Below are 121,896 nucleotides of genomic sequence, written 5' to 3'. Positions count from 1 at the left end.
CAGCTGTCGCCTTGGTGACCGGAGCCTAGACTGCCTCGCCCCCAGCAGGGTGAGAGGTAAGGGGTGAGGGGCTCAGCTCCAGATATGGGTGCACTCAGAGAGACAGGGGATCTCACAGTGAAGGGGGACAGGCTGAGGGGTGAGGGGCCACTTGGAGTGAAAGTGACCCCAATGAAGGGTGAGGGGCACTCGGAGTTGAGGGGACCCAGCTGGGGGTGGGAGATAATCACGGGGAGAGGGGTGAAAGGACCAACTTGGAATGGTGGGGGTACACCAGGTGAGGCATGAGGGGTCAGTTTGGGGTGTGGAGGCCATGGGGTAGGACCAAGCTGGGCAGAGTGTGAGGGCTGGGACATCGGTGTGAGGTAAGGAGCCCCGTATTGGGGGTTTGGCTGGGGACAGGACTGGCAGGTGTTGGGGGAGCAGTCACGGGGGCTGGGGGACAGGCAAGCAGGGGTGGGGAGGCTAGCAGGGGGAGTCGGGCTAGGGAGTGCGGCCTGGCTCAAAGCCTGTAGTGAATCTAGTTAACTGCCAGGCCGGTCAGTGACAGGGGTGGGGGCATTGTGGATGGGGACCCTGCCAAGCCCAGGCCTGGCCCCAGGGCGGACTGCCCCACCACCCAGCCCCGCCCGGTCCCGCTCGGCCCTGGTCGGCCCCGCTGGGCCCCACTTGCCAAGTCCCCGCACTGCAGCAGAACCAGGTGGCGATTCCCCACTGCGGGCGGTAGGAGGAGGGGCGCCCGCGGACGCGGGAGCGCGCCCAGAACGAGGGGAAGCTGGGCGGGAGCCGGGAGCTCCTGGACCAGCTCCCTGAGGAGGAACACGGCCTGGGGTCTGGGCCGCCGCGTGCTGTCACTTCCGCTGCTGTCGCCTGGCAGGTAAGGGGCGCTGGAGGGGGCGCGCAGGTCAGGGAGCCTGCGGGTGAGGCCTGGGCTGCATTGGGGAGGCACACAGGGCGGGGTGCGGAGGTGAGGTCCGGGCCGCACGTCCCATTCGGGCCCTGAGGCGGGTCCGAGGCCACCGCCCTGGTTCGTGGTGCCCTCCCCTCCTCTGCACATTAGTAGTCACTGAATCCCCGCGTTTCCGCTGCAGCTCATAGGCAGGTTTGGGAAAGCGGAGTAGCCTCGGGAGGCGGGAGGGCGCCAGATGGGCCCAGAGCACCTGCGACCGGCCCTCAGGCCTTCCTGTTTAGGTGGACCTGCCTGGCGAGTAGGCCACCACAGACCCTCCAGGGCACAGGCAACCTGGGGCAGAATAACGGGCGAGGCCCGGGCCTTTGGGAGCTGGTCGCCCTGCCCCTGAGATCAAAAGCTTTTGGAAGTCTAGTTTTAGTCTTTTGAGGGATCTGCCTACTGTTTCCTACAATGGCTGCACCAAACTACATTCCCACCAACAGTGTAGGAGGGTTCCCTTTTCTCCACAGCCTCTCCAGCATTTCTCGTTTGTGGACTTTTGAATGATGGGCATTCTGACCGGTGTGAGGTGAAGCCTCGCTGGAGTTTTGACTTGCGCTTCTCTGTTAATGAGCAATATTGAGTTTTTTTCATGTGCCTACTGGCTGTGAACGAAAATACTGCAATGTGAGTGAAAATACTGCAACCATATCAGTAAACAAAGAATGCTGAATGCTGAAACCAAGTCATCAGCAGCTGCCGCCACCCCCCAGTGGGGGACAGGCCTGCAGCCCAGCCTCTGCAGCCACTCACACTGGTGCCCTCTGAGCAGACTCAGAATAAGAAAGGACCGGATGCTGGCCCTAGATAGCTAGGTGCTTGTCAAAGGAATGAATTCAGTAAGCCCAAATGTTTGCTTCCTCCCATACATAGAAAAGCACTACATTCTTTAACTTGAGATCCTGGTTTTCTTTAGATAACAAGTAATCTTTTATTGTTCTGACTACCTGGTCTTTGTTGTAAAGCTCCTCTATATCCTAGCTCCTCCCCTACCTCTTCAGAGCAGTCCCTCAGAGCGATCTGAGAGGCTGTCATCCAGGCTCGAGTCCTCCCGCCAAATAAGACGTAACTTTTAACTTTTAGGCTGTGTGTTTATTTCAGTCGACATGGCCATTTGTATGTCTTCATTGGAGAAATGCTCGTTTAGATCTTCTGCCCATTTTTGAATTGGGTTGTTTGGTTTTTTTGTTGTTGTTAAGTTGTATGTGCTGCTTCTATACTCTGGAAATTCAGCCTTTGTCAGTCGCATCATTGGCAAATACTTTCTCGCATCCCATAGGTTGTCATTTTGTTTTGCTTATGGTTTCCTTTGCTGTGCAAAAGCTTGTGAGTTCAGTTTGGTCCCGTTTGTTTATTTTTGCTTTTATTTCTATTGGTTGGGTAGACTGCCTTAGGAAAACATTGCTGATATATATGTCAGATCATGTTTTGCCTGTTTTCTTCTGAGAGATTTGTAGTGTCTTGTCTTATGTTTAAGTCTTTAAGCCATTTTGCATTTATTTTTGTGTGTGATGTGAGGGAGCATTCTAACTTCAGGGATTTGCACGCAGCTGTCCAGTTTTGCCTATACCACTTGCTGAAGAGATTGTCTTGACTGCATTGTATGTTCTTGCCTCTTTTGTCCAAGATGAATTGATGGAATGTTTGTGGGTTTATGTCTGGGCTCTCTATCCTGTTCTGTTGATCCGTGGTTCTGTTTTTGTACCAATGCCATGGTGGTTTGATTGTAGCTCTGTAGTACTGTGTGAAGTCTGGGAGGGTTAATCCTCCTGCTTTGTTCTTTTCCTTCAGTATTTGGAAATTCTGGGTCTTTAGTGATTCCGTATAAATTGTAGGATGATTTGTTCTAGTTCTGTGAAAAAATGTCCTAAGTAATTTGATAGGGATCGCATTAAATCTGTAGATGCTCTGGCCAGTGGCCATTTTCACAATACTAATTCTTACAATGCTAGAACCTGCGCTATCTTTCCATTTCTTTAAGTCTTCTTTAATTTCCTTAGTCAGTGTTTTGTAGGTCTCCTCATATAAGTCTTTCACTTCCTGGGTCAGATTTTTTCTTGAATCTTTTTTTTTTTTTTTTTGGCATGCATTTTTAAAAGGTTTATTATTTTCATGTATTGAAATGCCACTGATTTCTATATGTTGATCTTGTATTCTGCTACGTTGCTGAATCCTTTTATTAGCTCTAGTCATTTTTGTGTGGAGCTTTTAGAGTTTTCCATATATAGTATTATGTCATACACATATAGTGACAATTTTACCTCTTCTCTTCCAATTTTGGATGGCTTTTGTATCTTTTTCTTGTCTATTTGCTCTACTAGAACTTCCAATACTATATTGAATTGAAGTGGTGAGAGTGGCATCCTTGTCTTGTTCCAGATGTTAGCAGACAGGCTTTCAGCTTTTCAGTTTAGAGTATGATGCTGGCTGTAGGTTTGTCATAAATAGCTTTTATTATGTTGAGATATGTTCCCTCTCCCTCCATACCCACTTTAGTAAGAGCAGAGGCTCATTGTGTTCAGGGGCCTGGGAGGATGGCAGCAGCAGTAGTGGTGGCTGGAGGAGGAGAGGGGCTACAGCTTGCCAGCCAGTCATTTGCTCCTATCTCCCCCTGTGGCCTGGCCTTGGGGTGGGCTAGCTGCCCCAGGCTCATTGGATCCAAGTCTATAGGTCATTCTGCTCCCAGGATGCTGGCATAGTGCTCTCAGGGGGCCATGGTGGCAGTGGTGGGAGTGAGGCTACCCTGTGCAAGCCCTTGAATTTATCCCCATCTCCCCAGGGGCCTGGCCTTAGGGGAAGCCTCTACTGCCCCAGGGTTGCAGGACTCACCTGTTTAGGTCAGCCGGCTTCCTGGAGGCCTGCGTGGTTTGGTCAGGGAGTGGGGAAGACTGCAGTGGTGGCAGCTTGAGGGCAGGAGATGGGGGGCTGCCCTGTGCCAGCCTGTGAATTTGCTCCCATCTCCCCTGCAGCTTGGACTTGGGGAGGCCTCAGTTGCCCCAGGTTCACTGGAGGTGCGTCCTCAGGTCAGCCAGCTCCTGGGAGGAAGGCACAGTGCCCTGAGCGGACAGTGTCTGACCACGGGCAAGGACTCCCAGAGGACAGGGTTCTAGCCTGGGGTAACGGACTCTCCTTGCCTTTCTTCTCTTGCTTCCTCAGGTGGCAGCTGTAGCAGTGTTTCCATTATAGGATATTACTGGATATTGAACATAGGTAGGTCTCTGTGCTATACAGAAGAAAAATTTTTTTTTAATCTATTTATATATATAGTGGCTACCATATGTAAATCTCAAACTCCCAAATTTATCCCTTCCCACCCCCTTTCCCAGTAACCATATGATTGTTTATTATGTGTATGAGTCTGTTTCTGTATTGTGGATGAGTTCATAGTGTCCTTTTTCTTTCTTTTTCCATTTTCTTCTTTTTTTTGGTTTAGATTCCACATATGAGTGATATCACATGGTATTTTTCTTTCTCTTTTTGGCTTGTTTCAGTTAGAATGATGTTGTCTAGGTCCATCTGCATTGCTGCAAATAGCATTATTTTCTTCTTTTTTATGGCAGTGTAGTATTTCATTGTATAAAAATATCTCAGTTTCTTTATCCAGTCATCTGTTGCTACATTTAGGTTGCTTCCATGTCTTGGCTGGTGTATAGAGTGGTGCTGTGAACATTAGGGTGGAGGTATGTTTTCACGTTGGAATTCCCTCCAGATATATACCCAGAAGTGGCATTGCTGGATCATATGGTAAGTCTATTTTTAGTTTTTTTGAGGAATTTGCATACTGTTTTCCATAATGGCTTCACCAAACTACATTTCCTAGCAACAGTGTAGGAAGGTTCATTTTTCTCCACAGCCTCTCCAGCATTTATCATTCACGATGGCCATTCTGACTGTTTTGAGGTGATACCTCATTGCAGTTTTGATTTGCACTTGTGTGATAATTAGAGATATTGAGCATTTCTTCATGTGCCTACTGGCCATTTGTATGTCTTCATTGGAGAAATGCATGTTTAGGTCTTCTGCCCATTTTTGGATTGGGTTGTTTGTTTTTTGTTATTAAGTTCTGTGAGCTGTTTATACATTGGGGAAATTAAGCCTTTGCCAGTCTCATCACTGGCAAATATTTTCTCCCATTCCTTAGGTTGCCCCTTTATTTTGTTTATGGTTTCATTTGCTATGGAGAAGCTTGTAAGTTCAGTTAGGTCCTGTTTGGTTTTGTTTTTATTTCTATTGCTTGGGTAGACTGCCCTAGGAGAATGTTGCTGAGAAGTTATGTGAGATAATGTTTTGCTTATGTTTTCTTCTAAGAGGCTTGCAGTGTCTTGTCCTCTATTTAAGTCTTTAAGCCATTTTGCATGCATTTTTGTGTATGGTGTGGGGGAGTATTCTAATTGATTTGCATGCAGCTGTCCAGTTTTCCCTACACCATTTGCTGAAGCTAAAGTCTTCACTGCATTGTGTGTTCTTGCCTCCTTTGTCCAAGATGAATTGATGGAATGTTTGTGGGTTTATGTCTGGGATCTCTATTCTGTTCCATTGATCCATAAGTCTGTTTTTGTGCCAATATCATGCTGGTTTGATTGTAGTTCTGTAGTAGCGTCTCAAGTCTGGGAGGGTTATTCCTTCTGCTTTGTTCTTTTTTCTTCAGTAATGCTTTGGTCATTCTGGGTCTTTAGTGATTTCATAAAAATTTTAAGATGATTTGTCCTAGTTTTGTGAAAAATGTCCTGGGTGATTTGATAGGAATTTGTAGATTGCTCTGGGGTAGTATGGCCATTTTCATAATATTACTTCTTCCAATGCAAGAACCTGGGCTATCTTTCCATTTCTTTAAGTTCTCTTTTAATTTCCTTACTCAGTGTTTTGTAGGTCTCCACATGTAAGTCTTTCACTTCCTGGATCAGATTTATTCCTGAGTCTTAATTTTTGGGATGCAATTTTAAGAGGGAGTATTACTTTCGTGTAATGAAGTGTCACTGGTATCTGTATGTTGATGTTGTATTCTGCTATGTTGCTGAATTCTTTTATTAGCTCTAGTCATTTTTGTGTGGAGCCTTTAGAATTTTCCATATACAGTATTATGCCATCCACATATAGGACAATTTTGCCTCTTCTCATCCAATTAGGATGTCTTTTATATCTTTTTCTTGTCTAATTGCTCTACTAGGACTTCCAAAGTATATTGAATAGAAGTGGTGAGAGTGGGTGTCCTTGTGTTGCTGCAAATTTTAGCACACAGGCTTTCAGTTTTTAGTGTAGGTTATGTGGTGGATTTAGGGATGTCATAGTTTTTATTATGTTAAGATATTTTCCCTCGATTTGACTTTAGTAAGAGCAGGGGCTCAGTATGTTTAGGGGCCTGGGAGGATGGCAGCAGCAGTAGCGGTGGTGGAAGGAGGAGAGGGGCTACCCCTTGCCAGCCAGTCATTTGCTCACATCCCACCTGCAGTTTGACCTGGGGGCATCTCACCTGCAGGGCATCTCACATCTGTTGCCCCAGGTTCATCTTTAGGTCTGACTGCTCCCTAGAGCCCTGGATGGTCCAGTGAGGGAGCTGGGGTGAAGGCAGTTTTGGCAGCTGTGGAAGCAGGATAAGGGAGGTACCCTGTGTGAGCCTGTGAAGTTCCTCCCAACTCCTTGTGCCCTGCCCTGGGGGCAGTGTCTGCTGCCCCAGGTTGAACGGAGGCACATTCCCAGGTCAGCCATCTCAGGATCCTTTCGCAGTTTGGTCAGGGAGTGGTGGCTGCTGAGGCGGAAGTGGGACTGCCAGGTGTGAACCCCTGGATTTGTTCCCACGTCCCCTGAGCCCTGGCTTGACTGTGGGCACCTTCCCCCACTAGAGGGACACACATTTGGTGGTTAGCTTGCTCCTGGGAGGCCTGCGGGGTGTGGTCAGGGGTCGAGTAATTGGTGGTGGCCACAGCATTTGTGAGGATAGAAGGCCTTGTCCCGGATGCTGTTGGTGGACTTGCTCCCATCTCCCCTGCAGCCTGGACTGGTGGCGCCCTCTACTGCCCCAGGTTCCTGGGACGCAGGGTAGGGGTCATTCTGCTCCTGGGAGGCAGGCTTCTTGAAGTGTGAGTAGGGACAGCAGGAAATGGAAGCAAATCCCTGCTGTAGAATGGGGCAGCCCCAGTCCAGCCGCCGCATCTGCCGCTATGGCCACCACCGCTGCAGCTTCGCCTCCCTGACCACATCGAGCCTGCCTCCCAGGAGCAGGCTGACAGGGAGGAATTCTTTCCAGGAAGCTGGGGTAGCAGAGGCTGCTCCAGGCCAGGCAGCGGGGGGGATGGTAGCAAGTTGACTGGCTCTCCCAGGGCAGCCTTTCTCCCCCGCTGTCACCGCCGCTGCTGCCTGCTATCCATCCTAGGGCCAGGCTGCACCCTCCCACCCGGCAGCACCATCAACCACCCAGGGCCCACTGGCGAGCGGGGTGCAGCCTGAGACCACCCTGACCCATTGTCTCAGACGAGGTACTGGGCGGGGGGTTTAGGGGGGACGGGAGTGGGGCAGGGCGCCTGGGCGGGATTTGGAACATCCTCCAGCCCCACCCGCCCAGGCCCGGGAGCCTGGAACTCAGGGCTGTGTGCCCACACGCTGCCCAGGATCCCTGTATGGCAGCTGACGCCCTGGTGATCAGAGCCTGGACGGCCCTGCCCCCATTAGGTGAAGGGTGAGGGGTGAGGGGGTCAGCTGGGTTAGGGGTGCACTAGGTGTGGGGGATCCCACGGTGAAGGGGACAGGCTGAGGGGTGAGGGGTCACTAGGAGTGGAAGTGACCCAGTTGAGGGGTTAGGGGGTCCCGCCCAGGGTGAGGGCCACTTGGAGTGGGGGGACCCAGCTGAGGGGTGGGGGGTAATCCCAGGGTGAAGGGTGAGGGGACTGTCTCTGTAAGGTGGGGGACCTGGGGTAAGGCATAAGAGGTCAGCTAGGTTTGTGGGGGCTGTAGCTTAGGAGCTAGTGGGGCACAGCCTGGAGGTGGGGACTTCGGTGTGAGGAGAAGGAGCCTTGTCTTGGGGGTGCCATCAGTCGGAGACCAGGCCTGGCAGGGGGTTGGGAGGCAGTGACTGAGCAGGGGGTGTGGGCCTGGGGGTGTGTGGCCTGGCCCGAACCTGTGGTGATTCTAGTTGGGTGCCGGGACCCTGTGGGTGGCGGGGTGGGGGCATTGGGGTTAGGGGCTTGGCTGACCCTGGCCGCGAGGTGGGCCCGCCTTATCGCCCCACCGCCAGGCCCCAGTCACAGGGATCCTACTGCAGGAGCCTTGGCCTAGCCTCCGCGCGGAGGGCGGGAGGGGGAGGGGAGCGCACCGACGCGCATGCACGCGGACACGGGAGCGCACCCAGAGCGTGTGAACGCTGGGCGGGAGCCGGGTGCTCCTGAATCAGCTCCCAAATGAGGAACGCCTCCTGGGGTCTGGGCCACCCGCCGTTTGCTGTCGCTTTTGCTGCCATCGCCAAGCAGGTAAGGGGGCGCTGGTCTGGGCAAGCAGGTTGGGGAGCCGGCGGGTGAGGCCTGGGCTGTGCAGTTGGGGAGGTGCACAGGGAGGGGTGCGTGGGTGAAGTCCAGGCTGCGTGTCCTGTTAGGACCCTAAGGCAGGTCCCAGGCCCGCAGCCCCAGTTGTTTAGTAGTCACTGAACCCTGCTTCTTTCTTGGCCGTCACTCATTTGCTAGTTTGGGAAAGTTGGAGCAGCCTTGGGAGATGGGAGGGCGCTGGACCGCCCTGGACCACCTCAGACTGGCCCTCAGGCCATGGCCTTCCAGCATGGGTGGACCTGCCCTGGGAGTGGAGGCCGCCCCAGACCCTGTGGGGCACAGGCGAGCTTGGGCAGAATAACAGGCGAGGCCTGGCCCTTTGGGTGTTTGTTAGCCTGCCCCTGAGATCAAAAGCTTTTGACAAGTGTCATTTTAGTCTTTTGAGGAATCTCCCTCCTGTTTTACACAGTGGCTGCACAGAACTACTTTCCCACCAACAATGTAGGAGGCTTTTCTCCACAGCCTCTCCAGCATTTCTCCTCTGTGGATTTTTGAATGATGGGCATTCTAACTGGTGTGAGATGATACCTCATTGTAGTTTTGACTTATATTTCTTTGATAATTAGCAACATTGAGCCTTTTTTCATGTGCCTGCTGGCCATTTGTATGTCTTCATTGGAGAAATGCTGGTTTAGATTTTCTGCCCATTTTTTGGATTGGGTTGTTTTTCAGTTATTCACTTGTATGAGCTGTTTCTGTATTCTGGAAATTAACCCCTTGTCAGTCTCATTTTTTGCTAATATTTTCTCCCATCTCGTAAGTTGTCCTTCTGTTTTGCTTATGGTTTCCTTTCCTGTGCAAAAGCAGATAAATTCAGCTTGGCCCCATTTGTTTGTTTATTTGTGCTTTTATTTCTATTGCTGGGGTAGACTGCCCTAGGACAACATTGCTGAGATGTATGTAAGATAATGTTTTGCCTATGTTTTCTTCTAAGAGGTGTATAGTGTCTTGTCTTATATTTAAGTCTTTAAGACAGTTTGAATTTATTTCTGTGTAGGATGTGAGGGAGTATTCTGACTTCATTGATTTACATACAGCTGTCCAGTTTTCCCTACATGCTTTGCTGAAGAGACTGTTTTCTCCACTGTATGTTCTTGCCTTCTTTGTTGAAAATGAATTGACGGAATGTTTGTGGGTTTATGTCTGGGCTCTCTATTCTGTTTCATTGATCCGTTTGTCTGTTTGTTTTTTTTTCTTCCCTCCTTTTCCAGTTTTATTAGTTACAATTACTACAATTCGACTGCACATACCCATTATATTGCATGTAGACACATAGATACAGTATACTGTACTTTTTTTAGCTTACATATATGTACTACTTACTGATTCTGAGAAGAGATTACATTTTTAAACTTACATAGTTATTAAAGGAATAAAGCCAACTACAAAATAAGAATCAACAGAATATGTTAATCCAATCATAAAGGACAGATATGCTTACACATATTCAAGAAGTCAAAGTGATAATTAGTACATTGGTGGCCTTATTACTATTATTATTTTTTAGATTCCTCATATAAATGGTGTCATATGGCATTTTTCTTTCTCTTTCCAGCCCATTTCACTTAGAATGACAATCTTCAGGTCCATCCGTGTGGCTGCAAATGGCATTATTTTCTTCTTTTTGTGTGGCTGAGTAGTGTTCCATTGTATATATGTACCACATCTTCTTTATTGAGTCATCTGTTAGTGGACATTTGGGGTGTCTCCATGTCTTGGCTATTGTAAATATTTCTGCTGTGAGCATTGGGGTGCATGTGTCTTTTTGAATTTTATTTTTCTCCATATATGTTCCCAGGAGTGGGATTGCTGGATCACATAGTAGGTCTATTTTCATTTTTTTAAGGAACCTCCATAGTGGCTGCACCAATCTACAATCCCACCAACAGTGTGGAAGGGTTCCCTTTTCTCCACACCCCCTCCAGCATCTGTCATTTGTAGACTTCTCAATGATGGCCATTCTGGCTGCTGTAAGGTGATATCACATTGTCGTTTTGATCTGTATTTCTCTGACAATTAGTGATGCTGAGCATTTTTTCATGTGTCTGTTGGCTATTTGTATGTCTTCATTGGAGAATTGTTTATTTAGGTCTTCTGCGCATTTTTGGATTGGGTTGCTTGTTTCTTTGATATTAAGATGTATGAGCTATTTGTATATTTTGGAAATTAGTCTCCATCAGTCACATCATTTGCAAAGATTTTCTCCTATTTTGTAGGTTGTCTTTTCGTTTTGTTGATGGTGTCCTTAGTTGTGCAAAAGTTTTGAAGCCTAATTAGATCCCATCTGTTTATTTTTGCTTTTATTTCCAATACTCCAGGAGCTGGTTCAAAAACTGTCTTTCTGTAATGTATATCTGTGAGTGTTGTGCCTATATTTTGCTCTAGGAGTTTATAGTATCTGGTGTTACATTGAGGTATTTAATCCATTTGAGTTTATTTTTGTACATGGTGTTAGAAAATGGTCTAATTTCAGTCTTTTACAGGTCCAGTTTTCCCAGCACCACTTATTGAAGAGGCTGTCTTTTCTCCTTTGTATATTCTTGCCTCCTTTGTTGTAGATTAATTGACCATAAGTGTGTGGGTATATTTCTGGACTTTCTGTCCTGTTTCATTGATCTATGTGTCTGTTTTTGTGCCAGTACCATACTGTTGATTGCTGTAGCTTTGTACTGTTGTCTGAAGTCAGGGAGCATGATTCCCCCACTTCTGTTCTTCTTTTTCAAGATTGTTTTGACCATTTTGGGGTCTTTTGTGTTTCCATACAAAGTTTAACATTTCTTGTTCCGGCTCTGTGAAGAATGTCGTTGGTAATTTGATGAGGACTGTATTAAATCTGTATATTGTCTTGGGCAGTATGGTACTGAGGCCATTATTCCTTGAAATATTTTATTTATTACCCCTACTTTCTCCAGGTGCTCCAGTTCTACATGTATTAATCTGCTTGGAGTTACCACACAACTCACTGTTGTGCTGTTATTTAGTTTTCTTTCCTTGTGTTTCCTTTTGGATAGTTTCTATTATCATGCCGTCAAGTTCATTAGTATTTTTTCCTGCAGTTTCTAAACTGCTGTTAATACCATCCTGTGCATTTTTCATCTTAGATATTGTATTTTTCACCTCCAGAGATTTGGTTTGAACCTTTCTTATATGTTCTATGTGTTTACTTAGTATGGTTAATATTTTTCTACTATCATTAACATATGGAATATGGTTATAATAGCTATTTAGTGTCCCTTTTGAATAATTTTTTTAGTGTAAAGTCACACATGCTATTTCTAGTTCAGTTTCTTTTCTTTAAGTGTAAAGTATTGTGTAACATAGGCAAAATTATTTGTCAATACATTTTTTAAGAATTTCACATGTTCTGATTCCTTCCACTGCCCATCACCCTATCACCTTCGCTCCTCCAATGTTTGAGTTTTAATCTTCAAGAAACCCCTTTAAGAAAGATTTTTTGCTCAGTCAGCAGTTGTCATGTCAGTCAGTTCATAATTCTTTTAAAAAGTGGGCTTCTTTGATCTCCAGTGGAACATGGACACACTTCAAAAACTCCTCACCTGTAATCTTTGGGATCCAATTTCCTCAAGCAATTTACTTTAGGACTATTACATATTTGGGGTCTGGGAAGATACATCTGCCTGGTTCTGAATTTTAGACACTCTCTGAACATGGATTAGGTTCAAATCATATTTACTCCTAAGCTTACCACACCCTGGAGCAGTACTGATTGTTGGGATATGCCAGCACCTAAGATAAAAAAGCTTGTTAGGTTTCTCATAGTTTATTTACCAGCTCTGTCTTGTAGTTCTTTCCCACCGACCTAACACATAGTTCTGTGAGGAAAGGAAATCACAGTTACCCTATGAGTCATTTCCAACAGTGTAGGTCTACACAAAAAGCCCCATCAGGTGTCCTTTTTAAAAAAAAATTGAAGTATAGTCAGTTTACAGTATTGCACTAATGTCTGGTGTGCAGTGGAATAGGTCAGTCATCAGTATACACACATAGATTCATTTTCATGTTCTCTTTCATTATAGGTCACTACAAGACATTGAATACAGTTCCTTCTGCTGTACAGTACAAACTTCTTTTTTTATCTCTTTTATGTATAGTACTATCTGCATATCTTGAGCTCCCAATTTATCCCTTCCCACTCTCCACCCCCCGACCGGTAACCATACATTTGTTTTTAGTTCTGTTTCTATTGATTCATTTTTCTTCTTATTATGGGTATCTTACCTCTAATGGCCCTAATAAAATAATGTTGACTGGGTGGCTTAAACAAGAAATTTATTTTCTCAAAGTTCTGGATGCTAGAATTTGGTTTCACATGGCCTTTCCTGATTCTGTGTATGTGGGGAGAGACAGAGAGACAGAGAGATATAGAGAGCACACAAGTTCTCTAATGTCTTCCCTGCCTCTTATGAGGATTCCAGTTCCATCAGATCAGGGCCTTACCTTTAGTACCTCATTTAATACTAATAACTTCCCCAAAGGTCTAGATACTATCACATTGGTGATTAAGGCTTTAACATAGGAATAGTGGGGAGACACAATCATTCAGTCCACAATATGGATCCTATTTTTTTCTTTCTGTGCATTCCTGGTAATTTTTATTAGAAGTCAAACAATATGAGCTTTACTTTATTGGGTGCCAGCTATTTTTATGTTCTTCACAGTATCCTTAAGCTTTGTTCTGGGATGCAGTTAACTTATTTGGAGAAAGTTTGATATTCTTGAAGCTTTCTTTTAAACTCTGCACTAGACCAGAGAAACCTTTAGTTCAGGGCTCATTTTGCTCCCTTCCTGGGGCAATAACCTACTTAGTGCTTTATATAACGTTCTGGGGACTTTGAGGTTTTGTACTCTGGCGAGGGGGAATGTTTCTGGCCCTGTGTGAACTCCAGGAATTGTTCCTTCTGCTCCTTTTAGGTGGTTCTTTCTTTGGTTTTCGGTAGTGTCTTCATTCCTGTGCCCTGATTGGTACTGGGTTCAAGACTCAAGGAAACGTTTCCTCTGTAACTCCATCTCCTCTGCAGGACTTTGCTCTGTGAGTTCTAATTGCCTTGGACTGCAGACTCAAAAAACCACCTCCTCAATTACGGGAGACCACCAGGCTCCATCTGGGTTCCCCCTTCCTGTACTGGGGCTGGGAACGCCCTTTAAGCAGTGAGTCAGGGTAGTGGTCAGGCTCATTCTCATTTGTTTCATCACTCAGGGGTCCCAGTCCTGTGCTGCCTGATGTCCAGTGTCTGAAAAATGGTCATACATATGTGTGTATATATATTTTAAAATTTTTTGGGGATTTTTTTAGTCGTTTTGAGTTGTCCTTGCCTGTTTGAGCATGAAATTTTTTTTTAGAATCAAGGCAAGTTCTTCCCAGTGTTTTCTTCAGCTTAGTCTCACCATATGGAAGATGCTTATGACCTCTGAATGCTGAGATGACTGAACTGAATGAAATGCTCCTGCTTATAGGCTCTAATTATGTATGAAAAAAGGGATGGATTGGCTATTTGTGGATTTGGTCACCCATTTTTGATTGTTATTAAAAGGTAACTTAATAAATACTTTGTTTATATATTAATCAAACACTTTTTACATATAGTGCTTCCTACAGCCACTCAGCATATCGCAGTTTATCTCCAGGGCCCTTGAGATATTTTTCTGTGTCAGAGTTTCCTGTTCTTTGTGTCAATAGTCTTAACATGTTCATGGCAATCACAAAGAATAGAGTTAACTATAGACACTCTGACTAGTCATTTATTCATTGTACCTTTTTCTGAAAAGGCTCAAGTAATATTTCTGACCCTGTATTCACAATTTTTAGTATTCCCCACAATGTGTTTGCTATGGGAACTCTTTACAAATGGAAATAGAATAAAAATTCTAAAAGCTTATCTCCAGAAATGGATATTTTCTTTACTAAAGTTTCTTGGAATGCAAATAGGAAATCCTTGCAATGTTTACTTCCATTTTTTATTTATCAGCCAGATAAAGAGAAAACATCTTTCTGTGGTCTCACTGAGATTAGGCTTACACACCATCCTGAATTTATGAGAGATCACAATGCTAAGTAACAGAATAGTGTATACACTTAAGAAACTAGATAGTGTCTTTTCACATAAATGAGGGAGGCGGGCATAAACATTTTCTTTCACATGGTGTAACACTGTCATCTTCCTTTTATCTCACAGTGGTGGAAGATTAGAAAACCTTGAAACTGGATGAAGAAACAAAACACAAGAGTCACCTGGAAACCAGCACCTGGGAAAGTCATCAGCTACCGGATTGTGTGTCACCCTGTGGGGGCAGGAGACACCTAGTGGCCAAAGTGCCACCCACAGTCACCTCCCCAGTGTTAAAGTGGCTTCAGCCCCAGACCACATACGACATCACAGTTCTCCCAGTTTGCAAGACAGGAGAGGGGAAGCTTAGGCAAGGATCAGGCATGAAAGGTATAAAATGATAATTTTTAGGGGAAAGCGTGTAATGTTTTAAAGGGCGATTTTAATACATCTGCTTCCTTTGTAAATGTCTGAAACTGATTCTGTAATGAGTTACATTATAATGGTTAGATAGGATGCCTAAATAGCACATGATTTTTACCTATCTAGTTCCTGCTAAAATGATTCTACATATTAATGTCCTCATGCTAAACTAATCTTCTGAATTGGGAATACCCTTTATACTTCCACTTGGGCAGCGCTCTGTTATGATAATTTTCATTGGTTATGATGGCTTATGTTTTCTGACTTAACCATTTTATAAATACATATTTTGAACTGTTTTGTTTGTAATGATTCCTGTGTATATCCCTTAGATATTTTGAATTCACCTTACTATTATAGGGGCACTTAAATGCTCATAGAGACAAGAAGAGCTTGTTGCAGGCTGTGGCGAACTTACCTCACAAAGGAGGCAGGACCCTCACAGGTGAGTAAAAGTGTCTGGCATGCTTGGAGCTCTTGCTTGCGGTCAAAGCTTGTGGCTGAATAACTATGTGATGGCTTCTCTTTTAAAACTCCCACTAGGTATGGCTTTGAACTTCATTTGCCAGCAGAGCTTCAAGACCCAAGCTGGCGTGAGGCCTCAAGATTGATAAATTGGTGTTCTTATCACTGATGATGTTGAGGCCCCGTCAGAGCAACTCAAGGATGAAGGTGTGGAGCTGTTTGCTGTTGGTATGCACTGAAGAGACTGGCTGTGTCCCCAGCGCATACAAGTGTGCTGAGGATAGTTTTGAAGTTAATAACATTTTCTGAAGTATGGACAAACAAGCAAACACATTTTCACTATTATATAATTTATCAAAATGCTGTGTCAGGACGTTAATTCATTTTCTTCTTTTCTCCTTGTAATGATCCGAAACTCTGGCTTCTTGGAAGAGAGTAATGGGTCAAGAGGACAAATAGGATTCAGGAAAATTTCTGTTTGACTTTCCATAGTGCTGTGATTATTTTTGATACCCGTTATTTTTAATTTACAGAAAAAACACTGAAGAGACACTTTTGGTGGGGAATTGGTGCTAGAAGCATTTAGGAGAATCTAAACAAAATAGTCTTTGGTTAATATTATTTTTTTGTGTCTCTTTTATAACTAGAGATATGTAGTCACCTGACTATTGAGGAACATCATATCTATGTTCTAGTTAGTATTGAATACATAGGGGTAGCCCTTGAAATATTGGCTTTATTCCATTGATTTTTTTCTGAGACTTGTTTTTTAATTTGTATGCAACCATTTTTCCAAGGTATTAAAAATGCTGATGAAGCTAGATTAAAAGATGACTGCAGCAGATCCCGATGATCCCCACGCATGCAATGTAGCAGATTTTGTGTCCCTCTCCAGGATCCTGGATGACTTCACCCTCAACTTGTGTAACAGCATCAGAGGTCCAGGTAATGTTAGCCCAGGGTTTGTCACCTTCACCATGTTTGATATTTTGGCCCAGATAATTCTTTTTTGGATGGAGGGAGTGGATTCTTTTGTGCATTGTGAGATGTTTAGTAGCATCCCTGGAGTCTGCCCACTGAATACCAGTAGCATCCCCTGAGTCATGAAATCTGCTTGCCTACTTATCCTTGACCCGCCTTGAAGACCTTTATGGACTGTTATATTATGTCATCACCAGGATGAGCAGGCTGGTGATTAGCTGTCATGTCCCTTCAGGTTTAATGTAACTATGATAGTACACTTGTTTTAGCTTCTTTAAATCTTTGTCCTTCTAAACATGCTCAGATATTTTTTTTTAAAGAATAGATTATTGTTCATTCCTTTGTTTTCAACATTTGTTGCACAATGTTGGGATGGTAAGATTTTGGTCAAAGTTTGTGAAGATCATGCTGAAATTTCTAGGGAGCAATTTTTTTTTTTTTTTTTTTTTTTTTTTTTTTGGCCACAGATTGGTTCCCTGGAATAATTGATAGATAATACATTGGAGAAATATTCTCATACAATATTTTTAAAAAACAACTTAACTTAGATAATCTGGGGCTGACACTTAAATTGTTGATTGATTTTTTTTTTTTATTTTAGTGTTACCCAGTAAAATTGAGATTAACTCTACTTCCCATCTGAATTACTTTGAATGTTAATTGTGAAATGGATGCAAATGTGGATTGGGGAAATTGTTAAATATGTATGGAAATGTTGATTGGAGAAATTGTTCTGTACAACTAAAGACTCAGTCTTCACCTTAGGTTTGTGAAGCAGCTGCCAGAGCTCAAATTCATGCTGTAAGAATTTAATTCCAATTTAATTTAACTGCACCAATTTCATTTCAGTTATTTCAAATGTTTTGTTTGTGTATAGTTTTTTAAGAGCCTCATTTAAGAATTTTTTTCAGGCTTTAGTGTATTTTTTATTTGAGTAATTAATAGGTATTTTGGGGGAAGTGTGGATTAGATTTAAACATTGTACTTATTGGTTGTAAAAAAATTTTTCCAACTCTTGGTTTTTGTTAAATAATTAAAACAGTTATTGGAGTTTATGTGCCTATATTCTGTTATATTGGGTTTCTAGCCCTTTAAGCAGAATATAAGCATGTGCCCAGTTTATGTTTTTTCTTTCCATATCTTCATAAAAAGACCCATTGATTTTAAAAGAATAGCTTCCTAGCACACCAGTAAGTACAACTGTGGTAATTCCCTGCCTCCTCCACCACTACTTTGTGCTTTAGTGCAACCTTTATTATATAACCATAAAAAACTGGGAAGAGAACTGTGCACTGTAGATACTAGACCTGCACTCTAACTGAAGTCTTTGATAATAAGAGCTCCCTAAGCCTCTTAATTGTTTTATTTATTTATGGAAGGTGGTGCTTCCTCTAAAATATATATATACGTCTTTTCTTATATCGCATACACTTGCTGTTGTTTTGAAATAATAGTTGTATGGTGTTTACATTCATTTCTTTTGAAAATCCTGTTTAACCATGGATTCACTTACTCAGGTTGTTGGCAAAAGTGTGGAACTGCATCAGATCTTGCTATGTTAAATAGATGGGAATATTAGATGCTGGAATTTTTCAGAAGTGATTCATGGCTTTTGTGTTCATTCTCTGTATCATCAGCTTCCTAGGGAGAGTTCTTTTAGAAACAGGATCAACTCTTGGAAATTTTTCTGTAGTTAATTTGTATCTGGTCATTTAAAGGCAAAAGTGGCCCATTTTGACTCTGATTTAGTCATCTGCTTTGACTTCAGTAGTTTTAATCCTTGTCCCCACTACTGTTTCCTCTCATTTGGAGTCCGGGCACAGTTCCAGCATTTAGCTGAAGACTGCAGGACAGATAAAGCATACTAGCTTCATTAGGTGGTTTTCACCAAAGTGGGTCTGAACCGGTCTGAGTTTGTGATTGAATGATTACAAATGTGTCTAGTGCTTTACAGTTTTTGAGACTATGTAATTTCACATACCTTCTTTCTATATTTTATTTCCATTTGATATTGAAAACTGATCTCAGAAATCCATTTCAAAATAGAATAGAGTGCTTGAGCCAGTGAGGGGATCAGACTTACGGGTCAGAAATTGACTCTGTGTAGGAAGTCAGCAGGACCAGATGCCCTCTATTTTCTGGCTCTGTAGGCATCTGGATCTGTTAATATACAGATGACAAATTTTGACCAGGTTTGAAATTACATTCTTTAGCAGAGGAAACATATCATTAGCTCTGCAAATTAGCCTTGCAGTGTTCAGGGAATTCAGTAAGTGCCTGGCCCCAAATGATAAACTGTTATTGTAATTTTATTTCATATAATAGAGTTTAGGCATTTTTTTTTTTAAGATGAAAAAATGGTTTGGGCAACTTCATGAATTGATATGACTGTTACATCAATTTACTTTTTAAAGAATAATTCATGTTTTTGAAAGTTAAGTCATAGTATCAAAAGGTTTAAAATAGAACAGCAATCTCCTCTGCCACCCCCAGTCCTCCTATCCACAGACAACCACTTTCAGCTCGATTTAGTTTTCTCAACATATTTACCTACATCCATCTAAGTAATATACTGTTATTTCTTAATTTATCCATTTTAGGTATCATCTCTTGACATCTTGTTTGGTAAATGAGGACATGAGTGTTTGTGTTACCCTCCCCCTGCCCCCTCTCCATTTCTCAGTATAATTAGATTATAATTTTTGATTAATATGGTGATTGCTTTTTTTTGTCTGGTATTTTATTTTTTCCTTGAGTTAATAACTGCCTTTTAAAAAAAAATTGCATTTTGCCTTCCATACATTTTCTCCCAAGTATAACCTATAAATCTGTCAAATGTCTATGAGTATTACTTTCCAAGCACTTTAAACACATAATCTCTTAGTTTTTTTTTTTTTTTTTTTTTTTTTTTTTTCTGAAGATCTTCCCGGAGCACTCTGGCTCCCATCTGAGCTGAGACTTCTCTGGGCTGGCTGGACAGTTTTTATCCTGTGATTCCCTTGCTTTTCTCTTGTGTTGGATCTCCTATTTCCTGGATCCCAGGTCTGTATTTTTCTTGGTTTATTAGACCATTTTGCTGGCATACATCATTTAGCTCCCTTCTCGGGGGAGGCAAATTTTTGACCCCATGCAAGTCTGACATTTTGATTTTACTTTTATTACTTCATTGCTTGACTGACTATAGACTATTAATTTGAAAATATTTTCCTTTTAGAGTTTTGAAAGCAGTGTTCCTTTGTTTTTAGGCTTCCAGTGCTTCTGTTGAGAAACCTGATGCCCTCCTGATTACTGTTCCTTCATATAGGTCTTTCTGCTTTTTTCCTGGAAACTTTTAGGATATACCCTCTAGCCTCGGTGTTCTGGAATTTCAGAACGATGTGTCTTCACGTGGTTAGTTTTTCTCTTGTTGTCATGGATGCTTAGGGGACTTTTCAGTTTGTACATTGGAGACTACACTCATCCTCCCATACTTAATCTCTTCGTTGCTGCCTTTCTCTTTGTACATCTCCTGTTAATTGAATGTTGAGCGTCCTGGGTGGAACCTGTAATTTTCTTATCTTTTTATTTATTTGCCTTTTGGTTCGAGTTCCTGAGCTATTTCCTTTTTTTTCCCCTCCCAATCTTTCTATTGAATTTTGATAATAATATTCTTTATTTAAGGGCTTTTTCTCATTTTTCTGACCATTGCTTTTCCATCCATTCTGTTTCTGTTGTTTTGCTGTATCTTTTCTTATTACTTCTGGGTTTTAGAGTTTGTTTTGAAGCTTTTCTGTACTCCTTGCATTGTTTCTGTTTCCTCTGGGTTCCTCTATTTCTTTTCAAAATGATTCTCTCAGACGAGATGTTTTCTTCAAGGGTCTTGTTTTATCTTTGTCTGAACAGCTCTGTAAGTTTGTCTGTAAGGGTGAGGCTTGTCTGCAGTGGGCTTCACTGTGAGGTTAGGGAGCAGGCTGCCTTCTTCATTGGAGGAAGACATCTTTGTGGGGTTTTGTTTTTGTTTTTTTGCAGCATTTAGTTTTTCAGTCTTCCTTCTGGGGGCTGTACACTTGGCCACTGATGTTCTGACATCAGGATGTAGGAAGTTCTGTGAATCAGTCGTTCATCACAGCCTTTGGACCCCTTGTGTTCAGTCCCATCTGTACCTTTGCTGTCTGCTGTGCTCAGTGTCCCTGAGCCCAGAGCCCCCTCCCACCTGCACTTCCCTCTGCCGGCACTTAGGTTGTAGCTTCCTTCACACTACTTAGGTTGTTACTGCTCCTCTAACTTCTTCCTGACTCTCAGAAGTGTGTTGAAATCTTTTATCTGCTTTTCTGGCCTCACATGTTTTCTTTATCTTTGGGAGTTAATATCAACTTAATTTCTTTATTGTCCGGTTTAGTGGGAAGTTAGGATGGAGAAGAGAATGAAGCAAGAAGTTGGTCTGCCATATTTAACTTGGTGTCTATTTTTAAATGAAATATTTTAATCTGGTTTTTAGGGCAAAATGCTAAGAAATGGGTCTGATTAGTTACCCTCCAGAGAGAGAGGTAACTCAAACTGAAATTTTGCAGTACTGTGTTTGAGTAAAATTTCACTCAGATTTACCTTCCCCAATGAACAGAGCAAAGTATTGTTGCTATTACCAGAGTCAGCTGAGAGAGCAGATAAGCCCAAGGGTTTGACTCTGCTTGGGAAGCCAGATTACAAGCCAGACGCTGGGTATGTAACAGAAACATAGTTGTAAAGCCACTTGGACCACTGCAGTTAATATGTTGTACTATTTTTACTGGATTAGTTCATCATCCATCAGTAAGGGGAAATTAATGTCAGGTTTGTGGTACTCTTTGGCTCTGCACGATAGTAATTTAACCTTTTCCCTTGTGTTTTATAATGAAAAAAAAAACATGTTCTTAATTGGAAGTAAAGAATAAAATTTCTTTAATCTCAAAAAACCTTTTTATTTTGAGACAATTTCATACTTAAAGAAACATTAAGAATAGTACAGAGAACTCCCATCCAGTTGTCAATATTTTCCCACACTTGTGTTATGTGTGCATCTTCTTTTTATCCACCCTCTTCCCACCCCCAGCCCCTGCCCCCCTCCCCACTGCCCAGTAATTTGCAGACCTAATGCACCTTCATCCATTAATAGTTTAGGTACCCCACCCCCCCACCAAAAACAAAGACTTTCTTTTCAGTAAGTACAGGATATTGGTCAAAACAAGGACATTTAATAACATTTAATAACTAGTACAATAGTATTACCTAATATGCATTCCATATTCAGAGTTCTCCAATTGTTTCAGTAATGTCCTTTATATAGTGTCCTTTATAGCTATTTCCCCTTTTTTGTCCCCCCACCCACCTCCCACAGATCTAATCCAGGATCATGCTTTTCATTTAGTTGAGATCAATCTTTAGTCTCCTTTAATCTGGAACAGTTCTTTATCCTTTCTTTGTCTTTCACATCTTGGTATTTTTGAAGAATACAGGCCAATTATTTCATAGAACGTACTTCAATTCGAGTTTTCCTGATGCTGCTTTATGATTAGATTCAGGTTATGGGTTGTTTGGGTGGGCGTACTACAGAAGTAATGTGTCTTCTCAGGGCATCGTGTCAAGAGGCATGTGAGGTTGTTTGTCTCATTCTGGTTATGTTAACTTCTATTATTTTATTAAGGTAGTATTTGTAATGTTATTCCACTGTGAAATTGCTCTTTTCCCCTGTATTATTAACAAGTAACTTACACAAGATGCTTTGAGATTTTAGGAATGTCTTGTTCCTCATCAGACTTGCACCCAGTAATTTAGCATCCATTGATGGTTCTTGACTGAATCAGTTGTTACTAGGATGATTCCAAGATGTAGGTTTTCTAACTCATTTCTCCGTGTATTTAGGGAAGAGCTTTCCTTTCTCTCCCATTTGTTTATTTATTCATTTATTTTATTAACATGGACTCATAGATTTTTATTTTATACTGTGATACTCTGTTACTTATTTTGAGGCTCAAATTGTTTTAGATTTGGCTAGTGGGAGCCCCTTTAAGTTTGAGATGCTGCCATTGTTCCTGGAGCCCTTTCTTCCTGGCACAGCAAGGTGCCCCAGGCATGGCCTGCCCTAGTCTTGGAATCAGTCACTTCTCCAGGTAGCCCTCATTCTTTCTAGTGGGGGGTAAGATTTATAAACTAAGATTTCTCAGCAAATAAGAGCTAAGAAACATAAATAAACAGACATGTCTGTATCTCTGTGTGTGTGTGGGTGTGTGTGACCATGAGTTCATACTGATACATGAACTCCAGTTCAACCCTACAGGTCTAGTCTTGCTCTTTCTGTCCCCATCAATGAGAATCTGGTTCCCATTATCCTCAACATTCTTACTTGTTTGCTCAGTTCCATAAGCAGAGAAATTAGTTCCAAACTGCTAACCCATACCTTTTAACTAGAGATCAATATTTGTTTATAGTTCTTTTTGTCTATATACTGACAGTATATAAAATGTTATGTTCAGAAGTTGTTTGGGTTAGTTTCCTTCCCTCTTTTAATACACTTAATTACTTGATTTACAGTTAGCTTCATTTGTTTGTGTTTGATTTCCATTTTAGATTTTTTCCACCTTGTCCTTGCTGATTTTACTTTTTAAGTGTATAAAACATGAATATGGTCCCCAGAGTTAAAACTCTAAAGGGTTAAAACTATAAAGTACTGTATCAAGAAGTGTCACTACCTGATCCTTCCTCTCATTGCTTCCCATCCCGGTAGACAAACCAGTTCCTTTGATCTATCCTTCCTGTGTTTCTTTTTATTAAGAAAAAAATAAAAAGCAGGTACATGAGTATTTTCTTATTTTCTCTCACAAAAGGTAGCAAACTAAGTATACTCTTTTGGCATTTTCTTCTTTCATTTAATGGTATATTCTGTTTATCACTCCATGTTTGTAGTAATTCTCCTTATTTTAAACAGCTTCATAGTATTCCATTTGTGATGTCAGTTAATTCAAACATTCTCCTATGTTTGGGCATTTAGGTTGTTTCCAGGATTTTACAGTTTCAGACAATGCTGCAGCTAATAGCCTTACATATATATTTGTATTATTAGGTATCATCAGGGAAGAAGAAAAGTTTTAACTTTTTAATTGAGCAGTAATGAGTAAGTGATTTTATAATAATACTTCAAACTATTCATCTGCCAGCTCCTATCTTCCCATCTACTGTGATCTTACAAATGTATTTAAGGCTGTGGACATGAAATAATTTATGGTACTTAGATTTCTGTCTGGGAAACCTTGAAATTAGAGAGCTGGAAATGGCCTTGGAAGTGTTTCTGGTCTAGGTCCAGGTTCATTTTAAGCAACTGGCTATTCCTTTTACATACTGATCAGTGCTTTTTACCACTGAGTACTCAGACCCAGCTGTTTCTAGTGCTTTTTTCTTTTAATTTAATTCATGTCGGGTTCCTTCCTGTCCTGCTGTTAACTGGCTGCTTCCTGGGGTTATAGAATGGCAGTTGGATAAGACAGTTAAACACAGGATAGAAACAAGGATTTGGGTGTCCATTTTCTCTGGAAGGTCTGAGCACATTAGTGAGTAGCATAAACTCAGGGGTGCATCTTGGATTCCTAGATAATGCTGCTGGCCATCTTAGGTGGTTGATGACTCCCAGTCTTTTGTCCTAGCAAATGGGCATTGAGGTAGAAGGGGGACCTCCTCCTGTATTGCTGGATAACCACACCAACACAGCTTCCTGTTAGAAGGGCCATGAAAGGGTTATGTATATGTTGAGATAATGACTCCCTCAACTTAGGGTTGCCTGGAGCCTCCAAGCAGGTCACTTCTGGCCCTGAGATGATGCTTCAATTTGTGCACATGCTCTATACAGATGTTACCATTTTTCATGTGTGTACTGACATGGAAAAGGTTAGGAAAGTAGGCTAAAGCAATCTCAAATTAGCCTCTAAGAGCCAAGGACAGTGCCCCTTAGAGAAGAATTGACTTATTTAGAGTAGATTAAACCTACTATCTGTAAAAATAAGCTGATCACCATATCTTAAATCTGGTGTGATTTGAAATCATTTCTGTTTACTTCTTTGCTAAAACAAAAGTTAGAAGTTGAAAAAACAAATTTTTAATGACTTGGCCTGAAACCCCACTATATGGATGTTGGAATACCCAAGGTATATTTTGATTGGTTAGATTGGTGCACCATGATTTAATCTCTGTTCTGAATACCTCTCAGTTAGGTGTATTTCATTATAGTTTTGACACCTAAGTTGCTTCTCTGCTTACATGTTTTATCTGAGTAGTATCTCATTGTCTAAACCCTTTTGCACATCTCTCAAAATGTGCTTCTGAAGTATTTATTTTACTTTAAACATATAAAATTTAATGATTCTGACATTAAGGTAGTTATAGTTGTTATCAATTTTGAAATAAGCTTATTAAAACAGACTTTTATCTCATTCATTTGATGTTTTCAATATAATTTAATTTTAGGTCAGATAAAAGAGGAGTTTCTGAGGGATTTTTGCTGACTTTGGCTTAGATACTTGGAATTTTTCTCTGAAAAGGAATTGTCAGCTGCAGGTCCTTTTAATGAGTGTAAACTCAGGGGAGAAGTTCTGAGAATTAGTAGTCATGGTATATGTGGACATACGTTAACTGCTTTGTATAGAATCACAGTCACCAGAATTAACCCTGACAGCCATTTTACTCTTTTTAGTATATTTTTAAGGGAAGGGAACTGAGAGTCACTGGTGCTTTCTGTTTGCTAGGCCTCTTGTCGTGTACTGGATACCATTTTTCTCATGAATCCCTCACCATAGCCATTTGAGGAAGAGGTGGTGTCTGTCCTCTGTTTGCAGATGAAGAAGCAGGCTCTGGAACCACCTCCTTAAGGCCAGAGAGTAAGAGACTGGCAGAGCCAGCAGGTGAGCCTCAGACTGTTGGTTCTGGAGCCTGTGCTTGCTTCATTATGCCACATGATCTCTGATGTGTTCCTTTTGAGTCCACAGAGTAACAGTTACATTCCTAGTAGGGTAACAAAGTCAGTTTGGTACACTTTTGTATTAAAGAAGGAAGGAGTTTTTTGGCAGGATTAGAGGCAAGGGCAGGGATCAAGGCCTCAGTGTAGTTCAACCAAAATGACATAGAGCAGAGTCCTGGTCACTGTGCCCGTCTCCTGCTTCCTCCTCCTGGGCTAGCTATGCACCATTTTTCTGAGAACTTTAAAAGTGTACGTACTTCCTCAGAAATCCTGGGAGTCTGGTCAGGATGGGGGCTCTGAGCCAGCTACAGAGGCCTGGGATCAGACACTGCTGATAGAGTGTGATGGGGATCAAGCCAGGCTGGCTGAGGACCACGTCAGGGCTCGTAGTAGAGAGAACTGGAAACAGAGATGGAGTAGGCTGTTCTCAACTCAGAATTACCTACAGTCAGTTTTTCAAGTCTAGCCTTCAATAAATGTGAGGCTTCCCAGAGTGCTTCTTAAAGAGCATAAACCAGAGAGGCAGAAGGAAGGAAGGACAGCTTTAAATGAAGAGAAAAGGAATTCCTGCAGGTGCCAATGACATTTTTTAAAGAATTTTCATCAAGAATTTGGGAATAGTGTCTCTGAGATTTTTGAAGTTTGTTTTTACAATGTAGGGCAACATTATGAGTGTGGTTTTGCTCAAGAAAGAATTAGGTTGTCATATGGTATTAAAATCTGGGTTTAAAATACTGATGGGATAAAGAAAGAACCAGTTTCAAGGATGGTGGCAGCTTGGTGATGGGCTGGCATGCTTTACTCCCGTTACCTCTGTTGCAGAGAGGATAGTCTGGTCTTCAGTTTTGATTCTTGTGGGGTAGAACCTCTTGAAGGCTCTCATCCTCACTTCTGCTAAACAGCAGCATCAGTCATTCCAGCGAGTTGTTTGGCAGAGGTGAATGCTGGAAGCTCTATCACTGATGCCCCTCCTTCTCCAGGTGTCCTGTTATCTCTTGCTGCATAACAAATTGTCCTACATCTTAGTGACTTACAGCAACCATTTTATTTTGCTTATGATCTTATGGTGGGTCAGGAGTTCAGGAGGAACTTGGCTGGTGTGGTATCAGCCAGAGAACTTGAGGCTGGAGCATCCACTTCCAGGATGGCTTCTTAACTCACATGTCTTGTGCCTGTGTGTCCTGGTCTCCATTTCTGCCCCTCTCCCTTTCCTACCTACCCCTCCCCTCCCCAGCCTCTGTGGTATCATATTCTGCAAGGTCTCTCTGTGTCATCTGGTTTCTCATAGGATGTTGGTCTCAGGGTGATTAGGCTCTTACATGGTGGCTGGCTTTCCCAAGAGCAAGCATTCCAAGCAGTAGAAAGAGGAAACCATCATTTCCTGAAAACCTAGACCTGCAAACTGACACGCAGTCCCTTCAGCCATACTCAGGTGATCAGGGCACTGGCAGAACCTGCCCAGATTGCATGGAAGAGGCACAGATGAGCCTCTGATGGGAGGCGTGTCAAGGACTTTGAGGTCATCTTTAATCTGTAGCAGGGCCTTTAAACAGGAGAGAATCGCTATGAGAAATCCTGAACTGTGACCTCACCAGAAAACAATTTACTCATCTAATGACTCAGGAGAGATCAACATTCCTCGCCTTGAATAAAAAATGGGACCAAGGCAAGAGAAAACTGCCAGGAAGGTGGCAGGAAGGAGGAAGGTGGAGAAGATTGCCTTTCTGACCAAGATAAGCTTTATTTCACCACTGCCTTCCTGCCTTGGCCCTGGACACTGGGTTGTGTGATCTCTGTGAGTCCCAGCCAGCCACTTCTGACCACTGTGGGTGTGGGGCTCATGCTTAGTCTCCCAGGCTCTGCCTTGGCTCCCTTCCTGGGCCCTGGGCACCTCCCGTTGCTCTGTGTGAGAGCTCTCCTGTTCTCCTGATCCAGGGAACCCAGCACCCACTCCCAGAATGAGCAGCCTTGGGTTCCAGTGACTGAGCAACAGGCAGTGGTTCTGGCTGCCCTCGGGCTGCTTTGGCACCTCTGGCATTTCTCAGTGTAGCTGGCTTCCCTGGACTACGTTATGGCCGAGTCCCTGCTTTCTCTATGTGACATTACCACTCTTTCCCCCTGTGATTTCAGAAGATTTGAGCTGAAGATAGCAGAGAATTCAGAACTTTCAGCATAGAACAGGCTTGTGAACATTCGGTTCAAAGAGCATCCATGGTGTAAAGAAGATTACATGCCTTTCTCCCAAAGATTTAAAAATATGTCAGTTGGAGGGCAAGCTGGGTTACTCCTGGAATATGTTTCTACTTACATATGTACTGGAATATTTATAGAATTTTAATGCTAATTCTGCCCTGTCCTCCGATTTCAAGAGGAATAACTGTTTTACTACTGATGCTTTTATGGAGAGAGAGAGAGACAGTGTTTTGAATAGCTGCTGCAAACATTTTTTCATTGATCATGTTTTTACAAACCTGTTGAGTTGTAATCTTGGATTTTGGTGGATCTTACCACATGTTTAATAATTTAGAATAAGTTTATTTCATTAGGACAACATTTTAATATCAGTATCTTTTAATTTAAGACATTAAAATTTTATTTTTATTATAGAAGTAATGCTTTTTGAAAAAATTCAAAGTGTATAGTTGAAAGTAGGTCCATGTGGCTCTAATCCCCCATCCCATTCTTTTTACATGACTTATAGCAGTTACTATACACCCTCCTAGACTTTAAAACATTTTATATATGGGTATATAATACATACACAGAAGCACATAGTATGGACTCTTTTTAAAGCAAAAATGACAAGTTTCTGGACTTACTGTTTTGCAGCAGTCTATACCTTCAGACACCAAGTTTGAGTCCCAGTTCTGTCACTTACTAATTTATTAGCAAGGTGTGTAACTCCTGTGCCTCAGCTTCCTTATCTATAGAACAGGCCAAAGAATAGTACGCACTTCCTTGGATTGTAGAGAGTTAAATGAAGTAATAGTTATAACGATGTGTAGTGGTGGTTGGCACATTGTATGTACTAGATAAATACCAACCAGATAAAAATGAACTTCCTTTAAAAAAACACATATTACAGATGTTTTCTTAAGAGTTGCTAATCTTCTTAAGAGTTGCTAAGTTGCTAAGCTTAAAGAGTGTTGCACTTTAAAACATCCTCTGTGTTGTGGGTGGGACAGTGTTCCAAGTCTCACTGCTGTAGCAGCATGTCTGTACTGGTTTTGTACAGCGATTCCACAGGCTTCCCACCCTTGCAGTTGCAATGAGTTGCTGTTACTGATGGGCAATGAGATAGGTATGTGTTTGCCTTTAGAAGATTATACTGTTTAGCAACTGATCTTTTTGCTAACTAAGCCTTTAAAGAAAATTAGGAGAGTGGAGTTGGCAGAATTATATCTATGGGGGAATGACATGATTGTTTAATCTACTTTTTGCTTTATCTTCTTTGAATAATTTTATGATTAGAGGGGACCTGCTAATTACCTAGTCCTCATTTTACGGTGAAGAAATTGACCTAGAATAGTAGTGAATTTCTCCATTGTATCACTAGTAATGGTGGAGACAGGACTGGAATTCTGGTCTTCAGATCCTCCCTGTCTGCATCCTTAAGAAACTCAGGAGCCTCTCTACCAGTTGAAGCAGCTGTTGAATAATGGATGCACTATAAGTGGCTTGCCTGTCAGTGCTGGGTGCTTGAACTGTTTTTTGTGTAGAGACAGTGACTAAGTTGTATCATAAGCACTGGTGTGTGGTGTTTTATAAGAAAAACTTTAGAATTCCAGGAGAATTGTTGATGGGCTTTGGATAGCACATGTATTCTGTATTATTTGGTTCTGTGTAGTGAATACTAAGGATATTGAAGACCAGTGGTTATGTGGGGGAACGTTACATTCAGTGAGGGTGCCGCTTCGTCTTGTGAACACCACTCAAAAATGTTCGTGTGTAAATAGGCCCCTTTAAGCATGGAGCTCCCTGGTTTTCTGCCCTTCTCGATCTCTTGATGAAGGAGCAGACTACTGTTTTCTGGAAGGTAGATCACTTGGTTGCCTTCCCTCTGCCTCTGTGCCCCGGCAGTTCTCACCCCCTGATTTCCAGGAGAGTTAAAGCTTCAGGTTGGGGGAGTCTTTAGGAAAAGGACATGAGTGTGAGTGTGTTTTGGAGGCTGGGCTCCTGCACCTCTCTCCCCGCTTCTCCTTTGTGGGGAATGGCCCTAGCTCATGAGAGGATCAGGAGTCCCCACTCCCTCCCAAGGGGAGCTGCTGACTTGCAGGGTTTGTGATGAGGAGGAGAGCAGAGCTGGGGAGGCTCCTGAGGCTGCAGCAGGAGGAGGGGAGAGGAGGGAGCTTGACAGTACCAGCCACCAAGGCTGCGAGGGCCAGGGTCTGAGAAGGGAGACACCGAGCTGGGGGTTGGAAGAATCTAAGTATATGGGAGAGATGGCTGGAGGAGAGTAACTTTGAGGGCATTTTATAATCTGATCGAAAGAAGACAAGCCTGTTTATGAGATCCAGAACCCTGTCGTGGCCACATGTAACGTGGGAGAAATATACTGCCTGGCTTCCTGGCCTTGACATCACCTTGAAGTGTAATTAGGCATGATAAAAAGAGCCTTTATAAGTTCTCAGACACCTGTTAGAACTTCTACAAGGTTCCATTCTTATTATCCTCTTTCTTTCAAGTACCAGCATTTAAGATTAAAACAATAAAAAGCTTCAGTTTAATATTTTTATGTTTTGCTGAATAGATAGTGTATTTATAACTTAAAAACACTTTATTGACTATAGTTTTATTATATACACACACATGCACACACAATATAATATTTCAGTTATACTATGATTCTTGTAGTGTTTTATAGAAGAGCCTGGAAAATTCTAAGGCAGTTTCCATAATAGGAAATGTGTTCATTCTACAGATAAACTTGGAACTTGTCTCAAGCCTACAAATTGAGACTACCTTTTATGCTAAGATATTTCCTCTGGCTCCAAGTCTAGCAACACGGCCTCCCTGACCGTCTCTGGGCTCTGGTCCGAGGACGAGGATGATTATTACTGTGCCTCATATAGAAGTGGTGGTCGTTTTGTGCAGTGGTCCAAGTCCATGGGGAAGTGAGATCAAAACCCGCCCTGAACACTCAGCTCTTCTCTCCCAAACTCAGGCTTTCATATTTTTCTTATTAGTTTGTTCTGAAGTAATTAGAAAATTAAATAAAAATTTAAAGATTTCATGAAAAAAAGATATTTCCCATTAAGGTGATTAAAATAAATGATTTTAAGATTATTTGTAGTATACTTTTATTCATGGTATTCCCTGTTCTATTCTTAGTTTTTTGAGATTTTAAAGTAAAAAGATAAATTTAAAAATTGAGAGTTTAAAGCCAATATTTTTTTGTTCTATTTTTGGGTACAAATCTGGATAAGGTGTATATATACAGAGTGAATATTCTCCAAAGCATTGTAATAAATGGCTTCAGAATGCCCCATAATAACTATCACTATAGCTTCCTGGCCTTCAAATGTGTTTCTGGTGAGAAATTATTAAGCTTTCAGAGAGTACTGTCATTTAAATAGCCAAGATCAGCTGTCCTAACACATATTGTCTTAATTTTCTTATTGTAAATATTCATGATAGAAGAAACTGGGTTTCTTAACTCAGAAAGTGAGGTCTTTTTTGAGATTTGGTTAAAGGCACACTTACTTCCAATGTTTTAGAAAGTCAGTACTATTTTATTTCTTTTTATTCTTTTTCCTCATCCTTATCTTAAGTGCCTATTTATTTATTTGAAATGCAATTGACATAATATAAAATTAACCATTTTAAGGTGAACAGTTTCATTCAGTGCATTTAATACATCTACACCTACCACCTCTATCTTGTTTCCAGATATTTTCATCACCCCAAAGTGAATCCCATACCTATTAAGCAGTTACTCCCCATTCCTTCCTCCCCTTAGCCTTAGGGTACCTTTTATAAAATTTGAAATTGAGAAATTAAAAAATTAATAAAACTTTGTGTTATAATTGATATAAGACTAGATTTAGTCTGTTATAATGGTTGTAAAATTAGATCACAAAACTGTATATACTTTGTATATATTTACAACCATAAGGGGGAAAAAGGAACACTCGGTAGGAAACACACCAAAGTTAACAGTGATTTTGCTCTAGATTCTTTTCTTCATTTAAAGGAGGGGGAAAAATCTTCCCATAATTACACACACACAAAAAATAAAAACTTCTAGATATTTAAAAGCTTGGGCCTAAACTTACTATTATTATAACATAATTATTTATTTCAGGATAGTATTTAACTTCTTTTGGATTGAGTACAATTTTTTTTTTTTAGTAATTTTTAAATGAAAAAGATTTGCTGGAGGAACAGAACTACATAATATTTGTAGTTTTTCAACCCTCCAAATTATCTCAGATCATGAACAGCTGTTTCAAGTAAGCTGTGTTCTAATGTATTTTTCATTTAAAAATGAAGTTCGTGGGACTTTGTTTTCAAACTGTAAAAACATCATATTCTTGTTGATAGAAATCAAATACCACAAGGATGTACAAATAAAAAGCTACCAGTCTCCCCTCACAATCGTCTTCTTTTGTATCTGCTTAAAATAATTGTTAGCAGTTTGGCATACTTGTTAGCCTTTGTCATGTGGCTTACATGCACATATAACAAAATTGGACCTAATTGAGTAAAAATCTCAAAATGCCTTTAGGACGGCCCTATTTTTTTTTAATGGAGGTACTGGGGATTGAACCCAGGACCTCAGGTATGCTTGGTATGCACCGTACCACTGAACAATCCTCCCCATCTCCCAACCCTGACTCTCGGCCCCCCTCCACTCCCCCTTGCTATCGTTTAATGTAAATGTGCTAATGCTCCTGGGAAAGGCAAGGCCCTGGGCTAACTACAGGGAGAAACTTACCACTGAAAGCTTTCTTATTGAAAAATAGTTAGTCCCCTGTTCTGGCCAGACAGGCAGTGCATCACTGCACTCTCCTAGTCTTCCTTGCCCTCTCCTCCCTCTCAAGCATAGAATGAATGTATGTCAAAAATTTATTTGTCTGCTTAATGAGGGAACCAGCAGGATGGTAAAGCTAATTCCAAGAGCATTTGAGAAATTACATGTATGCAGGCACTGAAGAATGAATGTTGAAATAAATTACTAGACCAGATACAAAATTGGTTAACGTCCTTCAGGTAGTAAAACCATAAACTTTGGAGTCTGCCGGACGGAAATTCTACCAAATAAAATCTACAAGTTTACCTGTAACATTACAGAATTTGGGTCCTAATCAATAGTAAACAGCAGGTTAAACAATGATATTGTAATTAAATATCTTTGGGATATTTATTGTACAGTATGTTTTATCACACATGGAAAGTGCTTGTAGTTCTTGATTCACTTTATTTCCAGGTTTGGCTGATTTTTCTTAATAAGAAAGGCCTCTTGTGATGTATGATTAAGCAAGACTAATATAGTAGAGATCAGCTCTTGGAAGAGGTTGGTATCTTAAACTAAGAAATTTAAACCTCCTTTCAACAACTGTTTATTGAGCACATACTGTGTGACAGGCAGTGGATTTGTCATAATCCTGAGTGTGTGACTGTGCTTTGGTGCCCCTCCCTTGCCCCTAGGAGGCCCAATGGTGGTTCTCAAGTGGTTGTGTTAGGGAGTCACCTGGGAAGTTGCTTTTCTCAAAATAGACATGTCCTTCATCCTTCTGTCCCAATCTCAATGTAGATATCCCTGCTTGAGTAGAGCATATGTGTTTAGAAAAACCTTTACAGGTGATTTTTATATCCTTTTCCTTTAAAAAATTATTGTTGTGTTTATTGGACTTTTTAAAAAAGGAATTGAATGAGTAAACAGCAAGCAAAATTGCAATCAATATTTTTAAAGTTTCCATACCCCTTAAAAACAACGTCCTGATTGTACCCTCAGCAAGAATTATATGCCATTGTCATATTAGAATTACATTTAATCCAACTGAGACATTAATTTGGGAAGAACTGGGCTTAGTCTTTCTAATTGTATCCTTAGGTTATGCCTCTCACTGAAGAAACTGAAAGTGTTGTCATTTGTTTGTGGAAGTATATGATCTGCGTGGCAAAGGTGTGATTGAAAAATTAGACTTTAAAACGTTTTTAATGAGAAAAAAAGAGTGTCATTAACTTACTGGAGAGTGTGGTAAAAGGGAATAAGTAATAGAGGAGAAAAGTGTATATGTGTTTAATTTGTGGTGAAACTATTTAAGTCAACAATTAAAATGAGCAGCTGTTGTGGACATGAGTTTAAATTCTCTTTGGTGTAACTTTAATTCGGCAGTCACTTTGTGTAAATGCACTCACAGAGCAGGGATTTGTGATTTCAGTATGCCTCAGCAGCCATGGAATTTATAACTTAACCACAGGATGTGATATTATAGATTAGGGGAGAAACTGGCAAATAACATGATACAATTGGTATATTGTGTATTTTTCTTTTTATTAGTGTGCCGGTCCAGCAAAAGCCCCTGGGTCTGTCTGACTTGTTCAGGTGTCCTCTGTGGAAGGTAGGTGACATACTTATCCTTACTTCACTACCCAACTTGCTTTTTTCAATTTACCTTTAAGCTTTTTGTCAAAATTTGATTTATTTGGGTTTATTTAGCACCACTGCTTAATCATAGTATGTACATAATTCTCCATAGGGCTTCCCCCTCCTAATAGAATCCCTGTTCAGTGATGGAACTGAGGAATATCTAGAGGGGGGACCCTTTTTTGTTGATACTCAGAAGAATTAATTTGATGATCAAGGCAATCTACTAGTAATATTTGACAGTCTGCTAGTAATAGAATATGAAATAAGGAACTCTAATGTCTTATGATTGTTTTAAATTCCTTTTATTAGGTTAAAGTTAAGCATACTCAGAAGTAGAGAGTATAATTAATTGAACCCTGAATTTTTACCACCCAGCTTCAACACTTATCAACAGGTGGCCAATTTTGTTCCACCTATTACCTATGCCACCCTTACCTTTACTGACTTTTGAATCAGATCCTGGATAACACATTGTTTTTCTGAAAACAAAACACTAGAATATTTACAGATAAAGGAATTCCCTTGAGAATGATCTCACTGTGGGGTTATTAATGCTGTCTAAAATATACAAAATGTTTCATTCCATTAAGAAATTTTTGCTTTCTAGGGGCTTAGCACTCCCAACCCCAGTTCCAGCTGGAGCACTTCCTCCAAAATGACTTTACTTAAATATTAACTATGTTAATAACTCTTCTAACACAAACTCAAATAAAGATCAGCCTTTGTGTGCCTGTAGTAGCACATTTATTTCTGTCGCTTTTTTAGCTTAGAAAATCCACTTTGAATTTACTTTAGAAGTTAATAGCCCAGCAGCAAGGAGATGGGAAATCATACCAAGTGGCACATGCTGAAATCTATATTGCATTTATTTGGACTGTTTCCCCACTGTTATTTACAAACCTTCATTGCATGAAGAGAGCATCTTATTTTCAGTCCTGGAATTGAGTATTTTTTTCCATGTCCACTTAACAGTACCTTTGGAAAATGTTAACTGCATATCTTAATTGTGATTGTTGTGGTTTTGAAATCTCTAGGATTTGGGGAACCTGAGAATACTTTATACAGACAACTTTTTTTTTTTTTTAAAGAAGAAAAGTAGAAGCACTTAAATTCTGCACTTTGAAGAGACAGATTCCTCTCTTAGATTTTGAGAGGTGAGAGTTATAATGTAATAAAAATTATATAATTCTGTTCTCCAGTTTTCTCATAGTGCTCTACAGCCTAAATCTTGAAGGTCATATGTCAACAAAAAGACCTGACAAACTAAAAAATTGGAGAGATTAATGTCCTTAACAGCAGACAACAAGCAGTTCTCTAAGTAGGTTTGGAGAAATAATCAAGCTGTGATAGTTCTACCTAATAAAACTGAAAAAGGAAAAGAAAAGAAGAAAGTGAAAACTTTCTAGGCTCTGTAGGCAGCATGCTTCCAGTTGTAAGCAATCTTAAATTTAGAAACTTGACTTGGTGCAGAGATACATGATTAAGTAGATTACACAGATGAGGAGAAGAGCCTGCATTTAGACCTTCACTTTACATAACTGATTGGCTAATATTCTTTTATCATGTAATCCTGGGTACTGATTCCCAAGGATTCTGGGGTTTTTTTGTTTGTTTGTTTTGTTTTGTTTTGTTTTTTGGGTTTTTTTTTTTTTTTTTAGTGATTTAGCCCACTTGTCTGTAGGGAAGTCTTGAGTATTTTTTCCACTAGGAAGCATAGTTTATCTGTAGTGTATTTGAGTTATATATCCTATTAGTCTTCATGACACTATCCCATTTAAGCCATTTTTCCAAATTTTGCTGTTGTTAAAAAATCTGTGATGTGTATATTGGCACTTTTCCTTTTTAGACCAAATTGTCTAGTTAAAATCTAAAACTGGATGAGAGAAATATCTATTTTTAAGTTAGCCAGTTTATACGTGTCTGTTAACTTCTGACTGATGTTTTGAGTATTAGCCAAAACATTGTTACTCTTAATGTCAGCAGTAAAGCAGCCCTACTGTGTCACTGACATTGACATATGAGCATTTAGTACATTTGGAGACTACAGTATGTGTGTAAATGAACTATATGTAATATAACCAGTTTTCAAAGATTTGAAAGTGGTAATGCATTTATTACCATTGCATATTGCCTTTTCTTGGATTCTGGTGGTACTCATTACAAATATTTCTTTGTTTTTCATGGTGCAGTATAAATACATATAAGCATAGGAAATTAAGCTGATTAGGTATTGAACCTATAGCCTCCCTGGAGTTTACTTTTTAATTAAATATGGGGTGTTTCCTGACCTGTGCAATGTGTTATCTCAAATTATGGATTTAATATGATGACTTTCTAAGCAATTATGTTGTTTGGATTCTGAATAAATAGTAGTTAAGCAGGGAGGCAGGCTATATAGCTCAGTGGTAGAGCATGTGCCTAGCAAGCATGAAGTCCTGGGTTCAATCTCCAGTACCTCCATTAACAAAAAAACCCCCAAAACTTAATTACCTCCCCCTCCACCAAAAAAAAAAAAAAGTAGCTAAGCATATAAAGGAAAATATGAATAAAAAGTGCTAACATTCATTCATGCATTCATGCATTCTGAGCCATGGATTACTTAATCACCTAACAACCAACAGTATAAGTATTGTTACCTCCATTTTACAGGTAACAGAAGCACAGAGAGGTTAACTCACCTGGGCTCCCTTGGCCAGCATGTGACAAAGCCTACTTTTGAACCCAAGCAGTCTAGTTTTTGAGTTTATACTTAATCATTTTTTAAAAATTCATTTTAGTCTACTTTTGTAAACTTAAGACCCTTGTACTCACAAGTGTTGGCTATGTTTATTACAAAGAAAAAAATGTGGGAAAAAACCATGACCAAAGTCAGAGTTGTGTGGAGGTTGGTAGTGCCTCTCATGCTTCCAGCTTTCCTGGGGACAGAGGCTGGGTTTGCAGTTGATCCTCCTCACTTTCACCAGCTTTCCCCAAGGAAAGTGTTTCTCCTTGTACAGTTAAGAAGCCTTGTGACAAAAATGTCACCTTAACACTTTGAGCAGAGTTATTTTGGTGCTATTAAATCAGCATTCATTTTAACTGTTCTGAGTTTTCAATTAGGCCTTGCCTTCTACAAATTAGCTGCTTTCTAGAAACTGGGGAGTTTTAGTTTTTGTTTTATAAGGGTCTTCAAGTAGTGGTCGGTTATGACTTTGTACATTTAGGTGAAGATGTAGGTGAATTTGTGTGCAGAGCATATGCATGTGAACCCTCAATTCAATTTCATTTTGCTTACTGTGATAAAATGATTTATTCAATCTGAATTGGAAAGTGTTAATGTTTATGACTGTAGTCAACCTTTGATTGTCTTTGTCCATGTAGACAAAGAACAGTTTATATAAGGTTAACATGAGTTGTGTTTTGTTTGGATTTTTTCTAAACAAACCTATTTCTTATGAGTGGAGTGATTGTGCAGGCATTCAAATAAAAGATTTGCAGCCATACTGATGAGAGAGGGATGGGAGGTGGTCCTGTTTCACTGTCTGATTCTCATATCTGTATTAAGCAGGGCATGTGACCCTGTGGGCAGTGACTGAGTAATTTAGTTTACAGAACTTGTCTTTGATAATAGCCTGAGTTCAGGGTTAGCCATCTGAGAAACACTTTAAAAAAAGAAAAAAGCTGTAGCAGAAGGATCTAGCAAAGCAGTTGACAAGTGGTAATATCACTGGTGTTGAAACTGATTTGCATAGATAACACCTTCCTTGCCTGGACCCAGTCTTGTGTATAACTAAAAGCTGACTGTCATAAGTTGTTGCAAAAGAAGAGCATATTTTAAGTACTCGGCTTAATAAATCACTAAATGACAGAATGCTCTTACAGGAATGAATGCTATTAGGAAGAATTCTTTCTCATTTCTGATTTAATAACAATCTAATTTTATTATCATCTCTTACTACTTTACCTTCCAAAGCAATATTTAGATTAAAATAAATTTTCATTTGATTTTTGTAAGGTATGTCAATGGTCATGCAAAAAAAAAATTACAAAGATGCACAAATACCCTTAATCAACTGTAAGAAGTCAGAAAAGCAAGAAAAAGCTCAGCACATGGTGTGTAAGGATTGCAGTAGCTACAGTACGTACTGGTAAGTATTACTATTTTCTGAAAACAGTGTTCCTTTACCATGTGAGTGCAAGTGTTTTCTCATCTCGCTTTTCCCACTCGCCCCAGCCTCTAAAGCAGTCGAGACAGCCACTGCTGCCTGTGAGTTCTGTGGGGACTCACAGAGAATGGGGGACACCAGGACCGCCTGTCCTTATTCATTCCGATTTCACATTGCTTTGCCCTTTCAGCCTCTCAGCTGCCTCTTCTTTCCCACCCCCGTAGGCTCCAGGGAGATGAAAGGTTACTATTATTTGTTGTTGCTCATTGTAAGTCCTTTTCTTTTTCTTGTTTTGTTTTCAATTGAAGAATTAAAGGATTAAAAACTCATGCCCCACCTCAGATAAAAAACCATTTTCCTATTGTCCAGTTAACATTTTGTTATATAATCTTAGAATTATAACTTCTTTGTTTAAAAATTATTTTGACAGTCTCCCCTCTCCCAACACAGTTCCGGTCTCCTCTCCTCCTCAGTAGACACATATCAAGAATTTTGTGTGTAGCTTTTCAGACTAATTTTTGTTTAAAGTATCACATCTTTTAAAAAGCTATCAGGGGCCCTGTTCTCTCCTTGTAATAAAGTCTACCTATCTGTTTCATATAAATGACAGTAAAGTTAGTATCTGTTTTTGTGACTACGTAGAACTAGGTTATTTAGATTACAAGTGATGTTTAACAACCCATGTCCATTTGGTCTGCTCAAAAATTCAGTGTGTTTTACAGTTTTAACTCTAGTGTGAAGCAAATTTCTTCCCTTGTGTAGTAAATTATGAACAATTCTTTACTTGTTTTAATCACTTTACTGAATTCAAAAAGTTTTTGATACTGAAAGGAGAAAAAAAAAACAAGCTATTTAAAGGATCTCTTTGGATTTGTTGTTGTTGTTGCTGCTGCCACACAGCCCTTGAATGTCACACAAAGGCCGCAGGTAATACTGGGCAGGGATGGGGATTTAAAGTCCAAACCCCACTTTTGACTCATACTTTCTACTGAAGTTGTGTGCTGATACTTTCTGTATCATCCTTAGTTCATTATTGTAGAAAGCTGTCCATCAAAAAGAAGGAAAGAAAGGTTGGTGGTTTCCCAAGTTGATATTTTTATACGTTTAACATTGTTGTAATGATTGAGTAAATCATCGTGAGGGCTAGCCATCCAGATCACTACCATTTTGGTGATCCTTTGTGCAGAAGGTGTCCAGACCTGGATGAGAGAGAAGCTAGAGGCAGATGGCAATGTCAGTAAAAGTGAAAGTCTCCTCAAGATTTTCACACAAGGTCCAGTGCTCAGTTTATTGTTATTTGTTCTCATAAAACACTCCTTCCTATAAAAGTTAAGTGTTAGCCAGGCTATTAAAGTGTTTTCATTTGTTTCCCCCCCTTTCCCTGTCTACCTAATTGACAGAACTGTGTGTTTCTGTAAGGTTGTAAGTATTTCTCCTTAGACAGCAGAAATTAAGATCGTTCTTGAAGTGTCTGTCTCACAGTCATCAGTGTAGGTCATGGCATCCTGCTCATACCAGATGTTGAAAGCATTCAGTCTTCTTGGTTTTCAGTTAGCAATGTGCATAAAATGCTTATTGGGGAAGTTTGTAAATACAGCTAAATCTCTGTGTGCAGTGGGTTTTCTTGCTATTGGTGAGATTATGAGGAAATAGCAACTCTTTGGGGAAATTTAAAGAATTACCTTAGAGTTTTCTTAATGGAGTGGAATTCTATTCATAGTTCTCTTTGAAGATAAGGATTATCTACTTTAATGTCTTTGTATATTGCATTTTAGAGGAATACCTTTATTTAACTAGAAATGGAATTTAATTTATTTCATATTTAATTTATTTTGTTTTAGCATGCTAAAGTACAAGTTGTTTCACAGCCGAATTGGAATTAAATGGCAGATCTGGAATCTTGGGGAATAGACACAATGTCAGGGGCTTCTGGGCCAGTTGCCAGTCTTTTCTGTGAAGCTGTACAGAGCTGTGAGTGTGTGGACACCCAGAACTTCTGAAATGCAGGGAGCTGCAGCTGGTCCCAGAACCATCCCATTTGTGGTTTTAAACAAAATGCCAGGGACTTTTGTTCCTCTAGCATGATACTGACAGCCTACAAGGAACCTGTGAGAGTGGTAGACTAATGAGGCTGCAGTTGAAATTCACATTTCCCACACCTCACTATGATGAAGAGAAAAAAGGCTTTCTCCTGCATGGGGTGTGTGTCTGTGTGTGTGTGATTTTACAGCATACTTTAGTATTTTCACTTTAATTTGTAAATTTTCCTTGTGCATAAATTTCTTATAGTTAGACTGAATGGTTTGCTTCAGAGGTAAAATGCTGGTATATTAGTTTGAACTTGTTTGATTATTAATTATTATCCTTGTAGTCAAAAGATTTTGACTATAGCTAATGTTGAAGCACCTTTTCCAAGTGCTCTGTGCTCTGAGGAATTTGAAACATGCTCTGAGGCTGACAGTTTTTCTGTCCTTATCTTCCCTTTTCCAAGAGGCCCTGTGTATCTGTGCAGATCCTTTATGAAGTTATCACTGAGCTGTCCACACTGCACCACCCCTCACCCCCGTTCCAGCTCCAATTGTAGCTGGATGTGATCTCCCCTAAACTCAGAGTTCTTGAGGTACTTGTAATTTCCTGCTGCATGTTAGTTATTTGTAAATGTCCCTGGAGCCTGCAGGAGCCATATGTCACATCTTTGTATCAACCACAGTACTCAGTGTCTGGTGCAGAGCAGGGAGAAGATGTTTGAAAGATTGAGTTTTGTTAACTATCTTACAAAAATGGGGAAGGTTATACCCAGTTTATATTACTGTGCCCTCTTGATCCTCTTGGAGGACTGAAGGGCTGCAGAACGTTTTTCCTGCAGACCTAAAATCATAGCATTTGTGAGCTATTCCATTTACCTCCCAAGAGGGATACCCTTACAGAGCAGCTCGCTTCACTTCTGATGTAAGGAGGGCATCCAGGAGTGGCATGTATCAACCAAGCAGGACAGCATAAAATAGGTCACTATTTCAGAAGAGGGAAAACAACACCAAAGGGAATAATTCTGATCTGACACAGACCCACTGCTTTGGGAGACAAATGAAGGTTTGAGTAAAAATGAAAATCTCAAAGATTTTCACACAAGGGCAAGTGTTTAGTTTACTGTGTATTCAGTGATATTTCCTTTCCTCCCATCTCAACTCCCTTCCTCTGGTCAACACAAATGGAATTGTATGTGGTTTACAGTACTGGATCAAAAAAATTAAAAATTAGGGACTTTGATTTCTTATGTAGACAGACATTTAGATTTAGTATATTTAAAAAATACTGAACAAATAATTTTTGACACCTGACATAGCGTTGTCAACTTATAATAGCTGAATTTCTGAGCATTCAAAGGTATGAAAGGGATATTAAAACTAAATTACCAGAATTTTTCCTCATTGGCAGGGTAATGATTTAAAGCACTCCTTCAAACAGGGAATTATGAAATGTGAGTCAATTGATTTGTCTAGAAAATGGACTTCTAGTTCAGATTTTAAACACCTATAATGAATGGCAGTTTTAATTAAAATTAATAAAAATAAAACTTTTATTTGTGGGCTTAAATTGATACTGAATCATATTCAGAGGGAGTTGTGATTACAAACCAGAAGATCTTTTGTTGACTAGCCTTGTAAACTTTTGGACACAAAATTTCAATGTTATAAAGATTAGATAACAGGAAGAATTTTTAAAATTTAAAAAAAGTATTTTGGAATTTTAGTAAAAAGAAACCTTTTAATACATGGTCTGCAAACAAAAGTCTCTTCCTTAATAAGCTGGTGCTTGTCTGCTTTTAACAAAGGAAATGGATTTTCTCTGCAGATATTCTCATTTTCCAGAATTGGCTTATTTGATGGCAATACATTAGAATTGAATAAAAGAGAATTTAAAAGTAAGCTCATTTTCTAAAAGAGTTCTTTAGATTTTAACTTTTCTTGGTTTGAAATAGATGAAGTCATTAGAACATCAGCCTGTTTTCTTTTTTTCTGTATCTGTATCTTATCATTTATAATAAAACTAGAGGTCAAAGTTTCCTCTAGATATCTTATTATGATGATATTATCATTAAACAGGGGAATGAAAAAGAATTTAAAACATAATGATTTATTTTCCCTTGCCATTTCTTGAGGGTTACTTTTTACATAAAGGTTTTTTTTGGATACTAGTATTACACGTGACTTACTGTATAAAGATTACTTTGTAGCCAGCACATTAAAGGACTTGTTTCTTTCCTGTTGCTTAAAATATCAGGTTAATTTGCATTGATTGCTTCTTGTTTCAAGTAAGTAAAAAATGGTTTGGTCTGAGAATATTTTCTTAGTTCTTCAAGAATCTGATATGGAGCCTTACGACTCGGGTAGCTTCAGTAGCACTAAAAATAGGCACAGAAAAAGCTTCAGAATTTTAAAACAGAGAGTTCTGTTTTGGGCATGACATCTGTACCGTACAATTTGGTAGCAGATGAGCAATTAAAAGTCACTAGTGGGCATTTACAACAGCCAAGACATAGATGCAACCTAAGTGTCTTACTGGCAGATGATAAAGAAGATGTAGTGTAGATGTAGGTACAGTGGAATACTACTCAGCCATAAAAAGAATGAAACATTGCCATTTGAAGCAACATAGATGAACCTAAAGATTATCATACTAAGTGAGTTAAGTCAGAGAAAAGCAAATATTATATGGTATCATTTATATGTGTAATCTAAAAAAATAATTCAAATGAACTTATTTACAAAATAGAAAGAGACTCACAGATATAGAAAACAAACTTACAGGTTACCAAAGGGGGAAAGGGAAGCATAAATTAGGAGTAGGGGGTTAACAGATACACACTACTGTATATAAAATAGATACACAACAAGGATTTACTGTATAGCACAGGAAACTAGATTGAGTTTCTTGTAATAACCTCTAACAGAAAAGAATCTGGGAAAAGAGTGTTTATATAAATACGTATACCTGAGTCACCTTACTGTAAAAGAGAGTGGCTAGTGGGACTGAGGAATTGAGTGTTTATTTTATTTTATTTTATTTTATTTTATTTTAATTATTATGTTTAAATTGCCACATGGTTGGGAGCTACTATATGAGAGAGCGTGGCCTCAAACTTAAAATTTAACATTAAGTATATTACTATTACAAAACTTTCAAAACCTTAAGACAAAAATCTGATAGAAACTCCAGAAAGAAGTCAATTTTGCTAATTAAAATAGTTGTAAGTTTAACTTAAAGCAAATCTAATCCAGTGAGATGTGTCAAAAACACAAATTATATAATTACTGATTTAATTTCTTAAGTGTGCATATTCATCTTTATTTATATATTCATTTTCAGAGGAAAACTCAGATTATTGTACCATTAGAAGCATAAGTACATTTATAAATAAACCATTTCTGACTTTTAAGAAACTGATAACATTGAAATAAAAGGAAACTATAAAAATATGATAGTACCCCCCAAAAAGAAAGCAGCTGTCATGTACTAATTGGTGAAATATTAAAGCCCTTTCTATTAACATCTGAAACAAGACAAATGTTTCTGTCATCATTTACATCACTGTCACTATTTTTAAACATTGCTTTGGCAGTTCTAACTATTGAAATAAGACAAAGAATAAATAACTAATTGCTATAAATATTGGAAAGAAAGAAAAATTATTTTTGCTTTCAAATTACATAATAGAATACCCAGAAAACACGAGGACTTCAGTACAAGTAGAATTACTAAGAAATTTTGAAACAGTGAATGATAAATATACAAAAACTAATAGTTTTCTCTCATTATCAGTCATTAGTTAAAAGCAGAAATGACCAAACAAAAAAGTGTTCATATAATGACAAGAACTATAAACTGTATCTAGAAATAAATGTTTTAAAGAGACAAAGCAAAGATATAGATCCTTTATGAAGAAAACTTGGCATTATAAGCAGTACCTTTCTCTTCCCCCAGATTTTTACCTTCAAAACCTGTATTTGAGACAAGGTCCTCGAACATAATGTGAGCAACATCTTAAGAAAATCAGAATAGTGTGAGTTATTTTTATTCAGTAAATATTCATTGAGACCCTGCTATGTGTTAGGGGACTGGTTTTTAGAGCAGTGGTCTCTAAAATAATGTACTTGGGCTATGGGAAGAAAATATCAGAACTTCTATTAAAACCTTTTATCTGAAGAGAAAAAAAAAAATGCTTTGCAAATATTTAGTCTTCCTACTGCCAGTGGTCGGTAGGAGAGACGGTTAAGTGGCGTGAACCAAACGCGGAGGGTCCTGCCTCGGAGCTTCACGTGTTGTCCTCACCCTTGCTGACGTCTGGCCTTGGCCAGTGTGTTATGGTTTCTGTCTGCCTAGCTATGTGGATTTACTTGATATTACCAAATCAACCCTCATCAAATGGATACATATTTTTAAAGATTTGCACAGGAAAAAATCCTCCAACCTAACAGTAACAGTAGTAACGCAAATACTGGTGAACAAGGAAGAGGCAAGCTGATGTACGTTATTCTGAGATCATCAGACGTGTACTGCAAAGTAAAGATATTGGCTCTCTGATAAAAACACATACTAGTCAGATCTGATAAATGGGGCAAAAATTTCAAGAGATCATATGAAGTAGGAAATTACATCCACTATCATTAGTGTTAAATATCACCCTATGTGTAGATTGTACTTTGAGATATTAGTTTAATAATGCTCTGAAGATACCATGAATAGCAAGAAATTTTTAAAAAGTTTATTTCATCTCTAGGTTCTTCTAAAATGTTTCTTTTTTAACTATACGTGTATTATTTTAGATTTACTTGCATATATATTACAATTAGTACAAACATATTGGGTGTGGTGGATGCTCAGTTTTGTGGCTTATTTTTTAACTTAATTAGGAGCCACTGACAATAATTTGATTAGGAGCCATTGGTGTTTTGTCTTTTACAATTAGAGGGGGCATGAGGTGCAGGGCAAAAATAGGAAGGAAACAAGTGCTTCTAAAATTAGAATTTTTAAAAGGAAGTAAATCTACATTAAATTGTAGGACAAGCAAGTGATTGAGCCGTGCTGCATGTTTTAATTTTTGGAGAACGGGGAAAAGGGTACAGATAGGGGTGACCACGTAGGGAATAATTTTTACTATTAAAACAACTAAGTGGTGCTACTTGGCAAATACTGAGGAGGGTAAGGGAGTTGGTGGTGTATGGGACGAAAGCGTAAATCTAAACGTAAAGCAGGTAATGCTGAAGGGAAAGGGAAGATTTGAGGGGAAAGGTGAGAGAGAAGAAAATTGAGGTGAGGTTGACATTGCGCAGACCATCAAGCACTGTAGCTTAATTCAGATACAGGTATCTGTGGATTTGAAAGTCACTGTATTTGGGGGGTGGGGGATATCACCCCAAAGGAAGTAACTAAGGTATAGAACAGAATATTAGTTGAGATTGAGGAGAAAAAAGATGAGTTTAGGGGAGATTATATAAAGAAACATAGAAAGGATTAGGTATGATTAGATGCTAGAAATTAGAAAAAATCAGAATTACAGATGTACACATAAAGAATCAATGTAATAAAAAAAAATTGGACAGTTTTGCTGTTTATTAGGGTAAGCAGAATTTAAAATAACTTAAGCTGTGGTTTTTATCAATTTTTAACCTAATTATATAATAGTGTAAATAACTTGTGTTTCCTATGAAAATTTACCTGCTACCTGGTAGATACACTTTCAGCACAAGGTAGTCAAATTAATTGTGCATCTTCTGCCCTTAACAGTATGTAATACTCTACATTTAATGAGTTTGTTAACCTTTGGTTTAAAGTAATGTAAAATTACTTTAGGATCATATTTGACTCAAGAAATTTGGTTTGAGGCTTAGTTGTACGTAGCTAAGATGATGGTGTAGTTTGTCTCAAGGTGTTGGGCGTAGAGGAAGTTTCCGGTCCTCCTCCTGCTTTTTTATATCTGGTTTCCTCGTCTAATGTCTCTAATATGTTGCCTAATACGATTTCTAGGTTGGTTTTTTTTTTTTTTTTGTCTTTAGTGTTCAGTTTGCCTATATTTTCTTACACAGTTCTCTCTTCTTACTAAATATAGAAGAAAATATTTTCCTTACCTGACAAGTGGTCTGTTAGAAGCAGAGCTCATCTTTTCCAGAAGGATCACCTAAAATCACTAAATTAAAACTTGCCTAGGTGTTAATTTAATAGCCAAAACATTGGTCGCATAATATAGGTAGTTCCTGACTTTTGTTTGATAGACTTCTGAAGTCCTGTTTATATGAAGGGGCACCAAAACCTGGATGTCTGCTCCAGTTTCTCAGTGGAAAGAAGAAAAAGGGTGGCGCTTTTTATATTATTTCAGTTACATTTTGGGAACCAGGTGTATTTTCACTTTACAACATATAACAATATTTCTTTCAAAATGGGAAAAAGCATTCCATGTTTCAGAGGACAAATCTAGAAGCTTTTGAAACACAACATCCAAGTTGCATTAATTTTTTGTATGTCTTGTTCTGGTGTGACCTTTCTGAAGGGCAAACTAAGAAGAGTGGCTACATTTGTTTTCAGGTGTTGGAGGAAAGCATAATTCTGATTTAGTAGCTTCAACACAATGGTAAACCAGGAAGAGACCTTTTAGAGCTTGTTGAGTCAATGTCTCAGCTAAAGACTAAGGCAAACAGACAGCATTTAAATTCTTATTTAATTCCTACTTTTGTTACTTATTTTCTTTTCACCTCTGGGTCAGGGAGGAAGAAGAAATCAAAACAGGAGGATGGGGGCAGCTAGAGGAGAGAGTGCTGTGAAGCAGCTCTTGGGCCCTCCATGGAAGGAAGCTCACATGTATCCACCCTCTACCACGTGCCTGGTGCTCCTGGAAGTTTTGACCCATAGAAGCAGGTTCTTTCCTTTCATTATCACAGCTAACACAGAGCACAGTAGATTCAGGCAGTATGCAGTTTATAATCTTAGCAGTAAATGTCCTTCATAGTGAATGTAAGAAGACCTAAAATTGACTCTTGACAAATAGGGATAATTGCAAAAACTTAAATGTGTTAAGCCAGTGAAAATAAGTCCAGTTAAAGTTGATTTCTTATAATTAAGTTGTTATATTTGTTACCTCTTTATGATATTCGGCAGGTAGTGTCTTAGATATTTTTTAGACTAGCAGTGGTGTCCAACAGAAATAATTTATCCCATATGTAATTTATAATTTTCAAGTAGCCACATTAAAAAAGCAAAGATAAATAGGTTAATTAATATTAATTGTATATTTTATTTAGCCCAGTTGTCCAAAGTATTATCATGTCAACATGGTAATTTATATAGAAATATTAGATAGTTTGCATCTTTTTTTATGAGGCCTTCAAAATCCAGTGTGTATTTTATACATGCGGTGTGTCTCCATTCAGATGCTAACTTTTCATTTGAAATGCTTGATCTATATTTACAGTCATTAAAATTGCAGTTAAAAACGTAGATTACAAACACTATTAAAATTTTTCCAATTAATGAGTAAATACCAGAAAACCCCATTTTTTTTTTTTTTGGATTTGCATCTGTGTTGACAAGACTGACTCATCTTATTAGAATAATTGATTTGACTCTGAAGCAAGAGCATATTAGTTTCAAAACTGTATCTAAGTTGAGTAAATCCACTAACTCTTGTAACAACTCAGTATTATTGAGGGCTATTATATAAACAAAATCACCTCTAAATTTATCCGTATCACAAAGCATTCTTCATTTTTTTTGTAGATTCTGCTCTGTCAGTAAAATCTTATGTGTATTTGACCATGTTAAAGTGTGTAAAAATCATTATTGATTATATTATGAATAGTTTAAATTTTAATAAAAGTTCTAGTACCTGTCTAGCTAGGTCAAAAACAAGGTTTTCCTGTCACCTTGGATTTTTAAAGTGAGCTCAGTTGTGTGTGTTGTGATATAGGTGAGAAGTGTAAATCACACTATGATGTTTTCTCTCTGTTGAATATTGGCAAGTGCACCTTTTATTTCAAGAAAATCTTGAATTAGATTTAACAGTACAGTAAACCTTTGTTAAATTCTTCCATGACTTCCAGTGAACATTGGTAAGGAATACATAGTCATTAAATTCATCATCATCTATTTCTTTTAACAGCTCCATAAACTGGTGATGATTCGTAGCATTTGTACATATATACTGAACAATTTTCATAACTGAATCCATAATAGTCTACTTCAGAGCACACTTATTTTCAATGTGTTAACACGTGCTAGAGCAAATAAGGAAAATAATTCTAGTAAATCTGGGTTTTTGATCCCACATGTCTGTCTGAACTTTTTTTTAATCTAGCTGAAAGTGATGGATGTAAGAGATTAAGAAATATTTCTAGATAGAAGAGAGAAGATGGCTGAGTAGAAGGACGCTTGTAGCTCACCCTCTCCCACAAATGCACCAAGACTCACATCCACAAACCCACTCAGCCAACCAGAGCACCTGCAGAACTCTGACAGAACATCGCCCTCTTCAAAAGATAAAGATGACAAAAATCTGGTAGGAGAAAAGGAAAAAAGAAAGAACAAAAGGCAAAGCAGAGCGGGACAGGTCCCGCGGGAAGAGAGAGACAAAGGAGGACTGGCGCTCATTCGCTGGGTCTCCCTCTCCAACTGAGAGGCCAGCAGGATGGAGGGGGAGCCTCCAAGGCTCAGATCTGTACAGAGGAGCCCTTGACTGACAGAACTAAGTTAAACAGGAACAGGGGGTCCCCCCGACACCCAGCCTGAGACGCGGGCTAACAGCAGCAGGCAGGACCAGGCTGCCCAAGCTGGGCAGAGGATGGAGGCGGATGCACTGAGGCAGCCCCGGGGGACTGCAAGTGGCTGCACACCGTGGCTGTGGGTGTACAGGGCAGAACAACCTGGGCCCTCCATAAAACAACATGGTTGATGTGCCCTGTGGGGAAGGGTACATACCCCCATCTCTGAAAACTTATGGACAGTTTTTTGGGGAAGAGAGATGGGGCTCAGGCACAGCCACCATATCCTCCAGCGCTTAGCGTCCAGGTGGGGGCGGGGGCGAAACCTGTATCCCCACCAAAGGGCTTAGCAGCCTCAAAGGCCAGACTGAGACTTGTCTAGAGCCTGAGGCAGATAGGATTCTTCCATCCTGGTTACTCAGAGAACTTGCTCCACAAAGACAAACAAGCTGAGTTTTGGCCTGGAGCAGGGACAAGGCTGTCCTTCGGTCTTCCTCGAGCCCACCTGCGGAGCGCCGACTAGGGTGGAGCATGCAGCCGCACAGAGCAGTGGAGCTACCGGCACCGGGAGAGGGAGGGCAGACCCCTGCCTTCTGGGCAGGAATGCAGCCCCTTACCATGGTGCTGGCAGGAGGCGCGACCCGCCCTCCTACCTGGCCAGTCTGCAACATCTGACTGCGGCATCCGGAGGGGCAGTGACACACCCACCCACAGCAAAGGAGAGCTGCACCTGACCCAGTGTTGGGAGGAGGGGCGACCTGCTTGAGAACAGGTACTGAGAGCAGCACAGAAGAGGCTGCCAATGGAGGACCTCTGGAAACAGCAAGCTGAGCTTCCAAAACAGGACAAAGACAGAAAAACTTCACATTAAAAGCACACAGACTCCAGGAGAACACCAACAACCCCCCTTTTTTAAATCTGTTTTCACCTGTTCTATTTTCTATTACCCTCTTAATTTTTACTTCTTAATTCATTTCTATTTCTCTTGGGTTTTGATGTCCTGTTATTGATTAGACACAGGTTTCAAATACATCTTTTCATCTTTTCCCCTTTTTTAAAATGTCTTAAAAGGATGTCTCAACCTGATTGATATTCTGCTTCAACTCGCCCTTCTATTATTCATTATACACTGTTTTCAAACCTTCTTTCTCTCTTCTTTTAAAATTCTTTCTCTCTCTCTCTTATTTTTTTCTTTTTTTCCTAAGTCTTATTCCTAAATAGGCATTAGATAGATAAACTCCTTAAGGACCAAAATAGAAAACTGATACTCCATGAACCACAGTGCCAGAGAGGTATGAGCAAGACGAAGAAGCAGAGAAACCTTTTCCAATTAAAAGAACAAGAGAAATCCCCTGAAAGATCAATGAAATAGATATCGATAGCCTACTAGATCAAGATTTCAAAATAGGAGTGATCAAAGTGCTGAAGGAATTAAAAGAGATAGTGTTTAGAGATATAAAATATGTCAAAAATGAAATTGAAGCTATAAAGAAGAACCAAGTAGAATGGGTAAACTCATTGACAGAGATGAGGAATGATCTAATAGCTGTGCAAAGCCGACTAGATAATGCAGAGGAACAAATTAGTGACCTAGAAGACAGGACAATAGAAAGCACCGATTCAGAAGAGCTACAAGATAAACAAAAAATAATGAAAATAGCATAAGGGACCTATGGGATAACATAAAGTGTCTCAATCTTCGCATAATAGGGGTCTCAGAAGGGGAAGAAAGATCAAAGGGGATTGAAAAGGTTTGAAGAAATCATGACTGAAAACTTCCAAACTTAAAGAAGGAATAAGGTATCCAAGTACAGGAAGCTCAGAGAGTCCCAAACAGGAAGAACCCAAATAGACCCAGACCAAGACATATCATAATCAAGATGGCCAGAGTCAAGGATAAAGAAATGATTCTAAAGGCAGCAAGAGAAAAACAAAGAGTGAGTTACAAGGGAACCTCATAAGGCTCTCAGCTGATTTCTCTACACAAACACTACAGGCCAGAAGGGAGTGGCAAGATATATTCAAAGTCCTGAATGAAAAAAGATGCAGCCTATGATACTTTATCCAGCAAGGCTACCCTTTAGGATAGAAGGAGAAATAAAGAATTTCACAGACAAGAAAAAGCTGCAGGAGTTTAGCAACACTAAACCCATGATAAAAGAAATATAGAAAGGTCTATTCTAAATAGAAAAGCAGCAGGATGCTATAGAAATGAGAAACTCACAACTGGAAAGGTGATAACTCATGAATTACAAATAAAATAAATATGAAATTATGAAAGAAGACATAAAAATCACTGAGAGTGAGAGAGGGAGGCAGGGAAATATAGAATATATTTTTTTCTTTTTAAAATTTTTTTAACGGTAGGATGGGTTTAAGATCATGTTACTATCAGTTTAATAAAAACACTTACAGTAATGGGCTAATAAATTTATGAAAGAGGGTAACCACAAGCCAGAAACTTACAAGGGAGTCAGAAAAATTAAATAAAATCCATGATAATACAAAGGAAAATTACCAAAGAACTAAAGGAAGAAGAAAGGAACAAACAGGATACACCAATTCAAATGCAAAGATAAGTTCAAAATGGCAATAAACACACATCTATCATTAATTACTGTAAATGTTAATGGACTAAATGCTCCAGTCAAAAGACATAGAGTGACAGACTGGATAATAAAGCAAGAACCTGCAATATGCTGCATACAAGAGACCCACTTTAGGGAGAAGGACACATATAGATTGAGAGTGAAAGAATGGAAAAGGATATTCCATGCAAATGGAAAAGCCAAAAAAGCAGGTGTTGCAGTACTGATTTCAGACAAAATAGACTTTAAAACAAAGGCCATAAAGAAAGATAAAGAAGGACATTTTATAATGATTAAAGGAGTGATACAAGATGAGGATATTGCACTCATTAATATATATGCACCCAATAAAGGAGCACCTAAGTACACACAAGAATTACTAACAGAGATAAAGGGGGATATTGATGGGAATACAATCATAGTTGGAGATTTTAAGACTGCATTAACATCACTAGACAGATCTTCCAGACCTAAAATAAACAAGGGAACAGAGAAATTAAATAATACAATAGAAAAACTAGATTTAGTGGATATTTTCAGAGCATTACACCCCCCCAAAATAGGATATACATTCTTTTCAAGAGCACATGGAACATTTTCCAGGATTGATCACGTACTTGGGCACAAAAGAAACCTCAACAATTTTAAGAAGATAGAAATTATCTCAAGCATCTTTACTGACCACAGTGCTATAAAAATGGAAATCAACAACAGAGAAACAAAGGAGAAAAAAAGGAAACCATGGAGATTAAAGAAAATGTTATTGAAAAAACAATGGGTCAATGACAAAATCAAAGCTGAAATTAAAAAATACCTTGAAACAAATGACAATGAAAGCACAACCACTCAAAACCTATGGGACACAGCAAAGGCAGTGCTAAGAGGGAAGTTTACAGCGATACAGGCCTTCCTCAAAAAAGAAGAACAATCTCAAATAAACAATTTAACCCACCACCTGAATGAATTAGAAAAAGAAGAACAAAAAGCCCCAAAAAGCAGCAGAAGGAAGGAAATAATAAAGATCAGAGAGGAATTAAATACAATAGAGATTAACAAGACCATAGAAAAAATCAACCAAACCAAAAGCTGGTTTTTTGAACAAGTAAATAAAATCGACAAACCTCTGGCCAAACTCACAAAGAAGAAAAAAGAGAGAGCACAAATTAGCAAAATAAGAAAGGAAAATGGAGAAATTACAACAAACAGAAATACAGAATATCATACGAGAATATTATGAAAAACTATATGGAACCAAACTGGATAACCTAGAGGAGATGGACAAGTTTCTGGAAACATACTGCCCACCAAAACTGAATCAAGAAGAATCTGAACACTTGAACAATCCGATCACTAGAAAGGAAATAGAAATAGCAATTAAAAACCTCCCTACAAATAAAAGTCCAGGACCGGACGGCTTCACCGGGGAATTCTACCAAACATACAAAGAAGAACTCATACCAGTCCTTCTCAAACTCTTCCAGACGATTGAAAAGGAGGGAATACTCCCAAACTCATTCTATGAAGCCACCTTCACCCTGATACCAAAACCAGGCAAAGACACTACAAAAAAAGAGAATTATAGGCCAATATCACTGATGAACATAGACGCCAAAATCCTCACCAAAATTTTAGCAAATAGAATCCAACAACACATAAAAAAGATTATACATCATGACCAAGTGGGATTCATCCCAGGGACACAAGTCTGGGATGAACTTGTGTTCATCCATACGCAAATCAATCAGTGTAATACATCACATCAACAAGAGAAAGGACAAAAACCACATGATCATCTCAATCGATGCAGAAAAAGCATTTGATAAAATTCAACACCCATTTATGATAAAAACTCTCGCCAAAGTGGGTATAGAGGGAACATATCTCAACATAATAAAAGCTATATATGACAGACCTACAGCCAGCATAGTACTCAATGGTGAAAAACTCAAAAGCTTCCCACTAAAATCTGGGACAAGACAAGGATGCCCACTATCACCACTCCTATTCAACATAGTCCTGGAAGTCCTAGCCACAGCAGTCAGGCAAGAGAAAGAAATAAAAGGGATCCAAATTGGAAAAGAAGAGGTAAAAGTGTCATTATATGCTGATGACATGTTACTATATATAGAAAACCCTAAAAGGTCCACACAAAAGCTACTAGAGCTGATTGAAGAATTCAGCAAGGTAGCAGGTTACAAAATTAACGTTCAAAAATCAGTTGCATTTCTTTACACTAATGATAAATCAACAGAAGAAGAAAGTAAAGAAACAATCCCCTTTAAAATAGCACCCAAAGTAATAAAATATCTGGGAATAAATCTAACCAAGGAGGTGAAAGTATTATACACAGAAAACTATAAACCATTGATGAAGGAAATTAAAGAAGACTTAAAAAATGGAAAGACATTCCATGCTCTTGAAGTGGAAGAATCAATATTGTTAAAATGGTCACACTGCCCAAGGCAATCTACAGATTTAATGCAATCCCTATCCAATTACCCAGGACATATTTCACAGAACTAGAAAAAATCATAATAAATTTCATATGGAACCATCAAAGACCTAGAATTGCCAAAGCATTACTGAAGAGAAAGAAAGAGGCTGGAGGAATAACTCTCCCAGACTTCAGACAATACTATAGAGCTACAGTCATCAAGACAGCATGGTATTGGTACCAAAACAGACATATAGACCAATGGAACAGAATAGAGAGCCCAGAAATGAACCCACAAACTTTTGGTCAACTAATCTTCGACGAAGGAGGCAAGAATATACAATGGAATAAAGATAATCTCTTCAGCAAATGGTGTTGGGAAAACTGGACAGCAGCATGTAAAACAATGAAGCTAGAACACTCCCTTACACCATATACAAAAATCAACTCAAAATGGATTAAAGACTTAAACATAAGACAAGATACAATAAACCTCCTAGAGGAAAACATAGGCAAAACATTATCTGACATACATTTAAAAAATTTTCTCCTAGAAGAAATAAAAGCAAGAATAAACAAATGAGATCTAATGAAACTTACAAGCTTCTGCACAGCAAAGGAAACCAGAAATAAAACAAGAAGAAAACCTACGGAATGGGAGAAAATTTTTGCAAGTGAAACCGACAAAGGCTTGATCTCCAGAATACATAAGCAGCTCATACGACTCAATAAGAAAAAAATAAACAACCCAATCCAAAAATGGGCAGAAGACCTAAACAAGCAATTTTCCAAGGAAGACATACAAATGATCAAAAGGCACATGAAAAAATGCTCAATATCACTAATTATCAGAGAAATGCAAATCAAAACTACAATGAGGTATCACCTCACACCAGTCAGAATGGCCATCATTCAAAAATCACAAATGACAAATGCTGGAGAGGCTGTGGAGAAAGGGGAACCCTCCTACACTGCTGGTGGGAATGCAGTTTGGCACAGCCATTGTGGAAAACAGTGTGGAGATTCCTCAAAAGACTAGGAATAGAGTTACCGTATGACCCAGGAATCCCACTCCTGGGCTTGTATCCAGAAGGAACCCTACTTCAGGATGACACCTGCACCCCAATGTTCATAGCAGCACTATTTACAATAGCCAAAACATGGAAACAGCCTAAATGTCCATCAACAGGTGACTGGATAAAGAAGTGGTATATTTATCCAATGGAGTACTACTCAGCCATAAAAATCGACAACATAATGCCATTTGCAGCAACATGGATGCTTCTGGAGAATGTCATTCTAAGTGAAGTAAGCCAGAAAGAGAAAGAAAAGTACCATATGTGATCGCTCATATGTGGAATCTGAAAAACAAAAACAAAAACAAACAAAAACAAATCTTAAATACAGGACAGAAATAGACTCATAGAGAATACAGACTTGTGGTTGCCAGGGGGGCGGAAGGTGGGAAGGGATAGACTGGGATTTCAAAATTGTAGACTAGATAAAAACAAGATTATACTGTATAGCACAGGGAAATATACAAAAAATGTTACGGTAGCTCACAGAGAAAAAATGTGACAATGAGTGTGTATATGTCCATGTATGCCTGAAAAATTGTGCTGAACACTGGAATTTGACACAACATTGTAAAATGAGTATAAATCAATAAAAAATGTTAAAAAAGAAATATTTATAGCATGAGATTGATTGTTTTATACTTCCTGTGGAAATTCTGGAAAGAAAAATAATGATGTATTTACTCGGGATTAGCCTGGTACTTTTGGAATACAGGAAGGAATTGGTAGACTTGAAAGTCTATGTTGTTTAATATTAATTTTTACTTCCTTTAGATCAGTTCTCCTAATACATAATAATTTGAAAGTGATGCTGTGAAGATAGGAATTACTTTCTGGTAAATTTCAAACAAAATATGTCTTTCATCAAGAAAAATTTAAATAATTTATATTCAGGACTTATGTGCTAATTAGGATTTCTTTTAGAATACGCTTTGTACCATAGCTGAATCAAACGAATTTATATATGCCTATGACTTATTTATCATTCTGCAGACTCAGTATATCATCATCTATTACAACATACGAATAAAACATGATAACTTTATTAAACTTAAGAAAGAGTAGCATAGTGTTTGAGACTTAGTGTTAACTGTCAGAATAATCGTGTCAGAGCAGGGCTGTCCTTTTGTTACGAGGAAAAGGTGTGCTCCTGTTGGTAGCTTCACCATCGTTTATTTAGATAGAGTGGCGGCGGTGAGGGGCTGCCCCGCAGACCCATCCACCTGGCCAGATTTTCTGGGAAGCTCCGGCTGGCGGAGCAGCAGGGATTTCCAGGGGAAGTGGAGCTCCTGTGTTTCTTGAAATCCTTGTGGGCTACAGTGGTCCCAAAGTGTCCCTTCCTCAGGCTTCGCACCCTGGACACTTTGAACAGCCACGCTTATTCTTTACCTTGTTGTGGAGTGTCTGTACTAATGTCTTTTTGGCCATCTGTTTATGTTTTAATAGCTCAGCTTTCACAGCTGACAGGCATAGGAAAAGAAAACTTTTGGAAAACTCATCACTAAGCAGCAAGTTATTGAAAGTAAATGGAAGTAATTTAAATTTATTCAGCTATAAGAATTGATTGAGATCTAGTCACTGTTTGATGACAGTTCTAACATTAATGTTGCCCCTTGTAAACTTTTGTAACTGTATGCCTTGGACTTGGGTTATTTTACAAAATGTTTGCCACTTGTACTAATGATCCTTGATGCGACTCAGTTCCCCAGGGGTTCCGTCTGTCAGTGCTTTCCCTCTGTCAGGATTGTTGCTCTGCTCCTCTGCCTTAGTAAGCGTTTGTTCTTATCACTTACTCAGCTGCCTTATTACTCTGTTTCTGTAGGATCCCACAGATCCTTGCTTCCTTCTGTTTAAGGTCCCCAGTGCAAACTCCAGGGGTCTGAAGTTTGGGTAAGTTTTCTTTCTTAGGACTGCATTAATACAGTTTCACCATAAAAGAATATGCTTCCTCATTCTTGTATCCACCTGTTACCAGATGTATGAGCCATGAATGGAGTAACAAAATGTAAAGATCACTAAATATTTCTAAATACAACAGTAGTTTCAACTTGCATCTACCCCCATGCTGTCATGCTTGCTATGTTTAGACACGCTTTTAACTAAAGTGTTACAATTTTGTGGAAGAAAGAGCTGACATGACGCTTTGGCTTGGATTGGTAGATTGACTTTCTACATGTAGTATTCAGATATCGTGGTTCATTTGTACAGCTAATCAGAAAACTAAACCTTAGTCTTTAAGGGAAGTCCAGGTGGTGTTTTAAGAAAATATATATTAATCATTCCCATCGCTTAGAATTAAAAGTTGGGGGACAGAAATACTTGGGATATATGTATTTATATTTTTTTCCAATTTGTAGTAGCTTTAATAGAATCTTAGACAAGTATTAAGTCCTAAACGTATTTCTTTGAAGGACTTGCCTGGTTTCTGCATTGTGTACTCCACAGTACTTAGTAATGCCAATTCCCTCATAAGCTTCCATAAGATATTCCCATTTATAACAGTTCTAGGATCAGAAACGGCCTTCTAAAAATATCCAGACACTTACACAGAGAGTAGAAAAGGAATTTGAAATATTCGTTGGACAGAAAAGAATCAGTTCCAAGCTGGCTTGATGCTAGAGTTTCAAGTTCAGCCCTTCACTCTGCTTTGATGTTTGAAACAGTTGGCCTACTCTTGGTATTACTGATGGCTGCCTCTTGTTCCATTTTACAGGGAAGCACCACTACCATCTGTGCCACAGGCCTTCGGAATTTTGGGAACACATGTTTCATGAATGCCATCCTTCAGTCCCTCAGATAATGTTGCAGCCAGAGCCTGAGTACCTGACGTCAGTTTTGAGTGGAACAGTTGAGAGCAAAGGCTGTGGGTTCCAATCCTGTCTCTGCCACTAACTCTAGTCTAGGAACTTGGGGCAGGTACCACAGCTCCTTGTTCAGAGAACCTAGTTCAATTATTGATTCTTAAGTATGGTCATAAGATTAGAGGTTTAGAAGACCTTGAAAATGTAAGATGAGCAGAAGCTGTGTTCGAGCTCTCCTTAAATATACTGACCTCGGCTTGTCTAGTCTTGCTCAAAGAAGTATTTCTAGTCACTACTGAATTATCCTGCTGACTATGTAGAGTGTACTTAAACAGTGTGGTTGGTGTCATGATTTGTTTTTATTTGAGGAAATTATTGAACACTTGGGAACAAACACCCAGGGAAGAAAGAAATGATGACAGTCTATAGATTGTGTGTGGGGGGTGGGGCAGGGAGGAGAGGGGATTGAGGATTTTTGAACAGAGGTTTTGCTCTGAGGTCTTTGTTTATTTCTGCAAAGTCATCTGCTTGTATTGTTTTCTTGGAGTAAATGAGGAGACTTAGTGAAAAACTCAATGTACAGTTCTAATGAGAAATTGAAAGGTGACATTTTCAAAGTCTGTATGTAGGTCTCAGAGTACTTTCTTCACAGTCTTAGTACATTTAAAAAAATAATTTTCTTCCCTTCTTTTTAAAATAGTAACATTGAGCAGTTTTGCTGTTATTTCAAAGAACTGCCTGCTGTGGAGTTAAGGAATGGGAAGACAGCAGGCAGGCGGATGTGCCACACCAGAAGCCAGGGGGACAACAATGTGTGAGTCTAAGAATGTGTCCTTTCTGGCTTTGAGCTACCAAGCAAATGACACTTACTAGTGATTTCCATTGCATTATGTGAGTTAATGGGCACATGCATTAAAAAAAACTCTTCTTCTAAAAATTGCATTTAAGTATCTAGCTGGCAGTCTTAATAATTATTGGAATTCTTTTATGTGTATTTACTAATAGGCAGGATAAACTTAGTACTCTGTCTACCTGCTGGACATTCTAAAAGTGACATGTGTATGAAATACAGTTCTGGGTATAGACCAGCATAAATATTGTTAGGCTTTGTGAACTGATTTGTCTGATAGGGTTAGGTAAACTGGTCTTGGACAATTAAATTAATTTGTACTTATTAAATTACTTATGGGGGCAGTACAGTAAATTTTCAGTTGAAGTGGAAGGGAAAAAAATTGACCAGTGATTATTGACAACCAATATGTATTCAAGTTCAATGCAGCCATGTTCTCGTTTGGGTTCAAAGATGTACCATATTATGATTGTAAAGGGTATCTTAACATTAGGAAATAGGGCTATGATTTAACATCTGTATACATTTTAATATAATATTTCCCTGCCTCCACATCCCTGCTCCCACATACCCTGTCACCCACATTTTAAGAGCCTAGATGACTGAGAGAGAATAGGAGACTGTGTTAGAACAGTGTGCAGCACGGAGCGTGCAGCAGGCCAGGGTGGGCGGGAACCTCTACACCAGACATGGGAGCAGGGAGGGCGTGATCTCACTGGAAGCGCTGTGTCAGATTACTTTGGTAGCAGCGTGTGGATGAGCTGGAATGTGCCTGTGTTCAAGGAGGCTTCACACTTTAGAGTAATTGGTTAGAGGAAATGGTGAAATGCACAAAAGTTCGGGAAGAATTAATAGTACTCGAGCATTAGCGTCATTTAAGGTGTAGTTACACATTGCAGAACTTGCCTCTGGCCATCTTCGGCAGAAAAGGAATGTCCTGAAATTGTTAGTGAGCTCACCATTACTGGATGAGTAGAAAATTGGGTCTGGTGTGCAGGCCTGCATAAGGATATCTCATCAGGACCCCTGCCCAGGGCCGCAGCAGAGTTCCCACTGCCCACATGGCTGGAGTTGGGTGCCGGATGGATGCTGCTGTCACTGCTGTCCCTGCCCTCCCGATGGTGCTCTTGGCCACCAGGAAGGGTTTGGCACTGTCTCAGCTTCTTTGAATCACTAACTCCTGCTTCACTCAGGCAGAACCCAGGCCACATGCCCAAGTCCTGGCTACCGGGGTGCTGAGAAAGCAAGTATCGGCCTTTTCAGCTTCTATGGTGGGAGGCAGGCTTGGACTCTCACAAGACTCTTCAGGTGGGGCTCCTCAAACACAGAAAGAGGGTTCAGGGACTAGGAAGTAAGAAATCTAAACCTATTGGATGACAGGGGTTGAGAAAGAAGATACTGAGATCCTCTGAGGCATCAGCCAGTCGTCTGTGAGTATGGCAGCTGTAGTGACAGACACGGACTGAAGTTGAGGACATTTATCAGTTTACCTACGTGCACTTAAACATGCGTGGTTTATTGTATGTCAAGTTGGAGGCTTATGTCACATGACCATCAGGCTCCTGGCTTTCTGCTGCACCCTCCCTGCAGTAAGGCTCTCATCCACAGAGCCCAGGGTGATGCTGGAGCACCAGCATTTCATCCTCATTCTAGCTAGAAGAAGAAGGAAGTGCTTAACAAGAAGGACTACTCTTTCTCTTTAAGGAAATTTCTCATAAGTTGGACACCCTCAAAGGAGCTCATGTGCCAAGGAGAAAATGGAAGTTGTATTCCTGTGAGAGAAGAGGCTATTGGATATAGAGGGACAGTAGGAAGGGTGCAGAGGTCACATTGCATTTCAAGAAATGAGGACATGCATTGGGGAATTCCTGTTGGAGCTAGGAGACTCCTGAATCAAAGCAGTCATGGGAAAAATCTGGCTTTCAGATTTGGCTTTGAGAGTCATTGGTATAGAGTTGAGTGTTGATCTTTGAGTCCAGATGAACTCTCTGAAGCAGAGATGAGCAGATGGTCACACACTAAGGTCTGGGAAATGCTCCTAGTGAGGGCTAAGAAGGAAAAATGCAGGAGACAGAGGAAGAGATTGCATTCCTTATTTTAAGTTTTTTAAAATGAACATTCTTAACTAATTGGTTTGTAACTTACCCATTGCTTTATTCTACAAGTATAACAGTACTTGGCACACTCAGAGTTCACTATACATTAAAAAACTAGTTTTGTCAGTAATTTCTGCTGTTTTATGTGGGTTTTTGAGATGCTGTTATTTAACTCTCAGACTTAGTTCAGAAGAGACCACACCCTTTTTATGTCTTCATTTTTTATTATGAATTTTAGACAACTGAACATAGTGTATTGAAATAATAGCCTCTCATGAAATGCTGAGGATCCCATCATCCCTTCCTCTTTTCCAGGTCTTTGGTGGTAGAGTTCAGAAAGACACTGTGTGCTTTATGGCAAGGTAGCCAGACTGCATTTAGCCCAGAGTCCTTATTTTATGTTGTTTGGAAGATTCTGCCAAATTTGAGGTAAGTTTTATTTAATGAAGGCTATTTGAAATATTAATATTAGTCCTTACACTGTTCCTGAGACAATTTCCAACAAAGTGGTGGCATTCTAAATAATAAAGGCTAGTGTTTGTTGGCTTTTTAAAAGGAGAAGAGCAGATGTTCGATATATTCAACTAGATAAATGTGTTTGTATAAATAATAGATAGACCTTTGAAATGTCTTTAACAAGAGGGTAGGGCATTTTGTTGTATAAAAACAAAGCCCTTCTAAATAATTTATGTGCCTTTGGAAAACAAACTGGACACATTTTCCTTGATTCTTTCAAAATCTTGTAAGCAATAATTATCATCATACACTGTATTGTTATTTGAAATTAAAAAATATCCCAAATGTAGTCAATAGGAAACTATGGTATTGTATTCACTGTTCTGGATTCTGAAGACCTTAGAAGACAAGTGAATTCCACTGAGATTCACTTTCCAGGAGGTAACATGATTACTAGGGTCACCTTCTGATGTGGCTGTAAGGTCACTAAGTTTTCCACATTCTCTGTCTAGTGTCATGTGAGTGGGCAGCCAGCCCTGCTGTCAGAGGATGTGCCCTCTTGCCCTAGGCTGTTCATCTCTGTGAGGAATCAGGTGTCAGCAGATTTGAGGCCCTGCTGGTGTTTGACAGCAGCCTTTGCCACCTTCTGCTGATTTTATCCTTCTGAAGCAAGTCATGGTTCTTCCTAGTTATGGTTTTTGCACCTAATTACATCTCTCTCCTTTGAAACAGCATGCTGTAGTGAAACAGCAAGGTATCTGGCTCTATTGCCTAACAGTGGTTTAGATATATTGATAGTTTGGAGAAATGTTTAAAGGGTAACAACTTCAAAAGGCTATAATTTGTTGCCTTAGTGAAGAACCTAGCCTTGAGGATCAGATGTAATTGACTTGCATTACCCTTGTCTTTGTTGTGAAGGAAACTTCTTTTATGTTTGATGTCGTTTAAGTCCCCTCTCAGGCAAGATGAATTTTGTAACAATTTTAGAATTTCTTGACTCTAAATAGGAAAGGTAGAAATGACTGTTAAGTTACCATTAATCAGGCTTGGATTTATTAGAAAATTTCTAACAATCACCTACTCAGACTGTTGATAGAGTTTTAATATTTCTGTTTTATTATTATATAAAAACAGCTTCCATTTAGTCAGAATCAAAACATTTCCTAGTCTTAGAAATAGAGACTTTTTGTTGTCTGGTGAAGGTCACAAATTGAAACAGATTCCTATAACTTAGCTTTATAAAACAGCTGAGTGTTCCATGATCTCCTGTAGGTCAAAAAAAATATGTTTCTAATGGTAAAGGAAACAGTAGAAAATAATATATTTTGGTACAAGAGAATCAAGAGAATCATGGTGTGGTTGGATATACTTGTTAATGTAGAATGTACATTATTTGTACAAGTCCATATACTTGTATAATGTATATTATTTATGCAAGTACATGTCCATGTACTTTTTAATGCACAGTGGCAGATTGTTTTAAAAAGGGATGGATATGTGTTTGATGAAAATGCAAATTGATGTAACTACAAGGTCCTAGTTTTCATGATCCATTTTAGAAAGTGCTTAGACATTAGGTTATTTTGGTAAGAGAAAAAAAACATTTTTATATGTGATAGAATTTGAAATGTGACTGGAAATACTAACCTTACTATTGAATCATAAAAAAAAAAAAAGTTGTGTTGAAAAAGTTTAAAGCACCTCGTTGGATATTGAAAGGAACTAACGTTGAATACTTTTGACTGAATTTTGATATTTTGTTCATAATAATCTTATCAGAAGTACTTGAACATGTGTTGATATTTAATTGCTAAATAGTTTAGAAACTTTTATGAAATGCTAAATGCTAAATTGACTTCTGATTTAGCTTTCATTGATTAGGCAGATCATTTCCATAATTTATAATTCCCAGAAGAAACTTAAGGAAAAGGGGGAAAATATGTATTGAGGGAAAATCTGGTTGTAGTCCATATTTTCAGGCATGTTTTTAAGTTGTAGAACTCTTTCTTGAAGAGAATTTAATGTGTGAAACATGGAGAAAGTGAGGAGGAAGGAGCAGGGAGCCTCCCTGAACTCTGAGCAGCAGCCCTTCCGGGCCTGCTGCCCTCCCACTCTGGCGGGGCCCACGGGGCCACATGGGGCCACACAGGGACTGACAGTCTCTGTTTGCTCCAAGGGGCCATCAGCAGCAGGATGCCGGCAAGTTCATGTGCTACCTGCTCGACCACCTGCACTTGGAACTCCAGGGCAGTTTCAGTGGGATTTCCTGCTCAGCAATTCTGCAGGAGAATTCTGCTCTGTCTGCAAGTAACAAATGTTGCATGTAAGATTTGGCCTCCATTTGCTTTCTAGGAAGACTTCAGACATTTCTATTGCTGTTATTGTTTATTACATTTATAATGGACAGTGGAGAGTGTTCCTGGACCTCTGCTAAAACTTTTACACACTTGAACTTTGTGACTGAGTGGACTAGCACATACCTCCTTCTTCTAGACCAGAGGCATCTTGTAATTATTTGCATCTTGGTTTAGCTAGGATTGTTATTTACTATCAGTTATTTTAACTTATTTACAATTTATGCACTTAAAATTTTTCTTCCAAATGTACTGAATAATGGATAGGTGACTTAATTTTCATATACTGAAATAATTTGTTCACTAATAATGAAGGCTTACAATATTTTCAATGTGAATTTTCCTAAAGCCTCATTTTGGACTTAAATTTTCCTAGAATATGTCTGTTTTTTAATCAACTTGAGGCATTTGTAAGTTTTCAGAATTCTTTCTTGCCTCTCAATATGAACAAAACAAACTTTTAGTTCACTTTCCCAGGTACTAAGACCCCTAAATGTACACGGAGATCAGAATGTTTGTTTTGCTTGAGGAAGAGATTGTTGACTTGTATTTCAGCTTGGATTTTGGTTAATTGTAGTCTCCTATTGTTCAGATTTTTAAGAAAAGTTTTATATTGACCTGTGCAGGAAAGGAATGTATAAGGCAGACTCCCCAAAGAGTGAAAAGAGTAAGTAATATACAGGGGTGGCTGCAGTATTACTGCCTGTTCATCTGCAAATCGGATTTCATGTGAGATGGGGCTTTTACATCACAGAGCAGTCTCACAGTGGCCCTGGCCTTGTCAGCGGGCACTAAGAACTGCCTGCTTCTTCACATGCTTGGCCCTCCAGGTCCTGTGACTGAGATTCACCTTAGACTCCAGTACAGAAGGGAAAGGATCTGTGACCTGGGGGCACTGTCCTTACTGCCAGCACCGAATTGCACACAGCAGTAGATGAAACCTTCTGCTTTGTATCTGATGCTGGTGTGTTCATACACAGAGGAGATGAAACTGGGTTCCTTAACGGACAGTCTGTGCAAGTTGGGGGGGTCTTTATTATTTGATACACAGGGTGTCCTTATGGAGTGAGTGTGTGATACTCACAAGGTGTTCTTTTGGTAACTAATGAGTTTTCAGTATTAACTCTTTCATAATATTTTCAAGAATAGTAATTGTACATTCCTTTAGTGAGGAACAAAAAATTAATGTCAGATATTCAAAATTCAGGTTTCCTTATATTTTCTTAAATTCAATGGATACATTTCAGGATCAGGATTGTACTGACTAAAACTACAAAATTTATTTATTTGTATAAACACATCCAACCCTACTGAAGTTGGGGGTGGGAGACATATATGGCAGATGAGTTTTATTAATATGTAGAAAATCATTAGTGCCAATATAAAGGACCTTCGCAGCACAACAGCCTGTCCAAGTAGCCAGTATGTAAACACTCTTGGTGTGCAGTGTAACAAATGGAACAGCAATTTTGAAATTAATTGCAAATGTTGTTTTAAGTCATTGTATGCCTAAACTTAATGTCATACATATCAGATAGCCAAGACTTGATTAATTTCTTTTTTTATAGGAAGAAATTCTAAAGGAAGAAGTACTTTGAGTTGAAACATACTGTTTGTAATAAGGCAGTTTCCATTTTAATTAAAGGCAGCAGTGTATGTGAACATCAGTATGAACAGATCAGGCCTTTTATTTTCAGTAGATTTTTAAAAAATGTGTCCTTTATGACAGCCATTAAATCTAAAACCTGAAATAGCCACTATATCCTGTAACTCCTGAAGTATCTTCCCTTTTTAACTGACTAAAGACATATATCTTATAAACAAATTTATATATATATATATGTATGTGTATATACATATATATATATATATATATTTTATTCTTATGGACAACTTTTAAGAAAAAAGCTACAAGATATTTCTTCTGCCAGTAAGGAAGGAAGCCCTTTCTTAGAAAAGGAAGCAAACTTTAAAAGTAAGAGAATTGCTTGGGTAGGTTTTGTCTGTCTCTTGCTCCAAGTAGGTTTAGCTTGGAGCAACTCACAGTACAGTTCAGTGTACTGGAAGTGTTACTGATTGCAAGTGACAGAAACCACCTCAAATTGCTGTTAAGGAAAAAGAGCAATTTACAGGCCTAAGTAACTGCAGAAGTGCCGTCATGTGTGTTAGCGCACTAGGTGAGGGCCATGTGTCTGCTGCAGTCCTGTTAATGATGGCACGCAAATGAAGCATCCTCAATATCCATTAATATTGGCTCAGTTCAGAGAAGGAGGGAGCATAGTGTTAAGAGCAGGTGCTCATGTCAGACCAGCTGTGTGAACTTGGACCAAGTTACTTGACCTTTGAACCTCAGCTTCCTGATCTGAGAAATGGGGATAATGGTGGAATTATAATAGTGTTTTAAATGAGCTTTTTAAAAGGCTTGTTGACAATAACACCCAGCACTCCAATTGTGAAGTGACACCTCCATCAATAATTACTAAATATGTATTAAATTTGTTCACCTTTTTTCCTCCAAATATGACCATCTCAAAAATCTGAAACTATCTTTGATAGAAGTTGTTCAAAGTAAAGTGAGAGAGCTCCCTGAGTAATATGAGGCTTTGTAAAGGCTCCAATGTACAATTCCCTCTCTTCTGAGGGGTACACTTGGGAAGAAAGGGGTCCTCCTCCCCTGAGAACAGGCATGTATGTGATCAGCTTGTTAGTAATGGTAAGCATTCAGTGTTGCTTGTGGAGAAAGTGATGAGACTGAAAGAGGGCTGGGGGGAGGCCAGTCAGTGGCGTAAACCTTTTATTTCATATACATCTATTAGAGCTTTGAAGTTTTTGTATTCTTAAAATTTAAATGAATATATATGATGTATATGTCCCCCCAAAAAGAGTCATCTTTAGGAGCTCTTAGACATATTTACTTTTTTACTGAATTGTTCCCTGTGTGGTGATTTTCTTTAGAAATGGAGCATCTACAGTCGTCACGGCTGTATTTGGAGGCATCCTCCAAAATGAAGTTAACTGCCTCTTATGTGGGACAGAATCTAGAAAGTTTGATCCATTCCTAGGTAAGGCGTATTTTGCATCTGGAAGTTTGATAGTGTGTTAAAATAATAACTAATGTTTCCTTTGAAAGTGAAGACAGTAAAGAGATAAATCTTAAAAAGTAATTTCAAAAACTGATGTATTTTGAGTGTAGTTATATGCTTTTAACAGTCCTGTTTTCCTATTTATTTTTAAGACCTTTCTTAGATATTCCAAGTTAGCTCAGAAGTAAGCACTCTAAGAATCAAGAAAATGGACCATTTTGTTCATTATGAGGTAAAGATACTTTAACGGTCTAGAATTCTTTTTCCCCTGTGAAGTAACTGGACAAATTTCTAAGCTCTATCTATATGTGCTATATGTGCTGTGTTGTTAACTGTTCTGATGAATTTGTGTTATCACTTAACAAAAGTGAAACCTGAGTGTCGCTTTCAAGCTAAAAAAATTCGGTTTAGCAAGAATGCCTGCCAGAGATTTTAGGTCAAACTAAATATTTCTCACCTTTCTCCTCTTTTTAAATATTAGTTTTAAACTTGAAAGTCTGCAATGAAACTTTTTCTGATCTAATGAAATACAGTTTATTCTCTGGATATTCCACTAGAACACAGAGAAATAACACTTACAAAGCTTTGCTAAATTATGGTGTCATTTAATATGTTGTATGACTAATAATGTGAGAACTCTAGTGATGATACAACTGTTGGTTAAGCCTGAGGCCTTGATTTTAATTGTGAGATTATTAAAATTCACATTTACTTTGAGAGAGTTTTGAAGAAATGTTTTCCCTTGATGAGTGTTAACTGCTTAGTCAAGGCAAAAGAGCTGCCCTTGACCAACCACTAAAATGACTATATTTTCTCTTTATTTATAAAAAGAAACTAGGATAGAAAAAAGAAAGAGGATCTAGTGTGCGTTCTCTCATTAAGCACCTCTGCACTGAAGGCAGATAACAGAATTCCTACCTTGAATTGCATGTCCACTAAAAGTAATTTTCTTTTCCTCTTCAACTGTTTTAGGAAGTATTGTCATAATGATTAATAAACATATAATATATTTTCTTAGAAAATAGAAGATTCTATTGATCTAAAACTGCACTGTCCAATATAGCAACTGTGAGTCACATGTGCCTATTAAAATTTAAAATTGGGTTGCTCAGTTACACTAGCCATATTTACAGTGCTTGGTAACCACGTGTGGCTAGTGGCTAGTGGCTAGTGGCTAGTGTACCGATCAGCACAGACACAGAATGTTTCCATTGCTACACAAAGTACTATTGGACAGCGCTGCTCTGGAATCAAGTTACCCTGCAAAATGTACCTGCATACACTTTGTAGATGCTTTTAGTGTGTTTCCCACCTATGTTGATCGTCTCTTTTGAACAGAAGTACAGAAGAAATTTAAGGAAGGCCCCATCCACTCCACTTCCCCCTAAAATATGTGGCTACAGTATGTTTCTCCAAAACTCTTTTTTGGCCTATTTGAGATTAAGAAAATATCACAATGTACTTGATGGCAAATGTCACCACTTTCCCTTTATATTTATGGCACATGAATATAGGCTAACTAAATCATAAAACAAACATTATTTGATCATTGAGAGGGGAAATCAGTGAAAAGTAAATATTTTCAGAAATTGGCATCCCACTATATAATCTAAATTAAATTATGACTTCATCTTATAATTTCAGTAAGAACAGTAATATTGATGTTACTACAAAAAAAAGTCCCTTTATATATATATATATATATGTGCATGTATTTGAAAACTATTTCCTCATGCTTAACAAAATCCAGTTAGTATAAATATAGATGGATTTTGATTGGAAGACCCAGAGACACTCATTTGTTCAGGATTATTTCCTTCCTTCCTTCTGTGCTGAGTTCCCCACCCCTATCCCAGGTTGGTCCTGTACATGGTTATTATTGCCTTCCATAGCATTTCACTTATGCTTATCCCTGAATGCTCTCATGAGAGGCTTTCCTTTCTTGAGGCCACCCAGGAGAGTGTCTTGACAGCTTCCCGAGGTGGTTGACTGGTGCTACAACAGGAAAGTGGCAAATGGCATTCGCCTCACATCCCAAGCAGTATTTTTCTTGGCATCTGATGTGATTGGTATTAGTGTCAGGGGGCCCAGACCATCCTGAGGCGTTAAGGGTTTGGCTGGAAACATGTCTCCCGTATTCTCAGCTGGCTTTCCTTTGGACTGTCAGACTTAAATTTTATTTTGTTAAAGAGCCTACTGTCTGCTTTAAAAAGTGTATGATAGGGTCTGGTAGTGCTGCATTCTCTTTTTATTTACCACTAATCTCAATTAAGAGCACTTTTTTTTTCTTGGGCAATGCAGAGTGTGATGAATTTTAGTTGACTGATAACCATTTCTTTACTAAATGGGGGTGGAGATGTGTGATTACATGATAAGTCTTTTGCTTTTACATGCTTATAAGTCTGCTTGGCAAGAATTTCTTGTGTGCTTTTTGGATCTGTAATTGTTAAAGTTACCTTTCATTTAAAAAGGAAAGGTGATGGTGAGAAAGACCACTGGCATTTGAAATTATGTAATTGAGAGGATGCATAGTAAGACAGTTTAAAATAACCCTGGGTCTGAAACCTAACAATGATACCATCAAAAAGGAAAGAAAACGTAACTTACTCTTACTAATACTATATAAATCAAAGAATCCTAGATAAAATGCTAGCAAATAGAATTTAGTGCTGTACTAAAACAATGGAGACCACGTAGGATTTATCCCAATAATGCAAGACTGATTTAATCAGTAATGGATTTGGAATTTAATCAAAATTTATTTGGGCATTTTAATTTTTCTCTCCTAAAAAATCATACTTTCTAATATTACAAAAAGAAAAAAAGCACTGTTATTATAGGAATAGGCATGTTCTTTACTTGTTGAGGATTATCCATCAAAAGCTATCAGTGATTATCATAATTACTAGTGGAGCACTAGTGACTTTCCATTACAGTCAGGAATCTGAGTGAGGGACGAGGCAATAGATGAGGAAGAGAAACAAGAATAAGGAAGAGAAAAGACCCAAGGTATTGACATACCTAGAAAGTTTCAAGAGAATCAGTTGGAAGTGGGGGAAGAATGTGTAACAGTAGCTGTCTCTGGAGAGCAGGAATGATCAGGAGGTCTACTTTTCTAGCCTTCAATTAAAAATTAAATGCAGATATTAATTTGATGAATAAATTAACATGGTAAAAAGTTTAGTCAGATGACCAAACAAAATAAATAGGCAAAAAAATTGCTTTCCTGTATATAGCAAAGGATCCTATTCACAGTTGTAGTAAAAGCTCAGAGTACTTAAAAATAAAGTTAATGAGAAATATGCAAGATTCGATGAACAAATTATAAAGCATTATAGAAGGACAGACAGAGCCATGTCATGTTCTTGGATGAGAAGACCCAACATGATGGAGATGTCAGTTTTCCCCAAAATTACTCCCTAAATGTATTCTAATTACTTAAGCATTTCTTCCATAAGCAGATATTCTTAACAGAGACTAAAAAAGTTTTAAAACAAAAATAATGGAGAAGGGCAGAGATGAAGCAAGTAATATCCTAGAAGTACTAATGTAGCAGGTGCTGGGCAGAAATGTGTAGGAGGGAATGTATTATATGGCAAGGGAAAAATTTCAAATCAGTGGAGAAAAGAAGAAATTAGTCAATAAATGGTATTACTATAAGTGAAAAATTATGTGGGAAACATTAATTTCATTCCTACCTCATATCTTCCCAAAGTAATGAGAGATTTCAGGATTTAGTGTGAAAAATAAAACCACAGGGATGTTATAGGAAAACATCTTTTTGATATTGTTGTCAGGGAGAGATCCTTCTAAGTATATCACCAAGGCCAGAAATTCATAGATTTAACTGTATAATGGTAAATGATGCCATAAACAAAAGTAGAAAAAGATGATAAACTTGAAACAAATATTTGTAATGTATATAAAAAAAGTACTTGAGCAAATACATGAATAAGGAGAAATGCACGTGGTCAATTTACATCTGAAGAAGATACTAAGTCTCACTTATTCAAGAAAGTATAAGTGAAGCAAAATTGGTCAAAATGATATAGATGAATCCATTGTTAGTGACAGTTTTGGGAAGTGGGCGTGCTCATACTGATGGAAGGAGTATGAGTTGGCACAGTTGTTTTCAGAGAGTGGTGATCACAATTTTTAACAGGCATTTTTTTAGACATAGTCGTTTCCCTTGTGAATGTGGACAGTAATGTATGTAAAAGATATTCATGGAAACAGTGTCCACCAGTAGGGCACTGGTTTAATATCTTGTGGAATTTAAGAAAGATAAAACTGATCAACAGCTAGGCCACAGAAAAGTAGGTATAAAATACTGTAGAGTAAAAAACACTATCCATGGGAGTAGGAATAGAATTACTCCATGAATTCTACCATTTGTATAAGGGTAAAAAAAATGCACTAAAATTCTTGAGCAGCATACACTGATCTCAGTGAGGAGTAGGAGAGCAATGGAACTGGGACTATTTTTTTCATCTCTTTCATATTGTTCAAGGTTTTTTTTTTTTTTTTTGACCTATTTTATCACCTTTATATATTTGTTTTGGGGGAGTGAAACAAGATGTGGATTGTGTATGAATACTTTTCACTTACTGCTTTGTTAAATTTATGTAGTGCAGAAACTCATCTAGCAGCTTCAACAAACCAGTGTTACTCCCTGACCTCCACAGGGATGCTGTTTAACAGTTTATATACTGTGGGAGACTGACACTTGTAAAATATATGTCCTGAAACCTTCAACAATGTTAGGTGTTTCAGAAACCATGGCACATGTATATATATCTTATTCCCTCATGAAATACAATAAAGTACAAATGAAAAAGTTAAGCAGTTTCCTCACATCCTTCATGAGAGATGTGAAGGTATATGGAGAACAAAGCTGGGCTGAGATGTGGGTGCTGGGTGCCTAGGAGACTGTCCCCTGGCCACAGGACTCACTTCTACATATGAGCTCTGAGGTGAGATTCATATTCATGATGCTGCAAAGTATTGAAGTAATGCATTTCAGGACCATTCAGACTTTTCAGATGGTGAAAATAGCAGTTGCCAAATCTGTGAATGTTGAGGAGGTGTTGTATCTAGGCAGTCTTCCTTTTAAAGAGGTGTTTGTGTGTATATGTTTTGATCAAAGAAGGAAAAATGTTTTTATGTGTATTGTAGAACTTAGGGACAATTCAAAAGAGCACAAAGAGGAAAATAAACATTCTTTATAAGCCTACTGTTCAGAAATGCCACAGTTAAGGATATTTTAATTTAAAAACCAGCTGTGGGTAGGCACCATGTCCTCCCACCAATAAACCTCTAGTCAAGGCCTGTGGAAGCAGATCTCTGTTCTGGGCATAGGTAAGGGGTAAAAAATCTGCCTTTTCCTCCCCCACCGCCACCTCCTCCTCCCTTTTCCCCCCTCCCCCCCTCCCTGGATTAGCTAAGAGAGTTGTAGTTTTATTTAGTTAGAACTTTGAATGTGGATGAAAACGTCTTTTATCTGTTTAAAAAATTTTTTTTAAATACCTGCTGTGTACTAGTTGCATCCATTTAATTTCCCAGGCAGTAAAATTGCTTGATAATTTGGTAAAATTAAGGTTAGGATACACTAAGAATGGAAATGCTTTTCCCCAACTTTGACTTACAAAGAAAGTAGAATGGATTTATATGAGAATGAAAGGCATGCTCATGAAGTCATTGGATCAGTTCTCCTATAATTATTATTTGGGACATCTTTCTAATGGTCTTACTGAACTGAATATTTCTATTTTCATTAATATTTACTCCAAATCTATTTTTGTATTAGTCATTTCACTTATACTGGTTTCCACAGAGAAAACAATCACAGGCAGTAGAATCTTACCAAGTTTTAGAAAATTTGGCTGTTCTTCCTCTGTTTTGGATGAGAAAATGGTTAGCTGCTTTTATCACTGAATTAGATCTTGTCAGGGAACTAGACATTAGTAAGAAACCAGTTCTGTCTGCATAGAGCATGACTTACAGTTGAGATAAGACATGAATATAAATAATCAAAATGATAATGAGGGCAGTGAACTTGGGTGGTGCCAAGAGATAGAGGCAGTGGAACTGTCAGGACCCCAGTCATTTATTGATACATGTACCAGGTTAAAGAGAAGGAGAAAGTATTCAAGGATGATTCAGAGGTTTTGAGCTCTAGGTGACTGATAAACTTGGGGTGCCAACCAGAAGAAAGGGAGCAAGTTTTAATGAGAGACAGTGAGCTCAGGGTTGAGTCTTCTGAGGCTGAGGAACCCTTTGACCATCCATTCAGAGAGGACTTCTGGGACTGGGCCTCTAAACTGACTTACTGTGACTACTTAGTATGTGAAAGAATATGTTTATAAGCTTGAAATATAGAGAGGAAAGTCATTTCAACTTAATTTATTTTTTTATTTTTCTAAAGTATGACAAAAAAAATTTTTTCATGAGTAAGGTAATTAGGTTTATTTACTTATTTTAATGGAGGTACAGGGGCTGGATCCCAAAACTTTGTGAATGTTAAGCACATGCTTTACCACTGAGCTATACCCTCCCCTATTTTCAACCTAATTTAAATGTCATTACCTTACTTAACAACGGAGAAAGCATATGCACTTTATTTCCATGAGTAGGTGACTTGGAAGCACCTTCTAACCTAGTCATTTCTGAGTGAATGCATTGTTCTTTGAGAGTGAGCTGGCACCTCCTTCTGACAGTGTGGGTAGATACAAGGTGAAATCCTCCAGTCTCCGGAGGGGAATGGCAAGCAGTGAGTAGACACCTCCTACAGCACCCCCTTCCTGGTTGAGAGCTCGGGGCCTCCTCCTCAGGGCTCTGAGAACAGTGCTGGGCAAGGAGCAAGAGGGATGGAGAGGGGGCTGAACTGAGTCCAGGGTGCTTTCCATTTCTTGGTAAGCAGGCACTTCTGTTTGGGCTTAATTAGAGGGAAAGGGCTTGACTTAAATTCTTACAGTTTCTGGGAGTTGCATAGTAGCAATACAATTTTTAATTAAAATTTTATTAGAGGATGCTTAATTTATCCATGAATTTATACAAGATCATAGAGGAGGAAGGGGACATGGAAGATGATCTAGTTTTACCCACATATTTTACAGGTAAGGAAGCAGCAGCTGGGAGAATAAATTGTGTGAATTGTCCAAGATCTCACTGTAATCTGGTGGTTTCCAAAAACAAATGACAAGAGCCTCATTAAAATCTAATTTCAAAATTCGCTGCAGTAGCCACTGCAATGCAATTGTAGTAGAAAAGAGGGAAGCAATGATAACATAAGTTGTTTTTATTTTTTAACTTTCCCCCTAGTTTTACATGAACCGATTGGAAAGTAGCGCAGTCCTGAAAGATCTGAATCCCGACACCGAGTGTGTTGTTGACATGTCTTCAGTGGTAGAGGCTGAAGGACACAGAAAAACCTGTAAGTCCGATTTTTAAAGAAAGATCTTCTCCTTGTTTTATTTTTTAAGATAAAGAGGTGAAAGTCCATGTGGGATTTTTGTCAGCCTTCCGAAGCATTCCTTTATTCAATATCCATTCAGCGCACATTTACTGAATGTGCTGCTCATGCTTAATAAATACCCTGTGGTTTTCTGCTTTTACTGGCTGGTCCTGCCATCACGGGGCCCCAGTGGTGGAATGGGTAGTCATGGCTACAGATTTCTCATGGGGAAAAGTAACTTTCTCAGTTATCCACTATTTTTCTTAACATTTTTAGAATTACTTATAATTTATTAATGAAATCAGAGCTGTCAACACCCAAAATCTCATTTGGTTAGACACCTAAATTATATGGCTTTTACTCTAACCATGACCAATCTACAAGTAGTTCTCCACTTCTTAAGGGAAAAGACCGTGTGGGGTGTGGGTCTACAATTGTCTGGGAGAGCAGCTGTGCAAGAGTGACCGGGTTCAGTGCTGCACGTGGCCAGATCTTCATGCTGGCAGTGAGATCTCCCCTTTTCCCCCCTGCCGTTTGGACTCTGGCCTTTGCTAGAGAAGCTCTGATGGCTTTGGCTTTGCGTAGAGCTTTTGGGCAAGATGTTCCTCACTTCTCTTCCCAATAGGGTTTCTGAGGCCATGTGAAAACACCCTTTCCTCCTCCCATCTTCTTGGCTGGTCTCTGGGAAGGAGGGAGGCCACTCGTAAGAGGAAGGAGTGGGCGTAACTCTTTCCAAGGCAAGAATTGACTACTCACTGCCCAGTCTCCTAGGCCCTTATCTCTTCTCTTATTTCCTTTCATATTAGATCAACAGAGGTGAGAAATAATGTATTTCATAATGGGCAGGGTTAATCTGATAATTCCTTAAAACTTTAAACTTAATCTTCAGACAAAAAAATAGAAAGCTCTGTGGGTGTTACATGGAGAGGAGACTGTAAACTTTTACTCTGCTTCATGGGCTGATCTTCAAAAAGCCCATCATCCCCTAAGTTTCACTTACTGGTATATGGCACCCTTGTTTAAAATTTTTAAAAAAGAAGGATGAAATGAAATACTGTGTTGGTTTTTTATGTATGAAATTCTCTGATTGAAGAACAAAAATCAACTTAAAGATGTTCCAGAAAAAGAGATCAAAATCTCAGGAGGTTGGTCTCTGTTTTGGCTGCCATATGGACCACTGGAATGGTGTTTTAAGTTTAAACTTCTTTTCTCTGTGAAATAGTTATAACATGAACTGAGTATGAGGTGGAGATAAACAATGAGCCTGAAGGTTTTTTGTTTTTTTTTTTTTTGGAAAAGAAAGGATTGTACGAACTCCCACTGATTTCTCACAGCAACCCTTTCTCTATTTAGTACATACAGATATCAATAATTAAGTGGGAGACAACAATTGAAAAATGAGCAGAGTAAGAGGAATTCGACTGATGTCTGCTTTTACATTCCTACAGTGCCAGTCCCTGTAGTCAGCCTCAATCTTTATGATGTTGGCTCTACCACCAGGCAGGTCCAGTGGCAGCCAGTGGGAGGGGCTACTGGCTACACCTTGTTATATGAACCCATCAATGCCATAGAACTGACCAAACCCAAAGAGGTGGGAGATGTTTGTTTTCTTTATCATTGGGTCTTCCTAAGACCTCACTGTTTTAGAGTCTCCATGAAACAGCAGTGATTTATGAACTCATTTATATCTTTACATGTGAAATAGAAAAACAGGTTAGATTTGTGGCCCGTGACACATCTTAGCAATCATTAGCATGAAAAATGAAAAGCAGTTCAGAGAAATGAAAAATAAAAGTTGTGTTACATACATGTTTATGGACAGATGAATGGATAAGGAAATGATATATATATACAATAGAATATTACTCAGCCATAAAAAGAATGAAATAATGCCATTTGCAGCAACATGGATGGACTTAGAGATTATCACACTAACTGAACTGTCAGACAGAGAAAGATAAATATCGTATGATATCTCTTACATGTGGAATCTAAAATATGATACAAATGAACTTACAAAACAGAAACAGACTCACAGGTGCTGAAAACAAGCTTACACTTACCAAACAGGAAAGAGGGGAGGGATAAATGAGGAGTTTGGGATTAGCAGATACACACTACTATATATAAAAGAGATAAAACAACAAGGGCCTGCTGTATACACGGGAAGTGTAATCAATATCTTTTGATAAACTATAATGGAAAAGAAAACAAAATCTAGTGGTTACAAATTAGTGTAATTTGAGCATCTTACTCCCTTCGGCTTGTCCATCTGCAGATGCGAGTGGGGCTGAGAGTGAACTGCGTGCTGCTGAGGGGGCTCTTTCCCAACACTGTGTACACGGTCATGGTCCAGGCCATCCTTTGTGACCTCACCAGCGAACCTATCAGCACAAGGGAGGTCACCTGTAAGATATCACTGGTTTTCCTTCTTCCCTTGTTGCTGTGAACATCATGTTCATTAGGCTTTTTCTTTTTACTCGATGATGCCAACAATAATTTGACAATTTATAGATAAGTTACAGGGTGATTACTTACTGCAGTCAAATTTGAGAATTAAGACAATTTCTAGCCTTGTGGCAGCATCTTACATTGGTTCTAGGATTTGCATTTATCTTTCCATATTAAGCATTCCTGATTTTGAGATGTATCTTATAGTCAGTGGTGTCTTACAATTGTTCTTGGTGAGTTGTCAAAAGGGGAATAAGACAGAAAGGAATGGATCATCTTACAGTTGATGTTGTAGATCCACAAAAGATGGTGTATAGCACTGGCAAGATGGGAATGTTGGGTGAGTGCAGTTTTGGTGGAAGATACTAAGTTTAAGATCAAGATGTTCCACATTCTTGTTGAAGTAGAAACTCTATGGCATATATGAATAGTCTCTTTCAGTTAAGTAGATTAATCAACTAACTCAATGTCAAAACATACTGATCATCTAGGACACTCCAGTCCTGTGCTCAGGTGTTGGGAATGAATAACAGACAGCACGGAGGACACGAACTCCTTCATGGTTTGCACTTCTTGTGTGTGTGTTCAGCCCTTTTGTGTTCCTGGTTTGTTTCCCTAGCATTTAGGTGGTTTTTCTTGAAAAGTGACAGTGATTGCATCTAGACCCTTGCCTTGCCTAGTTTTGTTTCTTGCTTCTTGAGGTGGGTACACTGGGATGAATGACCTGGCTTAAATGTCATGAGTCTCAGCTCACATTTCTAAGGAAATTAAGATGTTGGAAAGAGCCTTCAGTGGGGGAAGGGGATGAGACAGGAGCACGGTGAGACAGAAAAGAGGCACCTGCAAGGTGGGGCAGGAGACACTCATTGACAGCAAGTAATTGTCTTCTATATGTTGGGTCCTGTCAGGAGCTGGGGGTCTGTAGGAATGGAGTGGTGGCAGATGGGAAGAGTGGGGAGCCAGCCAAGGGTGGAGACATGTTCTGGGAGTGCTGGGAGAGAAGTCCCAAGAGTCATGGTGGGATGAGAGATGAATGTGGTTCTAGATTTGGATGTGGGGCTGGACTGCAACAGCAGAGGATGGGAGGGCACAGAGATGAAAACATTGAAGGGATGGAGGTGGAGACAGAGATTCAGAAAGAGAGATGCATCGAGCTGAAAGGAGAGACTAAGGAAATTGGTCAAACAGGCAGCTAGAAAGAGTGAGAGATGTCTCAGAGAGCAGAAGGAAATCTCACAGAGGTGCAAATTTCAAACTCCCACGGGAAATTTTAGGTCTCTTGATTGTGGTGGTGGCTTCATAGGTGTCCACATCTGTCAAAATTCATCAAATTGTGCATCTAAGATATGTGTAGTTTACTGTACAGAAATTATACCACAAATACATCGTGGATATTTCATGGGGATTTTCTCCAACCGTTTAGACTTTTGTGCTGAACTCCAGCTCATCTTCACTCTTGTAACCATTTGTTTTTCTATCACATTCTTAAGGTAGTGTATCACTGATTTTGATTTCTTTCTTAACTGCTGTAACTATCTGGTAAAGAAATATGAGCTATACACTTAACAATGAATTATGCTTTATTATAGCTGAGCAACAAATAAGACTTACTTAAATAGAGTAGAAGAAATTTAACATAGAGTAGTTAGAGTTGAAATAAAAATTTAAATTTACTCTATTTTTAAGAAGCTTTCTTAAGAAGAATTGAGCTGTATCTGGTAGAATCATGGTGCTTGTGTCATAACCAGTTTGTTACTCTGCTGCACACCTTTAAGTTTTCTCCAAACAACTTCTTGAAAGCTTGTGTGGGTGCTTTAGAGCTTTGTGGTTGAGAACCGCATCTGGACCTAATTTGTCCTCCATCTCCAGGGCCTTTGCCCAGTCCTCGAGGCCTGAAACTCTGCGACATGACTCACAGCACCAGGAATGTCTTGTGGGAACCTGCCCCTGGAAAAGTGCATAAATATATTGTCCGCTACAAACCACCAGAAGAGGTTGTCAGAGAGGTAGGTTGAGATTAGAATGGGTTTAGAAATACTTGTTTTCCTAGTAGGTTTAGCAGAATAACCTAAGCAAGCCTAAATGATAGCATATTTTGCATACTTGTCATTTCATTGATCTAGTGTTGAAAACTTGTTCTATTATATATTAATAATATTCTTTGAATATTGATAATATATTGGGCTGCCTCACATTTTGTTTAAAAATGGTTTGCTGTGTGATATTAATCTCAAAAACATCATCCCTTAGTAGATGAAGAGTTATGGAATCTAGATGGAGTTTCCCTGTCATCCAGATGCCTATTATGGAGCTCTGCCATCTATGAATGACTAAAAATTGTCATAATAATGTTTCTAAAAATGAAAGCTAGCAAGGGGATGCTGGAAAAAGGTGGGGGGTTGTCAGGTAAAAGGACAAGACAGTTGAAGTTGAATAGGATGAAAGGAAAGTATGAATAGAATGTTAGAGGAGTGTGCCTTGGCACTGAGCATTTTTGAGATGATGTTGGGGCTGTATCCATGACAACCTGCTTCCAAGTGGGAGCAAATCGAGGGGCTTCAGCTGCAAATGGATTTAAAACATATTTGCTAGAGGGACCGTTCATGTGAGGATCTCAGAGGCATTTTTGGAAGCTAGAGATAGTCTCTGTAAGCACCCAGTTATGCACTGTGCTGCTCCCTTGGATTGTCCAGAAGCTCATTTATACACATGAACATGTTCATTTCTTTCCAGGGTTCAGTTTCAAAAGCAGTACAATGACCATGGGGTCTCACTTCTTGTGTGTAATAAATAAGCTAATGGGAGAATTTCTCTTGAGAGGAATAAGGCAGTGATGTGAAGGGAGGCAGGGGAAACGATTTGGTTGTTTGAATTCCTAGGCCATCATTTACCAGACAGTGGTGCCAGACACTGCTCAGGTCCATGCATTTTTTGGCTGTCTTATAGGTGGACAGGTCATGGGCCAGCACACCACTTGAAGACCTCTTCTCACAGACCATGTGCACAGTCAGCTTTTCTGCAGGGTGTGACGAGGGGGCTCCCCCAGGGACTGCTCAGGAAAGCATCCATGAGCTGCGCTCGCACTTCATTGATCATTGGGAAACAACACCATGTGCGAGTGTCACTGAACCTCCTTTGTTACTTCATTTCTTCATGCTATTTTTTTGGCCAGGTTTAATAATGTTTGGGTTCCTAGACTGTTTTTTGCTTATTTTCTTCCCATCTTCTATCTTTGTGTCTGTTCCTTTTATGATAATTTCTCTCCTACTATTCTACCTGCCACTGTCACTCATTCATTTTCCAGGTACTTGACAGCTCTGTGTGTGTGTGTGTGTGTGTGTGTGTGGAGAGGGGTGGGGAGCAAGAATATTCTTGATGTATGTTGGACATTGTCTCTGGAAACCATGCAGTAGTTATCAAATGTTTTGAGATCTTCCTATATGTAAAGTGCTGTCAGGGCTAGGAAAATCTAAGCATCCTTACCCTTAGTTTGTGATTTCATTGCAGAGGTAACAGTACCTGAGATCATGTAAGGAAGATGAGGCATGTGGCTCTCAGAGGGAGGGCAGACTTCTGCAGTGGCAATGTGGGGGAGATGCTGGGCCCCTGCCCGGGCCCTGCCTTCTCTGCTCCATTCTGAGGCCACTTCAAGGAAGAGGTGTACCTATCTCCCTCTCATGGTGCTTGCATAGTAGGGAACCCAGTTATCATTGCCTGTTGATCTTTTTCTATCTATTGGATTTTCCCCTCTTAATGAAGGCAGAGATATGTTTATGTTGCTCAATTTGTGTCTCCAGTTTCTGGCCCAGTGCTCAGCACATAATTTCCTAATTCAATAGTGGTTAAGAAATTGAGGTCTGGAACCAGCTAGGTTCCTAAGAAATACCATGGAGGCCTCACAGGTAACTCAGAATTTTCTAGTAGCCACATTAGAAAAGGTAAAGAGAAAAACAAAATGAATTTTAATAATGTGTTATGTTTTACTCTGTATATCCAAAATATTAGCATTGTAACATTTATCAGTATCATTACTATTAATGAGATATTTCACATATTTTTGGTAATAATTGTTTTGCAATCCAGTATATTAATTTACATTTATAGTACATTTCAATTCAGATGCCACATTTCAAGTACTCAATGGCTACATGTGGCTGGTGGCTCCTATGGTGGACAGCACAGGTCTAAAAAAGTTAAATGACTTGCTGAGCCTCACCCAGGAAGCTAGTGGTGGGATCAGAGCTATAGCCTGGAACTTTTCCTTCCTATCCAGCAAGGCTCATGAGGCTTAGAAACTTCTCCTTTGGTGCCCAGCTGTGTATCCATGCTTAAGACATCTTGTCAGGTGTCACAGCCTGCTCTGAACATCAGCCAGTACCCACTTCTGCTCTTTTCTGGCCAGGTAATATGTCTTAGCAAATTCAGTTGCCTTCTTGGCATCAGTTCTTACCCAGAAGGGTATTGGCTAGAGATGGAAATGTATCCACATGAGCAGAGGGACAGGTTTTTCATAAACATAGCAGGAGTGGTCAAGAGAAGACAAAGTCAGGAAGAAAGACCAGTGGAAGCAGGTCATTTTATATACCAAATAGATACTTTCAATGTACGTTTGTAATCCTTAAGATTTCCTAAGAACTTTCAGATACATCCAAAGTGCATTCCTTATGGTTTGTTTGTTTTGCAGTTGTGCTTGTGAAAGTGGTACCAGTCTCTTGATCTCATTTTCATTATAAAGATTAGAAACAAGTATTTTGATGGCTTTTGAGTTTTGTGTATTTGGCTTTCGTTACCAGGAGATAGAGAAATAATCGACAATGAAAGCTTGGAACTGGTGGCAGACATTCCAGATGGCTTGAGCTGCAAACTAAGTAGACTGCTGGTCAGTAGCAGGGCTCTTAATTGGGATTTCAGCTGACACCAGCACTGCAGGGCTATTCCTGTCTCTGGATAGAGTCAGTATGGTCAGCGGCACGTTGTGTTTAAGGTGAGTGATCTATAGGCAAGGCTTACATGTGAATTACTTAGATGAGAACATTTTATGGACCCCGAAGGCCCATGCTCTCTCTATATTGTGGGCTAAAATTTGCACTTAATGTGTATTGTCGTGTGGAGGAGTCCATAGTTTTTCTTAAATTCCCCCAAAAATGTGAGGGGCAAAGTGATTAAGAACCACTGAGTGACTAAATGCAAGCTTTTTTAAAAAAAAATCACCATTTTAGTAGAATATAAATAGTAACCTATTACATCCATAAAATGCTTGCAGTTTTCAGAGCCCTGTCTCATATTTAACTTTCAAATGGACTGAATTGGTAAGATAGTTGGTTCTAAGCCACGCATCAGCCAGTTTCCTCGTGTCCATGAAAATAGAGCAAGTTTCATTAAATGCAGTTTGTAGGTCACCTCCAAAAATGTCATCCTGCCTTTCCTCATGGCAGGCACTATGCCAGCCCCAGCACACCTGCAGATACTGAAGTAAGACCAGAGAGTCTCACAGGGACGTGGGGTCACAGAGATTCCGCTGTGTTTCTCTGTACAGAATCACCTGGGCCCCTTCTGGAAGCTCAGACAAGATGGAGGTAGTGTTAACGTTTTTTCTCTTCCCTTTTTCTTTCTTTCTTTCCTTTTTGTTTTTTAAGATCCCATTTCATTATAGGGAAACTTGTTTGAAATATGTATTGCCTCTGTTGCCTGAAAAGCTCTGAATGGAGAACTTTCTACTGTTTTTGGGTCCAAGCGAGAACTGTAGGAGATGTGGATTTTATCACAAGGGAGCACACACCCCAGACAGTGGTGACATCCCTGTGCAGTCGCTCTGACCTGCTTACAGTTCTGTTACACCCCTCCCTCCACCCCCATGTGCACCTGCTCACAGACAGGCCGCTGACTCTATTGTGTTGACTTATTTAGGACCCTGCAGTGGACCGAGGAATCTGAGAGTCTTTGGGGAGACAACAAACAGCCTGTCCATACCCTGGGATCATGCTGATGGGCCAGTTCAGTCACATAGGGTCATTTTTGCTCCCACCATTGGTGACCCAGTCGATGAATATGTGAGTCTGAAATTCATTTGAGCATTTTGTAACCTCTTGCCTGATTGGAGGGTGAAGTTATGGTTTCTTCTTTAGGACACTTGAGTCCTTGACTGTTGTGTGACAGTCACATTTTATATGACTTTCTCTGACCTGGACAATCAGAATCCTCCCCGGCTTGGGGGTGGTGATGTGGGGCTGTGCTTGATGGTGCAGTGGGGGCCAAGGCTGAGGCAGGAGACCTGGAGCCCCTGCTGCAAGTTCTGGGCCCTGAGCAGGGGGCGCTGTCACCTCCCTGGTGGTCTTGCCTCCTGGCCTCCTGTCCTGGGGCCCTGCTGGGATCCTCTCACCTGGACTGGCATCAGGTGAGTTGCATTTCAGGAGGTCTGTCAGAACTCCTGGGCTTATTTTTTTTTCAGATTGTCTGCTCACTTTTCTGTTGGTTCCTTGTGTTTTTCTTACATCGACTGAAGAACTATTTTTAAAAGTTCTATTACCCGGAGGCCCTGGGCTCAGAGGCACCAGAGGCCTTCTGACAAAGGCCAGTGTGGTGCGAGCGCCAGCTGCACAGGGAGGCCTATGTTGGGCCCCTGCCAGACTGCACACAGTGCCCCACAGCCTGGGCTGGACGCAGCCTGGCTGGGGAGACCTCTCGGCCCCAGAGGGGTGGCCAGCCAGGCCCCATGAGGCCTGAAGAATTTTTTTAATGTGGTATAAGTTAATTTATTGATTATTTTCTCCTGCATATACTGCATAGTCTGCATAGTTTGGTGTTTGCAGGTTAATTTTATTTTTTGTTTGTTTCTTACTCATGCAGAATAATCCAGTTCGCTTTACGTACTGATCCTCAATCCAGTAACCATGACTTAATTCCATTACTAATTGTGAATGTCTTTGGATTATGGTGGATTTTCCATGCATATAATAATGCCATGCACATACAGTGACAGTTTTCTTGCTTAAAATTTGACCTTTATGCCTCCTATTTTGTTATTATTGTTATTGCATTATATCTGACTGCCTTCAGTACAGTATTGAATAGAAGGGGTGAAAGCTGGCATCTGGTTCTGGTTACAGAGAAAACACTTTTAATATTTGCATAATAATTGTATTGTTATTGATACCAAGTCCAAACTTTCTCTGCTTGCTGCATGACAGGCCAATAATTCAGGAGATGAGGTGTTGGGGCAAGGAATAGCAACTTGATTCAGAAAGCTGGCTGACCAAGAAGATGGCCAAATAATGTCCTGGAGAACCATCTTCTCCAAGTCAGAATTCAGGCTCCTTTTATACTAAAACAAGGAAAGGGAATGCTTGGTTGTTGCAAATTTCTTGATGTATGAATTCTTTGTTCTTGGAATCCTATGTTCTTGCAGCTGTGCATGTGGTTCAGATCCTGTTGTCCCTGTAAACGTCCAACCAAACAAGTGTTATTTTCTATGTTGCAACTTGTTATCTTTATATGAAATGGATAAGTGTTAATATCCTTAAAGGTCAAAGCCTTGGGAACAGGCTCTCATGTATATTTCAGCCTATTGGCAACACTGTTTTACAAAAGGTGCAGAACCAGCAAGACTAAGCCTAGGAAACAACACAGGGTTAAAGTCAAAGGAACAGGTCTAATATGGAGTCAGATTTGTTCTTTTCTATTCCATTGTCAGTTCACTTAGATAATCAGATTCAGGACGCTGCCTTCTTTCCTTTTGCTTTTTGTTTTCTAGTTTGTGGTTCTCTGAGATTATTTCTTCCTGCCTGGATTCTAAATATTATTGGATTAATCATGCTCCCTCATGTTAGATTCATTTTTCTATTTCCTCCCTCTGCACCTCACTTTCTAGTTCTGTCCAGTAAAAAGCCAGTTTTCAGTCTATTTCCTTCCAAAGAATATGGACAATACTGTTCATGGAATTTCTTTTGGTAAATAAATAAAGATGGCAATCTTTATTAGAGTTCTACCACAGGGGGAGAAGTAACTACAGCTGAAGTGACCTGGATAATTGCAGCCGCCTGCAGGACCTGGCTGCACAGTTGCTTCTGTAAAGCAGAATGGAATTGTCACTTTTGTTTTTGAACAAAAGGCAAGAACTTGCTGTCTTTTTATGTTCCTCTCCTGTGCTGTTTCGGCTATACCTTAAAAGTCCTGTACCTGGACTCTTAAGAAAATTAATTCCTGGTGCAGAATGCCTTCTCTTTATTCCAACATTGCTTATCCTGAAGTGTTTGTGCTGACTCATCAGAATGGGGTGTTAGTGCAGACATACATTACTGTGCATAGAGTAAGCCCAACCCCTGCCATGCCCACCTTCCTCACCCACTCCGGAAATTGCAAGAATAGGACCCAGAATATACATCTCTTAGAGAACCACAATTAGACAGTTGCTGTATTCTTAGAGTTAATAGTAGCAGCCCTCCTCTATGTAGCAAAACAGAAACACACACACTCAAACCCTCAGCACTTTAAAGAGCTGATTCTGGATATGCTGTACTTCATTTAAGCTTCATTTAGGTATTTTGATTTAGCAGGAAGCTGCCTAAGAACAATGGAGTGTCCAGTCTTATCTTGTGCAGAGACCAGAACTCGCCTGTGCTGATGCTCTCATTGCGGCTGCGGTGGCTGGTGCTGCCGCTGCGCTGTGACCACGGCCTGTCCTCCTTGTACTTGTATAACTAATTATAATTTTCAAAGCAGTGTTAACCCCATTCTTTCTCAATCCAACTTTGCAGGATAGGCAATGCAGGTTTTCATATCCTAAGTTCTGTATATAAATGAAAATTGAAGTTCAGAGATGTGAAGTGGCCAGGATCAGAAGTGATTAAGTAGCAAACGTAGTCTAGTAGGATGAAAGTCTGTGTCCTTATGTTCTGGTTCCAAGTTTTAGCTACTTGAAAGGCAGGTCTGAGTCCTGGCTCTGCCACTGGCTGTCTTGGGAAGAATTGCTTAACTATTTCAAGCCACAGTTTCATTCTCTGTAAAATGATCTGATAACAGACCTTTTTATGATTGTTTGTCTTCTAAGTGAGGTAATGTGAATTAAGCCCTTAGCACAATGATCACTAAAGGAAGTGCCCAGCATTACTATTTATTATCATTATTACTATTACTACTACTACTACTACCAATGCTGCTAAATTTTCACATTACCCCAAATATATCCTTTTACAGGTTGCATAGTGTTTTTGTTTGTTTGTTTGCTTTTATTGAGATATAATGGGTATATAACTTTATATTAGGTTCTGGTATATAACAATGATTTGATATTTATATCTATTGTGAAGTGATTACCGCACTAAGTTTACTTAACATCCATCATTATATATACTTACACATTTTTTTTCTTGTGATGAGAATCTACTTCCTTAGTAATACTGGATATTTTATATGGTGTTATTACTTATAGTCACCATGCTGTGTGTGTCATGACCCCCTGTTATTTATTTTGTAAATGGAAATTTTTATCTATTGGCCTCGTTCATCAGTATTGCCCCTCTCCTCACACCTGGCAACCACCAGTCTGTTCTCTGTATCTATGAGCTTATTTGGTTTTGTCTTACTTAGTTTCCACCTATAAGTGAAGTCATGCATGTTTATCTCTGTTTTTTTATTATTATTTATTTATGTGTATTATTTATTACTATTAATTTATTTCATTTAGCATAACACCCTCAGGGTCAATCCATGTTGATGCAAATAGCAAGATTTCATTATTTTTAATGACTTAATAGTATTTTGTTATACATATATACAGGCATAGCAGATTTTCTTTGTTCATCCAGTGATGGACGCTTCAGTTGTTTCTGTATCTTGATTATTGTAATTAATGCTGCAGTGAAGATGGGGATGCAGATCTCCTCTCAAATTAGTGTTTTCATTTTTTCCAGATAAATAAGGGTGGAATTGCTAGATCATATATTAGCCCTATTTTTAATATTTTGGAAAACTTCAATATTGTTTTACGTTGTGGATCCACTAATGTACATTCCCAACAGTCACAGGTTTCCCTTTTCTCCGTGTCTTGCCAACACTAGTTATGTCTTGTCTTTTTGATAATTGCCATCCTAACACATGAGAGGTGATAACTTATTGTGGTATTGATTTATGTTTCCCTGATGATTAATAATATTGATCTTTTTCATGTTTCAATTAGTTTGGGTTTCTTTTTGTCGTCATTATTGAGTTCTAGAAGCTTTTTAAAAAATATATTCTGTATATCAGCCCTTTTCAGTTATATCATTTGCAGTTCTTTTCTCCCATTTAAAGTTCCCCTTTCACGTTATTGTTAATTTCCTTTGCTGTGCAGAAGCTTTTTAGTTTGATATGATCCCACTTGGTTATCTTTATTTTTGTTTCCTTTGCTTTTGGTGTCAAATCCAAAAATTCACCACCAAGATTGATGTCAAGGAGTTTGCTGCCTATGATTTCTTATAGTACTTTTATGGTTTCAGGTCTTACATTCAAGTCCTTCATACATTTTCAGTTGACTTTTGTGTATGGCACTAAGATAGGGGTCCATTTTCACTCTTTTGCACATAGCTATACAGGTTTCCCAACACGGTTTAGTGAAGAAACTGTCCTTCCTCCATTGTGTATTCTTGGCTCTCTTGTCATAAATTATTGATGATATATGCATGGATTCATTTATAAGCTTTGTTCTGTTCCATTGATATGTGTGTTTGTTCCCAAGCCAACACCACACTGTTTTGATTATTTTCACTTTGTAATGAAAGTTGCTTTCTTTTATAGTTTTGCCGGGAGCTATTTTCATGACTAGTCGATGAATTTTATTAAATACCTTTTTACATTTATCCTACTTAATCATTATTTTCTCATTGTGCTTTTCTGCTAGTGGGATAATTTACACAGTTATTTTTGAATCTTGACCAGCCTTGCATTTTCCAATATAGTCTACTATTATTCTGTTATGTTTACATAATGGCTTAATTCATATAATAAAATCTTGTTTGAATATGTACAGCATAGTCCTTCAGTTATATATATATATATATTCCTTTTCATACTCTTTTTCATTATGGTTTATTAGAGGATATTGAAAAAGTTTCTCTGTGCTATACAGTAGGGCCTTATATTTTACTTATTTTCTATGTCATAGTTTGTATCTATAGTAGTTTGTATCTGCTTATCCCAAATGCCTAATTTTTCCCCCTTCCTGCTTTCCACTTGGTAATCATAAGTTTGTTTTTTATGTCTGTGAGTCTGTTTCTGTTTTGTAAATAAATTCACTTGTGGCATATTTTAAATTCCACATGTAAGTGATACCATGTGGTATTTGTCTTTATCTAACCAACTTACTCACTATGATAATCTCTAGGTCCATGCATGTTGCTGCAGATGGTATCATTTCATTCTTTTCTATGGCTGAGTAGTATTCTAGTGTGTGTGTGTATGTATACATAGATGTATATATAAAACACTTCTTTATCCATTTATCTGACAAGGGACATTTAGGTTGCTTCCTTGTCTTCACTGTTGTAAATAGTGCTGCTTGAACATTGAGACGCATGTGTCTTTCAAATTTAGTGTTTTCTCTGGGTAAGCCCAGGAATGGGATTGTTGGATCACATGGTAGCTCTACTTTTAGTTTTTTAAGGAACTTCCATACTGTTTTCCATAGTGGTTTACCAATTTACAGTCCCACCAACATTGTAGAGGGTTCCCTTTGCCCAATATCTCCAGCACTTGTTATTTGTAGACATTTTAATGATGGCCACTCTGAGTGGTGTGAGGTGATACCTCATTGTAGTTTTAATGTGAATTTCTCTAATAATTAGCAATATTGAGCATCTTTTCATGTGCCTGTTGGCCATTTGTAGTTTTCTTAGGAGAAATGACTATTTAGGTCTTCAGCCTATTTTGGGGTTTGGGTCAGTCTTTTGTTGTTGTTACTGAGTTTTATGTGCCATTTGTATATTTTAGGAATTAAGCCCTTTTTGGTCGCATTGATTGCAGATATTTTCTTTGATTTCATAATTTATCTTTCATTTTCTTTATGGTTTGTTTTGCTGTGCAAAAAATTAAAAGTTTGATTAGGTCCCATTTGTTTATTTGTGCTTTTATTTCTTGCCTTGGGAGACTGACCTAAGAACACATTGCTACAGTTTACATCAAAGAATGTTTTGTGTATGTTCTCTTCTAGGAGTTTCATGGTGTCATGTCTTGTATTTCAGTCTTTAAGACATTTTGAGTTTATTTTTTGTATATGGTGTGAGGGAGTGTCCTAACTTCATTCATTTATATGCTGCTGTCCAGTTTTCCCAACACTATTTGCTGAAGAGATTCTCTTTCCTCCATTGTATATTCTTGCCTCCTTTGCTGAAGATTAATTTACTATAGGTCCATGTGTTTATTTCTGGGCTCTGTGTTCCGTTCCATTGATCCATATGTCTGTTTTCATGCCAGTACCACACTGTTTTGATTACTGTAGCTCTGTATAATAGTCTGAAGTTTGGGAGGGTCATTTGTCCAGCTTCATTCTTTTTCTTCAATATTGCTTTGGCAATTCTGGGTCTTTTGTGATTCCACATAAATTTTAGGATAAAAGGGCAAACCTAGCAAAAAAGATCATCAACTGGAAACATAAAGAGAGAACCCAGCAGGACAGTCTGAAGGGTGTTCTTGCAATATAATTGGGCCCCATACCGCCCAGGGCGAGCGACCTACAAGCTGAAAAATAAGTCACAAAGACCCTTAAACAGGAATGAAAGTTCTAAGCCCCATGTCAGGCTCCCCAGGGTTCTGGCATTGGGAGGAGGAGGAGACCCCAGGACATCTGGTTTTGAAGGCCGCTGGGGCTTAGCTCTAGGAGCCCCATGGGACTGGGGCAAATGGAGACTTCATTCTCTTAGTAGGCATACACGCAATCTCATGTGCACCAGGTTCAAAGGCAGAGACAGTGACTTCATAGGACCTTGGGCCAGACCTGCCTCCTGGTTTTGGAAGGTCTCCTGGCGACTTAGGGGATGGCTGCAGCTCACCCAGGGGACATAAAAGCTGGTGGGAGACATTCTGGGAGTGTTCATCTACATGAGCTCTCCTGGAGGCTGACACCTTGATTGGATCATTAACACCAAGACCTAGCCCCAGGCAACAGCCTGTGGGCTTAAGTGCTGGGAAGCCTCAGGGCAAACAACATACTTGGTGGGAACAGAGCTCCACCCATTAGCAGGCTTCCTGAGCCAAAAATACCTCTGGACATGACCCTACCCACCAGAGGTCCAGGAACAAGCTTCACTCAGCAGTGGGCAGGCACTGATTTCTCCTGCCAGGAAACCTGTATAAGCCTCTAGTCTAGCCTCATCCAACAGGGAGCAGATACCAGAAGGAAGAAAACAATCCCAAAGCCTGTGGAAGGAATCCACAAACACAGGCCAGATTCCAAACTGGGACCAGCTGGACCCTGGCCCTTGGTTGACAAGAGAGGAGTGCCCTGCTGGGACACATAGGACATCTCCCACATAGGGCCACTTCTCCAAGGTCGAGAACATAATTAACCTACCTAAAAATACAAATAGAAAGATGACAGAATGAGGTGGCAGAGGAGTGCTTCCCAGGCCAAAGCACAAGGTACAACCCCAGAAGAAGAAATGTGAATAGGAAATAGACAGTTTATCTGAGAAAAAGTTTAAAGATGGCAAAGATGTTCAGAGAACTCAAGAGGAGTATAAATGCACAGAGTGAAATTTTTAGCAGAGAGTTGGAAAGTATAAAGAACCCAAACAGACTTAAAAAATAAAATCACTGAAATGATTTTAACAATCTAACACACTAGAAGGAACCAAGAATAGACTAAATAAGGCAGAAGAATGAATCAGTGAGCTAGAAGACAGATTAGTGGAAATCACTAATTGCAGAACAGAAAAAAAAAAAATGAAAAGAAATGAGGGTAATTTAAGAGGACTCTGGGAAAACATGAAGAGCACTAACATTCACATTATAGGGGTCCCAGAAAGAGGAGCGAGAGAGAAAGGACATGAGAAAATTTTTGGAGAGGTAAAAACCTCAAACTCCCCGAACTTGGGAAAGGAAACAGTCACCCAAGTTTAGGACACAGAGTCACACATGGGATCAACCCAAAGAGGAACACACGGAGGCACATGGTAATCAAATTGACAAAAATTAAGGATAAGGAGAAAACATTAAAACTAGCAGGAGAAAAGCAACAAAATAACATACAAGGGAGCTCCCATAATGTTATCAGCTGATTTCTCAGCAGAAAGTCTACGAGCCAGAAGGGAGTGACGTGACATATTTAAAGTGATGAGAGAGAAAAACTTACAACCAAAAATACTCTATCCAGGAAGGCTCTTGTTCAGATTTGATGGAGAAATCAAAAGCTTCACAGATAAAAGCTTAAAGTATTCAGCACCACCAAACCAGCTTTACAGCAAATGTTAAAGGAACTTCTCTAGTCCTCAAACCATAAGAAAAGAGAAGAAAAAGAAGAAAGAAAGAAAGAAAAAAAAGACCTACAAAAGATTGCTTTGGCAATTTGGAGTTTTTAATGGTTCCACATAAATTTTGGAATTGTCTGTTCTAGTTCTGTGAAAAAATGTCCTGAGTGTTTTGACAGGGGTTGCCTTGGATCTGAAGGTTGCTTTGGGTAGTGTGGCCATTTTGATAATGTTGATGCTTCCAGTCCAAGAGCACAAGATATCTTTCCATTTCTTTGTATCATCAATTTCCTTCATCAATGTTTTACCGTTTTCAGAGTATAGGTAACCTCCTTGGTTAAGTTTATTCTTAGGATTTTAATGTTGTTTTTGATGCTGTGGGAATGTTTATGCCAGTTATAACATTCTGGTTTTCGAAGTGAAAAAAAAATGAATGAAAGGCCACATGGCAAAGTATCCTTCTTTCTTCTGTGTGACTTGTGTTCCATTACCTTTGTGTGGTGCATCTCCTTTATCCAGTCGTCTGTCATTGGGCACTTGGGATGCTTTCGTGTCTTGGCAGTTGTAAATAGTGTTGCTGTTAATGGTGGGGTTCATGTATCTGTTTGAATTAATTCTTATTTTGTGTTTGGCTTTATTCCTTTAATAACTATGTAAGTTTAAAAAGCTAAAGCTCTAAACATTTTTAGAGACAAGTAACAGTACATAGATGTAAATTCTTTTTAAAGTGCAGTAAAAACAGCTGATAGGCTCATGAGGGATTTCCTTTTCTGTGAATGCTTTTCTTTTTTCTTGCTTCCTTTAGAATTCTGTCATTATCTTTAAATTTCACTTTTTGAATGCTGATATGTCTTACTGTGGGTCTGTTTGAGCTGATCTCATTTGGGACTTTCTGATTCCTGTGCCTGGATATCCATTTTCTTTTTCAGATCAGGGACGTTTTCAGCCATAATTTTATCAGATGTTTTCTCACCCTTTCTCTCTCCCTTCAGGGACCCCTATAATGTGAGTGTTACTATGCTTGATGCTGGCTTAGAATCCCTTAAACTCATGTAACATGCTTTTTCTTGCTTTTCTGATTGGGTGCTTTTCATTATTCTACCTTCCAGATTGTAATGTATCATCTGTATTGCCTAATGTTCTGTATTACCTACACTTCTGGTCTGATTGGTTCTTTTTTATATTTTCTAGTTCTTTTTAAAAATTCTCCCTTTGTTCATCTGTTCTTTTTCCCAGTTCAGTTCTCGTTGTTATTACTATTGCTTTGACACTCTTTGTCAGGTAAATTATCTCTTTTCAGTATGGTTATTTTCTTATTCTTCCATTGAAAACATATTCCTGTCTTCTCATTTTAAGTCTCTGTATCACTGTGAAATTAGGTAAAAGTTACCTGTCCCAGAGTTAAAAGTGTGTCCTTGTGTGAGTGTGTTCCTGTGCAGCCTTCTGTGCCCAGAGTTGGACCTGAAGTGATCCTGGGCTGCCCTCTTCCCCCGGGACGTGCTGGCAGCCCCTGCAATGGAGCGGCAGAGCCGGAGTCAGAGGGACTGGAGCCAGTTCCAGGTTTGAGCAGGGGCTTCTCCTCTGCTCAGTGACTGTTCCAGCTGTTTCAGGGGTGGCATGGGGTCCTGTGGACTGGAGCAGGATCTCTGTAGGAGTGGGGTTCTCCTGGGTGTGGTGGCAGTCTCTGCTTTGGTTTGGGTTGTGGCTGAGGCCTGAGGGCTTGTAGCGGCCCTTCTGTACTGGTTTTACCTTTTCTGCAGTGTGCACACCTTGGCTAGAGGGTAGGTCGGGACAGAGAGACTGGGGCCGCAGCCTTGAGCTGGCCCCACCCCCTGTCAGGTGTGCACAGGAAAGTGAGTTCTGGGGATGGCAGGCCCTGCCCTGGTGTTAGTGCTGTTCCCTGCAGAGGGTGTGCGGGGACACTAGCTGGCCGTGACTGCTGGCTGTCTTTTCAGAGTCAGGGCCACATCCAGGCCAGCGCCACTTTCTCCCACGGTGTGCACGCTCACTGGCAGTGGAAGCCTCCGCCTGAGTGGGGAGCAGCACCAGAACATGAAGGGTGGGAGCAGGAGCCTGGGGGAGTCCGCGGGGCCCCCCAAGCCACTCCTGCAAGCTGGCCAGAGCCCCAGGCAGTGTTCAGCCTGCTGTGTCCCTGCTGCTATGGGGAGTCAGCGGGTCTCTGCACAGGCTTTTCAAGAGCATAGTCTCAGCTTCTTACAGGCTCCAGCAAGCCCGCTGGTGTTCACCCAGCTGAGGGGCTCATAGTCCCAGTGCTGGGCCCCATGCCTGGGTTCCTGAAGCGTGGTTCGGACCATGATGTAAGGTGCGGGTGGTTGTCAGGGCTGGAGTACTGCTAGGAACTCACGCTGTCTGAGCACGGATGCCCACAGCTCCTAGTATGTGTGGCTGGTGGGGGGCCCTGCAGGGAGCGGTTCTGAGTCTCTCTGGCACAGACAGATGGGGATCGTTGTGATTATTCCTCACAAAGATGGTTACAAGGACAGGATATGCTGTCTGGTTTTCCAGGAGCTTGAATATTATACTGTGTGATGTGCCCCAGCTGCCTAGTGTGAGTAGCATGACTGCAGGTGCTCTGGGTCCAGGAATGCAAACTCCAATTATGCTCTTGGTAACCAAAGGAGCAGGTCCTAAAGGGGCATATTTACCATAAATGCTCTTAAACGTGTCAGTCATGGGGAAACACCAGATTAAGAAGTAGATGCTGTCTGAGTTTAGCATTGAATTATTATTAAATGTAATGAACCTGTAAGATTCTGGGTAAAAAATGGTGCAATGACAAGTGGAAATGATCCAGATAGTACATACAATAAGAAATGAAGTCCTGAATTTAATCATCTTGTCTGATTTTCTCAGTGGGTAATAAATGATTAGGGTTTTGACTAATGTTGTTTTGATTAAACTGTAGAATGTGATGAGTTGTGAGGTGTGAAAGTCTAAGGACATTTGTAGTAAGGTTAGCATTGTCATGATATAGTGCTGGGGGTAAATGATTCCTTGGATAGATGAAGTGGGCTGGCTATGTGTGCTGGAGGAAGAAGACAGGTTGCTGATGCAAGCGGAGGCACTAGCAGAGAGGAAGCCTAGTGAAAAGTGAAGGCTAGTGTCACTCAGTTGATTCAGGAAGAATGAGCTGATAAGGCTGGTTAATAGGCCGTAAGGTATAGTATTATGTCAGAAGGTATAATTTTTGATAATCATGTTAATGGTATTAATGTAATGTTTGGGATAATGGGTTTTAGCCTTGAAGAAGGTTAAGACTTTGTACATAATCAGTACCGTAGGCATTGGATCCCACAGCTATTATTGATCGTCCTGGGCAGCCTCACAGGCGGGGAGCACTGATAGTAGGTGTTATGGTAGCTGAAGCAGAATGGGTGCTGAGCATGGTGACAGTTGCTGTAATGAGTAATGATGATATTGTGCCACCTAAGTGTAGTAATAAGGGTATTAATTGTGATTTACATATTAGTATCCATTAAGGACACTGTAAATGCCAAAGTGATAGTAATATAGACTAACGCCATTTGATAATTATGAAGTTAATTATTTTATGAGTCAAGATAATGTTTTTGTTTTAACTAATTATCATACATTCATTCTAACCCTCTTTAATTCATTCATAGGCTAACCTTATGGCTACTAGCAATGAGATTACAGGTTGTGCCGTGAAGAGTTTAGTTTTTAGGTTATTCTTTTGAGATGCTCAGGGTAGGGGTAGGAGGAGGCCAATTTCTAGGTCAAATAACAGAGAAGTAGTGACAACTGAGAGTAAATAAATGGAGAAGGTGGGCGTGTTGGCCCTGTAGAGTCACAGTCACATGTGTGTGGCTCGATTTTTCTGGACAGACACTTACTAGCAGAGGTCAGAGCATGACAGGACAAGCTGTGAGTCTGGCAGTGCACTGGGGAGTGATGGCAGCACAAGCTTTATTGTTTTTTCTCCAGTTACATGGAAAGCCGTAGGTTGGAAGTCAGTTGTACTTTTAAGTCTGAAGAATAAAATGCTCATCAATAGATAGCAGCCTATAGGAACAATCACACTTTATATACAAAATGCTCTATCAGACCGCTGGTTGCAATCCAGTGATTAGATGTAAAGTGAAATTTCAGTTGGTGTAGAAAGCACAGAATGAGAAAAGTAGAGCCAATAATTTTGTGTAGTCAGTGGAAGCTTTTAGCCATAAAAACTACTGAGCCAAAACTCCATCTGCAGTTGTGAATTTTATATTCTCCTGAGGCTCGCAGTGATGTAAAATAAGTTCCCAGAGGAACTGTAATGAATCAGACAAAGTACTGTTTGTGACTTCTTTCTGTTAGATGATGGTGAGCGCAAGTGAGGGGAACTTCAGAGTCTCACAGAACTGAAGAATTAGGTTATTATGGGACCTGTGTGTGGTCAGTGTGGTGGTGTTAGGTGGTATGTGCATGTATTTTTATCTTTTTTCTGATCAGAAGGTAGATAGTCGCTTTAGGATCTATGTGCATTTGCCTGTGTGTGTGTGTAGGTGTGGTGAGAATTTGGTCGTGGGGAGAAACACTGTAACCTTAACCACTCTGTACTGAGAGCTGTAGGACCTCCTTCTCTGCTAAAAAGTGACCCTGCTCTTGTCGCCACATTGCCATTCGTGACAGCACTTCTTTGTCATGAGTGTATGTAATGTCCTGTTTGTCATGGACCAATGCAGTGCATCCATTTGTAGTTCATAAAGTCATTTATATTTTAAACAAAAAGCACTTATGCGTGATGGATTTTATGTTTTTACTTTTATTTACCCTGGTGCCCGACTTAATTATAATAGAAGACCCATTTCCTGAGACAAAGTTGATTTGCTGTTAAGAGACAGGAGCACTTGTGAGCACATCCTCACCGTTTGTCCTGACTGATGCATGACTTAATGTCATCACAAGAGGAATTTCCCGAGGAAAAGCCAATGGTCTTCCTCAGAACCTCAGGGAGCAGGTCACAGATGGACTCCAGGTGGATCCCTTTCCAAGGTAGACCTTGGTTCAAGGTAAAGTTCCAGTACTTGGCACCCCTGAGACCCTTAGGTGACTCACACCCCCTCTGTCTTCTCACCCATAAAATGCATTATTGAGAATGTTGTGTAATTGGAACACTGAACTTTGAATTTGGTCATTTGGTACATTTTATTGCTCAGTGTGAGACCTCAATACCATTGACCTGATGTTCATTGGTAATTTATAGGGGGTCTCAACTCCTAAGTGTTGGAGGGAATTTTTGTTGACATTAGGAGGAGACCCAGAATCCCTGAAGCCTGCTCACCCTGGATGGGACTCAGTCCCTCCAGGCCGGGGGATCCTGGTGCCAGCACAGCACCTGCAGCCCAGCTGTAGGACCAGGAAGGCCCACAGTGCGGTTGGAAATGCAGCCTCAGTGGGTCTGTGAGGAATCAGGGTCAGCTCCCCACAGGGCAGGCTCTGGAGTTTCCTCCGCAAGGGCAGCCCATGCTCCTGAAGGTCAGCCCCAACCGGGACAGACATAGAGGCTGGAACCAGCAATCCCAAGAAAAGTGGGAGGTACCGGTCTTTGCAATTATGGTGACCCCTGGGGATCTGAGCTCCTGGGAGGTCAGAGCCTTAGAGTGGGAAGGACTGTGATGCCAGGATTCCTACCTTTTCTGCCCCCTCCACTCTGGGCCCCTTCCCAGAGTCGGGCCACCATGGCCCTTGGTCCCCCACCATGCACCCTGGGCTGGCTCCCTCTTTCTTTCCTGCCTTGTCTTGTATCTGCTTCTCCCTACCCTGTCCCCCTCTGTCACCTCCTCTCCCTCTCTAGGACTTGACACCCACCTCTCTCTCAATCACTCATGCACTATCTTTCTCTGCCTATCCCCCAGGCACTCAGGCCCTGGGCTCTGGTCCAGCCTTGTCCAGGACCACAGGGCCACACCTCTTCCAGCCCTCCCACCCTCACAGCCAAGTTGTGGCCCTGGCCCTGCTCACAGTGGAGGAGCCCTGTTACAGAGGCTGCTTCTGCTGGTACTTACTGCTGCACTGCTGTTCCCCCTACTTCCTGGGAAGCACGGACTCACCTTGACCTGTTGGTGGCCCTTGAACAGTTGGTGGCCTAGCCTGAACACCAGGTCTGCTGCAGGGCTGGCCACCTCCCCAGCTGGAAGGAGGGAGGGCCCTGCGGGCTTAAGGGGCTCCTGGAGATTGGATCGAGGGACGTGTAAGGAGCCAGGTGTTTTCACCCAACTCCTCTTTGTGAGTGGCAGAGTGTCCCAAACCACTGACTGCCCCCTGTCCATTTCTCACTAAGAACACTGTGGGCAGATTTTGGGAGCTCCTGAGACTTAGGAGGGAGCTGCTGCCCTCAGTCCCCCTCGGAGTTTGCCTGGAATTGGGGCTCCTGGGGGCAGCTGGCAGGTCTGGGGCCCAAAGCCTGGGCTAGTGCAGGGCCCTCTCACTGGATTCCCGTGGCCACTCCAGGCATCTCATCCCTTCCTCACTGTCAGCAGTTGGCCACTTTATGGGGACAGATATGACCCTTGAGACTGGCAGGCCCCATGTGCTCAGTATTTCTTGATTGAGTGAATGCCCCCCACACACATCTAGACACCAAGTGTTCCCACCACCCTGGAAGGGTTTCTCAGGGCCCCTTGCAGCCAGTACTGCCCCAAAGCACAACTTTGCTTCTGCCCCACCAGGTAGTTTCTGCCTCCTTGGACCTGGGTGTATGTGAATCACCCAGGTGCAGTGTAGGGGGTGTGACAATATATAATTATAATTTATAGTTATATATGTTTTTGGCAAAAATAATAGGGTTTATTTTTATGCATGTGTCATATGTACTTAAAATTAATGTGTCACCTACAGGTGTACTACAGATAAAGATGGCCATATGGGCGTGGCAGTGTGATTAAGATGTGTGCTGTTAAGATCTTCTCCATCTTGTGGACATTCTGTGTACCTTTTGTATGTAGTGCTGAGCGAGGGGGAGTGAAGACTTCCCGCTCTGCTTGTGCAGTTGGTTCCTCTTGGTTCTGTCATTCTTTACCTCATGTTTTTCAGCCACTGCCCAAGGGAGACCCTGGGGATTTGGAGGAAGTGGAAGGAGCACCCAGCAGTAGGGGGTGGGGGACCCGGGTTGGTCAGGACCAGAAAGCATAAGATCGGAAAAGTTTGCAAAGAGGACCCAGGGTTGGATGGCAGTTGGTGGGGGATAAGGTAGTGGGGCACATTCTAAAAGTGAGGTCGCTCAGAATGTCCACTGTGAGGACCATGGGCAAAGGCAGGTGATTGGTCAATAGAGAGTATAAGCATCGGGAGTTGCTAAGGCATCGTTCAGACAGGAGAAGGCTTGGAGGGAGGCGTCTCATCCCCTCCAGCTGCTCCTGAGAGTCCACTTGACCTGCTGTTTGTTTTCCTGACCTGCTGACCTGCTCCCATGACTGAACCCTCCTTCCTCCCCTCAAGAGCTTGACTGACCCTCATCCTTTCTGTGACCCCCTTCCCCTCCCAATTCCTCAACCCCTCTTCCTGTCACACTCCCTCCCCAATCCCATCCCCCACCTCTCTCCTCCCCTCCCCTCCCCATCCCTGTCCCTGTCCCTACCTTCCCTTCCCCTCTCACCCCCACCTCCTGCCTGGGGACCTCAGGGCCCTGAGAGGACCAGGACATGGAGGTCATGAGGCTGCTATTCTGGCCCCACGAGCTGGAGTGTATTGGATACGAAAATACATCTGTGAGTAAACATCGGGCATCGAGTTTCCTCCTTTATCCTGGGCTTTTTCACACTGCTGTTAAATCACTGCTTTCTCACGGGGTCCTTGATGGAAACTCTTCGTTGGTGCAAACCAAGGCCCTCAGGGCAGGTTTCTTGACCAGCCTGGAGCGGCTCTGGCCACCGGCGTCCTCATCAAGATCTGGGTCCTGTCACGACCTCTTGGACCAAACACAGCAGGGTTGGCAGGATGAAACCTGAAATGGTTATTTTATTGCATCAAAGAAGGAAGTGTGAATGTACTAAAAGCCATTGAGTTGTATGCCTAAAATGGGGGAATGTGTGAAGTATATCTCAGTAAAGCTGTTTTTTAAAAAGTGAGAAACTGACTCACTAGAAGTCATAGTGAGACTGGCTCCTGGAAAGCTTGTTCAGGATCCTGCTTCAGGCTGTGCACGTTCAGGTCCAGTCCCCATGCAGTGCGCTCTCCTGTGCGTGCACCCTTCCTGGTGGTGACTCAGCAGTGGGGCCTCAGCACTGGGTTGGTGCTGGTCTGTTAAACAGTGAAGTGTCATCTGTGCTCTGTGCTTTCTGGTTTGTTAACTTCTAGCAACTTTTTTTTTTCTTTGAGCTGTATTATTTCCAGAAATTTTAATGTAACAAAAATATTCAATAGCCCTGTAACTTTAAAAATATTTTAATTGAAGTATAGTCAGTTTACAATGTTGTGTCAACAGTTTACAACATTCTGTGTACAACAGAATGCTTCAGTCATATATGAACATACATATAATCATTTTAATATTCTTTTTTTTTTATCAAATTACTACAAAATATTGAATATAGTTCCCTGTGTTGTACAGGATAAACTAGTTGTTCATATTCTTTATATAGATTAGTATCTGCAAATTTCAAACTCCCAATTTTTCCTTTCCCACCCCTTTTCCCCCTTTGGTAACCATAAATTTGTTTTCTATGTCTGTGAGTCTGTTTTTGTTTTGTAAATAAGTTCGTTTGTGTTTCTTTTTTATATTCCACATATAAGTGGTATGGTATTTTTCTTTTACTTTCTGACTACTTCACTTAGAATGACAATCTCCAGGCCCATCCATGTTGCTGCAAATGGCATCATTTTATTATTTTTTGTGGCTGAGTAGTATTCCATTACATGAATATACCACAGCTTCTTTATCCCATCATCTGTTGATGAACATTTAGGTTGTTTCCATGTCTTGGCTATTGTAAATAGTGCTGCTGTGGACATTGGGGTGCATATATGTTTTTGAATTAAGGTTCCCTCTGGACATATGCCCAGGAGTGGGATTGCTGGGTCATATGGTAAGTCTGCTTTCAGTCTTTTGAGGAATCTACATACTGTTTTCCGCAGTGGCTGCACCAAACTGCATTCCCATCAGCAGTGTAGGAGGGTTCCTTTTTCTCCACAGCCTCTCCAGCATTTCTTGTTTGTGGACTTTTGAGTGATGGGCATTCTGACTGTTGTGAGGTGATACCTCATTGTAGTTTTGATTTTCATTTCTCTGATAATTAGTGATATTGAGCATTTTTTCATGTGTCTATTGGCCATTTGTATGTCTTCACTGGAGAATTGCTTGTTTAGGTCTTCTGCCCATTTTTGGATTGGGGTTTTTTTTTTTTTTCTTATTAAGTTGTATGAGCTGTTTATATAGTCTTGGAATTAAGCCCTTGTCAGTCTCATCTTTAGCAAATATTTTATCCCATTTTGTAGATTGTCTTTTTGTTTTGCTTATGGTTTCCTTTAGTTAGATCCCATTTGTTTATTTTTGTTTTTATTTCTGTTGGACTTCTAGCAACTTCTGAGTCATCCCTTTCCTTCTCATCTTGGAGGCTGCCCCCAGGGACTCTTTGTCCAACTAGGCAGACGGGAGCACTGAGAGCCCAGACGATGTGAAAATGAGTGGCTGCAGCTTGCTGGGATGTTTATAATGGGGAAATGCCTAGGAGTGACATGACCAGGAGGTGGACAAGTTGTCATCCTTTCTTTAGTGAAGTGTCAATGTGCAGAGTGTTGATTTCCCCAAAGCAGAAAGGGTCCTACATGTCCTTAGAATTGTCCAAGGTCCTACATGTCCTTAGAATTGTCCAAATATAAAGAAAATTCAGGTACATACTGTGAAATATTCACTCTTTCAGGAAAAAGCACCTCCACATCCCAAAAGAGAAAGACTGAGAACTCCCCATGGATTTAAGTGAGTTTGTTCTGATGGGCGTGCACCAGATTCTCACAGACCTGGAAAAATCGAGTGTCAGGAACACTCTGTACTGAGGCAGAATCATGCCACATGAACACTCCAACCAAAGAAAAGTCTCTTCTGTGTCTTCTGAGCCCACTAAGGAGGGTGTTTCTAGGTCATCTTTGTTGGGATTTTTTCCCTCACAGGGAATGAGGCTGAGCTCTCACAGGTTAGTTAAGCCCTCTTTCCCACCACAGCTTTGAGCATTTGGATAAACTAACTTGTCCTCCTCCACCGTTGCTCATGGCCGCTGACTGTCAGAACCTGAGTCCATTGGCCCTGGTGGATAGAGTCTGGGTAGGAGGCAGCTACTGACGTCAGCGCTCAGTGATGTGTGTGACAAGCATGCCCACCACGGAGGGGGTTTTACCAGTTAGTGACTAGATGGTGTTTGTCTTTTTGTGCCTTTGATCTGTGTTTCTGTCCTTTGTGCTGAGACCCACTGCTCTCTCAGACAGCGGCTACTCAAAGACAGGTCATGTTTCCCACCAGCACACATTTTACTGACCTCAACTGTGAGAGCTGGCAATGACAGTGTTACCGACTTCAGAGGCTGCTTTCTAGAGAGGTTTTATTTGCACAAAACGGAAGCTTGGTGTCTAGATTCATACAAATTACATTGTGCATTTATCCCCTCCTACAATACTAGAAATCAAGTTTTTACAAAACTATGTGTTTGACTTTTGTTTTGGTGACCATATATTCCAGAAATACAAATTAATTTTCATGGTGGCTGTTAATGGACGTAGGTGCAGTACTGTGAAATATGCATGTGAATTATTTGTACTGATTATTTTGAATTCTGTTTTTATGCAACTTCATTCTTATAGTTTTAATCACATTATACAAGATTATCAATTATACAAATCCTTATTTATTTCAGAAGTCTGACATTACCTGCTCTGGTTCAGAATCAAAGTGAGCATTGAAAGAAAACATTCATGGTTTTTAGAAAGTTGGGCTAAAGTAAATCATCAGTTTTTGCTGGAATAGTAATTTTGGCATTATTATGAGAGTAAGTCTGCTTTCTCACTCATGTCCAATCTATAAACATACAAATAGATCTCTGTATATCTCTCTGTATTTTAACATATTTTCATTGATATTTTTCTATACACTTCAGGTGTATTTTTGGAGATATTTCATAGGGATTTATCCAGGTGCTTCATGAACATACAATAGAAGATGTAGGCTTCCCACGCCCTGTAGGTTTGTGTTTGCTGATTTTCAATTTCAAGTTCGCTTCTGCATTCATAAGTTGAGTTCTGTTAACTATTTTTAAAAAATTTGCAATGTGTGTCAGCAAAGCCAAATCTCTAACATTTTGTAGATCAGACTTTTTTCTACAGCTTTAGTGTGGTGTATTTACATGTAGTATCAGCACCAATGAATACAGTTTGTTGATACTTGACATGCGTACACAGCAATGAAACTATCACCAAACGAAGGCAGCAAACATACCCACGCTCCCAAGAGCGTCCTCCTGCTCCTTTTGAACTCAAGTGTCCCTTCTGTCCTCTCTGAGGAGCTACTTGAGGGTGTGGTTGAGGGTTTCTCAAGACGATTCTCTGTGATAGATAGACTGCGAATATCTTTGTGGTTCCTCATTATCTCCAATATTATTTCAGGCCATCCACAATCCGCCTGTCCTTTTCCATCCTGGGCCTGATATTTTTGGAATTCTGTGGAAGGTTATTGTTTTTACTGCCTCCTGGGGAGTTTTTGGTTTTCTCGTGTTCATCTGTAGGACCGTCCTCGCTCTGAGTATTACTAAAGTACCTGACAGTGTTCTTTTAATCACACATAACAGGAAGTTTTATAGACACTGGACATTTTATTTGCCTGCCTGGGCTAGAATCCAGGAGTCCAACCCTCTTCTTTGTTTCCTTTAATAACTTGAACAGAAATTAGTTTTAAATGGAAATCTGTTGCAAAATGCTATCTTTAGAGTATAAACTCAATGAGCAAGACAATAATGTATTCTCAATGAGAAAATGACAATTTTTAAACCCTTTTCTTCAGTAATGAAACAGAAATATTAAGTATTTGGTGAGCCCATCTCTCCCCACCTGCCCCTGCCTGTGTGTTTGAGTGACAAGGGACAGGGAGGCTCAGTGTTCCCTGAGTGATGTGTGACGTTAAGGGAACATCGTGATTTTGTTTGCCCTCTGTGGATGCATTCTTCAATAACCACATTATTGCCACCAATTTTCGACACTGTGATGATACTCCAATTGCTTGGCAAGGTTAAGGGCTGGCCGCAATCTCTGAAAAGTTTTGAATGAAGAAATATGTTTTAAGGGTCAGAAAAATGTGTCTTTACATGATATTACAGTGAAGTCCTGCCTGGATCTTACTGAGCCGTAATTCCTCAGATGATGACTTCCGCTTCTTGACAATGGTCACTGTCCTGCGGCTGCTTGTGCTTTTATTACAGCCATTGCTCACTTTCATTCTCATCTGATGTCTCATTTGACGTCCGTTTGTTTTTAGTGGTTTTGACAAATCTTACGATCTTGTATGTTACAATTGCTTATCGATTCAACAGTCAACTCTGTATACGATTTCAGAAAAGCTTTCATTGAATGAAGGGGTGTATCTTAGTGTAAAGACTTTGCCTTTATTTTTCTTGTAGTCTCTCCTCTCTCTCTCGAAGTTTATACAACAGTCCAGGTTCTGGACTTCAGTGTGGATGTTTGGTATGACAAAAAAAGAAGAAAAAATCAGATAAATGATGCGTTGGTGTATTTACAACAACATATGAAAATAAAAGAGTTCAGTGTTATCAAACATAAATATTCATTATGAAAATTAGATTGGTGTTTAACAGAATTTTAGCAGATCTTTTGTTCTAGAATAACATATTTACCATTGTGCTCTCTATCAGAAATGATGAGTGAAAGATCCTGCCTTAAGTAGGAAATGCTGATTTTTAATCATATGAATCGTTATGCTGAACAAAAATGATAATTGTAATTTCAATGGATTACTGTTTTGATAGTTTATTAGAAACTATGTATTTACTAATTATATATTTTGACATCAAATTTAATGTTTCTTCCTCTCCTAGGTAAAGCCTCTAATGTATCAAGGTAAGACATTAGGGTCTACTTTTCTTTGTAATATTTTCTCAATATCAGGATTCACTGTTACTTTTAATTCAACTAAAAGTAAACACAATGACTTCTAATGTCAGACTTAACTCTTGAAATTTTTACTCCTGGGATGGTGTCTAAATGACACTGCAGAGGAAGTTGGCATCTATTGAGATAAGAGACCAAGAGGGTCTCAGGAATAGGGAGACTAGGATGAGTTTAATTTTGCATAGAAATCTTTAGGAAGCAGGTGAAGAGAAGAGTCTAACATTTGGAGTGAGTACCTGACCTGATCTGGTCCTTGGTATAAAGGGAAGATGCTGAAACATTGCTTGAGCCTGTCAGGACTCTTCAGGCTGAGGGAAGGATGTAAATGCAGACAGGCGTGTGAGTCACAGCCAAGGGGAAACCACAGTAAAGCTAAAAAGTTAATTACACTCATACTGCCAGCCAGATATGTCTCTGCTGCTAATTGGGATAATTCAATTCTACTGGGTTTTCCTACCAATATGAGAAATTGCTTTATCTCCTTTTAGTTACTTTAAAGCAGATAACTGAGAAGATCAAGACTTTTGAGAAAGAAAACAGAAACTGAGGAAAATATATCCACTTGGGAGCAGAAGGTATTATTGTCCTTTGATTTTTTTTGTGATTTCACCTTCAGTTCCTTCTCCCTCTGATAGTTCAGTTCTTTGGCTCTCTTTTCTTTCATCCTACTGTCCTGTTCCATATGTTCTATTAGGGGCCTAGATTCACAGCAAGTGTCCTAGATTAAAAAACAAGTTTCTTCTGTAGAGCACAGGGAACTCTACTTGATATCTTGCAGTAACCTATAATGAAAAAGAATGTGAAGATAAATAGAGGTATACACATGTGTGACTGAAACATGCTGTACGCCAGAAACTGACGCATTGTAACTGACTATACTTCAGTAAAGAAATAAACAAAGCAAGTGTCATATATGTAAAGCACCACTTTCTGTATTAGTGGAAGGGGTCACACACAAGATAGGTTCGGCTAGCAGTATAATTAGTATTTGTAATTCTGTTTGTTTTATTACATATTTGCATAGACCAATGATGCAAAGAAATGCTTAGAGGAGACCATTAGGCAAAAGAAGATGCTGAGGAAGCACTGAAGTTTAAGGTATGAGCCTCTTCTTTTCCTGGATTACATTCTGAAAACAGAAATAAAAATAATGAGTAATTGTTACTGATTCAATATGTTTTGTTGAAGGAGTACATGCAAACCTTGGAGAGGGTTAGTGACTGAATGGCTTCATTCAAAGTGCCCGAGCTAAGCTGCAGGCAGTGAGTGACCAGAATGCCAAGTGTCTGCGCTCGGTAAGCGCTTTGCTGCTACGTTGACTGTAACTGGGCTTCAGAGGATTTTTGTGCCCTGGGAGAGCTGAGTGCTGCAGCTCCTCCTGCTTTTGGCTGCAGCAGAGTGTGGGAGCCTGGGAGCAGAACCTCCCTGTGAACAATGACCCAGAATTTCATGGACTGAAAAACCTCTGTGACTTTTTAACTTCAGAGACTAGGAAATAGGTCTTATTTCCACAACCTAGGGAGTTTTCTCACCACTCACACTATCTATGCAAGATACATAGAAAATGCCAGGAAACACCTGAGAGGTGAAGGAAGTTATCTAGCCAAGGTGCACAGCCCCTTGCCCTGTTTATGTTAAACAGAATTTTCCGTGTGAATTTGGGAAAACTTTATTTATATTCCACTAGGGACACTCATTTGTGACCTCTTTGTCATGAGCAGTTTCCCACCCTTGCTTTCCCCTTGTGGTCCAGCCATGTCTTACATTGTCCAGTTAGGAAGAAGTTTGTGGAGGCTAGGAAATATCTGTGCCTGAAGGTCTCTCTTTGTTCTGCATTTCTTCATGGGCTTGACATTTGTCCTGGGCCCAGCCTGGATCAGCTGCCATCACAGGAATATTAGGGGTGGCTGAGGGTACTGGCTGAGAAGGGACAGGACTCCAAATGGGTTGAAGAGAAGCAACTTCCCATCAGAACAAACCAAGACTTGCTGGAAGAGATTGACAGGCTGGCAATGGAAGAGGACCAGCTGAAGAAGGAAATACAAGACACACAGGGTCAGAACGAGCTGCTAGGATGCCTAGTTCTAGAACTTGAAGGAAGAGGCCCTGTCTGCTGTAAACTCTCACATGAAGCAGACACTATCTTTGACCCCAAACCAAAATTCATGCAAAGTCCCAGATGAGCTCAAGCATGTGGAAGGGGATGGGGACGTATGACACTTGCTTTCTTTTCTTTTTAAAATGTGTATGTTCAGAATCATTTCACTGCGTTCTAGAGAGACTGTTCACCAAAGTCTTGGGACATGTACCAGAGCTAATATATTTATTTTCTATGGTTTGTTTTGCACTTAATAATATACTTATTTTCTATGGTTTGTTTTGCACTTAACAAAATAATTTGTTTTTGAAAAAAGAAAGTTACACTGAGTTTTCATTGAAATCTTAGTACATGCTTTGTTTTTGTCCTGTGTGAAGATATTGGAAAAAGGAACATCTCCAGAGACCTTGAAAGACGCTGTTTCAATGAACACTTCAGGAATTTCAGAGGGAAATACCTCCATTAGCAGCAGGATTTCCACTGTACAAATTAGCTTTCATAAGGAACAACAGTTTCATGTCTTAGAAGATTAAATGTTGATATCTGTTCAGATTATTTTTCTTGGGAATTTAGCCATCAGTGGGAATGTTGTTTTAGGTTGAAATTGCTCTTAATAAAGCTTGTGTCCATGAAGCCACAGTGAAACCTGAAGAAGTGCGTCTGCAGGAGGACGTCCAGCTCAGCAGCAAGAAGAGGGTAAGAAACATTCCTCACCCCAGAGATGCTTACCTCAGAGAGCTGAGCATCACCTGTGTCGGTGTCTGTGCTGTAACGCACATAAAGCAGATGACCCGTCTTAGCCGTTTCCAAGTGTACGATCCTCTTGTGTTACGTACATTCACGTTGCTGGGCATCAGTACTTCCTGAACGTCTTTTCTCACATCTGTCTTGCAGCCAAGCATTTTGAAGACCAGATCTGAGGGTCTGATGCAGAGCGCCATGATGACTGAGGAATGCAACCTGGAAGGTATGTTGCTTGTTGGGAAGAAAACTTCATATGCAGGCTTCCTGGGAGATGTTGTGGCTTCAGTTCTAGACCCCTAGAATAAACTAAATATCATAGTAAAGAGAGTGAAATGATTTTTTTTGGCTATCCAGTGCATGTAACAGTTATGTTTACACTACACTGTAGCCTATTAAGTGAGCAATACCACTATGTCTAAAAACCCCAATGTTCATAACTTTATGAAAATATACTTTCTTACTAAAAACTACTATCCACCATCAGAGCCTTCAGTAAGGTGTTATCTTTTTATTGGTGGTTGGTCTGGAATTGATGTTGGTGGCTGCTGACCGATCATTGTGGCGGTTGCTGAAGATTGGTGTGGCTTTTGCAACTTCTTAACATAAGACCACAATGAAGTTTGCCACAGGGTAACTCTCCCTTTCAGGAACAAGTCCTCCAGGAGACAAAGCTAAAGCTTCGTAGCAGGCAATGCTGTTTGATACATTTTACACACAGGAGAACTTCTTTCCAAATTGGAGTCAGTCCTCTCAAACCCTGCAGTAGTTTATCAGCCAAGTTCACGCACTTTTCTGAGTCCTTTGTTATTTCAACCTTCTTCACAGCACCTTCACCAGTAGATTCCATCTCAAGAAACCAATTTCTTTGCTCGTCCATAAGAAGCAGCTCCTCGTTCGTGCACATTTTATCATGAGGTTGCAGCCAGTCAGTCATGTCCTCAGGCTCCACTTCTAACTCTAGTTATCTTGCTGTTTTCAGCACATCTGCAGTTCCTTCCTGCACTGAAGTCTTGATCACCTCAAAGTCATGCATCAGAATTGGAATATGTTCCTTCCAGACCCTGGTTCATGTTGATATTTTCACTTCCCATGAATCATGAATTTTCTTAATGGCAACTAAAATGATGAGTCCTTTTCAGAAAGTTTTCCATTTACTTGCCCAAACCCATCAGTGGTATCACTATCTGTGGCAGCTAAAGCCTCCCAAAGTGTATTTCTTAAAATTAGACTTAAAAGTCATAATTACTCCTGATCCATGGGCTGCAGAATGGATGTCGTGTTAAGCATGGAAACAGCATTCATCTCATGCATCTCCATCAGAGTTCCTGGGTGACTGGTGCATTGTCCATGAGCAGTAATATTTTGAAAGATATGTTTTTTTTGGTATATTTTGTTTTTTTCCCTGAGCAGTAGGTCTCAACGGTGGACTAAAATACTCATGTTGTAAATATATGTGCTGTCATCCAGGCTTTGTTTCATCTATAGAGCACAGAGTAGATTTCCCATGATTCTCACAGGACAGAGGATTTTCAGAATGTTAAATGAGCATTGGCTGTGGTAGCCCCTCACAGGAAAACCAGCCTGTCCATTGAAGCCTTGATGCCAGGCGCTGACTTCTCCTCTCCAGCTGTGACGGTGCTGGGTGGCCTCCCCTTGCAGGTCTCTGCACTGAAAACCTGTTGTTTAGTGGCGCCACCTTCATTAGCTGTCTTAGCTTTAGCTTCATCTCCTGGAGGACTTGCAGCAGCTCTGGGTCCGCTCTTCCCGCCTTACCTTGCACAGGTATGCAGTGGAAATGGAATCTTGCCTTAAACTTCATGGGCCAACCCCTGCTGGATTCACACTTTTCTTTTGTAGCCATTTCATCTCTCTCAGGGCTTGTAGAATTGCTGAGAATTAGGGACTTCCGCTGGATTAGGCTGTGTCTTAAAGGAATGTCATGCCTGTTTTAATTAAAATGATAAGTATGAAATATTTCAGGAACTACCAAAATGTGACACAGAGATAAGAAATGAGCAAATGTTGCCAGAAAAATTGTCACTGATAGAATTGCTGGACTCAGGTTTGTTACAAATCTTCAATTTGTTTAAAAATATGCATTACTGGGGAGGGCAATAAAATGAAACATGCCTGTAATAGAAATGAGTTTGCACTGGGAAGGCAAAAAGTGGATTCCTGACTTCAGGATTCTCTCCTTTCTCCACTCCCCAGCACAGCCAAGCTCGAGTGAACATGTGCATACACAAAGCCAGTTGTTTTATGTTTATGGAGCATAAAAAGAAAATGCAAGGCCACCATGCTGCATCAGGATCTCTGAAAGGAGAGGAAGCCAATTTCCAAAGGCAGGTGAAGAAAGTATGCTTCTTTGATGAAATCGGTGGTCAGAGAAATATGGACACTGAAGAGTAAGACGTTCCCATGTTAATTATGACAAATAATGTGTGAATGAGTGTGTGGAATTATGTGGATATTGTAATATGTTTCAGAATATTTACCACCATATTTTCTTTACCACATTCAATCAGTACAAATTTGCATTTTTTTCAACCTTGATTTCTGTTATCTGCTGCTTCTGTTCATTCTAACTGGTTACCAGAGTCTTGTTTGTATTTAGTTTGAGATTTTAGTGGGTTCTTGGACCAGATTTAGTCACTTCATTATCTGGATCCCCCTAGGTCCATTTTTATTGTCCTTAGGTTTCAACCACATCAAAGTGTCATGACCTGCCTTGTGTCTATCATTTTTATTAAACCCTAGACATTGGGTAGAAAATAGAGAAAATTTGAGGCCTAGTGTGAGGTTAACTTGCTGCAGAGAAGGTGGGCGTTACAGCTGGCAGGTGGTCAGGGCTCAAGCAAGGCTGCATCCTGTTAACCCAGTTAGCACCTGAGATCCGTCAGTGCAGCCAGCCCTCCTGAGGCCCGTGTGTCTCCTGTCCACCTTTGTTCCTGGCACGTAGCTCTCGTGGATCCCAGCTAAGGCCTGTGGGTCGCTCTAGGGATCACCTTTGCTGACGGGCCGTGAGCTCCAGCTGCCTGACTGCGGTGCCTGTGCGTGGGGGGGGCACCGGCTGCCAGGCTTCTCTGCATCTCAGTGGTTTCCTCTGCAGTTACCGGGTGACCCCTGGGGAAGGTGGGCCCAGTCCTGGGCTTCCTTCTTCTCCATCTTGGCCTCATGTCCCTTCCTGGCTTGTTAGCAATTTGGTACATTCAATCATGGAATTCATAATTTGTCCAGGATTTCCTGTCATTCTCAGGGGGAGGTCATGGACATCACACCCATTAACTCGCTTTCAAAAACAAACATTTCCTTATATTTCCTAAAAGATCAGGTTTTGCTCCAGGCTTTGACTGAAATCAGGGCTTTCTATGGGAGAAATCAAACAAGTTATGAACGCTTGCTTCACCCTAATGTGTTTGGTTGTGACGACTTGGTCGGACCCCAATTCCCACGTTGAAACAGTGAGCTCATGCTGTCCCAGTCACAGGAACCTGAGCCTGTGGTGGGAGGCACAGAGCACCCCTCACGTGGGCTTTTCATGTTTGTTTATGCACAAATGAGTAGGGGTGGGGACGCTGAAGGGAAGCCCAGGTACCAAACACTTGCCAGAGGCCCGAGTGTAATGTTTTCATATCTACTAGTGGGGGCCTTTAATTCTTTCCTCTGTATCTGTCAGTCTGAGCATTTATGGGGAAGGGCAAAAGGAACATTGAATTCTTCCCTTCCAGTTTCTGGGAGGGAAACTGGCAGAATTTCACAGAGTTTCTTTCCCCTCTCAGGAAGATGGACATGAACGGATGTGAGCTGGTGGGAAAGCAGCAGCTGTTGGCAGCAGAGGAGAAGGTGAAAATGGCTGAAGAGGAGACACAACAGTACAAGTGAGTTCAGCTCCTCCACACCTGCGGCTCTGAAAACCACTGCTGGATTTTTTGAAAACTTTTCTAAAATGTTTAGACACAACATCATACACAAACCAAAACAAATGTTCAGAAGACATTTGATACATGCTTCACACAGGAGAAAAAGTGTTAAGTTTTACACATGTTAAGTTAAAGGTTTAACTTCACAAAATATTCACAAAATATTAAGTTGCTAAGAATTTCCTGGCCCCCAGTGCTGGCCAGACTTTGTGGAAGGATGGCTCACAGAGCTGTTTCTGAAGGTGCTAGAAACTGTTCTCAACCTGAGGACAGCAATTGGGTGTAGCGTCAGTCACACTAAGAAACATGCCTGTGCCACTGGGGAGACCAACTTGTAGGAAGTAGGGTAAGGATATAAGGAAAGGAAGAACCAAGCTTTGTGATGAAAGATACTCAGCACAGGACACGTGAGGGAAACGCTGAGAACGAGAGAGGGAATTGTGTCTGCACAGAACCCGGCAGGCTTTCAGTAACAGTGACAGGAGGAGTGGCTGCAGCGACAGCTTTGCACCCGCTGTGCAGCTACAGCCGTGTGCAGTGTGCCTTGTGTGCTTAGAGGATGTGTGTGAGTGTGCAGTGCAGCTAACGTGGACTGGGGCAGGCTATTTAGCATCATACCCAGCATTGTGATTTCTCTGATGAAACAATTCATAACCCATAGGAGAAGATTTGAAGAATGTCACAGGCAAATGCGGGAAGCAGAGATCACTTGGAGACACCAGGTAACCTGCCTTCCTCTTGACACACCGAGTCCTCAGCACCTGATGCAGACAGTTACCGTGGCCCTGAGAACCCCTCGCCATGGGGTGTTTCTTGATGTGTTGACTTTTTCAGGTGGCTCTTGCCGAGAAAAAGGCCCAAGACAGCTCGGTAAGAATTTGTTTGTTTCCTTCCCTTTGTGCATAGTCGGCCACAACTGAACGTGGATGTGTTTTTCTCCCACAGCTCAGGCCTCAGGAGCTGGAGAGGGAAAACTCTGAGTTGAGAAGGGAAAACTGAGTTGTGAAGGGAAAATGCTGAGTTGAGAAGGGAAGATGCTCACCTGAAACAGAGGTACAGAATTTTGACACATTTTTACGGGTGTTTTGAGATTTTTAAGGTCTGGTTGTTTTGTGTCTGGTAGAGGAGTTGGTGGTGAGATTCGTACTGAAGCCATTCTTTATCTTTAAGATTAGATGCAGTCTGCAGAGAGAGGCAGGCAGAGGAGTACATGAGGCAGGAGCCCACCCCAGGAGGACCGTACAGGCTGCACCCCCCCGAGAGGTAAGGAGCGCACTGTGAAGTGCGGCAGCCCCATTTCTGCAGCAGAAGCTGCCCAGTGGGCTACATGTCCCCGTGGGTGGTTGTCGGGTTTCCTGGACACCACACACTCACTGTGGGGAACAGGTTCTCCGCTGGGTGACAAGATGCTGTTTTCCTCAAGCACCGCCAGCCAGCAGGGCTCTGTCCCCTGTGAGTGGTGGAGCTCACGCCCCTCCAGGGACTGCGGGCCACCCCCGAGGCCCTTGGTTGGCTGGCATGGCTGGTGTGGCTGGCGTGGCTGGTTTCTGTGCGCTAGAAGACGTGAGTGTTAGCCCCCTCTTCCAGCCTGGACACAGTGTTGAAGGTTGAATTCTTTTCTCATTTCAGAAAAATAACATGCACGACGTTTTAGAATGAAGGCGGTATGTCATAAAGAGAAAAACATTTTTCTTCATTTGCCTCGGTGGATAAACATTCTATTCAAGATCTGCTTTAAGGCAGCAGGCATTTCTTCACTAATTTTGCAGGTCCCTTAGTTCTTATAAAAAAGCTTGCACAGTGGCCTAGAGTAGCCAGTTAGTAAGTGACATGACTACGTAGTCTCCCTCTTCAGTTATACGTGTAACTCTAAAGTCTCCCACCAGCTTCTCTGTATAACTCACCATTCTTTTGCCGATTATTACATGAGTCATTCTAAGGCCACTTCTTTCATAAATGTTTACGTGACATCTGGTCACTTGTATAAGACATGTCCTGTCAGGCAGAAGGCTTTTAACAGTTTACCAACAGGCTGAGGAGGAAGAGGTAGAGCCCACCGTCAGGATTTGTTCATATCCTTCCTATGGAAGACTCTTCTTACTTTAACGTGTAACCTGTGTACAGACTGCTTTGCCCTGAAGTGCGCTGTGAGTCCCCTGTGTCAGTGCCGGTTGCCAGGGATCTGAGCCCTGAGCTCCCATCCAGGGTGATTCACTATGAAAACACCTGAAGCAGGGCTCTGAGGCATCCTCGTCAAGGGTTAGGGGTCCAGTCTCCCCTCGTCCTCGGGGCCACCTGAGACATGAGGGAGACCCGCGGCCTCTGTGCAGAGCCTGGGGCGCAGGCGGGAGTGAGAGCTCCTGGGGGAGGGCACGGACGGCTCGTGCTTCCCCCGCACGGCCTCTGTCAGAGAGAATCAGCCATCAGCACTGCTCTCCCTTTACAGCTTCAGGGCCTGGTGGCGCCCCCGTGAGGAATGGCACTGCCTTCCCGGCTCAGGAGGCCTAGGAGACCCAGGTAAATAATTTTTTCCAGTTGTGTTCCAGTGGTCATTTTGTGTTGAAATTATCTCTGGAAATACCATTTTCCTTTCAAACAATCCTTTCCTGGACTTGCCTATGGATTGTGTGTTCTGAGATGCGTATACAGTGTGATTACAGTGATGTGTGGCGACAGTGTTTTGTCCCCAAGGCCACCTGCGCAGCCCGGGCCGCAGGCAGGCCCCGGGGCGGGTGGAGTGTGTGGTGCCGTGCTGCCGCCTGGGCACCCGGTGCAGGGGAGGGTGCCCGGGGCTGACCGCTGCTGCGTTGGGTTTCAGCTTTTGTCGGTGTTGGTCCTCTGGTCTGTCATCCACACACCTCTCCCTTCTGTTGTGCAGGTCACTGTGGATGCCAGAAGGCCCCGTCCTTTTGCAGGACCAGCTCGTGTGGCCAGCCCCATGAGCTGCCCAATGTCACCCTTCCGGGGCTATTGGCCACCTCCACCCGGACCATACCCATGGGCTCTGGGGCCTCGGCCACAGCCACCAATGTGTCCACTTAGTAAGATGAGAGCTTGTGCTCCTGTTCCCTTGTTAAGTCTTGGCAGAAGAAGGGGAGATGTGACTCCGGGGCTTTACAGTGCCCAGGGAAAGCTGGCTGGGGACATTGTGACGTTCGTCTAGTTTCTTAGCACGCACGTTTGATGGACCGTGTCACTTCCCCACCCTGACCTGGGAAGCAGGTCTCTTGTAGAGAGAAAAAGAGCCCTCTGAGAGAAGGCAGAAATGTCAGACCTGCACTTGGGCCTGCAGCAGAGAGCACGTTCTAGGCTCTGGGAGCGATGAGGCCCGGCCCAGTGTTGTGTCCAGCCGGTCTGAGCCTTGACATCCCACAGTCGATGATTCGTTATGGAGACACCCGTACCGGGGGCCTATGGTCTCTTCCTCAAGGGCCCGGAGCCCTGCCTCCCCGTCGTCTGGTGTGGGAAAGAGTGTAACGTTCTGAAGGAGGGCCTGGAAGGTTTGTTTTGCTTGAGCAAAGCCTATGCAGCGAAGGGTCATCCTCCATCCTCTCTGTGGTTTCTATCAGGTTCTGGACCTGGTGCAGCTCCGGTGAGGAACGGTAGCGCCTGCCCACCTGCGGCGGCAGCAGAGGCCCAGGTAAACACCGTGGTCATCCTCTGTTGGAAGTCTTTCTGGGAACTTTGACCTTTTTTTCCCCAGAGGTCTTTCCTGGCCTTGTCTCCAGATTGTGTGTCCTGTGACACGTCTACCGTGTCACTCCTGTCTGAAATCAAACTCTTGCCCAGGAACCGTGGGCTTCTCCCCTCAGCCTGTCTCCTTGGGTGGTGCCTGCAGAAGCCGTCAGGCAGGGAGTGTTTAGGGGCTGAGGACCGTAGGCTTTGTGTGTTTCTCAAAATAACATGAGGAGGGGGACCCCTCACTCCACACTGACTTCTCCTGGCATGAGTGACTCCTTCCTGACCTCCCTCACTTGGGGTTGCTCTGGGGCCACTGAGGCAGAGTACTGTCGTCATTCTTTTGCTTGTCTCCTGGTTCAGGTCAGATGATTCTCCTGTTTAGAATGTCCATTCAAATCCTCGTAACTAAAAATGGAGCAGAGCCCTCCGTCCGGCATTATGCCGTGTGCTTTGTGCAACTTTGGGTCTTCTGGGGTTTAGTAAATGTCACAACCCATCACTGACTTGTCTCGGTAGGTTGTGTCTTCCATGTGCCTTCCAGCCGCACGTGGGGTGGCTGGAGCCTGGCGCTCAGAGATGCTGTATTTGTAGTAGGAAACACCTGCTGGCTGTGAAGGAGCCTGCAGTGAGGAGGCCTGTTTCCCTGCAGGGCTGATTCCCACCATGGGCCTTGCATTGTGTTCCCCATCCTGAGCTGGGCCGGTCCTGCCCTGGAAGCTGTCAGAGATGCCCCTCTGTCTCATCACAGCACTGCGGGGTTTTGCACGTGAGCTAATCTCTCTTTTGTGTTAGTTATGGAATTGAGGCTTCCCACTTTACTTTTCCATAGGACAGACATAGTGTGCGTTTTGTTAATGAACTTAAAATCCAGGTTTACCTGACGATGAGGATGACTGTAGTGGAGCCTGACTACCTTCTGAGGGCAGCCTTGTCCCCTCAGAAGCACTCTGCCAGCCCTCCCGCAAGCCTCCAGGACGCCCAGATCCCCGGAGCTCTTTGCACCCCGGGGCAGCCCCTCCAGGGAGGAGAAGAGTCCTTTGTCAGGAGGGAGCAGCGAGGGCCGGGCAGGGGCCTGCAGGCAGAGCGATGACCCGGGAGCAGCTCTGACTCTACCTGTGGAGGATGAGCTCTTCGCATCCTTTCTTTCCCCGTGTCCCTGGTCCACGCACAGCCAGCTCCCATGGAGCCAGGGAAGGCGGCGGGGAGGGCTCCTGCCCAGAGAGGCTGCCTGTCGGGAAGGCGCTGCTTTCTCAGTCGGCCAGGACCTCTGTTCATCCTCTAGGGCAGGAAACTTGCCTGCCTCCATTTACAGACACCGGCGGTGACGTGTGGAGACAGTGTTTTGTCCCCAAGGCCTCCTGTGCAGCCCGGGCCACAGGAAGGCCCCGGGGTGGGATGGAGTGCGTGCCACCGTGCTGCCGCCTGGGCATCCGGTGCCGGGGAGGGTGCCCGGGGCTGACCGCTGCTGCGTTGAGTTTCAGCTTTTGTCGGTGTTGGCCCTCTGGTCTGTCATCCAACACGCCTCTCCCTTCTGTTGCGCAGGTCACTCTGGATGCCAGAGGGCCCCATCCTTTCGCAGGACCAGCTCACGTGGCCAGCCCCATGAGCCGCCCAATGTCACCCTTCCGGGGCTATTGGCCACCTCCACCCAGACCGCCCCCGTGACCTCTGGGACCTCAGCCACAGCCACCGATGTCTCCACTTGGTAAGATGAGAGCTTGTGCTTCTGTTCCCATGTTGAGTCTTTGCAGAAGGGGAGAGGTCGCTCCAGGGCTTTGCAGTACCCGGGGAAGCCTGGCTGGGGACATTGTGATGTTCATCTAGTTTCTTAGCATGCACATTTGATGGACCGTGTCACTTCCCCACCCTGACCTGGGAACCAGGTGTCTCCTGTATAGAATGAAAGAGACTTTTGACAGAAAGTCAGACGTCCCAGTTTGGCAGGTGTTCCTCGTGCATGGACCACGTGACGTGTTCCGTGAGGGGTGAAGCACTCCCCTAACTTCAGGGGTTTACAGTGTCCCCTCGAGGGCTGGGGGAGAGAGCGAGGGAGAGAGACATTCACAGCAGCCAGCTTGTCATCACCATAACAGACGTGCCAGTGCAGGGCCTCAGAGTGCAAAAGAGTTACACGTGAGCCACACTGGCGTGAACAGGAGGGTGTAGAGGGGAAGGAAGATACTGAGGCGCCCAGTGAGGGTTTGTTGGATTCACTCAGGTGGAGCTGGACCGTCACTCCCGGCAGGGCGGGCAGTGCAGGTGGGCCATGTCAAGGCAGCGTGAGGTGCACTCAGAGCCACGTGTGTGTGCAGGGGACTCAGTGCAGCCATGCACATATCCCCATCAGAACCCTCTGCCTCCAGAAAGCCCTCAGTTCACAGCCTCATACAAAGATGATTGTTCTCTTGGGTTTCTGAAAGTTCTGGGTCTGGGTGAAAGAAAGCTCTGGATATCAGTGAAACTGAAATGTAGCTTGGTTTGTTGTGGATATTTTATGTGGCTTAAATTTTCTTTTGCCCCAGTGATTTGAAACATGCAGGCAGGATTTAGATCAGCTGAGCAGAGGCCTTGCCCTTTGGCATGAGGCAGGTTCTTTGGGGGAAGTCAGGGGTGGTCAGGGGATCCCCTACAGGACCCCTGTCCCCATACCCCCACTCCCTCTAGTCAGCACGCTGACTGTCAGCTTGGCATCTCCACGTTTATGTCACAAGATCCAATTTCTGATTCTTTGGATTCCTGCAGTTCAGCCCCTGACATCAAGACTCAGTGGGACCCCCACAGGGTCTCAGCTGTGCTGTCTGTGAGCCAGGGTGACACTGGATCCTGACATCATTGTGAGGAGGGTCGGGTCAAGCACACACATTATTTTGCAAAATGACTGGGACATATTTCTCACTCAGCATTCTCATAGTTTACAAGAAAGTGTCTGCACACAGAATCATCAAAAGTTACCCTGGGAAGTACATTAAATTAAACTGAAGATACAAGAACTCATGGCCCAGAGCTTACCATTCTCTGCTTTAAAGATAAGGTGAAGGGTCCCTTTCTTCTATTAAATCTCAGGTCCTACTAGTTAAAGAACAAAATATAATAGTGAGAATGTGCAAGTTTTGAGATCTGCGTCTGAGATGTGAAAACAATTATTTTCATTATATATAGACACGGAGATGCACACACAGACTACAATGTCTGTCAGAGACCATACATACATTAGAGAAGACAAAATACAAAAAAAAAAAAAAAATAAGATCCTATTAAAATAAATAAAACTCTTTTGGCCTTACAGCACAGTCAGATTGAAATTTTAAGAGGACCCTGAGCTGTGGCAATGATACATTTAGAGATGATGTCGGAGGTGCATTATGGCCTGAATGTTTCCCTGCTCCTTCCTGCCCCCTCTGTTGTTGTCTCTCCTGTTGTCACCCCTAATGAATCTGTCACAGTTCTCTCTCTGTCACTGTCTGCTTCCTGGAGGACCAGTGGTCACACCCTCTTGAGGGCACACAGTGTGATTCACGGGCACACAATTCACAAGCCAGCAGGAAGGAGGACGACAGGGCAGATGCAAGGTCACCCTTGTAGGGCAGCAGTGACCGCAGGGGGCCCAGGAGCTCCTCCTGGGGCGGTGGGCACAGCCTATGTCTAGATCCAGTGATGGTTGTGTTTCTTCAGTCTAAACATTCACTGGCACGTGGGGCCTGTCAGTCACAGGGGCCTCTGGTCATGAGCTAGATGACCAGAATGAAGTGGCCATGTCTCATGGTCAGGAACGGATGAGGTGCAGGGGTGGCCGCAGGCATCCAGTGAGAGGGCCCCGCACTAACCAGGCCTGTGCCCCTGCCCCGCGTTGTCAGCTGCCCCAGCAGCCCCAGTTCCAGGCAGACTCTGAGGGCAGCTGAGGGCAGCAGTGTTCTTAGTAAGTCCTATGAGCGCCCTTCATCCTCCCACAGCTTCCTTACTATGAGATGGGTGAGGCGGGGTCAGTGTTTGGGGCAGCACCACTGCCAAGGAGATGGTGTTGGGTATAAAAAGGGCTCCCTTCAGGCCTCCCAGTCCACTCCACTCTGCCGCAGCTGCCCCTGGAGCCCTCGGGCCTTCGCTCCTTCCAGTTGGGGGCAGCAGCCAGCCCTGCAGCAGCTCTGGCATCCAGGCTGGGCCACTAACAAGTCAAGGTGAGACTGCACTGCCTGGGAAGTGGGGGGAACAGCGGTGCAGCAGTAAGTACCAGCAGGAGCAGCTCTGTGAGCGGCTCCTCCACTGTGAGCAGGGCCGGGGCACTACTTGGCCATGAGGGTGGGAGGGCTAGGAGAGCTGGGCCCTGTGGCCCTGGACAGGGCTAGACCAGAGCCCAGGACCTGAGGGCCTGGGGGAGAGACAGAGAAAGGCACACGCAGGGAGAGAGACAGTGCATAAGTGAGAGAGAGATGGGGGTCAAGTCGTAGAGAGGGACAGGAGGTGACAGAGGGTGACACCGTATCGGGTGAAGCAGAGACGAGGAGGCAGGAAGGAAAGAGGGAGCCAGCCCAGGGAGCATGGTGGAGGACTAAGGGCCAGGGTGACTCTGGGAAGGGGAGTTGGCCCATCCTTCACCAAGCCCTGCAACTGCCACTGTCAGGGACCCAGGGACCGACAGCCTGCCCAGTTCGACAGGCACCATAGGCCCTCAGGATTGGGCTGAGAGCTGCGCCCAGGGCCCTCCAGCCTCTTCCCAGGTAAGGGGAACCAGGAGGGCTCCCCTCAGCACCACAGAGGTGCCAACTCTAGCTTCACAGAGGCCCTGTGAGCAGGCACCATTCCATCCCAGTTCCACAGAAGGGAAACTGAGGCTCAGCCAGCCAGCAAACTTGGCCCTTTCTGCAGGGTTATTCCCTTTCCCGATGCTTCTTTTCCAGTCAGGCCTGTGCTCCTGTCCTAAGAAGGGGGCCTGTGACAAGCCCGAAGGCCTGGATTCCACTTGACTGCCCTCTGGTGCTGGGTGACCTGGGCAAGTCTCCTCCCCTCCTTGGGCCTCAACTGTATAACCAAGGGCCCTTCTCCCCATCTTCCTGGGAATTGGGACCCCAGCAGGGCCATCTCTCCAGGCCTCCCAGGCCCCGGGGTGGGTGTGTGGTGAGCTCTGGCTCTCGGGGGAGTTCCTTTACGGGCAGGGTGGTGGCCCACGTGTGCTTACCATTTTTTATGGGGTCACATCCTGCTATTTCCATCTGGAATGGGACTTAGCTACCATGGAGCCTGAAACTTGGTTTTCCAGGTTTTTCTAAATTGGCCCTTGTGCAGAAGAGTGGCTCCCATGGCCGAGCTGACAGACCCAGTCCTGGTGAGGAGGCCCTTCCTACTCCCCTCACCTCGCTGCTTCTGGCCACCCCCAAACTCCAGAGCCATGCTCACCCCCTGGCATTCCCTGCTCCCCGTCCCCATGCCAAGCCCAGCCTCTCTCCCCACCCCAGAGACCGCTACTCCTGAGGGAAGTTGTGGGGCTTTCAGGGTCAGGACTCCAAGCCCTGTGTCACGGCAGGGGATTCTCCAGCTGAGTGGTGACAGGCCTGGAGGCAAGGGTGAGGCCCTTAGCCCCAAGACTGGCTGTGTAGCCTTGGTCAGGTCACAGCCTCAGCCCGGCATCACAGCCTCACATAACCCTCCGGACCCACGTGCCCGAGATGTCACTCTGTCACACACTCAGGCTCCAGCCCCTCTCCCCACTCCCACAGGCACATGGAGGGCATACGTGCACACACAGGGACAGGTACACACTTACAGGAACAGACACATGCACAGGGACACACACACAGGCTCACCCCTCAGCCGCCAGGATGCCAGTTTTTCATTATCTTACATGTCACTGCTGCAATAAAATTCTTTAATTAAAACATAAATACTCAAATGGTAAATGCTGGAGAGCATGTGGAAAAAAGGGAACCCTTGTACACTGTTTGTGGGAATGTAGTTTGGTACACCAATTATGAAAAATGGTATGGAGATTCCTCAAGAAACTAAAAATACACTTACCATATGATACAAGAAACCCACTCCTGGGTATATATCCAAAGGGAACCTTAATTCAAGAAGATACATGCACCCCAATGTTCATAGCAGCACTATGTACAATAGCCAAGACATGGAAACAGCTTAAATGTCCATCAACAGATGGCTGGATAAAGAAACAGTGGTATGTGTATACAATGGAATACTACTCAGCCATAAAAAAGAATGAAATAATGCCATTTGCAGCAACATGGATGTCCCTGGAGAATGTCATTCTAAGTGAAGTAATCCAGAAAGAGAAAGAAAAACACCACATGACAACACTCACATGTGGAATCTTAAAAAAAAAAAAGATATAGAAAACAAACTTATGGTTATCAGAGGAGAACGGGGTAGGAAGGGATATGCTGGGAGTTCGAGATTTGCAGATACTGACTGGTAAATATAAAATAGAGCAACAAGCTTATACTGTACAGCACAGGGAACCACAGTCGGTATCTTGTAGTAGCTCATGGTGAAAAAGAACGTGAAAACGAATATATGTATATTCATGTATGACTGAAGCTTTGTGCTGTACACCAGAAATTGACACGACATTGTAAACTGACTATACTTCAGTAAAATAAAAACTTAAAAACCTGAACATTTAAAACGACCCTTGAGAGAAATGGCCCCATCTCACCAAAGGCAGGAAAATGCAGAGACTACCGGGAGATGGGGTGCGGAGATGGCGCTGAGAGGCGGGGGAAGCTGGAGGGCAGCTTCAGAGGGGCCGCCAGGCGGGGGCAAACACGGAAGAGAAGGGACAGTTGCTCTGGCCCGAGGAACACTTGCCAGCCAGACACATGACGTGGCCCTGTGGCATTTGGACAGGCCAGGGTGGGGCAGGGCTGAAAATGGGCCACAGGCTGACCTGGGCCTCCTGCTGGCTTCCAGCTGGGCTGGGGATGGAGGGACACGTGTGACCCAGCCTCCCCGAACCAGTGTGAGGGGCGGGTCTCCCTGGACACAGGTTCAGCCGGGAAGATCTGGAGCTTGGCCCCTGCTTAGATCAGCTGTGTGCCTTCTGAATGACTGCTGGACCTCTCTGGTCTATGTGCCACCCCACCCTGACACACGTGCATACACACACACACACACACACACACACCCTCCCAGTAGAGTGCCTTGTAGGAGATGCTCCATGTGAGGCCACCAGGTGACATAAGGCAGCAGTTGGGAAAAGGTACACACAATGTGTGTGTTCCATTTGTACTTTTTACTTCTTTGGTTAGGTGGGATATATTATCATTTGTTATGCTACTCTTCATTTTTATGTACTGAAATTTATTTATTTATTGAATAGAAAATATGACAATTAGATAAGTTAAATGGCTAAGAGATGACACACACACTGGGGCGTG

At 41.2% G+C, this 121,896-nt stretch overlaps 1 protein-coding gene and 1 non-coding gene across 4 annotated transcripts; one reads left to right on the top strand and one right to left on the bottom strand.

The window, feature by feature from the left end:
* Window positions 1-757: 757 nt before the first annotated feature.
* On the top strand, window positions 758-112,093 carry LOC105085558 (transport and Golgi organization protein 1 homolog). Of its 3 annotated transcripts, XM_064482266.1 has the most exons (29): window positions 758-877; window positions 4,109-4,162; window positions 4,577-4,696; window positions 14,679-14,939; window positions 15,333-15,417; window positions 15,516-15,665; window positions 16,235-16,382; window positions 33,884-33,944; window positions 37,968-38,100; window positions 56,787-56,854; window positions 57,678-57,880; window positions 58,466-61,140; window positions 73,925-74,036; window positions 78,378-78,514; window positions 81,302-82,084; window positions 82,416-82,558; window positions 103,996-104,017; window positions 104,557-104,643; window positions 105,093-105,166; window positions 105,257-105,363; window positions 106,764-106,862; window positions 107,061-107,133; window positions 107,890-108,972; window positions 109,122-109,315; window positions 110,690-110,788; window positions 111,492-111,552; window positions 111,665-111,700; window positions 111,776-111,883; window positions 112,001-112,093. In XM_064482266.1, exons 24-28 carry the CDS (start codon window positions 109,143-109,145, stop codon window positions 111,827-111,829), a joined length of 423 nt encoding a protein of 140 aa, XP_064338336.1. In that variant the 5' UTR covers window positions 758-877; window positions 4,109-4,162; window positions 4,577-4,696; window positions 14,679-14,939; window positions 15,333-15,417; window positions 15,516-15,665; window positions 16,235-16,382; window positions 33,884-33,944; window positions 37,968-38,100; window positions 56,787-56,854; window positions 57,678-57,880; window positions 58,466-61,140; window positions 73,925-74,036; window positions 78,378-78,514; window positions 81,302-82,084; window positions 82,416-82,558; window positions 103,996-104,017; window positions 104,557-104,643; window positions 105,093-105,166; window positions 105,257-105,363; window positions 106,764-106,862; window positions 107,061-107,133; window positions 107,890-108,972; window positions 109,122-109,142; the 3' UTR covers window positions 111,830-111,883; window positions 112,001-112,093. The 3 variants fall into 3 exon arrangements, with proteins under 3 accessions (XP_064338336.1, XP_064338338.1, XP_064338337.1); XM_064482268.1 differs by lacking the exons at window positions 758-877; window positions 4,109-4,162; window positions 4,577-4,696; ... (10 more) ...; window positions 78,378-78,514; window positions 107,890-108,972 and having other exon boundaries at window positions 81,757-82,084; window positions 109,122-109,256; window positions 110,694-110,788; XM_064482267.1 differs by lacking the exons at window positions 758-877; window positions 4,109-4,162; window positions 4,577-4,696; ... (18 more) ...; window positions 107,061-107,133; window positions 107,890-108,972 and having other exon boundaries at window positions 109,003-109,315.
* LOC116151685 (small nucleolar RNA SNORA18) lies at window positions 12,277-12,400 on the bottom strand. Its single transcript, XR_004135197.1, has one exon. It is a non-coding gene; the product is annotated as a small nucleolar RNA SNORA18 (small nucleolar RNA).
* Window positions 112,094-121,896: the final 9,803 nt, after the last annotated feature.

The sequence above is a fragment of the Camelus dromedarius genome, chromosome 35 (genome assembly GCF_036321535.1).
Source record: "Camelus dromedarius isolate mCamDro1 chromosome 35, mCamDro1.pat, whole genome shotgun sequence".
Classification (NCBI taxonomy): Eukaryota; Metazoa; Chordata; class Mammalia; order Artiodactyla; family Camelidae; genus Camelus; species Camelus dromedarius.
The sequence above is the reverse complement of the archived record's forward strand: the minus strand, read 5'-3'. Positions and strand labels throughout refer to the sequence as shown.

Excerpts from the sequence above, each read along its gene's own strand:
- LOC105085558 (XM_064482266.1), top strand. The coding sequence starts at position 109,143 with ATGTGCATACACAAAGCCAGTTGTTTTATGTTTATGGAGCATAAAAAG. Across the intron at positions 110,789-111,491 it reads GAGGAGACACAACAGTACAA|GAGAAGATTTGAAGAATGTC; the intron begins GTGAGTTCAGCT and ends CATAACCCATAG. Across the intron at positions 111,553-111,664 it reads AGATCACTTGGAGACACCAG|GTGGCTCTTGCCGAGAAAAA; the intron begins GTAACCTGCCTT and ends TGACTTTTTCAG.